Source organism: Taudactylus pleione, unplaced genomic scaffold, assembly GCF_031769625.1.
Source record: "Taudactylus pleione unplaced genomic scaffold, aTauple2 ptg000296l, whole genome shotgun sequence".
Classification (NCBI taxonomy): Eukaryota; Metazoa; Chordata; class Amphibia; order Anura; family Myobatrachidae; genus Taudactylus; species Taudactylus pleione.
This window is the reverse complement of record NW_028284698.1, coordinates 5,918,951-6,063,129: the sequence shown is the minus strand read 5'-3', so window position 1 is coordinate 6,063,129 and position 144,179 is coordinate 5,918,951. Positions and strand designations below refer to the sequence as shown.

General features: G+C 43.3%; 1 protein-coding gene across 2 annotated transcripts; it reads right to left on the bottom strand.

Moving 5' to 3' along the window:
* Nucleotides 1-60,948: 60,948 nt before the first annotated feature.
* LOC148511678 (uncharacterized) lies at nucleotides 60,949-137,481 on the bottom strand. Of its 2 annotated transcripts, XM_088482813.1 has the most exons (18): nucleotides 137,240-137,481; nucleotides 133,022-133,082; nucleotides 130,308-130,530; nucleotides 129,032-129,165; nucleotides 121,297-121,492; nucleotides 120,220-120,257; nucleotides 107,287-107,405; nucleotides 105,805-105,957; nucleotides 98,112-98,237; nucleotides 95,399-95,512; nucleotides 94,751-94,870; nucleotides 90,560-90,713; nucleotides 90,338-90,405; nucleotides 81,506-81,701; nucleotides 68,162-68,198; nucleotides 67,090-67,271; nucleotides 66,538-66,650; nucleotides 60,949-63,615 (listed from the first exon to the last, which is right to left on the bottom strand). In XM_088482813.1, the coding sequence occupies exons 1-18, from the start codon at nucleotides 137,423-137,425 to the stop codon at nucleotides 63,553-63,555; spliced, it is 2,283 nt and encodes a 760-aa protein (XP_088338939.1). In that variant the 5' UTR covers nucleotides 137,426-137,481; the 3' UTR covers nucleotides 60,949-63,552. The 2 variants fall into 2 exon arrangements, with proteins under 2 accessions (XP_088338939.1, XP_088338941.1); XM_088482815.1 differs by lacking the exon at nucleotides 90,338-90,405 and having other exon boundaries at nucleotides 90,618-90,713.
* Between the last annotated feature and the right edge of the window lie 6,698 nt (nucleotides 137,482-144,179).

Here is a 144,179-nt window from a genome sequence, read left to right as displayed (position 1 = left end):
GCGAGTGCAGTGGATTTCTGACATTATATATATATATATATATATATATATATATATATATCCACATAAAGATCAGCACTCACTTTAAATGATGAAATAATGCTGCCTGGGGTGACCATCCAATGGTACTTTTGAAAGGTACCACAATACAATGCAAATATATAGAAAGAATGCACTCACCAGGGCTTCTCTTCAGGTTTTAAAAAAAGTTTTGAAAACCTACTTTAATAGTTCCAGCATAATGAACATGTCATAAGGTCGACGTTTCGACCGCACAAACGCAGTCTTTTTCAAGACACTACAAGTGAAACACAGGACATACAGACCCCCTAACCCATGGCCACATTATATACCCACCTCAATCAGAGCTGCCCTAATTAACATATAAGTAGTGGTTTTACCACTTTGTGTTATCTTTAAATTACGTCCTTTGGGCTTTTTCAATATCACCGTGAGAGTGTATATGGTATTATACGTCCTCCACTCACAATATGGCAGAAGGTCAATCCTTTCTAAGTGAGGCCCTCCTTAGTGATGCGGAAAATGCACAAATTAGCTTGACTGACGATGACGCTGCTAGGGTTCTGTTTGAACAATTTAAATTTGATGCTTTGCCTAATCAAACTCCTAGTGAAGTTTACAATAAATTTAATAGACTTAAACAACGTGAAGTTGATCTAATATTGCAAGGCCAATTTTTATCAGATTATTATAGAACCAAACGTTTACCCAGGGGGTTTCGCGTTAGTAATGTTAGTAAGAACCCAAGTTTCTGCAGCCGATGGTGTGGTATTCTTAATAAATGTTCATTTGATTTATTATTATTAGTGGTGGAAGAGGTAGGCAAAGCGTTGGCCACCACAAGAGAAGATGTGTTGGTGTTCGAGAAAAACTTTAGTTCCATCTTGATAAATGATAAAACTGAACCCTGGTTGGAAAAACTCAACACCAACATTGAGAAATACAGAGCAGATGTTGTAGCTTTCAAGTGCAAGAAGCTTGAAACTGTAGAGTATGACTATAAAAATCACACCGTGTATAAATGGTTGCTAGGGGAGGGTAATACAGAATGCACTTTGTATAGGACCCGTCGCCAGCGTCAGTTCAGGGAATCGAGGTATGACACAAGCTCAAATTCAACCTCTGAATCTGAAAACCCCAACATTAGACCTCCATCAGGTGTTTTTTTAGGGATGGCTACAAGGTCCCAAGTAGGAAACCCAGTAAGAACAGGCCTCACCCAAGGAGGGGACAATCCAAGAGTGCGCCCCCGAGGAAAGAGGGGAACAATGAGGAACTAATTTTTTAACTTATCGGTACATACACTTACAGATGCTGAAACCAAACTCCTTTCGAGGGGTCTCAGCTTTGTTCCTACGTGTAATTTTGATGGGTTCAGTTGGTCGATTGATCACTATAAAATGGGAAGGAAATTGCAATTAAAATAATTTTTTCTGACGATAAAGCCCTGAATGTTGTCAATGTTCAGGATACTTATAAATAAAAAAAATCTAGTAATTTTGATCCCCCCTCAGCTAATTCTAGTATAAAGACTTTTCTAAGGATGGTGGATAGTGACGTTAAAAAAGAAGTTGAGCAAAAACAAGGTCATGGTTTCAATCATTTAAATGCAGAGGAGAGGCAAGCATTAAAAACCCTCCGGGATGATAATACGATAGTGATCTGTAAAGCGCATAAGGGAGGTGCTATTGTACTTCAGGATTTTACTAAATATGATTCGGAAATCCGTAGATAGTTAGATGATGTTAACACCTATCAGAGAGTCCCCTTTAATCCAGGACCCAAGGTTAAGAAGGAGGTGGATGATCTTATTCATTTAGCATTACTTGAAGGTTGGATCAGTGAGACTTTGGCTGACTTTCTGACTGTAGATTTCCCGATTACACCTATTTCTCACTGAACCGCCTGGTAGGCCAATTATTTCGGCCCGGGGTTCAGTGTTACAGCCCCTGGCGGAATTGTTAGATCATTATTTCCAACAATGTGTAATTAGATCAGTGACATACAAGAGATACAGGTCACTTTTTGGAGGGTATGAGTGAGCTTTCTGCTATACCAGATAAATGTCATTTGGTTACCATGGATATATGTTCCCTCTACACCATCATCCCACATGATAATGGTGTAGAGGCGGTTCGTCAGTGCTTGGTAGAGGGGCCTTATACAGGGCCACCAATTAAATTCTTGCTTACACTGTTATGGACCATTTTAGAATGTAATCATTTTATGTATGATGACACTTCCTTTGTACAGAAGTCGGGTACAGCAATCGGTGCAAGCAGGGCCCCAGCATATGCGAATTTATACATGGACCAGTATGAGCGCCATTATATTCTATCAAGGTATAAAGAGAACATCATATATTATCGTCGTTATATTGACTAAGTTTTTTTGCTATGGCAAAGCGGAATTGAGTCCTTTAATGATATGTTGGCATCTTTAAATTCACTGGACGGTCCAGTACAGTTCACAGATGCCATTGATGATAAGCAGATGAACTTTCTCGATATATTGATTTTCAAGAAACAGGGTCGGTTGGCCTATACGTTATATAGAAAACCCAGTGATAAAAATACGACCTTGTTGGCCACTAGTCACCATCCAGATGGACTGAAACATAATCTGCCAATATTGCAATTTATGCGTGTCCTCAAGAATAACTCTGAGGAGGACCTCATGGAGACACAATTAATAGAGGCAAGTGAGAGGTTTTATGCACATGGATACACTAAATGGACAGTCCAAAGATGCCTCACCAGGGCACGTGAGTTATCAAGAACAAAGGTGACTGAAAGGTCTAATGATGTTTTACAGGATCGCTTGATTTTGGGCACAAGATGTGACACTGGTCTACGTGCTATACAAAGATCTGTGAAAAGACACTGGCCTCTCCTAAGGATTGACCAAAGTCTGAAGGGTATTGGATCTAGACCGCCCCTTTTGAGTGTCCGCATAGGGGCAAACCTTAAAGATCTCCTTTACCAGACAAATAAGTCTTCCGCGAGGGTGCAGAATGAAAATTGCCTATTTAAGAAAAATGGCTGGTACCGTTGTTTAGGATGCACCACTTGCAGAGCATTACTCGTGGGACCATCCTTTCCACATCCTCATAGTGGCAAGCTAATTACCATTAAACATCGGCTGTCTTGCCAGATGGACCACATTATTTACATCTTATGTTGTCCATGCAGTCTAATGTACGTGGGAAAAACTGTGAGAACTTTCCATTAACGTATGGCCCAGCATAGGTCTGATATTAGACTGGCATATGAAAAAAATGGTACAGATAAACCGGTAGCAGCTCATTTTCTGTCTAAAGGTCATCAAGTAGCAGCTTTAAAATATATGATGATTGATTGGATCCCTCCACTATCAAGAGGTGGGGAACGGGTTCATATGCTACTAAAAAGGGAATCATTCTGGATATACAAATTGGGTACAGTAGCCCCAAAAGGGCTGAATGAGTACAATCCTCTGAATCATTTTATTTAGATTCAATGACTATTTTCATCTAGATTTTTTGTTTAGATTTTTTGTCTACACTTTTTGCCTAGATTATAGTTAGGTTATTATTATTAATTTTTTTTTGGTATATATATTTATTTTTGCTGAAATTGATTATGCTCTCAGTCGCCCATGATGTTGTTTTGGATAGATTTTTTTGATCTATGCAACTTTTTGTTAATGAATTTTTTCACCTATGGTATTGTGTTTTGTATATCTATTTGTTGGGTAACCCTTTCTATGGCCTATTGTATCCCCTATTAATATGAGTTATAGTTACGCGGGCATAAATGTGGATATGCACGCGTAAAGTTTCAGCAGTTATATAATAATGGAAATTTATCCCTAAATAATATGGCAGTAATAGTCTCTGCTTGCGTTTTGGTGATTTATTCAGTTTGCGCCAGCTTTATTATAGTTATTGGATTAGGCTACTTACGGAGATATATTGAAGGCGAGGTATATTCGCTAAGGAGGAACCTTTCGGTTAGGGCTTATGTTTCCGGAGGTATGTGGTCCGTATGACTGGAGGTGACACCGCCGGATATAAGCGGCAGGATAGGTGGAACGCAGTGCTGTCTAATGCGCTGGACATCTTATGTTGGTAGGTGGAACCAAGTGTTGGTGTTTTGTACGCCTGGGTACTTCAGGGCGCTAACCATAAGGGACGCAGCAGGCTGGTGGAATGCACAACTTCCGGGTTTGGTGGAACGCATCCCGGAGTTAGCAGCTTTGCACTGATGACACAGCAGTCTCTAGCGCTGTGTGCGTTATGTGGTTTATTGCCATACATATATGATGCCGTTGAGGTACTTTACTCTACTCTGTCTGGGTTTAAAAGTCGAATTTCACCCGCCAGTGTCACTTCCGGTCCCGGAGGGGTGTTGGGGGTGGAGTTTTAGAGCAGCTCTGATTGAGGTGGGTACATAATGTGGCCATGGGTTAGGGTGTCTGTATGTCCTTTGTTTCACTTGTGGTGTCTTGAAAAAGATCACGTTTAAGTCGAAACGTCGACCTTATGACATGTTCATTATGCTGGAACTATTAAAGTAGGTCTTTAAAACTTTTTTTAAAACCTGAAGAGAAGCCCTGGTGAGTGCATTCTTTCTATGTATGTAATATATATATATATATATATATATGTGAATATGTATGTGTATATATGTTATATATATATATATATATATATATAAATATACACATACCAATACACATATAAATACATACATATACAGTACATTTATATATATATATAGACACAACTACAGATACACATGATCTCGTCTTACATAATCTCCTGGTGTCAGCGGCAGCGGTGGGCCAGCAGCAAAAGTTCGACCAGGTCACTGGCCTGATTCACAGCTCTTGCAAAAGGGGGTGGAGCCTAATGTCAGGAGGGGCGGAGCTTAAAAGCGGCCCGTGGCAGGTGACCCCAATGTGTGGTGGCCCGGGGACGACCACCCCTGTCGCCCCTCCTATAATCCGGCCCTGCATGGCATTCTCAACCCCCCCCAAAGAGATTACAATTCCACCTCTCTCCTCACAGCTCCAAACACTCCTCCCCCCATCTGCAGCACCCCCCCACACACACACACACAGGTCCCCTTTCCTGCTTTCACCTCACAGCTCCAAACACTCCCCCATATATATATATATATATATATATAATCACAAATTTGGTGGTAAGTCCGGCAGCAGAGCAATTTGTACCGGGTGGAATGAGACATGTTGTAGCCAGTGTAGGGAATCTAGGGATATATAATATATAGAGGAGAGGGAGTGAGAGATCTGCTAGTGCAGTGATAAATCACTAGCAGATGCACTAGCAGATCTCTCACTCCCTCTCCTCTGCATCTTGTATGAGACTGAGCAGCAGAGCCTATGTGCAAACTGGTTATCCCCACTTATCTATATCTTTCTCTAAATCCTAGTTATCATCACATGGCGATTTTGAACATCAGTTACCTTGTGAGGATTTTAGAATGACTTCACTGATATGTATACCTAATGTATAATCATCCTCTTTTAAGGTGATCTCATGCCGTATTCACAGTGATTTAGGTACTTGTACCAGCATCCTTTCTTTACATTCCCAGTAGTTTTTCATACCAACCTATTGATTCTCTTATTGGCTGTCCGATGCAATTGAGCAAGACAACCGATAGTAGAAGTTAGGGTTGATGATGTTGACCACTGTTGACTGCTACTTCCAGGGGTTACAGCACTAGCAGATCTCTCACTCCCTCTCCTCCACTCCTTTGTGTGATAGGGAGCAGCAGAGCCTAGCTGCAGTATCTTACATCCCCTTACCCCTCTCTTCATTATTCGCTGTCTTAACCTTATCTTGCTGGGTGTTGATACTTCAGGTTATCACTCCACGTATCTATTGAATATTCTCAGCAACATTCTGACCTGGTGTTTTTATGATTATCATACATGTTTACTGCTGTAGTGTTTATTGTTATATTTTCATATCTCGCATTTCCCCCATCTGGGTAACCACTACCGAGATAACGATCTGTGTAAGTCCATTCTAATCTTTTTTCCTTGCAAAAATTAATAAAGGTTATGTTTGAAGATATTTTGATTGACATTTAGCTATGAGAGTGCATCCTATAGAGTCTTTGGGTTGAAGTTCTCACAGAACTGATATACCCTCCCCTTTTTTGTCTGCTTGCATTTACTCTGAGTAGCACCACCACCACCAGCCACAGTGGTATTTCATTACCACACAATACAGGTTAGGTGGATATAGCTTATTATATATACCTCTTATACATTTTAACAGACATATGTGGATCTCTGCGGTGATTCTCAAATCCCTCTTCCCCCATCCCACTTCTTAGATACCTCTGTAAAGGTGCCTACACACTTAACGATATTTTACACGATTTGCCCAATTACGACACATCATGACAACAAATCGTGTAAAATATGTCCTAATCATGAGTATCTACTCACGATCACAAGGCCGATGCGCGTACCCACTGGTCGTACATCGCATCTTCAGATCTTCTGTGCTGTAGGGCAGATTTGCTGATCTCAGTCACAATGCACTGGAATAGTTAGGAGGCACGATAGATTGTTTGTCACATTGGACAGTTTTTAACACCAAATTGTGCCCACCACTGCCAGGGAGCTACTGGGGAGAGTTCAAGGGGAAATCGGACACGATGTCTGATCATGAGCACATCGCCAAGTGTGTAGTGTGTAAGTGCTGGGCAAGCCCCAAAGTGCGATGAATTGAGGTGTTCAGCAAGTACACGCCCCCTCCCTGATCGGTCACACCCCTTTCTGGAAGCATGTGCACCAAAGGCACGCGCAGAGGAATGCCCTCTATGAAGAAATTTGTTTGTGGGGGGAAAGGGCGCAACTGGGAACTTTCACCCTGAGCTCCATAATGTCTAGAACCGGCCCTGCATGTGTTGTATGTATACCACCCTGTTTTCCCCACTGTCCACAGCTGTAGAGCACCAGCCACAATAGTTCAAATAGTATTAGAACAAATAATTAACAACAATTAAATTTTAGCTTAAAAAAAAGCATATAGGCAGGAAAATGTATGATATTTATTATTGTGCTTCTCAATGATTTCATTATAGTTGTTTGCCTTTGTCCATAAAGTGAACTTTCATTTTTTGTTTTATAATGACACTTTTATCGCTGCTCTCCTCTCTTTCCACCAGATGGTTCCCCTACTCATTGTCCACATCACTTTCTTCATACTCCATTTCTTCATTAACTATTAAAATAGAAAATAGAAACAGTAATGGATAATAAGCACCCACTTCTATTTGTAAACAGTAATCAGTATTAATGTGTACTGGTAAAATGAGACCTTGGGCGTGATGCATGACACATCGCATCCCGCCACCCTTCACATACATGCCGGTGTTAGTACTACCAATATGCATAACAAACACCGCAAAGGACCACTCTCTTGGTAAGAGTGGCCCTTTGTGATGGAGGGACTTCTGGGTCTATAAATCAGAAGCCCCTCTGACGTCCATCTGCGCATGTGCAGAAGGATGCACGTGCCGCAGGGGGGTGCTGGGAGGGATCCGATTGGATCCCTCTCACAGTACTCTCCTAATAGCATTCCATAGGCTTCTATAGGGTAGCACCAATCAGGAGGTGACGTTACCCACTGCAACCAAGAGTGCATTGCATTCTGGGGCTTGGTGCATATCAGAAATGCGGTCAAACCCGCATTTTCAGGGTTTGACCACATTTCTACCTTTGCTGCATCCTGCCCCAAATTATAAATCCAAACACCAATAGCAAACATTTGTGTCTATATGATTGGTGGCATGGGCGTGTTATGTGAGCATGCTGTGGGGGCGTGTACTCACCATGTGACTTTGTTCTCTTACACAGCACCACAGCCATAGTGGCCATACTGTGAGACAGTTACAGGGGAGGCTGTGCACCAGGCAGGGGCTGCTCATTGCTGCAGCTGATGGTGAGATGATGGTGGAGAGATTGGACCCATCAGAGCAGATGAGCATTGGTCACATATACAAAGTGGGCATTGCAGGGTTAGCACAGAAGTACATCAGAGGAACGCTGACACTGACATTTGTATATTTCTGCACTTGTGAATCTGTGAGAAATGGCAGCTGTACATGAACTGCGCACCCTGTGTATCAGGCCCTGAGATTGGGGCTGATGTTTGTCCTGTGGTAATTACTTATTACTTAATCTAGTTATTGTTACCTGGTGCGGTGTCAGAGCCTGATTCTATGTCTCTTTATGGCATTCTCTCCAGTCTCTTCTGCATGCAACTGCAATATAATGAGAAGTTCTCAGTGGCAGAACACAGACAGGAACCATGGGGTCTCCCCATCTTATATGATTTCATGTATAGGGTAACATTATATAATAGGGCAGCCTATTGTATTACAGTATAGCACAGACACACAGGGCAGCAAATGATATCACAGTACAATATAGCAAAGCTGGTTTCACTGTGTTATACTTTTCACTTTACATTCCCTACTAAGAGCAAGCGAGGGTTTAGGATAAAATGGATACAAGTTATTTTCACTCTTATGGCTTTATTAATATATCACATCTCTGTCTATTAGTGTATCAATAAAATAATAATTATATTGGGAAATAATATAGTAATAATATGTTTAACTTTTATCTAGAGAAATCAACTGTTACATTATTTGTACATGATAGTAACTTACCTGAAGTAAATGGATAAAGCCACAACAAATGTCATGAGGACAGATATATAAACTACAGCTATTCCCTCCATTGGAGATTATGGGCAACTATGCAAGAAACAAACAGGTTAGGTGAATAAACTCCACTTGCAGCCATGTCACACTTATCAATCCCTTTTATATATAACAATTATAAGAACAAAAGAGCTGCTTCTGTAACATGAGAAGTGTTGCTGATATATGTAATAAGTACAATAAGACAGCATGGCACACCCTGTATAATCTCTGAGCTAAAACTCTGGGCCTGCTAGCTATATATGGGATCCAGCATGGGTGGTTAAAGAGAGGAGGGGGCCGTGTGAGGTCATTTATGTATTATATTATCATATAACTAACCCCTAGACACGAATGAGTTATCATCCCAAAAAACAACCACCACCCTAATTCTTTTCTCACACAATATATTCAATATTATATCACTGTGTATTACTGTAACCTGTGTAAGCTTTTGTTATATTGTATAGTAAGTTATCTGTAATGTACTTTGTATCCTGATATCTGCTGATGTCTGCATGTGTCTGTGGCTCTATTTTTCCAAATATAATGATTTATTTCTGCTTAGTAAATAATGATAATGACCACTTACCTACAATTGTCTGAATTGCTTCTCCTTTGCTAATTTCAAATTATTAAAAAATGTTGCTAAAAAGAACAACCTGAATATACGTCTCACACCACTGAATACTACCTATCAAAAGACTGAAACTGATGATGTCTGTGACATCACCCTGGGCCACAGCTCCATTATGACAGGTCACGTGATGATGTAATAATGATAACTAGGAAGTGGCTAGGACCTTATTTGAAAAAATTCATGGAGTGTTTAAAAATTATATATATATTTTTGTATATATATAAAAACGCATAAAAAAATATCTCCATCTAGTGTATCATATTGTAAATATAACCCAAACATGTGTCCACCACCATAAATCTATCCAATTGGAAGTGTACCGGAATTACAATATCTTATGAACAGGTTCCTTTTTCCTTAACTAGCATTAAAAACTCTTCCTTAAACCGTCATTTACTTTCTGGGGTATCCAAAAATAAAAACAATACAATATAGAGTAATATTGTCTTGTAATAAGTGACAAGATCTTAAGACACAAAAATGCCAAGAATTAATACATCTTCATAATGTGCTGAAAAACAACACTGTAATCCCAAAAATCCCAGCATTTGCAAAAACGCAAAATTACACATGTGATTCAATCACCAAGCTGAAAAACTGTATATTCAGTACATACCTCCCAACTGTGCCGTTTCCAGCAGGACAGTCCCATGTTTTGGGCATTGTCCTGGCATCCCACCCACGGGCAGTTGGGGACACTCAGGCACCGCTGCAGCTCTGCTCTGCTTAGCAGAGAGCAGCGTTGCCATGAAGCTGAATGGATGCCGCATGCATGAGCGCTGTATCCATTTTGTGCAGCTGACAGAGTGCTGGGCTCACCGCCAGCTTGATGTAAAATGGGGGCTTGATGTGTGGACATGCCCCATGACAGCATCACACAGGGGGAGTGTCCTTGTTGAAATGAGGCCACACCCCTTTTCAGACACGAGCATCTTTGGCACGTGCAGGGGTCCTGCCTTGGTGATCCAAAATGTTGGGAGGTATGCCAATACAATAATAAACCGTGCATCAGATTCAGACAGTGAAAATGTAAATAAATTGCCTGTGCTAATACCCAGACATTGGTGATAAACAAAAATGCTTTCAACATAGATTCCAAAAACTCATTCCAGGCTTAGGGCCTGATTCAGAGATGGATGGAATTGCAGAGCCGCACACAAGCACCTGTGCAATTCTGTCCATCTAAAATGCTAATGCAGCAAGCGGTGTCTGTAGGAAGCAAAGGTTGCCCCCTTGGCTAGGCAGCGGTTACTGAAACTCACCAAAGCCTGGCAGCTTGTGAGGCCAGGATATCTGCATCCACCGATGTAGACCCTGACTTCGTCCTGCCTGGAAAACGTGGGTGACACCCACCTGTTTTCAGGAATGCTGCTTAGCCTCAAAAATCCTGTTTTTCATCTCAATTTGGAGAGCTTCTTAATTGTACAAACTGGCTCTATTTTACCTGAGTTGCCCCCCCTCCAGTGCATACTCCGAAAGAGTGTTTAGTGCAGCCAGGAACCTTATCAGCGAAAGGCATAGGAGGTTGCTTCCACAAAATGTGGAGAAGATGATGTTCATAAAAATGAATTATCAACTCTTCCAGCCTCCAGAATGTACAGAGGGACCTGTGGTGGTGGAGTCCAGCGGGGACGAATTAATACTCTGTGAGGATGAGGATGTACACAACACTGAAGAGGGTGAGGAATCGTTGGATGAGGAGGATGAGGACGACATCTTGCCTCCGTATAGTTAGTTTGTGCAGGGACAGATTCATTGCTAGCTTGTTTTGTGGGGGCCCAAACGAACCAATCATTTGAGCCACAGTCGTGTGGCAGACCCTGGCACTGAAATGATTGGTTTGCTAAAGTTTGCATGTCCTGTTTATACAACATAAGGGTAGGTGGGAGGGCCCAAGGACAATTCCATCTTGCACCTCTTTTTTTTCTTTGCATTATGTACTGTTTGGGGCCTAGTTTTTCAAACTGCCATCCTGTCTACCACTGCAGTGTCACTCCTAGATGGGCCACGTGTTTGTGCCGCCCACTCGTGTCGCTTAGCATAGTCATCCAGTTACCTCGGTGCAACTTTTTGGACATAAAAACACTATTGTGAGGTGTGAGGTGTTCAGAATAGACTGGAAAAGAGTGGAAATTAAGGTTACTGAGGTTAATAATGGCATAGGAGCAGAAAAACCCACAAATTCTGTGATTTTAGCTGTTTTTTAAAAAAAATACAGATCCAAAACACAAAACACGGAAGGGTGGTTTTGGCAAAACCAATCCAGATCCAAAACACTAAGAAAGATCCAGATCCAAAACACAAAACACGAAAAGTGGCCGGTGCACACCCCTAATATACACATATTGTTTCCTATATTTTTCTCACTTTTCACCAAATTTTTTTGTTTGTTAAAAACTGAGCTTTTCATACATACCCTCCCCCCTTCTCCCCCTAACCCTCCCCATTAGTGCCTAAACCTAACCCCCCCTTCGTACCTAAACCTAACCCTCCCCTTATTTCTATACTCATTCTGCTCTCCAGATCCATTATGCCCCCTGTTCCCCTCTCCCCATGTCTGTACATGTTCTGCTCTCCCCTCCCACCTGTGCCCCCTGTTCCCCTCTCCCCATATCTGTACATGTTATCTGCTCTCCTATGTACTCTGCCCTCCCACCTGTGCCCCCTGTTCCCCTCTCCCCATGCCTGTACATGTTCTGCTCTCCCGTGTACTCTGCCCTCCCACCTCTGTGCCCTCTATTCCCCTCTCCCCGTGTCTGTACCCTTCTGCTCTCCTGTGTACTCTGCCCTCCCACCTCTGTGCCCCCTGTTCCCCTCTCCCCATATCTGTACATGTTCTGCTCTCCCGTGTACTCTGCCCTCCCACCTCTGTGCCCCCTATTCCCCACTCCCCATGTCTCTACATATCCTGCTCTCCCATGTACTCTGCCCTCCCACCTTTGTGCCCCCTGTTCCCCTCTCCCCATGTCTGTACCCCTCTTGATCTCCCGTGTACTCTGCCCTCCCACCTCTGTGCCCCGTTCCCCTCTCCCCATGTCTGTACCTCTTCTGCTCTCCCGTATACTCTGCCCACCCACCTCTGTGACCCCTGTTCCCTTCTCCCCATGTCTGTACCCCTTCTGCTCTTCCGTGTATTCTGCCCTCCCACCTCTGTGACCCCTGTTCCCTTCTCCCCATGTCTGTACCCCTTCTGCTCTCCCGTGTACTCTGCCCTCCCACCTCTGAGCCCCCTGTTCCCCTCTCCCCATGTCTGTACCCCTTCTGCTCTTCTGTGTACTAAGTGCCCCCTATTCTCCTCATGTCTGTACCCCTTCTGCTGTTCTGTGCATTTTTTATGCCCTACACGCAGTGAGGCATAAATTGTTATAGGACCCAGACAGTATGGAGTAGGACCCCATTTTTTTTAAAGTGAGGGGTCCCTGGGACCCACACTTTTTTAATTTAGTGCGATCACTGGCAATGGGCATTACTGTGTGTAACTTGAATGAGGGGCACTACTCTGCAGTGTAATGTGACAAAGGGGCACTATGGTATGGAATAATTTGAATTGGGGGTACTATTGTGTGCTCACGCCCCTTCTCAGCGAACACAGTTTTTTTCAACGTGCGCCTACGGTGCGCATACTACCATATTCTTTTGTGTCGGGGGGAAACCAAAGCTCTTTATGTCTACAGGGCATCAAAATGTGTAGTAACAGCTCTGCTTTGGTGGCACAGACGTGTCCTCCTCTGCTCAGCTCCCCTGCCCTAAAAAATTCCTACAGTGACCACCATCTAATACTCTACAACTGCTAGGCTAGGCCTTGGTCAATTGGAAAATGCCTTTCCTTTACATTGTGTGTGACATATACCAACATAGCTCCAGCTTTACCTAACAGAACTAACCAAATACCAGATGTTTAAATATGGCACATGTATGAATCCCCTGCAGGATGTGCTCTTTTGTGTGTATTTTAATACAGAGAATGATGTACACTTTTATGTTCTAATATTAATTATATGTGTAAGCGCATAGACTAAGATGTGGGAGGAGTCAGGATTAGTAAGGGGATGAGTCTATGCCAGGAGCCAGGTGCTGACGCGAGGTGGGCCTGTGTGCTTTAAAATGCCAGTGCATATTTTTAGTCCCAGTCCAGCCCTGGGCTGTAACATAACAAAATGTGGAAAAAGTGAAGCATTGTGAATACTTTCCGGATGCACTATATATATATATATATATATATATATATATATATATGCATATAAATACCAATATTGCGCTAGTGACTGTAAATTCTCAGATGGTATAAATTATCTAATAGTCAAATAAGCCTGCTAATCCCCAAAAAGGTCCTTTGCCAGAAAGGGCCTATGGAATTAACAATGATAACGTTGAGTTATATAGAGTTGTATAATCCAGTTTACGCACTCCCCAAAAAACAATGTTATCAAAATATATATATAAATATATATATATATATATATATATATATATATATATATATATATATATATATATAGGTTGTCACGGTTTGGAATAACTTTATGCAGGCGGTAAAGATATTAATGTTTCAGTTTATAACTGTCTTCAGAACATACCTGGATGTATCCAGGCATGTGAATTAGCAGCTCCACCATTTTGTGAGTGACAGCAATCTCATTCTGTGAAAGTGATGAATCTGCAGTTAACCACAGGGTGTGATGGCATACCATATCTGTATTGTGCAAGGAACACGTCCATTAAGGCATCAGCATTAATTATCGTAATTTCATTGCTTTTTTAGTTTTAGTGGCACAAAAATCAGTAGGTTTCGTGACATTTCAGATCATGTCTAAATGTTACGATCCTCTAGTAATTGCTAGGAACGAGATGGAGGTATTGGAGATACGAGGCACATCGAAGAACAGTCACAAGCAGACTTTTAAAATCATGGGAGTTTACTTTATAAGTGATATGGTGGACCTGGAGGGCCAGTACAAACACAACATGTCAGTGGTGCAGTAAGGAGCTGATACAATAGGACAGTCAATAGAATATACTGTAGACTTACAGCCCAAATTAAAGTTGTTGAATGGCCAGGAGGGTCTAGTTGACAGCGATGCATGTAACGTGATATAGAAGCAAGATTGCTGGATGGCCTGAAGGGCCTGGTAGACAGCGATGCTTGAAACATGGTATAAAAGCAGGATTGCTGGAGGGCCTAGTAGACAGCGATGCTTGAAACATGGTATAGAAGCAGGATTGCTGGATGGCCTGGAGGGCATAGTAGACAGCGATGCTTGAAACGTGGTGTAGAAGCTGGTTTACTGTATGGCCTCGAGGGCCTAGTAGACAGCGATGCTTGAAACGTGGTATAGAAGCAGGATTGCTGTATGGCCTGGAGGGCCTAGTAGACAGTGATGCTTGAAACATGGTGAAGAAGCAGGATTGCTGGAGGGCCTAGTAGACAGCAATGCTTGAAACGTGGTATAGAAGCAGGATTGCTGTATGGCCTGGAAGGCCTAGTAGATAGCGATGCTTGAAACGTGGTGTAGAAGCAGGATTGCTAAATGGCCTGGAGGGCCTAGTAGACAGCGATTCTCGAAACGTGGTATGGAAGCAGGATTGCTGGATGGCCTGGAGGGCCTAGTAGACAATGATGCTTGAAATGTGGTGTAGAAACAGGATTGCTGGATGGCCTGGAGGGCCTAGTAGACAGCGATGCTTGGAACGTGGTCTAGCAGCAGGATTGCTGGATGGCCTGGAGAGCCTAGTAGACAGCGATGCTTGAAATGTGGTGAAGAAGCAGGATTGCTGGATGGCCTGGAGGGCCTAGTAGACAGCAATGCTTGAAACGTGGTGTAGAAGCAGGATTGCTGGATGGCCTGGAAGACCGAGTAGACAGCAATGCTTGACACGTGGTGTAGAAGCAGGATTTCTGTATGGCCTGGAGGGCCTAGTAGACAGTGATGCTTGAAATGTGATATAGGAGCAGGATTGCTGGATAGGCTGGAGGGCCTAGTAGACAATGAGGGTTGAAATGTGGTGTAGAAGCAGGATTGCTGGATGGCCTGGAGGGCCTAGTAGACATTGATGCTTGGAAAGTGGTCTAGCAGCAGGATTGCTGTATGGCCTGGAGGGACTAGTAGACAGCGATGTTTGGAACGTGGTCTAGCAGCAGGATTGCTGTATGGCCTGGAGGGCCTAGTAGACAGCGATGCTTGAACCCAGGGTACTTGTGTCACTTAGAAGCCAGTGAGCAGAGTACGCGCAGCATGTACAGATAATAACTGGAAGTCTGGATGCACAGAAAGCAAGTTGCATAACCAAAAGTTCCACATGAAAACTCTATAGCTGACATTGCAGAAGGCACCGGACACTAACATTGTTTCTTAAAGTTTATCCTGTGACTGAGGAGTGATATTTTGTTAGATAGATATATATATATATATTATATATATATATATATTGTGACACAGTTAGGTTAGGGGGTCCCTCTCCTGGGTAGAGGGCTCCTTCCTTACACACACACACAGCAGCAGGGAAGCAGCACACCAGTCTGGATGCAAGTACAAGCTGGTCGGCGCCAGTCTTTATTGTACAATGTCAGAAACATAAAGAAAACATAAATATAAATCCTAGCCCTGTCGGGGCACTAACTTCACAGGTAGTTCCCTCACTACCAGAACCTGGCAGGGCCTAATGCCCTCGCCAGCAACAAAAGCACAGCACAACACTCACGGTTAGGTTTCCAAGTGTCTCTGAGCAAACTCCCTGCCTGCTCTCCCAGGTGAGACAATCAGCCCTAAACAAACTAGGCTTATATTGGCCACTCTCAGGTGGAAAACTAACAATCCTGTTACCAGGCTGCGAGAACCAAAACCTGGAGTGGCCGTGGGTGGAGCCCTCCCTCTCCTCTCACCCACAACCCCCAGGTCCCAAACTGGCTTTTCAAAAAGCCGAAACTCAAGCCTGCTACACTGCAGACTTTCTCCTGGGGGTTTAAAACACAAAAGACAGGAATCTGGGACAAATGTACCTGCCACAGACCATTTTACCAGTGATCCTATCACAATATACATATCTATACACACACATATAATACATATATGTGTGTTATATATATATATATACTGTTTATATATATCTCCGCCATATGCTGATTTCGTATACTATATATATGTATATGAATACTTATACACATATACATACTGCACATTATATATATATATATATATATATATATATAAAAACAGAAAACCCAGCACTCACCATGTTTAAACACCCACAATGATGTATAAATAAGTAAATAAATAATGGGGATTTGGTTCATGGATTGATCAATGCATTTAAGCCTGCAGCCCACATCACGGGACCCCACTTTCTGCAGGTCCTACACTATCCGTCACACTGATGGAAACCTGGTAGCTGCTATCATATAGTTTAGACTGAAAAAATGTTACCTGGTTTAAAGCTCACCTGCCAGCTAATGGATTTTAAAGGTAAGGCAGTTACCTGTCATAGCTTCTATCACACTACCAAAAAGACAGCTGACACAGGTTAATATAAACGAGTTTGCACATGGGGTGCATGAGAAAGCTATGGTCACAAAAGGTTAATAAAAATTAACCGCATAAACAAAGTCAGAAATCCACTGCACTCGCCACTCCTAGATTTGGGGTGCAGACCTGCACTCGCCATTCCCAGGACTGGGGTGCAAGTGGCCTGTGACCACATTGCTTAAATAAATAAAAACAGAAAACCCAGCACTCACCATGTTTAAACACCCACAATGATGTATAAATAAGTAAATAATGGGGATTTGGTTCATGGATTGATTTACTTATTTACTTATTTATACATCATTGTGGGTGTTTAAACATGGTGAGTGCTGGGTTTTCTGTTTTTATTTATTTAAGCAATGTGGTCACAGGCCACTTGCACCCCAGTCCTGGGAATGGCGAGTGCAGGTCTGCACCCCAAATCTAGGAGTGGCGAGTGCAGTGGATTTCTGACTTTGTTTATGCGGTTAATTTTTATTAACCTTTTGTGATCATAGCTTTCTCATGCACCCCATGTGCAAACTCGTTTATATTAACCTGTGTCAGCTGTCTTTTTGGTAGTGTGATAGAAGCTATGTCAGGTGACTGCCTTACCTTTAAAAGCCATTAGCTGGCAGGTGAGCTTTAAACCAGGTAACATTTTTTCAGTCTAAACTATATGATAGCAGCTACCAGGTTTCCATCAGTGTGACGGATAGTGTAGGACCTGCAGAAAGTGGGGTCCCGTGATGTGGGCTGCGGGCTTAAATGCATTGATCAATCCATGAACCAAATCCCCATTATTTATTTACTTATTTATACATCATTGTGGGTGTTTAAACATGGTGAGTGCTGGGTTTTCTGTTTTTATTTATTTAAGCAATGTGGTCACAGGCCACTTGCACCCCAGTCCTGGGAATGGCGAGTGCAGGTCTGCACCCCAAATCCAGGAGTGGCGAGTGCAGTGGATTTCTGACATTATATATATATATATATATATATATATATATATCCACATAAAGATCAGCACTCACTTTAAATGATGAAATAATGCTGCCTGGGGTGACCATCCAATGGTACTTTTGAAAGGTACCACAATACAATGCAAATATATAGAAAGAATGCACTCACCAGGGCTTCTCTTCAGGTTTTAAAAAAAGTTTTGAAAACCTACTTTAATAGTTCCAGCATAATGAACATGTCATAAGGTCGACGTTTCGACCGCACAAACGCAGTCTTTTTCAAGACACTACAAGTGAAACACAGGACATACAGACCCCCTAACCCATGGCCACATTATATACCCACCTCAATCAGAGCTGCCCTAATTAACATATAAGTAGTGGTTTTACCACTTTGTGTTATCTTTAAATTACGTCCTTTGGGCTTTTTCAATATCACCGTGAGAGTGTATATGGTATTATACGTCCTCCACTCACAATATGGCAGAAGGTCAATCCTTTCTAAGTGAGGCCCTCCTTAGTGATGCGGAAAATGCACAAATTAGCTTGACTGACGATGACGCTGCTAGGGTTCTGTTTGAACAATTTAAATTTGATGCTTTGCCTAATCAAACTCCTAGTGAAGTTTACAATAAATTTAATAGACTTAAACAACGTGAAGTTGATCTAATATTGCAAGGCCAATTTTTATCAGATTATTATAGAACCAAACGTTTACCCAGGGGGTTTCGCGTTAGTAATGTTAGTAAGAACCCAAGTTTCTGCAGCCGATGGTGTGGTATTCTTAATAAATGTTCATTTGATTTATTATTATTAGTGGTGGAAGAGGTAGGCAAAGCGTTGGCCACCACAAGAGAAGATGTGTTGGTGTTCGAGAAAAACTTTAGTTCCATCTTGATAAATGATAAAACTGAACCCTGGTTGGAAAAACTCAACACCAACATTGAGAAATACAGAGCAGATGTTGTAGCTTTCAAGTGCAAGAAGCTTGAAACTGTAGAGTATGACTATAAAAATCACACCGTGTATAAATGGTTGCTAGGGGAGGGTAATACAGAATGCACTTTGTATAGGACCCGTCGCCAGCGTCAGTTCAGGGAATCGAGGTATGACACAAGCTCAAATTCAACCTCTGAATCTGAAAACCCCAACATTAGACCTCCATCAGGTGTTTTTTTAGGGATGGCTACAAGGTCCCAAGTAGGAAACCCAGTAAGAACAGGCCTCACCCAAGGAGGGGACAATCCAAGAGTGCGCCCCCGAGGAAAGAGGGGAACAATGAGGAACTAATTTTTTAACTTATCGGTACATACACTTACAGATGCTGAAACCAAACTCCTTTCGAGGGGTCTCAGCTTTGTTCCTACGTGTAATTTTGATGGGTTCAGTTGGTCGATTGATCACTATAAAATGGGAAGGAAATTGCAATTAAAATAATTTTTTCTGACGATAAAGCCCTGAATGTTGTCAATGTTCAGGATACTTATAAATAAAAAAAATCTAGTAATTTTGATCCCCCCTCAGCTAATTCTAGTATAAAGACTTTTCTAAGGATGGTGGATAGTGACGTTAAAAAAGAAGTTGAGCAAAAACAAGGTCATGGTTTCAATCATTTAAATGCAGAGGAGAGGCAAGCATTAAAAACCCTCCGGGATGATAATACGATAGTGATCTGTAAAGCGCATAAGGGAGGTGCTATTGTACTTCAGGATTTTACTAAATATGATTCGGAAATCCGTAGATAGTTAGATGATGTTAACACCTATCAGAGAGTCCCCTTTAATCCAGGACCCAAGGTTAAGAAGGAGGTGGATGATCTTATTCATTTAGCATTACTTGAAGGTTGGATCAGTGAGACTTTGGCTGACTTTCTGACTGTAGATTTCCCGATTACACCTATTTCTCACTGAACCGCCTGGTAGGCCAATTATTTCGGCCCGGGGTTCAGTGTTACAGCCCCTGGCGGAATTGTTAGATCATTATTTCCAACAATGTGTAATTAGATCAGTGACATACAAGAGATACAGGTCACTTTTTGGAGGGTATGAGTGAGCTTTCTGCTATACCAGATAAATGTCATTTGGTTACCATGGATATATGTTCCCTCTACACCATCATCCCACATGATAATGGTGTAGAGGCGGTTCGTCAGTGCTTGGTAGAGGGGCCTTATACAGGGCCACCAATTAAATTCTTGCTTACACTGTTATGGACCATTTTAGAATGTAATCATTTTATGTATGATGACACTTCCTTTGTACAGAAGTCGGGTACAGCAATCGGTGCAAGCAGGGCCCCAGCATATGCGAATTTATACATGGACCAGTATGAGCGCCATTATATTCTATCAAGGTATAAAGAGAACATCATATATTATCGTCGTTATATTGACTAAGTTTTTTTGCTATGGCAAAGCGGAATTGAGTCCTTTAATGATATGTTGGCATCTTTAAATTCACTGGACGGTCCAGTACAGTTCACAGATGCCATTGATGATAAGCAGATGAACTTTCTCGATATATTGATTTTCAAGAAACAGGGTCGGTTGGCCTATACGTTATATAGAAAACCCAGTGATAAAAATACGACCTTGTTGGCCACTAGTCACCATCCAGATGGACTGAAACATAATCTGCCAATATTGCAATTTATGCGTGTCCTCAAGAATAACTCTGAGGAGGACCTCATGGAGACACAATTAATAGAGGCAAGTGAGAGGTTTTATGCACATGGATACACTAAATGGACAGTCCAAAGATGCCTCACCAGGGCACGTGAGTTATCAAGAACAAAGGTGACTGAAAGGTCTAATGATGTTTTACAGGATCGCTTGATTTTGGGCACAAGATGTGACACTGGTCTACGTGCTATACAAAGATCTGTGAAAAGACACTGGCCTCTCCTAAGGATTGACCAAAGTCTGAAGGGTATTGGATCTAGACCGCCCCTTTTGAGTGTCCGCATAGGGGCAAACCTTAAAGATCTCCTTTACCAGACAAATAAGTCTTCCGCGAGGGTGCAGAATGAAAATTGCCTATTTAAGAAAAATGGCTGGTACCGTTGTTTAGGATGCACCACTTGCAGAGCATTACTCGTGGGACCATCCTTTCCACATCCTCATAGTGGCAAGCTAATTACCATTAAACATCGGCTGTCTTGCCAGATGGACCACATTATTTACATCTTATGTTGTCCATGCAGTCTAATGTACGTGGGAAAAACTGTGAGAACTTTCCATTAACGTATGGCCCAGCATAGGTCTGATATTAGACTGGCATATGAAAAAAATGGTACAGATAAACCGGTAGCAGCTCATTTTCTGTCTAAAGGTCATCAAGTAGCAGCTTTAAAATATATGATGATTGATTGGATCCCTCCACTATCAAGAGGTGGGGAACGGGTTCATATGCTACTAAAAAGGGAATCATTCTGGATATACAAATTGGGTACAGTAGCCCCAAAAGGGCTGAATGAGTACAATCCTCTGAATCATTTTATTTAGATTCAATGACTATTTTCATCTAGATTTTTTGTTTAGATTTTTTGTCTACACTTTTTGCCTAGATTATAGTTAGGTTATTATTATTAATTTTTTTTTGGTATATATATTTATTTTTGCTGAAATTGATTATGCTCTCAGTCGCCCATGATGTTGTTTTGGATAGATTTTTTTGATCTATGCAACTTTTTGTTAATGAATTTTTTCACCTATGGTATTGTGTTTTGTATATCTATTTGTTGGGTAACCCTTTCTATGGCCTATTGTATCCCCTATTAATATGAGTTATAGTTACGCGGGCATAAATGTGGATATGCACGCGTAAAGTTTCAGCAGTTATATAATAATGGAAATTTATCCCTAAATAATATGGCAGTAATAGTCTCTGCTTGCGTTTTGGTGATTTATTCAGTTTGCGCCAGCTTTATTATAGTTATTGGATTAGGCTACTTACGGAGATATATTGAAGGCGAGGTATATTCGCTAAGGAGGAACCTTTCGGTTAGGGCTTATGTTTCCGGAGGTATGTGGTCCGTATGACTGGAGGTGACACCGCCGGATATAAGCGGCAGGATAGGTGGAACGCAGTGCTGTCTAATGCGCTGGACATCTTATGTTGGTAGGTGGAACCAAGTGTTGGTGTTTTGTACGCCTGGGTACTTCAGGGCGCTAACCATAAGGGACGCAGCAGGCTGGTGGAATGCACAACTTCCGGGTTTGGTGGAACGCATCCCGGAGTTAGCAGCTTTGCACTGATGACACAGCAGTCTCTAGCGCTGTGTGCGTTATGTGGTTTATTGCCATACATATATGATGCCGTTGAGGTACTTTACTCTACTCTGTCTGGGTTTAAAAGTCGAATTTCACCCGCCAGTGTCACTTCCGGTCCCGGAGGGGTGTTGGGGGTGGAGTTTTAGAGCAGCTCTGATTGAGGTGGGTACATAATGTGGCCATGGGTTAGGGTGTCTGTATGTCCTTTGTTTCACTTGTGGTGTCTTGAAAAAGATCACGTTTAAGTCGAAACGTCGACCTTATGACATGTTCATTATGCTGGAACTATTAAAGTAGGTCTTTAAAACTTTTTTTAAAACCTGAAGAGAAGCCCTGGTGAGTGCATTCTTTCTATGTATGTAATATATATATATATATATATATATGTGAATATGTATGTGTATATATGTTATATATATATATATATATATATATAAATATACACATACCAATACACATATAAATACATACATATACAGTACATTTATATATATATATAGACACAACTACAGATACACATGATCTCGTCTTACATAATCTCCTGGTGTCAGCGGCAGCGGTGGGCCAGCAGCAAAAGTTCGACCAGGTCACTGGCCTGATTCACAGCTCTTGCAAAAGGGGGTGGAGCCTAATGTCAGGAGGGGCGGAGCTTAAAAGCGGCCCGTGGCAGGTGACCCCAATGTGTGGTGGCCCGGGGACGACCACCCCTGTCGCCCCTCCTATAATCCGGCCCTGCATGGCATTCTCAACCCCCCCCAAAGAGATTACAATTCCACCTCTCTCCTCACAGCTCCAAACACTCCTCCCCCCATCTGCAGCACCCCCCCACACACACACACACAGGTCCCCTTTCCTGCTTTCACCTCACAGCTCCAAACACTCCCCCATATATATATATATATATATATATAATCACAAATTTGGTGGTAAGTCCGGCAGCAGAGCAATTTGTACCGGGTGGAATGAGACATGTTGTAGCCAGTGTAGGGAATCTAGGGATATATAATATATAGAGGAGAGGGAGTGAGAGATCTGCTAGTGCAGTGATAAATCACTAGCAGATGCACTAGCAGATCTCTCACTCCCTCTCCTCTGCATCTTGTATGAGACTGAGCAGCAGAGCCTATGTGCAAACTGGTTATCCCCACTTATCTATATCTTTCTCTAAATCCTAGTTATCATCACATGGCGATTTTGAACATCAGTTACCTTGTGAGGATTTTAGAATGACTTCACTGATATGTATACCTAATGTATAATCATCCTCTTTTAAGGTGATCTCATGCCGTATTCACAGTGATTTAGGTACTTGTACCAGCATCCTTTCTTTACATTCCCAGTAGTTTTTCATACCAACCTATTGATTCTCTTATTGGCTGTCCGATGCAATTGAGCAAGACAACCGATAGTAGAAGTTAGGGTTGATGATGTTGACCACTGTTGACTGCTACTTCCAGGGGTTACAGCACTAGCAGATCTCTCACTCCCTCTCCTCCACTCCTTTGTGTGATAGGGAGCAGCAGAGCCTAGCTGCAGTATCTTACATCCCCTTACCCCTCTCTTCATTATTCGCTGTCTTAACCTTATCTTGCTGGGTGTTGATACTTCAGGTTATCACTCCACGTATCTATTGAATATTCTCAGCAACATTCTGACCTGGTGTTTTTATGATTATCATACATGTTTACTGCTGTAGTGTTTATTGTTATATTTTCATATCTCGCATTTCCCCCATCTGGGTAACCACTACCGAGATAACGATCTGTGTAAGTCCATTCTAATCTTTTTTCCTTGCAAAAATTAATAAAGGTTATGTTTGAAGATATTTTGATTGACATTTAGCTATGAGAGTGCATCCTATAGAGTCTTTGGGTTGAAGTTCTCACAGAACTGATATACCCTCCCCTTTTTTGTCTGCTTGCATTTACTCTGAGTAGCACCACCACCACCAGCCACAGTGGTATTTCATTACCACACAATACAGGTTAGGTGGATATAGCTTATTATATATACCTCTTATACATTTTAACAGACATATGTGGATCTCTGCGGTGATTCTCAAATCCCTCTTCCCCCATCCCACTTCTTAGATACCTCTGTAAAGGTGCCTACACACTTAACGATATTTTACACGATTTGCCCAATTACGACACATCATGACAACAAATCGTGTAAAATATGTCCTAATCATGAGTATCTACTCACGATCACAAGGCCGATGCGCGTACCCACTGGTCGTACATCGCATCTTCAGATCTTCTGTGCTGTAGGGCAGATTTGCTGATCTCAGTCACAATGCACTGGAATAGTTAGGAGGCACGATAGATTGTTTGTCACATTGGACAGTTTTTAACACCAAATTGTGCCCACCACTGCCAGGGAGCTACTGGGGAGAGTTCAAGGGGAAATCGGACACGATGTCTGATCATGAGCACATCGCCAAGTGTGTAGTGTGTAAGTGCTGGGCAAGCCCCAAAGTGCGATGAATTGAGGTGTTCAGCAAGTACACGCCCCCTCCCTGATCGGTCACACCCCTTTCTGGAAGCATGTGCACCAAAGGCACGCGCAGAGGAATGCCCTCTATGAAGAAATTTGTTTGTGGGGGGAAAGGGCGCAACTGGGAACTTTCACCCTGAGCTCCATAATGTCTAGAACCGGCCCTGCATGTGTTGTATGTATACCACCCTGTTTTCCCCACTGTCCACAGCTGTAGAGCACCAGCCACAATAGTTCAAATAGTATTAGAACAAATAATTAACAACAATTAAATTTTAGCTTAAAAAAAAGCATATAGGCAGGAAAATGTATGATATTTATTATTGTGCTTCTCAATGATTTCATTATAGTTGTTTGCCTTTGTCCATAAAGTGAACTTTCATTTTTTGTTTTATAATGACACTTTTATCGCTGCTCTCCTCTCTTTCCACCAGATGGTTCCCCTACTCATTGTCCACATCACTTTCTTCATACTCCATTTCTTCATTAACTATTAAAATAGAAAATAGAAACAGTAATGGATAATAAGCACCCACTTCTATTTGTAAACAGTAATCAGTATTAATGTGTACTGGTAAAATGAGACCTTGGGCGTGATGCATGACACATCGCATCCCGCCACCCTTCACATACATGCCGGTGTTAGTACTACCAATATGCATAACAAACACCGCAAAGGACCACTCTCTTGGTAAGAGTGGCCCTTTGTGATGGAGGGACTTCTGGGTCTATAAATCAGAAGCCCCTCTGACGTCCATCTGCGCATGTGCAGAAGGATGCACGTGCCGCAGGGGGGTGCTGGGAGGGATCCGATTGGATCCCTCTCACAGTACTCTCCTAATAGCATTCCATAGGCTTCTATAGGGTAGCACCAATCAGGAGGTGACGTTACCCACTGCAACCAAGAGTGCATTGCATTCTGGGGCTTGGTGCATATCAGAAATGCGGTCAAACCCGCATTTTCAGGGTTTGACCACATTTCTACCTTTGCTGCATCCTGCCCCAAATTATAAATCCAAACACCAATAGCAAACATTTGTGTCTATATGATTGGTGGCATGGGCGTGTTATGTGAGCATGCTGTGGGGGCGTGTACTCACCATGTGACTTTGTTCTCTTACACAGCACCACAGCCATAGTGGCCATACTGTGAGACAGTTACAGGGGAGGCTGTGCACCAGGCAGGGGCTGCTCATTGCTGCAGCTGATGGTGAGATGATGGTGGAGAGATTGGACCCATCAGAGCAGATGAGCATTGGTCACATATACAAAGTGGGCATTGCAGGGTTAGCACAGAAGTACATCAGAGGAACGCTGACACTGACATTTGTATATTTCTGCACTTGTGAATCTGTGAGAAATGGCAGCTGTACATGAACTGCGCACCCTGTGTATCAGGCCCTGAGATTGGGGCTGATGTTTGTCCTGTGGTAATTACTTATTACTTAATCTAGTTATTGTTACCTGGTGCGGTGTCAGAGCCTGATTCTATGTCTCTTTATGGCATTCTCTCCAGTCTCTTCTGCATGCAACTGCAATATAATGAGAAGTTCTCAGTGGCAGAACACAGACAGGAACCATGGGGTCTCCCCATCTTATATGATTTCATGTATAGGGTAACATTATATAATAGGGCAGCCTATTGTATTACAGTATAGCACAGACACACAGGGCAGCAAATGATATCACAGTACAATATAGCAAAGCTGGTTTCACTGTGTTATACTTTTCACTTTACATTCCCTACTAAGAGCAAGCGAGGGTTTAGGATAAAATGGATACAAGTTATTTTCACTCTTATGGCTTTATTAATATATCACATCTCTGTCTATTAGTGTATCAATAAAATAATAATTATATTGGGAAATAATATAGTAATAATATGTTTAACTTTTATCTAGAGAAATCAACTGTTACATTATTTGTACATGATAGTAACTTACCTGAAGTAAATGGATAAAGCCACAACAAATGTCATGAGGACAGATATATAAACTACAGCTATTCCCTCCATTGGAGATTATGGGCAACTATGCAAGAAACAAACAGGTTAGGTGAATAAACTCCACTTGCAGCCATGTCACACTTATCAATCCCTTTTATATATAACAATTATAAGAACAAAAGAGCTGCTTCTGTAACATGAGAAGTGTTGCTGATATATGTAATAAGTACAATAAGACAGCATGGCACACCCTGTATAATCTCTGAGCTAAAACTCTGGGCCTGCTAGCTATATATGGGATCCAGCATGGGTGGTTAAAGAGAGGAGGGGGCCGTGTGAGGTCATTTATGTATTATATTATCATATAACTAACCCCTAGACACGAATGAGTTATCATCCCAAAAAACAACCACCACCCTAATTCTTTTCTCACACAATATATTCAATATTATATCACTGTGTATTACTGTAACCTGTGTAAGCTTTTGTTATATTGTATAGTAAGTTATCTGTAATGTACTTTGTATCCTGATATCTGCGATGTCTGCATGTGTCTGTGGCTCTATTTTTCCAAATATAATGATTTATTTCTGCTTAGTAAATAATGATAATGACCACTTACCTACAATTGTCTGAATTGCTTCTCCTTTGCTAATTTCAAATTATTAAAAAATGTTGCTAAAAAGAACAACCTGAATATACGTCTCACACCACTGAATACTACCTATCAAAAGACTGAAACTGATGATGTCTGTGACATCACCCTGGGCCACAGCTCCATTATGACAGGTCACGTGATGATGTAATAATGATAACTAGGAAGTGGCTAGGACCTTATTTGAAAAAATTCATGGAGTGTTTAAAAATTCTATATATATTTTTGTATATATATAAAAACGCATGAAAAAATATCTCCATCTAGTGTATCATATTGTAAATATAACCCAAACATGTGTCCACCACCATAAATCTATCCAATTGGAAGTGTACCGGAATTACAATAGCTTATGAACAGGTTCCTTTTTCCTTAACTAGCATTAAAAACTCTTCCTTAAACCGTCATTTACTCTCTGGGGTATCCAAAAATAAAAACAATACAATATAGAGTAATATTGTCTTGTAATAAGTGACAAGATCTTAAGACACAAAAATGCCAAGAATTAATACATCTTCATAATGTGCTGAAAAACAACACTGTAATCCCAAAAATCCCAGCATTGGCAAAACGCAAAATTACACATGTGATTCAATCACCAAGATGAAAAACTGTATATTCAGTACATACCTCCCAACTGTGCCGTTTCCAGCAGGACAGTCCCATGTTTTGGGCATTGTCCTGGCATCCCACCCACGGGCAGTTGGGGACACTCAGGCAGCGCTGCAGCTCTGCTCTGCTTAGCAGAGAGCAGCGTTGCCATGAAGCTGAATGGATGCCGCACGCATGAGCGCTGTATCCATTTTGTGCAGCTGACAGAGTGCTGGGCTCGCCACCAGCATGATGTAAAATGGGGGCGTGACGTGTGGACATGTCCCATGACAGCATCACACAGGGGGAGTGTCCTTGTTGAAATTAGGCCACACCCCTTTTCAGACACGAGCATCTTTGGCACATGCAGGGGTCCTGCTTTGGTGATCCAAAATGTTGGGAGGTATGCCAATACAATAATAAAACGTGCATCAGATTCACACAGTGAAAATGTAAATAAATTGCCTGTGCTAATACCCAGACATTGGTGATAAACAAAAATGCTTTCAACATAGATTCCAAAAACTCATTCCAGGCTTAGGGCCTGATTCAGAGATGGATGGAATTGCAGAGCTGCACACAAGCACCTGTGCAATTCTGTCCATCTAAAATGCTAATGCAGTAAGCGGTGTCTGTAGGAAGCAAAGGTTGCCCCCTTGGCTAGGCAGCGGTTACTGAAACTCACCAAAGCCTGGCAGCTTGTGAGGCCAGGATATCTGCATCCACCAATGTAGACCCTGACTTCATCCCGCCTGGAAAACGTGGGCGACACCCACCTGTTTTCAGGAATGCTGCTTAGCCTCAAAAATCCTGTTTTTCATCTCAATTTGGAGAGCTTCTTAATTGAAATTCAGATTAGCTTTAAAGATTTTTTATTTGTTACGCACATTTTGAATTTGAGCACTTGCACTTTAATTGAAATGACTACACTGTCAGGCGCATGTTCTGTCCAAACCTCTTTTCAGATTTCATTCATCTGGCTGCCAAACGTAATTAGAGAAAGACAGCTGCCACCTTTATTGAAAGGATTTGTGTTATTTTACTCTTTCTTGATGACACCTTTTTATTTGCATAAAAATTACCTGGGGTATAAATCCGTGTGCTATCCTTAACCACTATTTCTACATATATGTATTTTTATACAGTGCATGCGGAAAGTATTCACAACGCTTCACTTTTTCCACATTTTGTTATGTTATAGCCTTTTTCCAAAATGGATCAAATTAATTTTTGCCCTCAAAATTCTACACACAATACCCCATAATGACAACGTGTAAAAAGTTTTTTTTACGATTTTTGCAAATTTAATTAAAAAAAACAAAAAAACTAAGGAACCACATGTACAGTACATAAGTATTCACAACCTTTGCTCAATACTTTGTTGATGTACCTTTGGCAGCAATTATAGCCTCAAGTCTTTTGAATATAAAGGACATTCACAGAGTTGTCCCAAAGCCACTCCTTTGATATCTTGGCTGTGTACTTAGGGTCGTTGTCCTGCTGAAAGATGAACTGTCTCCCCAGTCTGAGGTCAAGAGCGCTCTGGAGCAGGTTTTCATCCAGGATGTCTCTGTACATTGTTGCATTCGTCTTTCCCTCTATCCTGACTAGTCTCCCACTTCCTGACGCTTAAAAACATCCCCACAGCATGATGCTGCCACCACCATGCTTCACTGTAGGGATGGTATTGGCCTGGTGATGAGCGGTGCCTGGTTTCCTCCAAACATACCACCAGGCAGTCACGCCAAAGAGTACAATCTTTGTCTCTCATGGTCTGAGAGTCCTTCAGGTGCATTTTGGCAAACTCCGGGCTACCATGTGCTTTTTACTAAGGAGTGGCTTACGTCTGGCCACTTTACCATACAGGCTTGATTGGTAGATTGCTGCAGAGATGGTTGTCCTTCTGGAAGGTTCTCATCTCTCCACAGAGGAATGCTGTAGCTCTTCTGAGTGACCATCAGGTTCTTGGTCACCTCCCTGACTAGGGCCCTTCTCCCTCGATCGTCCTGGTGGTTCCAAACTTCTTCTATTTACGGATGATGGAGGCCACTGTGTTCATTGGGACCTTCAAAGCAGCAGATATTTTTTCCCTTCCCCAGATTTGTGCCTCTAGACAATCCTATCTCTGAGGTCTACAGACAATTCCTTGGACTTCATGCTTGGTTTGTGCTCTGACATGCACTGTCAAGTGTGGGACCTTATATAGACAGGTGTATGCTTTTCAAAATCATGGCCAATCAACTGAATTTACCACAGGTGGACTCCAATTAAGCTGTAGGAACATCTTAAGGATGATCAGTGGAAACAGGATGCACCTGAGCTAAATTTTGAGCTTCATGGCAAAGGCCGTCAATACTTATGTACATTTGATTTCTTAGTGTTTTTTTTTTATTAAAATTGCAAAGATCCCAAAAAAAACTTTACACATTGTCACTATGGGGTATTGTGTGTAGAATTTTGAGGACAAAAATGAATTTATTCCATTTTGGAATGAGGCTGTAACATAACAAAATGTGGAAAAAGTGAAGCATTGTGAATACTTTCCGGATGCACACACATATATATATATATATATATATATATATATATATAAATATAAATACCAATATTGCGCTAGTGACTGTAAATCCTCAGATAGTATAAATTATCTAATAGTCAAATAAGGCTGCTAATCCCCAAAAAGGTCCTTTGCCAGAAAGGGCCTATGGAATTAACATTGATAACATTGTTTTTTGGAGTGCCCCTAAACTGGATTATACAACTCTATATGGGATCCAATTCCCCCTTTATATAGTATATTACATAGAGTGTGTGAGGTGATAATGGTGAATTTTAGATTCATGGAATTGGATCCCATATAGAGTTGTATAATCCAGTTTATGCACTCCCCAAAAAACAATGTTATCTATATAAACAGAGCACGTGACCAGAAAAGACCCACAGTGGATCACATGATGGGAGATGACGCGGGAACCTGGCGGCAGTGTCTTCACGTGAGGGCGGAAGTGACGGATCGCTCCGGATCGCGGGGCGGAAGTACACTAAATGGAGGATGTATTATTGGCCTGTTTACAACATTCGAACCTTGGTTTTAATATCTATGATTAACATTTATGGCGTTTACTCCTACAAGTTTCGTTTTTCAAAAAAAATGCAATGTATAATTGATAATGACAGGGTCACAATTGATCGGTGACCCGGAAGTAATTAGTCCCTAAGTGGAGGTAAAAGGGGTATAAATAGATGATTATTACAACCTAACCTCCATCCCCAGGAAGAAGTCAGCGGACGAAACACGTTGGGACCTAGCTCTTGCCCTAAGGACTATATGCAGAACTACTATACTTTTAATTCAGATAATCTATCTCCTCCTCATTTTATTATTTTATTGTGGTTTTTTTATTGTATTTATGTAATAAGGTTTGCCCTAATATAGGGGAACCATTCTTTATGAACTCTTTATGTGTTTAGAATAAAATTATCCCTTTTTAATACATATTGGTATTTACTATTTTTATCCATTTATTAAAATCACTTATGCACTTTAGGCATCTAGCACTTTACTAGTCATTGGACTTTATGCCATAAGGTTATTTCAGCCAATGTACATTAATGGCAGTATTGATGTTCTGAATCAATGTCTGGCTCAGACTGGTGTTTATTTATTATTTTTTACATGGTACTTTGTCACTAATATGCACTTTATTTTATTTCAATAGGTTATAAGTCCTATTGTTTTCATATATACACTAATAGCAGTATTGTCGCCCTAAGTCAATCCCTAAGTCTATCCCTAAGTCAATTTCTTGATTCTATAGTAGTATTTTCACCAATACTACATATTATTGATATGGAGCAGATGCCCTTTTAGATATATCTATTTGGGCTTATCCGCATTAATCTATACTAACAGTTTGACAGTTCACATTTGTCACTATTATTTACTGGCGCCGAATCCACTTTTTTGTATATATATATATATATATATATATATGCCATAGACAAAAAACCTTACTGTTTTACATGTCCCATTAAGGCTTCTTAGACATAATCTGAAATGTCACAAAACCTACTGATTTTTGTGCCACTCAAACTAAAAAAAAGCAATGACACTATGATCAATAAGGCTGATGCCTTAATGGATGTGTTCCTTGCGCAATACAGATATGGTGTGCCATCACACCCTGTGGTTAACTGCAGATTCAGCACTCTCACAGAAAGAGATTGCTGTCAATCACAAAATGGTGGAGCTGCTAATTCACAGAATTGTCTACATCTAGATGCCGGTCATTCAACCCTCGCCGGGATATGACAGTCGGGAAGCCACCGGCTTCCTGACTGCATACCCACCAACACATGTCCCCTTTCCTGCTCTCTTCTCACCGCTACAACCCCCACACACACATACACACATGCCCTCTTTCCTGCTATATCCATTCCTTACAACTCCAAACGCTATATCTAATTCTTGTTTATACAGTTCTGTAGGATCATTTATAAGTAATTCGTAAGTCAAACTGTCACTTAGCAAGCGTTCGCATTCTCCAATATAGCTATCAGTGTTCTGTATAATGATGGAGCCACCTTTATCAGCACCCCTTATTATAATGTATTTCCTTTTGCTCAGACTTTCCAACGCCTTCTTCTTCTCTAGTGGTAAGTTATAATTTATAGGTCCTGTATCATCCTTGATGGGATTCCATCAAGGATGATACAGGACCTATACACTAACACTGACAGCTATATTGGAGAATGTGAAACGCTTGCTAAGTGACAGTTTGACTTACGAATTACTCACTAGTGATCCAACAGAACTGTATAAAAAAGAATTGGATATAATTCTTGTGAAAGCAGTTGATGAAGGCCTGATTTCGGTTAATGTCAAGAATAAATTAATGGTTGCATATCCCGTTGCAGCCATCTTTTATACACTGTCTAAGATTCACAAGGACACACAAAGGCTCCCTGGGAGGCCGATAATTTCAGCCTGGGGGTCTCTGTGTGAACCAGTTGCAATATTCCTTAACGTGTACTTACAACCCTGTATACAGGGTACCTTTACTTATCTAAGGGATTCGGGCATGCTACTAAGTAAACTAGAAGAGTTGGGCCAGATTCCTGAACATACCATCTTAGCCACGCTAGATGTAACTAGCTTATACACTTGCATTCCACACAAGGCAGGACTGCTTGCTGTGAAGCACCTTATCATAGGCAATGTGCAATATCAGGGTCCAGACATTGAGCTGTTTTTAAATCTGTTGAATTTTACCTTATCACGTAACGACTTTTTATTCAATGGCAAGTTTTATAGACAGCACACTGGCTGCGCAATGGGATCAGCAGTGGCCCCCTCCTTCGCCAATAGTTTCATGTGGGAGGTAGAGAGCGGCCTATTTTTTGAAATCCCTGAAATCACCAGCAACATTCTTATTTATTTCTGCTACATAGATGATGTGTTCATAATGTGGCAAGGGAAGATAGACCATGTGATTAATCTGGTGGAACAGCAAAATATGTCCGATAGTCCCATAAAGTTCACCTTAAAATATGATGGTGAGACAATATGCTTCCTTGACATATGCAGAAAAATTGAAAATGGTAGGTTGAGAACATCTTTGTTTTCAAAACCGACTGATCGTAACACATTGCTACACTATAACAGCTTTCACCCTGTGTCCACAGTAAAAGGATTACCTTTCTCACAATTTGTGCGAGTTTTGTAGATGTACAAATGATAGAGAGGAAACCATCAAACAACTCGATTCATGACAAATACATTTCTGATGAGAGGTTATCTTAGATGGTGAGAGTGATGCAGTCCCCATTGCTGGCAATGGAGACCCAGCGGTGCCTATCCGGCTTCAGCATAGCCTTCCAGGCACTGCCGCCTCCCCGTGTCAAGCACATGCGCAGACGGACCATAGCGCATGTGCATAACACCGCAGCCCTGTCGCTGGCAGCGATAGGCTGCCAGCAGCCCAGCAGAGGACCGTGCCAAGGAAGAGGACTTCGCAGGACCTCACTGGAGGGGTAAATATGGATAAATACCAGTACATTTTATGTTTGTATCACAGTGATACTAAACGAAAAATTTTGCTGGTGTGTAATATCGTTGATAAATGTGGACCTATATCTGTTACATATACAGACGGATGAAATGCCTCCTAACCCTCCTTTCCCACAGCCTAATACTAACCCTCCAGTCCTGCAGCCTAACCCTAACCAGAGGTGTGAGAGGACATTATCTCCAGCCATATCAGACAAGGAACTGAGGATGGAGTGATGGGCAACGGAAGGGAATAGTATGGGAAAGGGGATGTGATGAAAGGTGATATCATGACGGAGGGTGAGGATGGCACATATGTGTACAGTATATTCCAACATTCCTGGCAGGTGGGAAAAAAGTCCACACAGACGGGACAGCCCACTAGATTGTCCTGTCTAAACTTGGACAATTGGGAGGAATGTGAAATCTGCAATCTTATGAATGAGAGGCCAGTGGAAATATGGACAGACAGACAGATAATTATTTGGAGCATTGAAAGACAAGACAACCTGCTGCCGTGATGTTTGTTTTCTGTTCAACTTTGCCAAAACGTATTATTAGCACCGTTCATGTGTTTGACATGTGCCACTGCCTGCCCATGTATGTACTTTATCTGTTCCATAAATAGAGCCTTAAACAAAACAAAAATGAAAGAAAGAAGCAAAGACCAGACAAACTGGAACCAAGGAAGGGTGACTCAGAAGTCTATGATAACTTGGTTTTAGATCACTCTGTAAATAATCAAATTCTAGGAACAGTTTGTATTTCTTCATTCTTGCACAGTAGTAAAAGTGAAACTTTGACTGTACTTACATAAAACAAGAAGAAAGATGATTTCCAACTAACCATACCATGATCACATATAACTACCCCAGTTTTGCTGAAGGACATCTTTTAATTTTTTTCCCTGATGTGTTTTCCCTCAGGACGAGCTTTACTGTTCCAAATAGAAAAGTCAGGTTTTCAGATAGATCATTGATCTCTATGGACACAACACCAAAATCAAATTGTTCATTCAGTTTTCATAAAGGGCAAAATAAAATAAAAAATAGAGAATAAATTCTCCAGACCACAACACTTTCAGTATTAAGCAAGAAAAAAAGGAAATCCAATTAGTTAAGGGATGTACTCTGCATCTAATTACCCGCGCCAGGCAATGCAAATAAATGGGCACACAATAAAACAGTAATTAACACTACTAAACAATGCAGAACAAGGACATGGTTTATAAACTTTGCTGCATTAGTGATCATAACACTTAAATAAGCAGCAGGGCGTCAGCAATAAAGATGTAGGTGCTGTTGTAGGCAGTTAGGAGTAAATGATAGTATAATTAAGGGTAGGAGAAGCACATGAAGGATGAGGACTCTGTTCATGAGAGCTTACATTCTAAGGGGGAGGAACATACAGACAGGGGTGACACAGATGGGTTAGACAGTGAGGAAGGATCATGGTGCAGTGGGTTAGAATGCAAGCTGGAAGGCTTTGATGATGAAGTAGGTCTTGAGAGCCTGTTTTAAGATGAGTAAAGAGGTGGAGAGTCTGATAGAGAGAGGGAGAGAATCCAGATGTGGGGAGCAGCATGGGCAAATTTCTTGGAGACAGGAGTGCAAGGAAGTAATCAGTTGGCAGGAGAGGCAGCATGCATTTGTTGAGCGAAGTGTGTGGACAGGTATGTAAATGGAAATGAGTTCAAAGATGTAAATTGGAGAGGATTGGGTGAGGGCTTTGTAAGTGAGTATGGGTTAAGGGGAGGGGGAGCCAGTGTAGAGCTTGGAGGAGGGGGAAGGCAGATGTAGAACGTTTGTAGAGTAAGATGAGCTGGAGTGTAGAGAGGTTGGAATCAGGGAGGCGGTTACAGTAGTCATCTCTGGTGATGTCCAGTGAGTGAATGAGGGTCTTAGTAGCATCCTGGGTGAGAAAGGGTCTGATCCTAGAAATATTTTTGAGATGGAAATGGCAGGACTGCAAGAGGTGCTGAATGTGAGGTTTGAAGGTGTGGAAGGAGTCAAAAATAACTTTAAGACAGTGCACTTTGGGGTTAAAGGAGATGGTAGTGCTGTCAATAGATAATGAAATTGTGGGAAGTGACTTTATGCTGGATGGTGGGAAGATGATCAGACATGTTAAGTTTAAGAAAGTGCTGGGATATTCAAAAAAGAGATAGTAGAGAGACAGTTGGAGATATGAGTGAGAACAGACAGGGAGAGGTCAGGGGAAGAAAGGTAGATCTGAGTATCATCAGCATAGAGATGATATTAAAGGCCAAAAGAGATCATGAGTTCACCTAAAGAGGACAAATAGAGGGAGAATAGGAGAGGTCCAACAACAGAACCTTGGGGGACACCTACTATTAGTGGAAGTGGGGGGGATAGAGGAGTCATGAGAGGAAACAGAGAATGAACTGCCTGAGAGGTAGGATGACAGCCAGGAGAGGCAGTATCACGTAGCCTAAGGGAGTGAAGAATTTGCATGAGAAGAGGGTGGTCCACAATGTCAAAAGCAGCAGAGAGGTAGAGGAAAATGAGCATAGAGTAGTGGCCCTTGGATTTGGCAGCAAGGAAAATTCAAAAACATCATAATCAATTTTAGTGAAGTTTTCATTATGGTAATTGTAGAACTTCAAAAAGACAATTAGAAGCAACACTGAAGCAGTATACTGAGAATAAAGTTATGGCTCAATGATTGCTAAACTGGAGGAACAAGTCTCTGGGTTCATCTTCAAGGGGAAAACAGATTTCAGACTATGCAACAACTGCTGGCCGCAAATAGAAGTCTTGTTCCGGACTGTGAGGATTTTGCTTCATAAACTCCATAGACCAGGTCATTTATAATTAGATTTCTCTATCATCCTATAGGGAAGGCAATAGAAATTAGGATATAGAGTTTTCAGTTATGTTGGCCTTGAAAGGGCACTATTATTACATTTTAATCCTAAAAAATATATTAATCATTGTTTTTATTTCTAAAGGAGCATTACTATTTATTTATAATCCTAAAGGGTCCTATCATTTGTTTCTAATATTTAATTACAGTTATATATATAGTACACACATATTCAACAGAGCTTTATAATATTTACATATATTTAGAATATTTGTCCTTTCACATCATTTCCTGCCCCAGTGGAGCTTACAATCGATATTCCTTATCAAATGCACACTAGGGTTCATTTTTGTCCAATGAGCCAATTTTGTCCATGAGCCAATTAACCTACCAGTATGTTTGTGAATTGTGGGAGAAAATCAGAGCACCCGGAGGAAACCCATGCAAGCCCAGGGAGAATATGCAAACTCCACACAACGCTGTGGTAGGAATCAAATGAAGACCTCATTGCTGTGAGACTGTAATGCTTACCATTTCACCAACTGTGCTGCCCACAATACTAAGGAGCAATAATTCTTTATAATCTTAAAAGGGCATCATTATTTATTTTTAATCCGAAAGGGCACTATAATTTATTTGTAATTGTAATAAGACACTAATAGTTATTTCTAATCCAAATGTGACACTAATAATATTTTCTAATCATAACAGGACATGTGGCCTGCTTCAGAAATATACGCAAACTCAATGGTCTTGGGACGCAGCACTTAGATCTGCGATGGCGGTAGGAGGCATCTTTTGTCCTTAGAAGCTTCCTGCGGCATTAGCATATTAGCTGTACAATATTGCATAGCCACTATGTACAAAGACACAGCGTCAGTGCAATACTGTACAACTATGAATTAGGTCCTATATTATTTATTTCTAAACCTAACGGGACATTATTAATTATTTGTAATCCTAATGGGGCACTATTGTTTATTTACATTTCTAAAGAGGCACTAATAATTATTTATAATTGAAAAGTGTCCCAATTATTTATTCTAAACCTATGGGGATGCTAATAATTATGTTTTATCCTAATGTAGAATTTTTATTCATTTCTTATACACAGTGGACACTACTAGGTATTTCCAATACAATAGAAGGCAATATTAATAGCGCACACTAGTATAAATAACATATGCAGTAATTTTTAATTCTTTATTAACACATTTCTACCAATAGAACTCAAAGCACGTTACATTATTGCAGAGGGTAAGGCAGCCATCTTGGGTGAGCTCAGTTGCTTTTCTATACAATCATTCACATCAGTTCCTGCCAGGGGTGCCAAGAGGGAGGGAAAGCGGGTACTAATTACCCGGGCTCAGGCTTGCTGGACAGGCCTGAATGGGGCCCGGGCCCGGGCCCAATGCCCTCTCTTCCCTCATACCTTACAGTGTGAGACTGCTCACTATTGCTGCTGAGCAGCAGCAATCTCCTCTGGCTGTGGGAGGGAGCGGTCACACTGATTGCGCACCCCCTGGATTTGTGCCGGGCTGGGGGGCTCACAGCGCCCCCCGTTCCCCAGGCCCGGGCTACCTCTCTACGGCCCTGGTCCCTGCCGCATTGGAGCTTGCAGTGTGAATTCTCTGCCACACACAAATACAAACATTAGTGTCAAAAGCCATTTATCCAAACAGTATGTTTTTGGATTGCAGAAGGAAACCAGTGTCCCTGCAGGAAACCCTGTAGTGCCACAAGTGCTTTCACTTTTTTCCCATATTACATACTTAATATTACTATGGTACACACCAGCTGCAGTACCAGAACTACTAAGCATTAGTCCAGTAATCTTTAGGTGCCAAGTCTGTTTTTTATTTTTATCTCAGACTTTAGGTACCTTCTCTCCAGAAGAATCCCAGAGATAAAATGCAGTTGACCACTGCGGAGGGAATGAGCCCATCATTTTAGCCCTACCCCCTTCCTTACAGACCCACAATTTGCAGTATTATCTCCCCATCCTGCCCACTTCACTAAGAATTGGGCGGGATGTGGGAGATTCACCCACTCTTCCGGGGGACTACCGGAAAATTGGGAAGGTCCTGCGCCTTCTTGGAGAGTAGGTAAGTATAATTTGAGCTCTCCCCCTAGAGAACGGGTCTGATAAAGACTAAGGGCCATATTCAATTAGCGGCGGTAACTGCCTTTTTTTCAAAATTGGCTAAAACGGCCGGACTGATTTCTTCATCACGATCACGTGATCGCACCAGCGAGCCCAGAAGTGCCAGCAGGTATACTGTAGGCAACAAGCTGCTGCTCCCTGTGGTGCACAGCCACAGTGACTGGCTAATGTAAGTAGATAAAACTAGGAAAAGAGAGAGTAGGTGAGTACTAGGGGCGGTTCAACTGTGATTGCTTTGTTTGTAGTAGAAGGAAAGACTGTTTCATTGCTCTGGAAGAGGTCGGTTTACGAAAGGGGGGCACGGGGTGCACACCTTCACGCACCTCAGTCAGGCCCTTAAAGTGCTGATGATCCTGGCGGGTCAGCCTTGTGCCTTGTGCTGTTTCACAGAGTCAGAAGTAGCGTGGTCGGGATCATAAGTGCCACAGGCCCAGGGACCACAGTCTGCCTGTAATGACAGCGCTGGTCACATGCCACTGGCGCTGGTTGCCGTGTTACTACTATGTGATGAGTCATGACTCATTCACATCTCCTCGGCCACTGGTTAGCGCTAGCAAATTGTGCTGACCTGTGTGACAATGTAATAATACTTTGCCGGCAGCCGCCCCCCTCAGCTGTCCGAGTCTGGTACGGCAGTACTGGCTGTACCCCTGATGGTGGCCATCTGGTAGTGCTAATTATAGCTGATAGTTTGAGCATTCTGAATCCCATGCAGCTTTGTTACAGTATACTTGTGAAACAATGGATTCTGCTGGTAGTCCCTCACCAAAGAGCTTCTGCAGCAATTAGTCCATGTTAAGGGGACTATTTATCAAGCAGTGAAAAGTGTGGAGAAGTGAACCAGTAGAGAAGTTGTCCATAGCAACCAATCAGCTTTCTTTCAAGTAGCATTTATCAATGAAAAGTCTAGAAAATAATAGGTAGGAGCTGATTGGTTGCTATGAGCAACTTCTCCACTGGTCCTCTTCTCCACACTTTTCACTGCTTGATAAATAGACCCCTGAGTAACAAAATGCCTACCACAGATATTGCTTTGCTTACAGCCTCAGTTTCAAATCCGGATAGAGGGAATTTTGTCCCTACTGTACACCTGAAGCTTCTTCTTATTTACATATATCAACTACCCCAAGATGTGACAAAGATCATAAAGCTTACAGACACTTTCTAAATCAATGCTCTATACAGTTCGAGTTGATGTCAACCACTTTCCCTCAGAACACACTATGATGGCATAAATGATTTTCTTGCTTACTTGGCAGACCCTGGCCATGGCTTCTCCTGTTTGTGAGCGATAATCCACTTCGGTATAATTATGCCTTGTTTATGAGTTGCTCTCGAAGATATTTGATGAACCAGGACATGTTTCCTCTGTTACTTCTGGTATTCTTCAGACAGTATGCTGTTCAGTTTAGAACCATAGATTCTGAACTTCAATGGAACAATTAAGCTTTTGTTGCTGCCTACTGGCAGGGTCTCTCGGAGTGAGTTACGGAAAAACTATCTTCCAGCTTTGATGATATTATACCTTTGTGTGTGAATATTTAAAATCCAGCATCTTGAATATTCTTATTAGAGGGATAACTCATGGCGACCTACTATTCATTTGGCTCCACAATTCTCATTTCCAGTCTAAACACAGGAGGAACTGTTGCAAGTCACTCAGTCCTGCATTATGCCAAAGGAACATGAGAAGCAAATGAAAAACAAATTGTGTTTGAATTGTGGTGAACCAAGACATCTACTTGCAACTGTCACTAAGCGTACGAGATATTAGAGAACCTAACTGTCTTAGGGGAGGTCATGTTGAGTACTATTTGACCCTCCCCAATCCTTAAACATCTGCCCCATTCAATATCAAGGTCTATTTGCAGTAACATCAGAGTTTGTATACACCCCAAGCTCTCCTTGACTCAGAGGCCAAGAGGAATTTCACCATGTCTGGTACAGTCTTTTAACTTGCTCTTCCTGTAGTTCCCCTCACTATTTGTTAGCATCCGCGACAGCGGATCATGTTGGTGGCAGGTCCCAGCTATACTTTTCACTGGGACACTGATCTTGTTCTGATCCATGTTCCGGCTGTTGCAGGCAGCCGGATTCCTGTCTTGTCTGTGTTTAGCTCATAGCCTGTCATTTCTGTCTGTATGTGTGTTTGTCTCAGGTGCTCACTAATCACCATCTGTCTGTGTGCAGCTCAGGTGCACACTAGCCTGTGATTAGGAATAGCTCTCTGCAGGAAATGGCTTTGATTGGACCCTGTATTCCTAAGTTACAGCCAGCCCTTCACTTTCTGCCGGTGATATTGTCTGACATGCTATGTTTGCTGGTCTGTTCTCAGAAGCCTGAGTTCTAGTCGGTCTTCCTAGTTCTGCAGTTCTGGTATCCTGTACCTGTCTGTTGGATCTGTACCTGCCAGTGTGTTTTCCAGCCGTGTATCCATCTGTCTATGTCCTCACAGTTTGGACTCTTCAAAGCAGTTACTCTGCCGTTGCAGTTTATCTCTCACAGGCTGCATAGCCGGTGGCTGCCATAGTCTGTGTTAAGATTCAAAGTGTTCTGATTATAAGTGTAAATACAATTTGATAACTAAGTCGGAGTTACGCTGGAGTTAAACTGGAGGAAAACTGAGGGAAAAGAAACTCAAAACCAAAACACTTTCTGAACAACAAGAAGCAACATACTTATGTGAATGAACAAAATCAACATCTTCTGCTGTATGCATATCCAGGCAACTACTTACTGCACTCACTGCTTGGACACTGCAAGTGCTCCCCTGTCTGTGTACTGCTCTTGTTGATTGATCTTTGTTGATCAGAACACTTTGGACTGGATCAGCTCGGGTACATTGTAATTTTGTCCTCATTCATTTTGTATTGCCTTTTCCAATTGTGTCACATCTATCTACTTTAATCATTTGTTTATAAACTAATTCCTGCACCCACTACTCACATACCTCTCCTTTATATATCACTTTTGGAGCTGCGCTCATACATTAGCAGCACTGTTCTTTACATGTATTTTTGAACATTTAACAACTTTAATCCACACTGACTCTATATCTCACAGCCTCCACTCCAGTTTACATCTCAATTATTACCTTGTCCACAGCATGAACACCCTTACTTCACACAACCCCCATATTCTATGTCCACATAATCCTCTACTTTATCCATCCCTCTCTTCCCCCTCCTGTTTCCTCCACTTGCTGTTCTTCCTTTTTTTCTCTCATCAGTCTGCTTCCAACCCTCTGCTTCTTTCCCCCACCTCTCCTATACCTCCACTCTCAACCACTTCCCTCCATGGTCTTGTTACCCCACTACTAAGCCCCATTCCCTCCTCGTTCTGTCTGTCACCTCCAGGGCTGCCAAGAGAAATTCTGGGCCCGGGTACTGCAACATCCTGTGGGACCACATCATGTATGGCTGCACCCATTTGTGAGTGGGTCTAGCATGTGAGATGCACCCACTCACAGGAGCATGGCATAGCACCCAGCAGCTGGAACTAAAGTAGTCACTACTGTATTAGGATGGCGGGACAGTCCCATAATAGCTGCATTTCTTGTCAGGCTGTATATAGATGCTAAAATGTAACACACAAATTAAAGTGCTTCTACTTTACTTTGTACATCTCTCATGTAAATAACACAAACAATCTATTTTCTATCATAGAGATAGATGTATGAAGGACTTAATTTTTACATAACATCAGGTCGTCTTATACACACACATTCCGCAGCACATATCCTAACCCACTGCTCCATGCTCCTTCTTCACTATCTACCCCTCTGTGTCGCCCCTGTCTGTCTGCCCTTCCCCTTTAGAATGTAAGCTCTCACGAGCAGGGCCCTCATCCTCACGTGCTTCTCCTCCCCCTACTTATAGTATAATTTACTCCTAACTCCCTACAATGGCACTTACCACCTGGTTGCTCATGTCCTGCTGCTTGTGTTTTGCAGCTGAGTTTATAACCTTGTCCTTGTCCTGCATTGTTTTGTATTACTATTAACTGTTTTTCTTGTGTGCTCATTTATGTACTGTGTAAGGCGCTGCGGAACCTTTGTGGCGCCATATAAATAAAGGATAATAATAATAATCTCTCTGCTGCCCGCGGCATCTCCATACCACAGCCGCTTCTGTCGTGTCGGTCTGGTTCCAGCTATTCCTACCTGCAGTATTTTCTACCTCGCTGCCTTCAGTCTGTGTGCCTGCTGTATCTGTGTGCTCCCGTCTGCCGTCTGGTTATTGCACCTCGGCCCGCAAGGCCACATCACAGCCTGTACATCCATTGGCTTTCAAGTCATGTCTAGGCTGTCATAGCTGCAACTTGGCCCACAAGACCATATCACAGCCTGTACATCAAACGGCTATCAAGCCGCACCTCGGCCTGCAAGGCCACATCACAGCTTGTAAATGTATTAGCTCTCCAGCCGCACCTCGGCCCTCAAGGCCACTCCGTGTTGTTTCTGTCATACCTCAGCTCTCTTGGCCACATCTTGTACCCAGTCCTTGTTTGTTTTTTGCATGCCTGGTTTATGTCTGTTATTGGACTGTGTTGTCCTTGTCGGTTATCTTGCCTGTTTAGTCTATGTCTCTTATGTGCCAGTCCTGTCTGGTCTAGTCCTGTCTAAATCCTGCAATATCACAGTTCAGGTCCCTCCTGATGTGCAGCCTGTATTGTTTGTCACCTCGCTCCTTATCTAAACAACCCAGCTGCACTATAGTCCCTAGCCATTCCTGAGATCTTGTCATCTGTTGCTGCTTGAGTACTGAGTCCATATCATCAGTTCTTGTACCATTTACCCGCAGTCGCACTCCAGTTAGTACCAGTAGTGGAAAGACTGAAACTCCTTATCCCTGTCATGTTCTTGGTCAGCAGTCCTGCGGTCTCTCGTCGGTTGTGTAAGCCTCTACTGCTGGAGGCGTAAATCCAGGCAGCCACATAAGTAACGGTGTGTAAATAAATCACTAAGTAAACAGCGGGTGGCTGTTATTAGTGGAAGATACTCTCCCTGGCTCTAGAGGTCTTGCATAACCGTGCGAGAACCGTAACACTATTACTATGACGTCATTGATGCACAGTTAAGAAAACCACTGTTGTATACTGCAACTCAGTTGATGCAATTGGGGCTCTTCATCCCAAGAGATGTGTCCATACAACAGTTAGAACCTGCAGGGACAACTACCATACTGTATGTAGCTGTACAGCTACACAAACCTTTTCTACATTAGGAACCCTCATGCTCCTACTAGGTGATTTAGTAATAGTCAAAGTCTTTCAGAAGACCTTGGGTTGCAAACTGTTAGGGCCCATACCAGTCCTTGAGACAATGAAAGATAATGACCTTGTCACTTTTCACTCTGTCTCCTAACACTGCTTAGTAAATAGACCCCAATGAGAGATACCAAAGTAAAGTGACTACTAAGGAAAACTCTCAAAGAAGGGGCAAGGTATTGTGGGTACATATTGACCACGCAAATAAACACATGAGTCCCCTCAAATTAATAAAGTAAATGTGTGATTATTGAATGGAAAAAGCACAAGTAACCAGATAGTAGAAGAAATTTACCTGTTTGGAAAAAAATGTCCTTAGGTGCTCTGTATTAGCAGATAATGGAACCTGAGAAAAGGGCGATATCCCCAGTGCCCCAAGGACAGCATTAAATTCTCAGTCTTCTACAAGAAACCAGAGAAACGGTGTAAACTGCTCTGGGAAAAACTAGTTTTACATGCACTGGTACTGGTAAGTGTGGTACTAGTGGTTCTGTCACAATGGGGGTCAAGTGCAACAATGGAAAGATACACGAGATCCAAACCTACTAACCAGTCTGGTCTCCTACTAGTACTAAGTAAGGAAGGACAAAGGGCCTGATTCACTACTGTACGCAACTGCGAAAATGCACGGAATTTACTGATTGTGGTGTACTGCACATGCATCGCAGTGCGCGTGCACAAACTAGCCATTGCAATCGGGACTGTGATCGCAGTGACTACGCGGACCCATCACAGAGTGATTGAAAGGATGTGCCTTGTGGGTGGTGACGGGGGGGTGGGGTGGTCGGGCGAACGCAGGCGTGCCAGTGCGTTTCAATGCCGTTGCAGGGGCGTGCATAAATTATCCACTGTGATGGCCTACGCAGCTGGAGGCCTGATAGCGTGCGTGGTAGCTAGCAATTTCTGAGTAAGGTCAGGGCTTGTGCAAGTGTGTATGAGGCTGTGGTGGTACTCGCTTGTACAGATGGTTTTGCAGTCTTGCTAAACATTATGGATGTATAACGTAAGGTGAGCGTCCATATGTAGTACTGCGTATGGCATTGCGATCGCAATGGATTAGCATACAGCTGAACTGCGTGTGTAATCGCTATTGCAGTTGCATTCTGTAGTGGGTCAGGACCAAATTTTGGAGCCCAAATAAACTCCACCTTTCTGCCAAGTTAATAAATCTTGTATGAGTTTTAGAGAAATGGTTTTGCTGAGAGTACAGTCCAACACTATACACCTAAAGAAAATGTGTTTATCATCTAATATGAAATACACTATGCTGTAAAGAGTATATTCACTTCAGTGATACTGATTAAGTGCCCACTAAGTCCATCCAATATACTTCAAAGCTAATTATTTTTAAAATATATAATATATATTTTTCCATACTTTAGCATACTTCAGGTACTGTTATCATAATTATACATCTTAATAGTTTTCAGTTCTATTTTTTCATAATTTTTATTCCTCATTCAAAAAAAGATTACCCTAGGAGAGCTTTTCACACTACCCCGGGCTGCCATCAGAAATGGTGGGAGGGTCCAGTACAGATGAAACAGGCAGGGTCCACAGCCTCCCACCCAGTGGACACAGAGGAGAACGCTGGCACCTAGAGTAAACACACACGCTATGACGCCCCCACAGTACTGACATGCGCATCATAGCAGGGTTAGAGACAACCCTTTAAAGGGAGAAAAAGTTCAAATGATTTATTATAGGTAAAATTGATCTTGCCTGTCATTTTTAGATTTATGTGGCGATGAACACGGTCTTACCTTAATTTGTCCGCTCTACTTCTGATTGCAGCCACTAGCCATGGTAACATTTGGGAATGGGGCTGACAAGGTCAAACAAGGGTGGGTGTTCAAAGGAACACATTGGAATAGCTGGGGCAATGGCACACTTGAGGATGACTGGGCAGAGGCACACTTGGGGAGAGATGGGAGAGTCACAATTGCGGAGTAACGGAGGGGGCAGAGGTAGACTTGGGGAGGGCTGGGGCAGAGGCACACTTAAGGAGGGGGTAGAGGCACACTTGGGGAGGGGGAGCAAAGGTACACTTGGTAAGGACTGGGTCAAAGGCATTCTTGCACACTTGCTAAGGCATGGGGTCAGAGGTACACTTGGGGAGGGCTGAGACAGAGGCACAAATGGGGAGGGGATAGAGGGCAGGCAAACTTGGGGAGGGTGGCAGAGGCACACTGATGAGGGCTGGGCAGAGGCACACAAGGGTAACTTGTGCGCACTTTTACTGTGGAAGCTGTAAGGCAGGCACAGCAGGTCCATGAATAGAAGCAGGCGGGGAGGAAGAAAGTTGGGGTCAGAGAATAGGAGGAGCAGACCCAACAATCAGTCAAGATAATAGGTGGCCACTATGAGAGGGCAGCCTGGGATACGCAACTCCCGTGCATACATCTAAGCCCTTTCTGTCTTCAGTGTCTGGCAAGGGGCCCTCAGCGCTTCCAATTCCAGCAGCAAACTGCTTCTTACTCACCGACACCTGTCTGTGCATGAAAAGCAGTTTGCATGTAGAATCATCTGCGCGGTGAGCCTGGGCTCAGTATATTAGTACCGACTGTACATCCCTTATGGCGGCCCTGTCCGTCCCAAATGTCCTCAAAGGCAACAGTATCATACATGGTTAAGTAAATGTTTTTTATTGAAGAAAATTGTCACTAGTTTAAAATTAAGTTAATGAAACTGACATAAATTGTGATTTTATAATGTCTAATGTATTTTAGACACACTCCATAAACAATGGACTATAGCTTCTGAAGAAACACAGAGGAGTCAATTCAATTAGGAGCGAATTTGCATCATGAAACTCATGAACGTGTGTATCCTAGAAATGAGAGATTCAATGAGATAAGCCAATTTGTGAGGCTCACAGCGAGGATGCATGATTTTTCTACAAAAAGCGACCTGGAAGACGTACATGAAAAACTCTGAAGACCATCCTAGACACCACAAAAGTGCCAACTGAAATATCAGCACCCTATAGAAGGTTGTTAATGGCCATAAGAAAGGTACTGGAGGGATACAGGTAACTTGGCAACCAGCTGCAATGCTGGGTGGGGATCTACACTGAAAATTAAAATGCCCCCAAGTCCCTCTGCCCTTCATCTCTTCCCTCATATATTCCTATGGTCACAAGCTTTTCACTCACATATCCATCAGTCCATCACTCTTGTCTCTTATAATAACCCTCTGCCCACCAGCTGTCTCTCACCTGACCTCCCCACTAGCTTTCCCTTTTATGCCCCTCTACCTACCAGCTTTTCCAATACATGCATCTACCAGCAAGCTCTTTATTCACAAGCACATTTGTGATACCCCACCCAAGAACCCTCTATATAGACATAGGTGGTGGTATCACACTTATTAAAAAGGGGCTCATATGAGTGCATTGTATGTATGCTGCCCCAGGCTTAAACATTGTGTGACACTGGGCTGCTGAGGTGGCTTGCTTTCCCCATGCCCCCCCACCCCGCCTTCCGCAGCTATGGGAGAGCTGTTGGTAGCTAACGGATAGTTGGACAGTTATGCTAAAGAAAGTACTAGAACCTGTCGCTCTGAAGTAGGCTGGACCAGGAGGCGCAGCTTCCCTAAAGTGGGTAGAGCTGGAGGTAAACTTGAGGCACTTCTTCCTGATGACAGCCGGATCCCCAGGAAGTGTCAGCAGCTCAGGTGTGGCAGTGACTGAGGCTGATCGGGCGGAGCAGAGCACCCTGCAGCCAGAATCTATGTAGCAGTGCTGCCTGGAGTGTCCGAAGGACGCTTCAGACGTTCACACCACTGCCCTTACAGCTCCCCGAAGTATCCTCAGGATGCTCCGGGCATTGCTGTAATAACCGGCGATTGTGGCCCCCGACCCCTGTGTGAGATCACATGGAGGAGTGTGGCCTGTACCGGGCCCGCAAATAATGTTATAAATATCAAAATGGCCCCCAGCAGAAATACGGTTCCCCACCCCTGCCTTAAACCAATGATTTACAGAGTCTCAGAGGCTGCAGCCCATAGGAAGCTTCAGCAGCCCCAATATCACTAACCCGTGTCAGGATAAATAAAGACTGGGATAACATATATTCCATTTACAAAACTTAATTATATGTATATTGTTGTGTAGAGTCATAGCTTATTATCAATTGCTTACTTCTTATGGGTGATCAGAAAGTTATATGTCATGTAGTGTTAACGCTGATGATAGTTAGAATTAAGGGATAGGAATTCCTGAGTATTGATATTGGAAAATACTTGTAAAATGTTGCATAAATATAAGATACTGCGTTACTGTGTGTCGTTTGCTGTTGTGTACCCCTTGATTAAGAGGTTCCGGAATCGAATTGAAAAAATCCAGATAAATAAAATTAAATGTTATTTTGTCTATTGTATCATTCATTGTGTTGTGATTGGGGGCCATCTGCCTCACTGCTGTGAGTGTAGAAATCCCAGAAGACCACAGGTATGCACAAGACAGCACCCACCACACTAAAAGTATCACACATTTGCCAGCCAACTTCTCCTTCCCATGTCCACCACTGTCCTTTTGCATTTTTCTTACATGCCCCATGCAGCCTTGCAAACGCCCCAAGATTACCACATTTTTCCTTAAATTACTCGACTGCCTACCACATTTATCCTCACATGCTCCCTGCCTACCACATTTATCCTCACATGCTCCCTGCTACCACATTTTTCCTCACATGCTCCCTGCCTACCACATTTATCCTCACATGCTCCCTGCCTACCACATTTATCCTCACATGCTCCCTGCTACCACATTTTTCCTCACATGCTCCCTGCCTACCACATTTATCCTCACATGCTCCCTGCCTACCACATTTATCCTCACATGCTCCCTGCCTACCACATTTATCCTCACATGCTCCCTGCCTACCACATTTATCCTCACATGCTCCCTGCCTACCACAGTTTTCCTTACATGCCCCCCTTGCCTACCACATATTTTTCTTACAGTATACTGTATGTCCTTCCCTGAACACATTTCTCCTTATATGCCCAGTCTACCATATATTTGTTTACATGCCCCCTCTGCCCTTCAGTCCCCCCATTGACCTTTGTACTTACCTGACTCTCCATCCCTGCTGTCCACTGACCGACTATAGTAACTGCCTGATATGTATGCAGGCAGCTACATTCAGGTTCTATCTCATGCAAATATCTTGACGAAGAAGACAACAGGGAGGAAGGTGAGAGATGACACTCAGTAGTGCCTTTCAAGTTACCAGCATCCTCCAGCAGCCATACACAACAGCCACTGCCATACAGGTGCTGAAGTAGAGCGTGGCTTGGGAGCAGATATACAGTAGTACGTCATCAGGTCCTGGTCACTGCTGGAAGTAGGGACTGGGGGATTGTGGACAGTTAAGTCCGTATCACATGGTTTTTAAATCAACAGCTCCAAGTAGCTGTTTTACAAATTAAAAAAAACTCCCAAAAACTATAGAGAGGGTGGGTGGGCATGTACCTCCCTCCCCCCCTTTGAATCTACCACTGATAGCCAAAATGTGTATTTCCTTAGTTCAGTGGTTCCCAAACTGTGCGCCATGGCACCCTGGGGTGCCTTGGGACACTTCCAGGGTTGCCTCAGGTTGGTAGTCCAGCACCAAATCAAATTATTTATGGTCAATGTAATGTAAATATGTCGACAAACAGAAGTGTAAACCTGTCCACACCACATAACTGACCCTAAGGATGACAGGTTGCACAATTTACTGAACTTTACTATATTACTCGATTTTTTTCTAAAGATTTCTCTATAACAAACTTAAACTTAGGGGTGCCGTGAAAGTAATGCTGATACTCTAGGGCGCCGTGACTCAAAAAAAGTTTGGGAACCACTGCCTTAGTTACTCATTTTTGAGGAGGACAAACTATATCCTGTAAATAATTCACTGATTTTCAATGACAGCGATATACGTGTATAGGAGTTATATAGTTGGAGCAATTCTGTCGATATAGCTGATAGATTGAAAAAGGCAATTAGTTTATGTTAGGAGAGAGCGCTGCCTCTCTGTCCTGGCACTAGGACCCCCAGACTGCAGAAGGCACAATCTCTGACACTTGTGGGCTACTACGCATGCACAGCTTCAGCTCTGTCCCTCATGCTGGAAGGCCCCTGAGAGTCTCCAGACTATACTCAGTGAGATGTCTTCACGCAGGCCACAGACCCGATCAGTGGCGTAACTATAGAGGGTGCAGGGGGTGCGCTTGCAATGGGGCCCGTCAACTTAGGGGGCCCGCTGGCCCAGCAAGCTACCTCCTGCACCCTGCCAAGTTCTTTTTTTGAGCCGCAGCAGATCTCGAGGAACAGCACCGGCGATGTAATTTTTAATCAGGCGCCGGGTGCGACACTTCCCCCTACTTCCACCTAATAATGCACATGACCTTCCCGTCCAATGGCAGCAGAGATCCGGTCTGGCCGCCTCCTCCACCTCACTGCCTGGGTAAGAGCTGCTGCTGGGACCGGCACTAGTCTCACGGCTGTTAGCAGAGATGGCCAAGAAGCTCCTCACCGTGCTCTTACTCTCCTCGTCTGCCTGATCAGGGTGGTCGGGATACTGCTGCTGTCCCTGTCTGCTAAGGAGGGGAGTGTGCACTGAGCAGCTCTGGGGTAATGCATGGTGAGGGAATAAGGCAGCACTGGCAGCAGGTTACCCACAGCTGTATATAATGTTATATATAAGTGCATTCTTCAAGGCTTGCTGTATTATTATCATCTGTGGTGCTGATCTCTCAGGCAGTTTGCATGAGTTATATGGACACACAGATATAGGCTCAGAGTATGTACATAACGCATTGCTGTAGCCTGTGCACCAGATTTAGGATTACATCTGTATGCTTTCTCTGAGAATTAGCATTGAGCCTAATATCTGCCTGTGTATGCATTGTACAGCCTCCTGTTCCAGTTGCTGGGGAACTGTAAGTCCCAACAAGTTCTGCTAGGTCATGCTGAGATTTGTTGTTTCTCTGGATGCCTTGCAAGGAGTCATTAAGAGTCTGATTTTTAATCAGGCCCCAGTCTAGAGCCAATCAGCAGTGGCTGCTGGTCCGCGAGTTCCGGTTGGTTTGCGACCGGCGCCTGAAGAAAAATTACATCGGCGCCGTATCACCAGGGCACACAAGAATATAGGTTGGTGGATGGACACAAGGGGGAGGTGAGATGCTCCCAGAGGCACACAGGGAAAGTTGCTGCAGGGGGTGGCATAATAGCCTAGATAAGGGGCAATACTGTGTGGGGCATAATGTATTATAAGGAGCATTACTGTGTGTGGCATAATGTGTAAGAGGCATTACTGTGGGGCATAATGTATAAGGAGCACTACTACTGTGGGGCATAATATATAAGGGCAGTACTACTGCATGGCATAATGGGTTATAAGGGGCACTACAACTCTGTGGCATAATGTTATATAAGTAGTACAACTATGGAATAACGTGAATGGGAGGCCCCTTAAAAATTTTGCTATGGGGCCAACAAAGTTCTAGTTACGCCTCTGGACCCGATAGTTCCACTGCACCACCACCGCTCTACTACTGCATATACAGAACTAGTGTGCAGACTCCACTGCCACCACTGTATGAACAGACAGTTGTTTGCTCCTGCCTTTCACCAGGACCAGCGCTACCATTAGGCAGCTTTAGGCAGTTGCCTAGAGCGCCGGCCCCTGGAGGGCGCCACTGAGCCACCTAAACAAAAAGATACACACACAGCTGCCAGTTCAGCACCGCGGCGTCCAGCCCCACCCCTTACAAGTCAAGGGACATGGCCCCCTGTCAGCCCAGACACTGTTGCCCGGCTCCAGAGTCACGCATGCTGAATCAACGAAACCCTCCCTTCCCCTCCGCTATAGGTGAGGTACAGGAGCGTGGCTGCAACTGGGAGCAAGTGAGCCGGATTAAAAGGGGGGGGGGGCAGGACCCCCAGGTCTCCCTCTTTCAGGACTCCCCATCCTGTCCATTGATTTGAGCTGCAGGGCAGCAGAGCTGTCATTGCACTCTTGAGCTGTAGCAGCCAAGGGAGGTGGTGGCAGGGAAGGACTACAAGGCACTGTCCCTGCCCTGCCAGCCCACTGAGCCCAGCAGCATGGAAGAGAGGAGGGGACAGAGGAGCTACTTTGCAGCCTAATAATGTACCCTGCAAGGTGAGAGAGAGGGGGGAGGGAGTGCTGTATTGTATGCATGCATGTATTTGTATAACTGTGACTGTATTTATGTATGTGTGTGTATATGTGTCAGTGCCAGATTAAGACTTAGGGGGCCCCAGGGTAACTAAGTTGTGGGGGCCCCTACCAATAAAATCTCCACGGTCCCCCGCAGCCTCTATTACTATGCCCCTTACCTAGAGAGAGAGGGAGAGAGGAGGGGGGGAAGAGTAAAAGAGAGGGGGGAAAAAGATGGAAAGTGGGGGAGATGAGGGAGACAAAGAGAGGGAGAGAGAGACAGAGGGAGAAAGAGATAGGTAGGGAGAAAGAGGCTGAGAGGAAGAGAGAGGGGAAGGGAGAGAGAAGGAGGAAGACAGTTTGGGATGGAGACAAAGGCCCTCATTCAGACCCACTCGCGAGCGGCTGTCCGCTCGCAAGTGGGTCGATGGTCCCCACTGCGCATGCGCACGACGGAGGGAGCTCTGTCGTGCGCATGCGCGAGACCCGACGAGCGAAGGACTTTCCTTCGCTCGTAGTGTCTCATCAAAGGGGGCGTGCTGTTGATGGTGACTGACAGCACGCCCCCTTTGGTGGGCGTGCCGGGGGCGTGCCTGCCAGACGTAGGCGATCCCAAGGGAACGCCTACCGCCTGAAGTCGGCCCCACTGACATCACTAGTGATGTCAGTGGGAGTGATTTTGACTCTGATAGAGCCAAAATCACTCCTGGCCTTGCGGTTGAAAAACTCAACCGCAGGCTTTTGCTCGCAGTTTCGATTGTCGCGATGGTCAAGACCATCGCGACCATCATCCTGCACGCTCGTATATGCTGTGGGTGGTGACCCACAGCTATACGAGCGTCCAGGAGGACGCTCCATATTAATGGAGGTGGGCCCTGATTCAGAGCGAGCGCTCTGGTCAGAGCGTCCGGCTCTGAATCAGGGCCAAAGAGAGGAGAGACAGAGGGGTGACAAAGGGAAAGAAGGAGGGAGACAGAGTGGAAGACCGCATGGAGGAACCGGGCCGGCCAGGGAGGAACCAGAGCGGCCCGGTTCAGGACCATGTTTCTGCTTCATGTTCCTGACAGGGGAGGGCATGTGACGGCATTAGCCCCGCCCTCTTCCCATACACCTGCGAATCGCATCATCAACACAAGGGGGCGGGGCTTAGAGACCGGCAGTCATTGACACCCACTGTAGAGGCGGAGAAATTATGCTGCTGTCTTCGTCTTAAATCCTCAAAAGTCCATCAATAAGTGACAGACTGCCAGGAGCCGACCAGAGAGGAACCAGAGCAGCCCAGTTCAGGACCATGTTTGCTGAGTGTGGGGGCCCCCAATGTGTGGGGGCCCCTGGACGATCGCCCCGTCCGCCCTGCCTGTAATCCGGCCCTGATATGTGTGTGGCTGTGACTGTAGTTATATATGTGTGTATAAGTGTGTGAGATTCAGGGAGAGGAGGGGGCCCGTGTGCAGCCTCCATTTGGGTCCCCTCCATTCTGTCCAGAGTCAGTGCAAGCACTGAGCGCTGTAGATTCTGGCTTCATGCCAGTATCTACTGCGCATGCGCGGGTCTCCGGGAAAATGACGCCCAAGCTTATTTTCCCGGGGACATCTTTGCTGCGCATATCACTGGGATAATGGCCGCCACCATTTCTCCAGTGAGTTTTTGCTGCTCTGCAGCGCTGGTTTAGTACATCACATTGCAACTTAAGGTGCCCACACACGTAGCGATGTGTTCTCGATCAGCCGATGTACACGATTTCCCCCTAAACTCTCCCCGGGAGCTCCCCGGCAGTCCTGCACACGATTTGGTATGAAAAAGCTGCCAATGTGACTCATGATCTATCATGCCTCCTAACTACTCCAGTGCATCCTGACTTGAGATTGTCAGATCTGCCCTACAGCGCGGCAGATCTGAAGATGCGATGTACGACCTGCGGGGACGCGCATCCAGGGCCGGTTCTAGACATTGTGGAGCTCAGGGCGAAAGTTCCCAGTTGCGCCCCCCCCCCCCCCCAAAAAAAAAAAAAGAAATAACTTTTTTTTTATAACATAATATTATGCCACATGCAGTAATGCCCTTTATAACACACGATGCCACATGCAGTAATGCCCTTTATAACACACTATGCCACACGCAGTAATGCCCTTTATAACACATTATGCCACACGCAGTAATGCCCTTTATAACACACGATGCCACACGCAGTAATGCCCTTTATAACACATTATACCACACGCAGTAATGCCCTTTACAACACACTATGCCACACGCAGTAATGCCCTTTATAACACATTATGCAACACACAGTAATGCCCTGTATAACACATTATGCTATATGCAGTAATAACCTGTATAATACATTGTGCCACACACAGTAATTACCTTTATAATACATTATCCCCAATTCAAATTACACCACACAGTAGTCCCTTATGTTATGACACAAAGTGGTGCCCCTTTTATATAATGCCAAAATGTGTGTATCTTATACACAAGGCCCACAATAGTAGTGCCCCTTATACAATGCCCACAGCAGTGGTGCCCCCATGAAGTGCCCCCATTAGTAGTACCCCAGTGGTAATGCCCCCTATAGTAGTCCCCCCAGTAGTAAAGCTCCACAGTAGTAATTCCCCAATTAGTAATGCCCCCTATAGTAGTGCCCACAGTAGTAATGCCCCCATTAGTAGTGCCCACAGTAGTAATGCCAGTAGTAATGTCCCTTATTGTAGTTCCCTCAGTAGTAATCCCCCCATTAGTAATGCCCCCATTAGTAATGCTCCCCAGTAGTACTGCCCCCATTAGTAATGCTCCCCAGTACTACTGCCCCCATTAGTAATGCTCCCCAGTAGTAATGCCCCCAGTAGTAATGCTCCCATTAGTAATGCCCCCAGTAGTAATGCTCCCCAGTAGTACTGCCCCCATTAGTAATGCTCCCCAGTAGTACTGCCCCCATTAGTAATGCTCCCCAGTAGTACTGCCCCATTAGTAATGCTCCCCAGTAGTACTGCCCCCATTAGTAATGCCCCCTATAGTAGTGCCCACTGTAGTAATGTCCCCAGAAATAATGCCCCCTGTAGTTGTGCCCACTAGTAGTAATGCCCCCTATAGTCGTCCCCCAGTAGTAATGCCCCCCAGTGCTGGTGCTTCCGACTCTAAGAAAAACATAAAAAAAACACAATACTTACCTTTAGCAGCGCTCCTGCTTCTGCTGCTGTCCAGTCCTACCGCGGCTCCTCGGATCTATGGGGAGACGTCATGACATCATGACGTCCCTCCCATAGTACTCTCTCTCTGCCGGAAGCCGGAGCTCAGGAGTGAGCTCCGGCTTTCGGCTGCCGCTGCAGGGAAGGAGCTGGGTGCCTGCTGATAACAAATATCAGCGGGCGCCCGGCAAATGCAGCCTCCCGGCAGCGGCAGCCGCAGCGGCTGGGGGGGGGATGGGACCGGCGCATTTTTTTTTTTTCCCTTCTGGTTTTTTTTTTGGTGGGGGGGACTCAGTGGCGCCCTCTAGGTGTCGGCGCTCCGGGCAACGGCCCTGTTAGCCCGCACCTAGAACCTCCACTGCATGCATCGCATCGTGATCGTGAGTGGGGACTCACGATTTGGGCATTTGTTTACCCGATCTGTCGTTCCGATGTGTCGGAATCGGCCAGATCGGGTAAAAAAAGTCGCTAAGCGTGTGGGCAGCTTAAGACATTTTTGGCAAAAAAGATGCCCGGCAGTAATCAAATGCTGATTTAAACAGAAGGAATTTGGTATAGTACAAATACTTTTAAAACACAGTATACTGATTTATAATATCAGATTGTTCTTCTGTGCCCAGATAACCAGCTTAATATGCATAAGGTGTTTAAAGATATGACGGTATATTGAGAATATTGCTGGAGGAAAATCTACTACAATAGTATGTAATGTGTAATATAGCCAGCCCTCGTATGAATAACAATCTTTATTGGGTGTAATTTATCAACATACTATTATTGAACTGGATAACAAGCATTGAATCAATCAACATCCAATATCAACAAATAGGGTTAGTAATAGTTAAAAACAGTTACCTGTCGGGATCTCCACTGCAGGTCTGCCGACGTCGGGATTTGAACATGCATCTGGCGGTATGGTATTTCATAGCGATCCCGGGAAGCCAAAGAGCTGAAGTCAAAACTGTTGCTAGGTAAAAACTGGCATACCAAACAGCTATGTTGTCTGAGAATCAAACACATTTTGAATGCTGGGACTGTTACAATTGTCCAACAAAGATAGATTGAGGTGATGCTCAACAAACTCAGCATGGCTCTAAACCAGTCAGTACCACTGGACAGACGTTCAAAAATATCTAAAGCTATAGTATGTGTCCATCTTCAGAGGCAGAGATGGAGGAAATGAAAGAAGTTCCTTATCAAAGTGCCATTGTAACTTAAATATATGCTAGCATTGGTACACATACAGACATCACATATGCAGTCAGTAATGTCAGCCAATTCACTATTAATCCTGACAAGGAGCATTGGATTACTGTACAGAGTGTCCTGAGATACCTGAAAGGCGCAAGCTACTTAAAACTATGTGGCTCTACAAGCTTTCTGTGATGCTGATTGGGGATCAGATGCGGTAGATAGGCGTTCCTATACCAGATATCTGTTCACCATAGCTACTGTGCATGCGCGGTATGTCCATACATCTTTAGCTCCATCATTCATGCTGGAAGGACGTATCCCTGAGATTCTACAGGCAATACTCACACAGAGGCGGCGTTACGCAGTCTACAGACCCCTGATAGTAGCATTACATCACCATTGTATACACAGAGCCAGGGTGCATACCAGTGATGTGCGGTCAGGTGAGGCAGAGCCTTTCCTGTCATACTTAGATATACTCCAGAGTTTTTGACTATAAAAATAAGAAACATTTTAAGAAAATATTATAAATATCTATACTATCTGTAGGATATCCCAATAGTTTCTAGGTAAAGACAACTTGGTTTTGCATTGAAACTAATTGCTGCTTTAAATCACGCAGGGTCCAGCATCTCAGAGCCTATTTTATTTTTATTTGGGCCTAAAACTGAGAAATAGTTTGCTAAAACAGAAGCACACAGACCAAAAGGGAAATGTAAATAATATATAATTTTCTGTATGTTTATTAAAATATGGGGTGCAGAAAAAAAGAAAGGGAATATGAGGAAAGTGAGAGGTAAACGGATTATATATATATATAAAAAGTTACTTTAATAGGTCATTAATATAATGCAGCGCATTAAAGACATATGTAAAGTTGTAAACACACAAAGCCAATTACGAGAGGGCTGCTGATAAATGTAACATTTAGCCCATAACTACATAGTGGCTTTAGCTATTTTTCTGTAAATACTGTTGCAATTTCTAAGTATAAAAGGCAATCAGTGTGTTTAAGAAAATATATTGAATAATTACATATTCTCTGTAAAGTGCTTTGCATTGTAATATTTTGATGATAAATAAAGGCTAATAAGTAATACAAATTGCTGGCGGAAAGGTGAAATTTATAATGGCAACACTACAAATGACTAAAATATACAATGATGGAAACAAAAAATAAAGCAAAATATTTAGAATGGAAACCAGGTTAGGAAAGAATGATAAACTGATTGCTAAAGAGCAAATATAATCCAAAAGTGCATAAAAAAATAAACCTGACATTGTCACTAAATGATAAAGTAGGAAAAACAACTGCAGAAGATAAAACTTTGTTTAGATATGTTTTCCCATCTGTATTCACAAAAGATGACATGCAAAGAAATAGGTTGTATATTAATAACCTGTGTATACCATGGCATGATACTAAACAAAGAAACCTTCAATCAAGGGCGCTGCAGAGTATTAAAAGTGTCGCAGCTGTGAGGGAGGTTGTCAATACCTGTACTCCTAATTGTATCACAAGGAGAGTAAGCAAAGAAATGGAAATGTACACAACGCTGAACCATAAAAAAATGCTTTCAATACAGATGATATCTGCTAAAAATACTGTATATATATTTAATAAAGCTCAATAAAAGAAGCATATATAAAAAATGAGCAGCAAAATAAATAATTCACAGAGTTCAATAACATGAAAGGATATAAATCAAGCCTCAGAGATTAATTGTAAAACAAATGACCAGCATGGGAATTCAGTCCTAATAAGCTGGAGCCCAGTAATTGTGGGGGTATCCAGAGAAGCCGGATACACCCAACTCTGCAGCTCTGTGTCTGAACACCACAGGAGATATCACACATACTACTTCAGCCGCATGGATTTGGTTCATCAGGTGATACCACTCTGCCTCACCTAACCGCAGTACTGGATTGTAACACTGTGTGCCATGTCCGGAGCTTCACGCTGTGTAGCAGTTTTCACCTCCACTGGATTCTACTGTTGGTGCTGCTGCACGCAGATCCAGCCGCAGCAACTGATTTACAACGTCTAGGGTTGGGGGTATCCGGCTTCTCTCACCTTTTCTGGTCTAACGATCAGGGGTGTATCTACCCATTGGCCAGGATGGCACTCGCCAGGGGTGCCAGCTGAAGGGGGCGCTATCCAGCGGTGCCATCCAAGGCCAGGGGGTAGAATGAGTAAGAGACTGTCCCGGGTATGCCCCTGCCTCCTACCTGGGGCAGATCTCCAGGGCCGTGTAGCCGCTGGCCGGCGTTTGCTTGGTAGACACAAACACAATTAGTGAATAAAGTTTTTTTTTTTTTTTATGGGACAAGACGCGCGTGATGTCATGACGTTGCGTGCGCCGCATTGCCTTACTGAGGAGGAGCCGGCCACAACCAGAAGATGTGGTATGTGCGGGCTGTGGGCAGATTAGCTCAGACTGTCGGCATAAACTTAAACTGCCTGAGCTGAGGTTGAGATCACCCCAGCTTGTCACTATGTGAGCTCATGTCAGATGAAGCTGCACCAATATTTTCTATCACTAAATTTCATATAGGTTTCTTCTTGAGAGCAGTCCATGGCAGTATGGACCTCAGGGGCACATTGCTCTAGAACAGGGGTGGGGAACCTCTTTTCTGCCGAGGGCCATTTTGATACATATAACATTATTCACGGGCCCGATGCAGGCCACAACCCCTCTGTGTGATGTCACACAGGGGCAGGCCACAATTGCAGGTGATTACAGCAATGCCCGGAGCATCCTGAGTATGCTCCAGGGAGCTGTAAGGGCAGCAGTGTGACTGTCTGAAGTATCCTAAAAATGCCCCAGGCGGCACTGCTGCATAGATTCAGACTGCAGGGTGCCATTCTAGGCATCCTGCTAGCCAGATGAGGCTAGCAGAAAAAAGCTCTGAGGGCTAGACCAAATGATTCCGGGGGCCTTATACGGCCCCTGGGCCTGAGGTTCCCTATCCCTGCTCTAGAAACACAAAATTTAACAACAGAAAAATAATGTATGTGTCTTTATTTAAGTATTTTTACTGTTTTTTATTTTAATATTTCAGATCCAACCATATACTTGCCTCATACTTCCTTGATTTGATTTACTGTGAGTCATCATCTATCATTTTTTTATGGTTGTTGGGATTTTAAATATTTCATTAAAGATCAAAAATTTTAATATTCTGTAGGATTTCCTCATTCCACCTAAGTGCTCAAATCTATGTTCTAAGATGCTGTAATATTGCAGTTTAACAATGCATGATGCTGTAGATGTTCCCTAATAGCATATACTTTCTTTCTGGGTCCCAAATAGTAAACCTATTGTTATACATGTCTGTTGCATGATATTCATATTCATGTACTTCACTGTATTCCATGCTTCATTGTGAAAGTATTCGATGGCTACTACTGTGACAGGAAATACTCCTATATACCAGGATCACCTCTTACAGCAACCTGATGTAAATAGGGTGATACAGCATGTGTAGAGATACAATTCGAGTTTGGCAAACCCTTTAAGGTCATGCATGAGATCTGAACTACAACATGATCAGTATGATTATTGGAACAATGATATCAGAATTATGGACAATTTCCCTTGTGTGATGTATCTGAAATAATTAGAGTATTATCATGCAGGCAAACAGTCCTGAAATTAGTTTTAATACACAGACAGAAGGGGGGGCTGGCTTGGGAAACAAAAGGATGGCGGGTGAGACAGAAGGGGGATGGCTGGGGAGACAGAAGGGGGAAGCTGGGGAGACAGATGGGGGATGGCTGGGAAGACAGAAGTGGTGCTGCCTGCTGAAACAGAAAGAGGTGCTGGCTGATGGATGAAACATGAGGGCTGGCTGGGGAGACAGAAGGGGGCGGCTGGGGAGACGTTACAAGTACAGAGTGTAATTATTCAGAAATGATGGGGGGTGCCAGTCCATTACTTTGCCAGGGGCGCTCAGACCCCTAGATACACCACTGCTAACGATTCATGGGGAGAGCTCTCATAGAGCAACAATTCTCAGCTCCATATATGGGACAAGATTGTGGCACCATCACTTTTCAATCCACCAGCTTATTACTATCGGGACTTTGTCCTTTACCATCTAAGCATAATAGGAGACCTCCATTACGGAGGGCACAATCACTGGACTCCAGCTTATTAGGACTGATTTCCCATGCTGGTTATATATTTAAAAGGTCATTTGATTTACAATTAATCTCTGCGGCTTGATTTATATCCTTTCATGCTATTGAACTCAGTGAATTATTTCTCTTGCTGTTCATTTTTTATATATGATTCTTTTATTGAGCTTTATTAAATATATATATTTTTAGCAGATATCATCTGTATTGAAAGCATTTTTTTATGGTTCAGCGCTGTGTACATCTCCATGAAATGATACTTTCCTAATACAGGACAATAGTCTGGATTCAGATATACATGGGTGTATGAAAATCTGCTAATGCTGTAGCCACCTGGAAATTGGCTCTGCGGCTTTGCAGATCCAAGCAAGTGCATACAAACACGCAGCAGTGGACGCAGATCCTTCGATAATCAACCATCTGAGTACTCTTATTGTAACGCAGAATGGCCGCAGGAACTGAGACACTGGCGCTATATATTCTGCATACGGAATTGCAGATGTTGGCAGATACATACCCTAAAAATGGTTAACAACATGTCTGCGTTTTTGCTGCCACTCCGTTACCTCCCGAAAAAACGGCCTCTGTCTGCCACTGACTTGTGAATAAATCCTCACTACAACTGTAGTCACATTCCATTGCAATTCAATCGCCGCGCATGCGCATTGTGGTTTAGAGGCACTCGCAGTTGGCCGATAATCGCTCAGCTCTGTAAATACAGACATTGCGTCCACACTAGAATCAGGCCCAAGGTGCTTAAACAAGAGTAATACAGATTACACACCTGGCCCCGATTAATGCTGGGCATCCACTATACAATTATCTATCAGATATCTGTCCCATCAGGCTGGTTGGAATGAAAATCTGGTAATGTATAGGAGCCAATGACAATCGTCCATTTGCTCACAAACACAAATACAAGCTCCCTCATCACCAAGTCAGTGACACAAGGGGGCTTATTCAGAGTTGGGAGCAAAGCAAAAAAAATACAAAAATAAAAACTGGCTGCTGTTGCATGTAGCCCATAAACACTGGCAGGCTTTATTGTTTCACTGCAATTTAGGGCCGTATTCAATTTGGAGCGAAAAGTCAGAGGCCGGACTTTTCGCCATCATCGGAGGTTTTACCGGCGAAAAAGTATAGTGTGCGTCCCCGCTTATCCCCGTATTCAATTCCAAATCGGCGGAAACGGTACCCGGCGAAACGCAAACATGCGAAAAGCCCTGTCATTTTGGGGGAAATCAGCCTGATATCCCCAAAAGATGATCTGACATGGGGGTTCACTATGGGTACCCCCGATTAGCCCTGCTGAAGGTATTTGGGGTCTTTGAATGGTCTCAATAGGCGCTATGTAGCAGCTTTGGTGACAGTGGTGAAGAATAGCATTTAGCCAATTTTTTGGGGGGAAATAAGTATTCCCATCAAATTTGGGGTACATGAAAATGGGTGCAAGCATATTTTAAAGTTGTTAAAGTAAAGCATTAAAAAGCGCCAAAAACGCACCTTCAGCAAGCACCTGCAATCCAAAAAACACCTCCCCATACTTCCAGACCCCCCAAAGGCTATTTCGCTAGTTTTTGAATTTGTACCCCCACTTTGATTTTTTTTTTTTTGCCCATTTTTTTCAAAGTACTATTTTGGGGTGTCCTTTATGGGTTTTTTTTTAGCGTTTGACGCAATTAGCGTCAAGGTGGTGTAAAAAGGGTTATGGGGGTTTGCCACAATTTTGCATCCCAAAACCCTGATTCTGCACTTTTTTTCGCCGGATATTCAAAGGCGAAACTTTTCCGCTGGTTACAAGGCGCAAACTTTTCGCACCGGTGAAAAGTCGGACAAATTGAATACGGGGATAAATGAAATCGGCGAAAATGACGTCATCGGCGAAAAAGTTTCTCTGAAACGGACTTTTTGCTCCAAATTGAATACGACCCTTAGAGTTCAGTTAGGACACGCCCCTCCCTACTCTACATATATCTGCATATTTGTAATCTGACCCAAATTGACTCAATTTTTTTTTCTTATTTCCAATCCTGAATCAGCCCCAACATTGGCAGAAAAAAGGGAATATATCAGAACCAGAATGTACTATGACCTGTGACTCTGCCCCTCTCTTGTGGTTAATTATTTGAAGTAATTGGGAGAGATGCAATTCTGAAATATATTGTGGAAAATAATTTGATAACACAATGACAGCATGGTTTTATGGAAGATGTCATTCCCAACAGATATTATTAGTATTTATGAGGTAATGCAATTGTTGTGACATAATTGGATTTTGTGAAAGCGTTCATTGCTGTTTCACATAAGTATTGCACATAATGTATGAGTGCTAGGCCCAGGAGAAAATGTATGTACATAGTACAAACTAGATGGAAGACACAGCCTAATGCCCAAATGTTTCACACATATGCCAAATGCAGCTATTTAAGACTTAACTGTAGCCCTTAATATTTATCAGAATATAGCCTCTAATTTATGGGTACTTATGTTTAACAAGTCATATAACAAGCACGTGTTTCGGACATACATACACTTCAATAAAATATAGAACAGTATCAGGACTGATAATTAACATAATTCAAGTAAACATTCATTTATGAACCGTATGACACAAAAAGAGCTGTCTCAGTTATTCCCGTATATACATAACATAGTACATTTATTTTATACGGGCTATAGTACTATCCCTCTGCTCATCGCAGCACCTGGCGTAGCTGTAGCACAATAGATGCTTGGTGTATTATCTACTTCCAGGTTCTCTCTTTGCATTGGTGATGATCTTGGTAAGATTTCCCAGCAGCCCCTGTAAACATAAAAAAGACAGACTTCCATCAACCCCACAGATTTGAAACTCTAAAACATTTGGGAATTACTCAGATAACTTATTAGCCAAAATTAAATTTTGACTTTAAACTAAATTAGATCACTTTTTACAGGAAGCTGGTGCACAGCTTTGCATGCATAAATGGTGCTGTAACCCATAGAAACCAATAACAAATTTGCTCATTTTTTGAACTGCAAAACACAAGGAATTTGTTGCTTGGATCACTTCGCTTTTTGTAGGGTGTGGATTAAGAGATAGAGAGTAAAAAGGCCGACAGTGTCTAGACAGACACCAGATGTTAGACAGTCAATAAGTCGACTGGGACAAAAGGTCGACATGGACAAAAGGTCGACACAAAATGGTTGACTTTTTTTTATAGCTCTAATGTTCACCTTAACCCTCTACTTGGGGTCTAACCCACTCTCCTGGTGCCTAATCCTAACCGTCGGGGTAGGTGCCTAATCCTAACCATCCCTTCTAGTGCTTAACCCTAAGTAAGTGATTAACCCTCCCTCCTGGTGCCTAACCCTAACCATTGGGGTAAGTGCCTAACCCTAACAAACAAACAAAAAAAGTGTTGACCATTTGTACCGGGCGACCTTCTTACATGTCGACCTTTTGTCCCTGTTGACCATTTGTCCCAGTCAACCTATTGATTGTCTAACATCTGGTGTCTATCTAGACATTGTCAACCTTTTTACTGTCTATCTATAGTCTGGAACCCCATTTTGTACACTGCTCAGTTTTCATAAATCACCCCAATATATATCGAGGGCTTAGTCAAGTTTAATTAAATGTATCTACATTAGTGTTGCTCATTAAATATTAAATTGTTAAAAATATAACCAATTTAGCACCTTACAGCATATCCTAATCTACACACCCGTGCTATTTTGAATATATGGAGTAATTCAATTCAGGGCCAAGGACACCGACTGGCATCGCAGGTTTTCCTTCACACCCCATAGAGCTGTCAGTTTACCATATATGGTAGATATGTGCGCAGCTGGGCCGTGGCACATTGCGCTGAATTGAATTCCCCCTTAAAGCAAAATAAAATATCATTATTTGCCTTTAAATCTACATGGCACATAACATAAGCATTATAAAGTCTTGTTATATTACGGATAGCTTCTTACAAAAGCAGTACTGAGAATGTCTGTAAGGAACTCCTGATGTCATATTGCAATAACCTCTTGTATGTAAAAATTAGAATATCAGTCCTAATGGTTTAGAATGTATGGAAAACATAGACTTAACATCTGCTGGTGGTCTGCATGAGCCACATGTCACATATTTAATTACATTAAGACTCATTACAGTAAGGCTAATATTAGGGTCAGGCTTAGAGTTGGTGATCCCGTGAGGATAGAGATGTACCCTGAGTGAGAAGTGGAGAGTCTCCTGCCTCTGGTTTGCTTATCATGCAGCTGTTATCAATCTAACAATCAGTGAACAAAAAACTGGCGATCAGTTGTCCAGAGACTGCATGGACCTTATGTCTGGACGCTGACTGCTGACTCTCAATATATTGATATGTAGTTTTTAGGTATGTATGTATTCACAAATGAAAGAATCTTAGCTAGTGCCTAGGGCAGTGGTTCCCAAACTGTGCGCCGCGGCACCCTGGGGAGCCTTGGGACACTTGCAGGGTGCCTCATAAATCAAATTATTTATGGCCAATGTAATGTAAAAATGTGGACAAACAGAAGCACAAACCTGTCCACCACCACATAGCTGACCCTAAGGATGACAGGTAAGCACAATTTACTTCACTTTACTACGTTTTTCTGAATTTCTGAATAACACCTTTTTTATAGGGGTGCCGTGAAAACAATGCTGATACTTCAGGGCACCATGATTCAAAAAAGTTTGGGAACCGCTGGCCTAGGGCATCAACATAATGGGAAGATGAGCTGAGAATAGAAAAGGAGAAAAATCGCAAGATGGTCAACAAAAGTATGATTGAGTTCTTTATAAGTGGAGAGATGTCACATATTTTTAATATAGAAAACTGGTTAATGATTGTTATTAAATATCAACTACTGTTTTAAATTTAGCATTCCACCCAACAATATCTCTATCTTTCCAGGCAGCCCCTCTCCCACAACAGGTAGAAGGGTGTCAATCAACGAGGAGGAGATATGGGTTTCATTTCAATCCCTGGGGTGGCTGGCGCTGTGTGTTGGGGAGCCATGAAAAATAAAAACATTAAATTCAGTGTTTTTTGCCCCTCCGCAAAATGCTAATTACACTCGGTGACCGGTTTAGTTTGCCTAGCGGTAGTTATGGCCAGGCCCTCACAAGATACTGGTGAGGGACCAGCAAGCATTGTGGTGGAGTAGTACAGAGGAACCTGTAGAAATGTGTATAATAACAAGGGGTAACGTTCTTCTGTTACTGCAGACAATTGGGGTGATTCAGCAAGGATAGCAATTACAAATCTGCATGCAGGCAGCTTTACAATTTCATCCTTGCTATTATGCAAATGCCGCAGGTGTATGACCCCCTGCTACATTTGCAAACCCAGCACTGCGATGGAGGTCGCAGATTGGGATCACCATTCCGACTCAGACTGGCCGGCTTGCGTAGGCCGGGACACTCAGTCGACGCAGTCCCTGGCCTTGTCACTCCCAGAAAACGGGGAGAACACGCCCGTTTCCAGGAATGTCGGCCGCCCCCGCCCCCTCACCGTCCCTTAAATGCACACTCGCAGAATGGGTCCTGCACACTCGCAGATTCCCGATAAATCGGCTTGCACTGCGGAATCAGGCCCAATGTCATTTTTATATTGTGATCACCTAGAATTGCTTTTCATGTTGGGATTATTACTTCCCACACATTCCTACACATTTATTTTATTTTGTACACAGTTTATTAATATAATTCAGTGTTACTTACAAAGAGAGTTTCTTTGTTCACCTTGGAAACTTGAAAGGACTTATGAGATGCTTTCAAATTCTTCAAAATATTTCTCTTAAATAAGAAGCTGAGACAGTTATGTGGCAGGGAACCTGTAGGAGTTAAATATATTCATAACTTAAAGCTGATTCAAGCCAGAGATAATTAATAACAGAGACAAGTGAAAGCGTTACCTGAAAGGCAGCAGTATCACTTGTATCGCGCTTTACTTACTTTATCAATACACCTGTATGTAGCTCATTCACACCCCCAATACTCACATTTCTTAAGGGACCCTTTCATTTTTGGAGACATGTTCCCAACAGCCCTCCAAACTTGCTGTATAGAAATCCACTTCAATATGGATCTGTGGATTAGGAGGATTGTGGCTACTTACCTGCCTGCTAAATTAGCTATCTAACCCATGAACTTTCCACAGATATGGCTGGAGAGGCCATACATAAGCATATCAGAGGTTTACATTCAGCCCTGCATTCACATTGTACAGTGACAGTTCTTATTACCACCAACATTGTCTACAACAGAACTTACTCTCCAGTTTTCTCACTAAGAGCTCCAGTGCTTTGGCCTGAAGTTCAGCTGATGACAGCGGTAATGGACAATATTCAGTAAGCAGCAATTCACCGATTTTGCTCAGGTACTCCTCAATATGTTTCTCATCATATATGTTTGGTATTTGTCTCAATATATCCTTACTTAGTTTATTCAGGCAGCTGAAAAATAAAATAAAAGCGTGGTCTCCATAATGACTAAATCGAAATAGATATGTTCTTACATTCAACTGATTTTAGTACTAAGATATACAAAAGAGTTCATGGCCCCATAACGAAATGACTTCCCGGCACACTCAAACCACTCTCCATTTTGGGTGATACTGTGAACCTTTTTGATTGCTGATAATCGGTACTGTTGGCAGATATACACACAAAGTTATTGGTCAGAGTACAACGTGATCGTGTGCACCTAGTTAGTCCTGCATTTACATCATCAGGGATGTGCAGGTGCTAGCAGGAGATGTGCTCAATATCTCGACTGATGCGATTCTGGCACCATTACCCCAAAGGTAAGTACCGGGGTTAGGGGGGCGATTAATGTTTGGGTTAGACACTAGGGGGAGGGTTATGGTTAGGCACTAAGGGGGAAGGGGAGGGGGAGGTTAGGTTTAGGCACCAGGGAGTTAGGGTTAGGGTAGGGAGAGGGATAGAATAGTGGCCGACAAGTGTTGGTATTCTAACCCTGATGGGATGCCGGCGTTGGGATTCTGACGGCAGACATCGCGTACCTATCCGGCTAGCAGGGCTGCCTGGAGATCTGTCAGGGACCCAGTCCTGGGAGGGGATGTGGCACTGTTTGCATGCTGCATGTGGCATGGCCACACCATCTTGGAGACATAGTTACAAATCCCTAAAAGGCTCAGGGTCACCGGCAGGCAGAGGGCCCTCTGGTCAGTCTGGAAATAATACACCCATACGCCTATACACTGGCTCTCTTTACTAGGGAGGAAAGACTCTGATGCACCTCCCCTGTTTTATTCAACATACAAAGTTCTACAAACATGTTTTAGTTTAACGTCTCTTTAACAGATTTTCAGGTCTGTACTTACCCAATATTGTACAGTAATCGAAATATGTTGGCACCACCTACAATGTATAATATTTAATTGTCAGTTTAACTTATAACGGACACAGACATAAATTTTCAATTGTTCAACTCCACTAACATTATACTGTTGTATCACATCTGTTAAGTGGAGAAACTGAAACGAAAGGCCCCCCATACACTAGTGACAGATTGACACGATTGCCAGATCCACAGATGCCGGGGTCGAGGCATCAGTGAAATCCAACATGCTGGATTTCACTGATTTGCCGATCACGATCAATATATGATCGTGATCAGCATATTGAGATCTTTTAACATGTAGAATTTACAGATTCCCCGATGGATCGGCGACTCTTGATGGCCGTCGGCGATATCGGTCCGACCGGGGGATCAGTGAATCGTCCGGCAGATGTATGGAGCCCTAAACACAAACAATGTGGGTGTATACCACCCACCTGTCCTAACTATTAGCAATATTACAATTTACTTAATCAAATTAACCCACATTTCTAGTTACACCTGCACTATTGATATTCGACCTATAGTGCATGGATATGTGCTGCTGGTGAAGATCATAAACACAGATCTTTGCAGTGTTACAAAAAAAACAAGACAATTACATTTATTGTATTGATCAATCATTCCCAACAGTGTAATATGCAAATTATAACCATTAATACTACTCCTTGTAAGAAAAGCTTTCAATCCATTGTGAAATCCATCCCGTGACTCTGCCATTACTAATGTTCTTAGCTGTGAAATCCAGTGTCTAACTACTCTCACAGGGCTCTATTTACTACAATCCGCATATTGAATGCGGATTGTAGTGTGATATTACCGAGTGAATTCGCATTGCGAATTCAGGCAATATCACAGGGATTTACTATAAATCCCTTGCAGGGACAGAGCTTGGTCTAAAAACACAGGCGTTCCTCACCGTTTTCAGGGCGTTTCAGGGGCGTACATAAATTTCCTGCTATGACCGACATAGAAGGCCGGAAGTAGTAAAACGTCACTCTGCGAGCAGGTTAGAGGCCTGGCTGATCGTACAGCTTGAGGTTGGGTATGTGCTCTCTCAAACCCCAGAGTACAATCGTTACTATCGAATGTGACTGATGTTATGTTTGATGTTTCTATTTTGTGCCACACAATGCAAGCAGCTAATAATCGATTGTTGAAGCTAATATTACTGCTAATTGGCTTGTAATTGGTTCAGTTGCGTTAGCATTAGCGAATAATAAGAATAAATAAATTTCATGGGGATGGCTTACTCTATGCGTTTTTTTGTTAATTTTTGGTGTAATTTGCACCCAACACAAGCGGCCGCAACCATAAGAAGAAAATTAACATACAACGACTAACAATGATTGACAACGATTGACTCGATCGCTAACTGCTATCACTCGTTAGCTAGAGGAGGTGCTTTGTTCATGTATGGCCGTCACTTTGGTTGCGATCTCCTGGCCGTGCGATTTTTTTTTTTTCACATTCTCGATCGCTAGGCGTACGACCGAGCGGCCGCTTACGACTGACTCTGAATGAGGTCCTATGTCCCTTTATTAAAGATTTGGTCTAACAGCTGATTTATACAATAATGAAATTACATTTCCTTCTAGTCCAATTATGCCCTGTTTTTATCCATCCCAGAACTGTACAGTATTAGCTCTTCTAGCAGCTGCCTGACACCGGGTGCTGCTTCCCAGTTTGTTTTACTAGTATGCCCAAGTCCTTTTCTATCCCCGACATCCTCAATTGTATCCCGTATAATGTACAGGCAGCACAAATATAACCATGGCCTAAATTTACTACCCTATATTATCCTACATTAAACATCATTTGCTGTTTCTCTGCCCACCTTGTTATTTAGTACTTGTGTAGGAACTAAATGCTCTGTTCTGTAGTATAAACTTTAAGTTTTTAACTTATGGTGGACTTGGCCAAAAATGGTGACATTTAGAGCGGTGTTTTGGGCCTTATGTGTACAGTATTGAATGATCCAATTAATAAAAACACAAGGTCCTTCCTCTTGGGAACGACTGGCAACCCAAATTCTGAATCTGGGCTGATGCCTAATTGCCTGTCACTGGAAGATCCCAGCTCCGCCCCCTCTTTCAGCAGTAATTAATAAAATCTGCCACCTGGCTGTCATGGAATATATTATAGGGGTCAGACCTTTTGTTCTAAACATCTGTATATTTCTCATTTACTTTTTTGCATTTAGTTATACTCTAATGCTGCAATTTTCGGGTAACCCTCCCCATCCACCATACTCCATCCTTATTGTCTCCTTTCCACCACTCCCTCCCACTAGTTCTGAACATGGTTCATTTTGTTCGTTCTCTGCTTCTGTACCAGTTTCATGTAATTTGACATATCAAAACCTAAACATGTTTCATGGCTTCCAATATGCCTCTCAGTGTTTGTTGTTACCTTTGGGCCTGATTCAACAAGGATCACAACTGCGATTGTGCACGCAATCGGCAGATTGTTGCATTCTGCGCATGCCACTGCGACCAGCCACTGCGACAAGGACTGCGATTGCAGTAATTGACAGGAAACACTGTTTGGGTGGCGGGGGGGGCGAAACGCAGGAGTGGCAGTGCGTTTGAACACCGTTGCAGGGCGTGCATAAATTGGCCATTGCAATGCCTTACGCAGCTTGGTCTTTCACTGCATGCGATGAAGTTAGCAATCCCTGAGTAAGTCAGACCTTGTGCAAGTGTGTGTGAGGCTGCGATGGTACTCTATGTTACTAATGGTTTAGCAGACTTGCAAAGTATTTGCAAGCGGGCCAAGGTTTGTTTAGAAGCCACTCTTGTGAACATCATACAGGACAAACAGAGAATCTGATTTGCGAATTTCTCTGGTCCTGTTAATGTAGAGCCAGAGAGCCCGAATCACATCCAAAGAGGATTCCGCATGTGAAGAATCTAAAACCGGGAAAGACGGACCCACAATTTCCTGGTTGATGTGGAAGCGCAATACCACTTTGGGAAGATAACCCAGGCGAGTCCGCAGCACAGCTCTATCCGAAAGGAATATCAGGAACGGAGAGCGACACGAGAGGGCGATCAAATCTGACACCCTCTGGGCCGATGCGATGGCAAGAAGAAAAACTGTCTTCCACGTAAGCCAACGTAGCTAAACTGTCTGTAACAGCTCAAAGGGAGCCGACTGGAGAGCTCGGAGAACCAGAGACAGGTCCCAGGGAGCCACAGGTGAAACATAAATTAGCCATTGCAATGCCATACGCAGCTTGGGCTTTCACTGCGTACGATGAAGTTAGCAATCCCTGAGCAAGTCATACCTTGTGCAAGTGTGTGTGAGGCTGCCATAGTACTCTATGTTACCAATGGTTTAGCAGACTTGCAAAGTATTACGGATGTGTGTAAGGTAAGGTGGGCGTCCTTATGTTGTGCTCTGACGGCATAGCGATCACAGAGGATTAGCATACCTTCGCAGTGAGACTGCATGCATAATCACTATTGCAATCGGCCTCTTGTGCCCTATTTGCCACTGCATTGGCCTACATATTTTTGTATGTTGTTTTCTCTATGAAACGATAAATAAGGGGATTTATGTTGCTTACCTGTTTCTTCGACTCCATAGGGGGGACAGGGAGAGTGCTGGGTATAGCCTGGAGAGAAGGGTCTGGGCACCAAACGGTGAAATGAAAATACCCACATGCCCAGACTCCCTCTCCTCTATACCCCGCCACTAGCCACCATTTGCAAGCCCACGACAAAGAGCAAGGCAGAGGAGAAGGAGAAAAAGGTCCGGCACGCACTTAGAACCATACAGACAGTGGAGAGAATAGCAGTGTAGGATACCAAGGAAACTTATCCCGGCAGTGAGGTGCATCAAGGTAGTCGCCCTGTGCCCCCTATGGAGTTGAAGAAAGAGACTTAAGAGGTAAGCAACATAAGTCTCCTTTTCTACTTCCTCCACTAGGGGGCACAGGGAGAACACGGGACATCCCAAAGCTGTCACTCTATGGGAGAGGACGCTCCTGAGCTGCAGTGAGAACAGAACACCCAAGGGCGGCGCCCGAAGATGCAAAAGTGTCAAAGGCATAAAATCGAAGAAATGTCTGAACAGATGACCATGTGGCAGCCTTACAGAGCTGTTCTGCAGAAGCCCCACAGTGCGCTGCCCAAGAAGTCCCCACTGACCGGGGGGAATGGGTAGTCCCCCCGGTCAGGGGCAGGAAGATTTGCCAAGGTGTAAGCCTGACAGATCGTGAGACGGAGCCAGCGGGCCAAGGTTTGTTTAGAAGCCACTCTTGTGAACATCATACAGGACAAACAGAGAATCCGATTTGCGAATATCTCTGGCCCTGTTCATGTAGAGCCAGAGAGCCCGAACCACATCCAAAAGAGGATTCCAGCTGTGAAGAATCCAAAACCGGGAAAAACAGAACCACAATTTCCTGGTTGATGTGGAAGCGCAACACCACTTTCGGAAGATAACCCAGGCGAGTCCGCAGCACAGCTCTATCCGAAAGGAATATCAGGAACGGGGAGCAACACGAGAGGGCAATCAAATCCGACACCCTCTGGGCCGATGCGATGGCAAGAAGAAAAACTGTCTTCCACGTGAGCCAACGTAGCTAAACTGGCTATAACAGCTCAAAGGGAGCCGACTGGAGAGCCCAGAGAACCAGGGACAGGTCCCAGGGAGCGACAGGTGAAACAAATGGTGGTTGAATGTGGAGAACTCCATGGAAGAAGGTCCGCAAATCAGGCAACAGCATTATCTGTCTTTGGAAAAGAACTAATAAAGCGGAAACCCTGATCTTCAAAAGAAGGGAGCCGGAGGCTCAAATCCAGACCTGTCTGCAGGAAAGCACATGGGAGAGACGAAAAGACCTAGGGTTCAAACCCCTAGTCGCACACCAAGCAAAATAGGTACGCCAAACCCAGTGATAGATCCTAGCTGAAGAAGGCTTCCTAGCATTCAGCATGGTCCGAATGAACCTTCAGGAGAACCCCTTCACTGTCAAGAAGGATGTCTCAAGAGCCACCCCATCAAAGCGGGCCAGGTCAGATCCGGATGGAAGCTCGGACCCTGTGACAGAAGATCCGTCCGCAGAATGATACGCAATGGTGCATCTATTGAAAGAGGAAAACACTAAATCATGTTAATAAATTGATACTAAATGGTTCTAAAAAGACCTATATAAGAATTTACATCAAAACATCACAATAAATATATAAAAATCAGAAAATAAAGTAAAATATACAATACAACTGATAAGGACAGGCTACCAAAAGAAATACACATGCATCCATATATAGCTTAATAACCACATGTACATATATAGCATCTCATTGTTTCGGGACTCTTATCCTTCTGCAGTAGGTGACCACACATAGGAATACAATACAATCTGTGGAATAAAAATCTAGATATCTGATACATAATGCATATCTTCTGACCCTCCTGTTGAATAACTGTCAGGAAAAAGGCAATTTTGGAGGAGCTCATGCACCGAAAAAAAAAAAGGATATTTTCTTGTGGTCCTGTTTAGAGGGTTAATTAGTAACAAGGTCTGATTTATTCAGGATGTCATCCAAATAGGTGTAAACAACTGTTATTTGTTATCCACCGCTGTCACATAATAATAATAAAAAGCAGTCTTTTAAAATGTGCACACTGAGGACCTCATTCAGACCCGCTCGCAAGTGGGTTGATGTTTGGCTGTGCGCACCCGCACCAGCCGCACTGCGCGTGCGCAAGCCCCGGAGCGAGAGAGAAATTCTCTCGCTCCGGGGCTCACTACAAAAGGGACGGCTGTCGATGTTGATCGACAGCTCGTCACGTTTTGTAGGCGTGGCGGGTGGGTGGTTTCACAAACGGAGGCGTTCCCAAGCGAACGCTTGCCGTTTGTAGGCGGCCCCACTATCACCAGTGATGTCAGTGGGAGAGCTTCCGGCTCTATTAGAGCCGAAAGCTCTCTGGGGCTTGCGGCAGACGAGACACTACCTCAAGGGTCTCGTCGCAAGCCCCGATGGTCGCGATGATCTTGACCATCGCGACCATCATCCAAGTCACTCGTTAAGGCCGTGGGTGGTAACCCACAGCCTAGCGAGCGGCCAGGAGCCCGGATCATTCAGAGCGAGCGCTCGCATTTTGTGAGCGGCTCTGAATGAGGTCCTGATTCTTTTAAAGCTGCTTACCACTAGCAACTTGCAGGAATCTATTAAATGTCAATTCTAGACCTCCCGGTTCCAACAATCGCCGTTACCTCGGTCAAACAGAGGGTGAACTCGGGTAGGCAATGTAAGGTTCTCAGCTGCCGGCTATCACCTGCGGCTCTTTTCTGCATGCAGTGTATCTCCCCGTATAAGCAGTGGTTCCCACAGCAACTCTCCTGCCACAGTACAGCACTTACGCGTTTCTCCGCCAGCTGTAGCGTCGGTTTTGTCAGAGGGAATAATCACCCATCTCCAAAGAGGTGATTACATACTGAAATTGACCAATAACTTTCAAAGTCCAATTAGACTCAGCAATTACTTTCACATCAAATCTTCTTCAAATCTTCTTCCATAGCGTTGGTTTAAACAAAAATTTTATAAAATAATGACACCATAAAACTTAAAAAATTCACATATATAAATATGTTTTAAATTCACAAAAAAGATCTATATAAATATAAGTAAATCTGACATCATCCAGGAGTGTTTAATAATAAACTCTCTAGAGGTAAGATAGATCAGTGGTACTGCTCCCGTCTGGCACACAACCCAACCTGTGTTTGAACCCCATCAGGTTTATAATTAAATTTTCACAAATTATTTTTACTACTTGTAATAAATATTTAGAATAATATAAACATACTTGCTCATATAAAATTTTCCCAAAATGTAATAGATATGGAGAGCAATCGATCAAAAAAATAAATAAAAAAATTATGTAATAATAGCATTTATTCATACCCAAAGGGCAGAGCCGGATTTAGACCTCATGGGGCCCTAGGCAAGATATCAGTTTGGGGCCCCTCTCCCTCAAACAATCCATAGCACTTTATTTGCATTCCTGATTCATGCAAAGCATGCCTACCCTCATGCTGACCCTAACTCAACCCTAAGCTCAAACCTGAGCCTAACCATAACCTCTAACCCCAATACCCTAACCTCTAAACCCTACACCATCCCTATTATCCCAACTCAAACACCTGATCTGACCCTAATACCCTAACCCAAATTGATACACCAACCCTAAAACCTTATCCCTAATACCATAACCCAAACTAAACCTAACACCCTAAGGTTTTACTCCTCATTATCCATTAAATACAATACATAAGCCTGAAGATTGCTAAGGATTAGAAGGTGGAAAGCTGCAAGCCTGGAGGTCAGTAGCAGAGGCTGCTGTGCTGGGGGTGGGCTGGAGTTGGATGGAGCTCGTCGGAGGACCCGGTGATCCTCCTCCCCCCTCTTATGCACAGTCACTCTCTGACAGTGCAGACAGCGGCGCCGCAGCGGGACTCTGGGAGTATAAGCGGGTCCTCGTGACATCATGATGTCACACGGTACTCGCACATTGCTCCTCTGGGAGCATTTTGACCGGACAGATTTCTTGAGGAAAAGGGGCCCATCTAGGGCCCTGCGAGTCAAAAGGGGCCCATCCACAGGCCCCTTGGGACTCACAGGGCCCTAGGCGAGCGCCTAGGTTGCCTTGTGGGAAATCCGGGCCTGCCAAAGGGTCATTAGTAATTTAAACTATTAAGCTCAATCGAGTCATTCAAACCCTGCGGAATTAAGGTTCTCAATGCAATTATCCAGTATGCCTCGCATCTACATAGATTGGCAAATCTATAACCCTCCCCCCCTCGACCGCTGACAGAGCTGGAAGATGACGCTCCACCCAACGGAGAAGGCAGCCGACTTCCTTCATGGCACTGTGACTGCAGCCATGGTAATTTATGTAAGCGACCGCAGTCGTGTTGTCCGACTGAACTTTTACTAGACGTTCCTAAAGCAGAGACTGCACCTGGTAAAGAGCCTTGTACACTACTCGGCGTTCCAAAACACTGACGGACAGCTGGCTCTCCTGAAGCATCCAACGACCTTGGAAAGTTTGCCAACCCCAACTGCCCTCCAAAAGGGTCCTGGATCCAAAAGGGGCAACCCATGTCCAGATGTGAGCACTGGAGCCACCACAGAAGGGAGAAATAAACCTCTCTGGAAAGAATCAGCATCTGTGATTTGAGGTTCGGATGAGACTTGTTCCACCTTCTTAGAATAACCAGTTAAAGAGGCCGCGAATGCTCTACCATGTCGAATATGGAGACAAGAGACCCCAGGATTGCAGGATGCAGGAGTGTATGGACACCCGAGGATGGCTCAGAAAAGTGCGGATCCTGGCTTACACGTCCAATATCTTGTCTGCTGGGAGAAAGACTTGTTGAGATCTGGAGTCCAACAGTGCTCCTAAGTGGAGCATCTCCTGAGAAGGCGTTAACGTGTATTTCCGCCAATTGAATATCCACCCATGTGAATGGAGAAGCTCCACAGTCAGATAGATGTGTTCCCTGAGGACCGTCTGAGACTGGGCCTGAAAAAGTAGGTTGTCCAGGGACCACCTAAAGCAGCCCCCCCCTAAAAATGGTGCCCAGCTCCTGCCGGCACCAAACTCTAAGCTGGCTGCCGGTGGCTGGCTCCCCGCCTGGGCTTGTGAGTATTTTCCGTTTCGTGCCTAGACTCCTCTTTAGGCTACTATACCCAGCGTTTTCCCTGTGCCCCCTACTGGAGGCAGAAGATAAACTATTCATTTTTGCAGGCAAACATTGTATCTTCTATACCTTTTATAAGATCGTTTAAAAAAAAAAGTTCCAGTATTGATCCTCAAGGCAACTCAGCCAATAATTTTAATGCAAGATCAATATAGTCAACCTAAAACAACTCTTTGCTTTCTATCCCTAAGCCAAATCTATCTCCACGTACATAGGTGTCCTCATACACTTAGCCGCCCGGGCCAAGGGGTGTAGCAACTCTTTCTTAAAATTTATGCTATATTCGCATCGCAGACGCAGCGTACCACCACTCAATCTGTACCAGAGATGCCTTGCTGCAAATTTAACTGCACAGGAAGTTTTACATTTGTTCACATGAAGCGGAACTTGGCGTGAGAAAAAGCCATGGCCGCTGCATTGTAGCACTTTGTATACAGATTCAGACACATTTGCACACAGATGTACAAGTGTTGCATTGCAAATTAATCAGTGCAGTCTTGCTAAGTGTTTTTGTTGCATCACATTGTGACTCAGACGCATATTTGAGTGAAAGATATGCAAAAAAGATGCTCGGTGCAAGCTGGGTCGCACAGGACCTGGCGCGCCAAGAAGGGAAGTTTGGCGCAACTACGGCAATAGTGCATGAGGACACATCTGTACGTATTTCTCCCCCAGTCCCATTGTGTTTATTATATCTACCAATGTATCATATGGAACTGTATGAAATATTTGTGCAAAATCCTAATAACGGATAGTAACTGCATTGTATCCAGCTTACAGTGTACTTTCATGTAGGAACTGTTCAGATTTGACATGTAAGACCATCCCTTAAAAAAATCAAATACATGACTAATTGTTATCCATTTATTTCTGTAAAATATTTCTAAATGCTATCTTATACAATTTAAACAGTTAACCCATCAATAATGTCAGGGTCACTAACCCCAGACCAAACCCTTATCTGACGTAACTTTTGTATTATTACATGCCTGAGATGACTTTGTGCATGTGGAGTAGATAGAGAACCACTTTCATGAAACTTAATTTGACAGGTACCACGTCCCCAACCACACCCCTATCCCCTCCCCCTGACACTCCCTGTTGTACGCCCCTTTTGATAGTGTTTGATATAAATTTGATATCAAATTAATATTAACTTTATAACACCTTTATATAAGTTTTATATGAAGTTGATATTAATGTGATATCATCTTTATATTTTATATAAAATTTGTATTCATTGAAATAAGATGTGATTAAAACCAGGCATTGAAAAACCCTGTGTATAATGAATATTGTTAACCCTTAGAGCATTGAAAAGACCATATGAACAGTCAGTAATTTATTCAAGTGATGCTGTATATAGATAGAAAAGTAAAAAACAGAAACCTTATTTGTAGCAGTCTGTTGTGCCTTTAAACAAAGTTCCCAGCATGTTATACTGCGCGGCTAACTGGAAAATGCGGATGAAAAAGGTGTATTACACGGTATTAAATCCTGGCAGTTATAGCGGCGTTGAACCAGCTAGGTAAAACATAAACCAGCTAGGAAAAACTATAAAAAGTAATATGATTTGCGTATCAGATATAAATGAGCAATAGCAATGCGACTTATTCTCTCTCATAGATCTTGTGAAATACAATGCTGGTTTTAAATATATATTAACCATTATCGATATATTCAGTAAGAGAGAGTGGGCTGTAATGGCCTAATGTCTAAGAACGCTACAACAGTCGCTAAAAAAATATTCCACCAGTGTTGCATACCAAAGAAGCTGCAAACTGATCGCGGTAAAGAGATTCTAAACAAAATCCTAAAAAAACTGTTAAGCTGGCCACACATCTAAATATTATCTGTCCAACGAGCTAACTAGTTGATTGGTTGGAATGAAAATCTGGTAATGTATGAAAGCAAATGATAATCAGCAATTTGCTAGCAAAAGCCAGAAAATGGAAAAAAACTGTTGTTTGAACAAATTGTTTAGATAAAACATTTAACAAGCTTGTCTGAACGACCATTTTCATCTGTTTTCTGGCATTTAGGAGCAAACTGCTGATCATCATTTACTCCCATATGTTACCAGATTTTCATTCCAACCAATCAACTAGTTGGCTGGTTGGACAGATAATCTTTAGATGTATGGCCATCTTTAGAAAAACATCTTACACAACATTTCACAACCAATAGTGATGTGAAAGCAGCTGTTATAGAAAGCTTCAATAGGACTTTAAAAACATGGATGTGGCACTATTTCACAGTGCAGAATACTTACATATATAGATGTTTTAGAGGACTTCTTATTCAGCTATAACAACACATACCATAGAACAATTAAGTGTACGCCGTGTGAAATGAATCCCTCTATTGCTTTGAGAATTATCAAGACGACGTACGGCGATTACTTTAAAACCAATAAAACCCCATCACGATTAGCCGTCGGTGAACATGTACGCATCTTCAAATATAAGGATATATTTCAGAAAGGGCTATGAACAGATTTATTCTGAGGAAATATTTGTAATACACGGAGTGAACACTAAATGACACAGGACAAATACTTTTGGAGGATGGCCTGGTGCATCTGTCAAGAAGGACAGCAAAGAAGCCACTTCTCTCCAGGAAAAACAACAAGGACAGTCTGATATTCTGCAAAAGGTACAGGGATTGGACTGCTGAGGACTGGGGTAAAGTTATTTTCTCTGCTGAATCCCCTTTCAGATTGTTTGGTGCATCTGGAAAAACGCTTGTCCGGAGAAGAAAAGGTGAGCGCTACCATCAGTCCTGTGTCATGCCATCAGTAAAGCATCCTGAGACCATTCATGTGTGGGGTTGCTTCTCAGCCAAGGGAGTGGGCTCACTCACAATTTTGCCTCAGAACACAGCCATGAATAAAGAATGGTACCAAAACATCCTCCAAGAGCAACTTCTCCCAACCATCCAAGAACAGTTTGGTGACGAACAAGACCTTTTTCAGCATGATGGAGCACCTTGCCATAAGGCTCGGGGAACAAAACATCAACATTTTGGGTCCATGGCCATGAAACTACCCAGACCTTAATGCCAATGAGACATTGAGAACTTTTTGGTCAATCCTCAAGAGGCGGGTGGACAAACAAAAACCCATAAATTCTGACAAACTCCAAACACTGATTAGGCAAGAATGGGCGGCCGTCACTCAGTATGTGGCCCACAAGTAGATTGACAGCATGCCAGGGCAAATTGCAGAGGTCTTGAAAATGAAGGGTCAACACTGCAAATATTGACTCTTTGCATAAACTTAATGTATTTGTCAATAAAAGCCTTTGAAAACTTATGAAATGCTTGTCATTTTACTTCAGTATACCATAGTAACATCTGACAAAAAGGCACTGAAGCAGCAAACTTTGTGAAAACCAAAATTTGTGTCATTCTCAAAGCTTTTGGCCATGGCTATATGTTGACCGATCTGTAAGGAGAAGCTATAACAGGAAGTTTTTACCCTGAAGAACTTCAAAGCATAACTAAAAACTTTAATAGAATTTACAAAGTGGAAAAGGTTTTAAAAAATAAGACGGTCGCTGCATCATAGATGAAATATATATAACGTGCATCACTCTCTAAACAAGGCAAGCGATGGATGACAAAGCGTTCTACATAACCTTGCCCAGTAATGCATCAGCAGACACATTGTCGCAAAATAAGATTTCTAACTACACAACAAAACTTGCAAAGGCAATCCACTTAAATGGTGAATGGGAAGTAGCTCTTATAGAAATACAATATGGTATGCTTTGAAGCTCTTCGGGGTAAAACTGCCTGTTATAGCTTCTCCGTACAGATCCATCAACGTATAAAGCAGCTTAATTCCTTTAGTGTTCACTCCATAAGTTACATACATTTCCTCAAAATAATTCTGTTCATAGCCTTTCTGAAATATATCCTTATATTTGGATATAAGTACTTGTTCATACACGGCTAATCGCGGTGGGGTTTTATTTGTTTTAATGTAAATCGCCGTATGTCTTCTTGTAAATTCTCAAAGCATTAGAGGTATTCACTTCACACGGGGTACAATCAATCATTCTATGGTATGTGTTACATGGATGTTTTTCAGGATTTCATATTCAGCTATAATATCTGTAAGTATTTTGCGCTATGAAATAGCGCCACATCCAGGGGCACCGAGAGGGGGGGGAGCGGGTACAATTTACCCGGGCCCGGGCTTCCAGAGGGGCCCGGCGGGGGCCCGGATCCAGCGCCGCCCCCCCTCCCTCCTCACTATCTCCCAGCACACAGCGTGTGCTGAGATGCAGTGGGAGATTGCTGTGGCTGCTGCTTAGCAGCTGCGAGCAATCTCCTATGCCTGAGGGGGGATCGATCACATATAAAATGTATATAAAAATGATATAAAGTTACTATTAATTTGATATCAAATTGATATCAAACACTATCAAAAGGGGTGTACAACAGGGAGTGTCAGGGGGAGGGGTTAGGGGTGTGGTACATGTCAAATATTAAGTTTGATGAAAAGAGGTTCTCGATCTACTATGTGGCCATGCTACTATTAGTTCTTTTATATAAATATACTATGAATTTGGCTCAGATATCATATAATTCAGTGATTTGTACCTGCAAATAGCTCATCAGCTAAATGATAAATCGCACGAAGGAGATTGTCTTGTAGATTCTCTCTTTCTTCCTCTATTGGTTTTCTGTCACCATGATTTTGTATTTGTTCAAAGTTGTAGCCTGTGACATCTGAACCTTTCTGAGGCTTGGTGTGGGAAGATTCTATATTGGACTCTGCATATTCACTTGCAAATGCCTATAGACACAAAAGCCAGTGATCAGCATTCATGCAAATATTTTTAGTGATATGCATTATTTATTAACATTTATTTATATAGTACCAGCATATTTCACAGAACTTTACAACTGGGAATAAATACAACAGTACAAGATTGGGTATTACCAGATAAATTCTAAACGAAATGCCTGCTGGAACAGCATTGCTAATTTACCCTTGCTCCCCATATAATTCTGGCTTCTGTATTCTACCGTAATGTGCACAGTCAAATATCACAGCAACACATTGCTGAGAATGGAATCACCCCCTTGGAATCTATAAGAAACTAGACATGTAACACGTGACGTTTAGTGGCGGTAGACAGAGGAGCTGGTATGGGAGGAATGCGATTTAAAATGCATTAAAATGTATTAAAGAGATATTTAAAATGTATTAAAGAAGTGTTTTTGGGGTTAGAAGCCTCAGCTGAGATAAAAGATTCAAAGTATATTTTTGGCAGTGTCCAGGGAGCGTAAGACGCCAGTGATGTTCTACTTTGTGGCAGCGTTTTGAAGTTAAATTATTTGGTGTGCCATGGCTGAGATTGTGGTCAGCAGCTGGAATCACTTAATCAAGGGCTTTTGGTAGAATGCGATTACGCTGTGGCTACACTAGAACATGAGAATGTAGAAAGCAGGAAGAGGAGTTGCTGCAGAGAGATGGAGGACTGTTCAGAATTAATAAAACTGATATTTCTTTAGGTATAAGGAGCCTTCTATTTTTTACAAGCCAGAAAGTTTAAAGTGATGGAGGAGATGTTGCGAGTGACCAGGTGCTGGTCAGAGAGGTAACACACGGGTCTATTCATGAAGAGATGCATTATATAATTGTTACTTATCACTATAGATCTTATCACTTCAATGCGATCTTTAGTTTTGATAAGTAGCAATTCATGTACACTTACCTGTTTACCAAAGCGAAGTGGAATATCTAGGTTCTACGATCCGGTCTTCTCTTCTTCTTTTCTGCATCTTCAGAGATTTATTTTATTCCGTGCATGCACCAGGTCATTGTGGTGGCGGTAGGGGAAGGAACGAGGGGGGTCGCGGTGGCAATGGCCGCAGCCTGGATGGAGGTCACTTTACTGCGGCGGCAGGGGAAGGAACGGAGGGGGGGGTGCAAGGGCAGCCAGCAGTCAGCATAAGGTGAACCAGGATATGCATGTACCCTGGGCTCCTCTGATTGGCTGCTGGCTCAGAATGGGGTGAAGAGAACAGGGAGAAGGCAGGAAGACAGCTGTCTTCGCTGCTCTTCTCCACTAACAGCACTGTATACACCATCCTGAGATGGCGAAAGCAATGCTAGCAGAGGAACGGAAAGCTGAGCTTTCAATTCCTTTATGAATCGCACTCACCATACAAATGTATGGTGATGCGATACATACAGGAGCGGGTGCCCTGGAGAAGTAATAAGCTCTACGAATAGAATGAAGTAGATAAGTGCCCTGTTTTCAGCTAAGCAGGACACTTCGTTGCTTCATGAATAGACCCCAAAGTCAGGAATACAAAGCCAAGACAGTGGCCATCACAATAAGTAGTTCTGTCCACTGGAAGTAGCCCACTGGGGAAGTTAGAGAGAGGAATTTGTAAGTAGCAGAAAAATGTGGATAATCAATTGGAATTTTGAAATGACCTAAGATGATAGTGGAAATGCCAGGAGATAGGAAGTGAGATAACCAGGCAGAGAATTGTTCCAAGGAATTTTTGGGGTGATCCAGTGTGATGATAGATCACCGCAACAGAGAGAGAAAGGGTTAAAATTCTAAATAGTAGCTACCCAAAAAAATGTGAACTCAGTGTTGGAACAGTTGGAAGAATTTTGAATTGACTGTCCAGTGTGGGGAAAGGAGGATCCCCACGTCTGCTACCAGACATGGGCGTATGGATAAAGTAAAGACCACCTTGTGAAAAGGCTGCAGGTGAGGCAGTGTATGATTCTGTGTGTCATGTTTTTGTTATTACCAGAAGGTTGAGGTTGTTAGAGAGGAAGAGGCAATGGATGTAGGTTAGTTTGTTGCAAACAGACCAAGCATTCTGTAGGGCACTTTTAATAGCTTTATTAGGTTTGTATAGTGTGCAGAAACATGAGAGATGAGGAGGGCAGGGGACTGGATCTGGAGAGCAGGTATAAAGGGTTTGATACTGTATGTGATCAAGAGATATATCTTGTTGGTACAGGCAAAAGGAGTAGGCATTTTATTCTATTGCTAATCAGAGGTAGCTGACTGCTCACATGCAGCTCTATTTATCATTCTTTTCTTTACTAAAATAATGTGAAAAAGGGTGTTTTCACTCCCTTTTCACATTATTTTAGTTTCACTGAAATACTTTTAATGGAAAATGTGATCTGCTTTTAATGGAAAATGTGATCTGCTTTTACTAAGGGGCAAAATACCGGGTCAGAGCCCATGTTATAACAAGGCCATCTAGAGATGGCTTTAAGCAGGGTTCCCCCCAGTTCCCGGCCTCCTGCTCCACTCTGAAAGGCAGAGCAGAGCCGGGAGCTGGCCCCTTGTGATCAGCTTTGTGGTCCACAAGCTGATCACTGCAAGAAAAAGAATAGTTCTCAAAAAGTTCCCAAAGAGGGAAAAGACCACTCCAATTGAGCTCATTACAGACCTAGCTCGCTGTTGAACACCGATGTAAAGATTTATGCGAAGATACTTGCCAACCACCTGAACTCAGTATTGCTCAGCTTGGTCCATAAAGATCAAGTTGGCTTTATACCAGGGAGACAGGCCAGGGACAACACCAGGCAAGTTATTAGTCTCATTCACTCCACCAATTCTACTGAAACTCCAGCCATGGTGCTTTCCCTAGACGCTGAGAAGGGTTTTGACCGGATCTGCTGGCCCTTCATGCTCCAAACATTGAGGGTCTTTGGCTTAGGTGGTAATTTTCTCCACGGCATCAGGCCCTATACTCTACCGTTTCAGCTAGGGTCTCTGTGAATGGTCTTCTCTCGTCCCCTTTTCTTATAACCAATGGCACTAGACAGGGGTGCCCTTTGTCACCCCTGATCTTTGCTTTGGTTATTGAACCCCTTGCAGCTCAAATCCGCCTAGACTCAGATATTAGAGGTAGCTCACTCGGAAAGGCACAATACAAAGTGTCCCTTTTTGCCAATGACGTGCTCCTAACCCTAACCTCTCCCCCATAAGCCTCTTCCAAAACTCTTTTGGTCTTGGCTGAATACGGTTCACTTTCGGGCTACAAGATCAACTTTTCTAAAACAGAGTCTCTCACACTCAATATATCACCCATGGCCTTGGATCTCCTGCGTCACAATTATAACTTTGCCTGGCGCTACTCTAAAATTAAGTTATCTAGGAGTCTATATAACAAGCAGATATGACACCCTATACTCTGCAAACTTCTCCCCCTATGCTTAAAACAATTAAACTGGATCTCCTCTGATGTCGAGCTCTAATAATTTCCTGGTTGGGTAGGATAGTGGTAGTTAAGATGAACCTTATGTCTAGACTACTTTACTTCTTCCAGACTCTCCCTGTTGCTGTCCCTAAATCAACTTTATTGCAATTACATAGGTGGTCTGTCCAATTTGTTTGGAAATCCAAGCCTCCCCGTATCAGTTTTCGTCCCACTACCAATGGGGGCAACAGGTTTCCTGATGTTAACCTTTATTATTACGCTACCCATTTAAGTCAGGCAATAGCTTGGTTTGCTTCCTCCCAGATATCTAAGTGGGTGGAAATTGAAGCTAATTGATGCGATATCCCCTTTATGTCCTCTATTGTAGGATTGGCTACACCTGACAGGCCTCAGTCTGCTCGCTCACATCCGGTTGTCTTTTACAAGCTCCGTTTGGGATCACTGTAAATCTCACTACAACATTACTTCCTATCCATCCCCCATTACTCCTATATGGTTTAATCCAGCATTTTCCCTGGGTTTCAACCTCACCCGCTTTTCTTCATGGATTAAAGGTGGGGTTAGGATAGTATCTGATATCTTCGATTTGGGTGGATGTGCCTCTCTGGGTTCCTTGCAGAATAAACTCGACATATCTTCTATCAACACTTTTGCCTATATTCAAGTTCAACATTTTATTAACTCCCTCCCCCTTAATTCAATTGATAGATCTTTAACATCATATGAGTCTTTGTGTCTCCGCAATCCTCTAATGAAAGGTATGATATCTGTTATTTATAACCTTTTGCTTTATGTTAATATACCAGATACGCCAAGTCATGAAATTCAGTGGGAAAAAGATCTGGGGAATTCACCTGCTGAGGACACATGGTCTGCGGTGCGCGATAGGGTATCCAAGTCCTCTATTTCTTCCTTAATTAAGGAATATGCCTACAAGGTATACTATAGATGGTACCTGCCAGTTTGCACACAATGTATAATTTAGCCTCTGATCAATGTTGGAGAGGGTGTGGCGAGATAGGTACTTACACATATGGTGGTCATGCCCTAAAATAGCCCAATTCTGGGATGGGGTTACCAGTCTCCTTCGAAAAATTTTAAAATACCACTGATTAAGTCTCCCTGGTCTTTAATCCTTGGCTGTCCACTTGATGGCCTTAACAAACATGCTGATAAGCTCTCTTCACATATTAAAAATGCAGCTCGATGTCTAATTGCAAGACCTTGGAAAGATACTGACCGTCCCTCTCACCAACAACTTATAAATAAAATTTGGCACATGGCCGCCATGAAGAAAATATTAGCTTATCTCCACAATACCTCTCATAAGTTCCTCATGGTTTGGTGTGATTGGTTTTCCTATATAACAGCACAATGACACATGGGACCCTGCCCTCAGGCTTTTCGAACCTCCTACTATAACAATTACAATTTATTTATATTATTTATTTGTTTATTTTCTTTCCATTTTGCTATGGCGATTTTTATTTAAGTTTTCCCAATTTACAATATAGACCCGGATTTGGCCTCCTTCCTACTCATCCTATCCCCCCCCCCCCCAACACATTCTTCCTCTTCTTCTTCCTTTTCCTCTTCTTCTCCCTCCATTTTTTCCTTCTCTCTTCTTTGTGGTCTTCTGATTCCCATTTGTTTTTTTTCTTTTTCTTGTATTTTGTATTGTTATGTACAGTCTATTTTGAATATGTGCTTTGATATATAGCAGATTTATATTTTTCTATATTTTATTTCAGATTAGTTTATTGCTATATGTGATGCTATGATACCATACTATTCTGTATTTTTGTTTTTGTATATTTCAAATATTTTTCTTGCCCATGCACATATTGGTGTACTATTTTAAATTTTGCAAAATTCTAAATAAATTTGTTAAAAAAAAAAAAAAGAATAGTTACAAAAACAAACAAACATTTACCTGCAGCTGGGGGTCCACTGATTGGTGATCAGTGAGCTCTCTCCTCCAGTCAGCTGGTTGCTGAGGCTCCTGCACCTCAAATGGTAGGCGGAGCTAGTTCCGCCTCCATCACGTCTATGCACAGAAGTCCCACAGACAGCAAGCCACTATGTCTGGTGGCAGCAGCCTCCCCCTCTTCGGTTTCCGGTTCCATGTTCCTCCTCTACCCATGGAATGCCCCTCCTGTCACTCACGTTGTGGGTCTGATTCCTGGCAGCTCCTTTTTCGGCACGGTGTATGTGATGTCATGCCGTCAGTGCAGCTGCATAGTGCACTGAGGAGCTGTGAAGAGGAGCAGGGGCCAGGGCAGGCACGAAGGTGAGCTTTTGCTAGAGGACCACTGGGGGGGATAAGCTGCTTGTGGGAGAGGAGACACAGGGGCTGGGAGCTGCTGGTGGGGGACACAGGGGCAGGGAGCTGATGGTGGGGGACGCAGGGGCAAGAAGCTTCAGGAAGAACACAAGGTGGTAAGCTGGAGAGACACAGAGGGATGATGTTGGAGTGAAGACATGGGAATGGTGCTGGTGAGATGCAGAGGGGCTGATGCTTGTGAAACACCAGAAGATAGTGCTGTAGAGCAGGTGGGGGGATGGCGTTGGAGAGACACAAGGGGGATGAAGCTGGTGAGATGCAGGGGGGGTGGAGCTGATGAGTAGCAGGGGGTTGCACTGTAGACATGCAGGGGGATTACAGTATATAGGTGGGATGAAGCTGGTTAGACGCAAGGGGGATGAAGCTGGTGAGACACAAGGGGGATGGTGCTGATGAGTAGCAGGGGGGGTTGCACTGTAGAGTAGCAGAGGGATGACGCTGGAGAGACTTAGGAGGATGTTGTCTCTATAGGATGATCAGAAAAGTTCACATTTTGCCATACCACAAAACGTATTTTACTTTTTATTATTTGGTTGAACCTCTTGTAAGAAATGAAATATTAAATATGAAACATTATTTCTTACCCAAACAAGTGATCTCCTATATGGATATGGAATACTGGCTCAAGACACAGTCTGCCTAGGGAGAGTAAATTTCTTTAGGGGTCCCTCATTGTAAAGAAAGCAGCATATAGGTAAAAAAAATACTCAAGTGAAGGCGATACATAGGGGTTGTAAAAAAAACATGGGGCACCCAAGTGACATAGACGTGATTGTGAGGACCCCATAAAAAAAACTAAGAGTTACACTGATGAATATTTTCAATTTTAAGTGACCGAACATTGTAGTCTCAGCTGAAGGCAGGAGTGCTAAAAAAGCATCTAAAATGTATTTCACACTGTCATAGCCCCAAAGCTTCAGAGGGCATAGGCAGCACCCAGGCCCCCGGCCATTTACTTTAAAGATTCCTATATACAACAGTGTGTGTGTGCCTAAATTACAGTTTTCACAGTTCTGGTCTAGCATGGGAATGGGGGGGGGGGTCAGGGAGTAGGAGGCAGGGGAGAGGAGTTACACCACCTCTCCAGGACCACTTTAAACACCCTGAGCACAGCTGACCGGAGTCCCAGACCAGGATCCCCGTGACCAACTGACTGGGGGAGAGAGCTCACCGATCACTAAGGTAAATGTCAACTTAGGGAAGGAGTGGGGCAATCACAGAGGGGGAAGTATAGCACTAGCCGGCGTTGGCACATGCACGGAGGCACTATCACTGTATTTTTTGCGAAAAATACAATGAGAATTGTGCGATGATGATTCGCAGGGACAGAGCTTCTCGCATTCTTTAGCATGTCGATAAATTCTTGTGATAACGTGAAACTATCACAAAATACCGCACTACAATCTGCATTTGAAATGTGGATTATAGTATATAGGAGCCATAATGCTGTATGCACCGACAAATCATTTATAAAATGTACGTTTATATTTCAAAATCACAAAGAAAAACTTTACAAACAATCGATATAAAAGTGGATGTAGTTAATAACCTGGCAGACTAAATGCCGCCGGTCTATATTGCGACACCAGGAGACTGTCAGGGGACAGAATACAGGCGTCGAAATACCGACGTCTATCTTCATCCCAACGCCGGAGTGCAGATGCAGGAGATGAGTCCGGCCATCCCTAGCACTTAGCTGCAAAGGGGGGGAGTTAGGTTTAGGCAACCCTGGGGGGACTTGGGCTTAGGCACCCCCAGGGAGGGTAACAGTTAGGCTAGGGGAAGGGGGGGTTAAGGTTAGACGTCGCTGGGGGGAGGTTAGGGTTAGGCACCCCCCGGGAGGGTTAGGTTTAGGGTGCGGGGGAGGGGGGGTTAGGTTTAGGCACCCGCGGGGGGGGGGACTTAGGGTTAGGCACCACCTGGGAGTTTAGGGTTAGGCACCCCTAAGGGAGGGTTAGGGTTAGGGGGGAGGGTTAGGTGACTTACCCGCCTCTGTCAGGATTTCCTCCTCCTGTAGGGCTGACGCTGTCGGGTTTTGAACCGGTGGCTAAACAGCCGCCGGCATTTCAATCCCATTCCGATATAAAGTGCTGGATGCAAATCACCCTAGCGCAACCTAAGAGGCAGCCTAGGGTACAAATACTAGGTCCCCTAGAATGATAAATGGCAGAAACATTTTAGTATCTGTCTCTTGGCTCCTCTTGTGGGTGGGAGTGGAAAGACAGGGGGGGAATAATAAAATAGAGATACTTCCCTTATATCAGACTTGTCATTCGCACGTAAAATGGAGATTATTCAAACATTTCATTTCTCAAGAAAAGCATTTTATACTCACTCATAACCATTTCTTTTTCAATGGGGATTATTTTCAACAGCATATCGGGACTGCTATGGACACCAAGTTCACCCCAAGCTACGCCAATTTATTTCTCGCTAAGTGGGAAGAGGAGAATATATGGAGTAGTATGTATTGGGGGGTGAACTTGGTGTCCTGGTTCAGAACCTTCTCCTCTAATATCAATACCAACTCACTAAATCTACATTTTCTCTTAAATATTAGTAAGACTGAATGTAATCTTCTGGAATGGAGTATCTTTATTGAAGAGAACCATATACATACCAAAAGCTATCGCAAACCGACTGATATCAACAGTTATATCGATAGGAAGAGCGAGCACCTGAGCAGATGGCTGGATGGAATACTGAAAGGTCTCCACTTTATCTCTCTATAAAGCTTAGTACATCTACCCCTTTAAATATGAGATTAGAAACTGCAAATATCAGGATTAAGCAGAGAGGGTTTAAAAAAATGTAAAAACAAAAAAGAAAAAGTAAAACTAGTTTTATATAATCATATTTGAAAAGTGCATTTAACATACCTGGTGTCTATCAGCAATAGTGCTGCATCTGACTTTCAGGCCACTGCCAGTAGCCTTTTTATCTCGGACTGTAATATGATGGTCAGGAAGAAAGTTAGCTCATTGTTTTTCATTCTGTTTATTAGCAGCAAATCACTGATGGCGCTGAATCCTAATTTACATGATTTGTATATTTTTTTTTGTTTTGATATATTTAAATCAAATAACTATGAAACTACATACATTTTTTGTCTTTTTTCTCAGCCTTTCGTGATATACCATCCCTGAAGCCATCTCTTACATAGCATAAATCGGAATCGCTTCCTGTGTCACGATCATCTGCAATGGGTTCATCTTCTGCTTCGGACTTCATAGTCAACTGCTCCTCTTGTGAGATCTTTTTAATGAAAGGCAGATAGAAATGAGTTGTTTTAGAAACAGTCATTTATTTTATAGGCAAAGCAGTAACTATATGGCACGTGAACAATAAGAGCCCATGCCAGTGTGGGTGAACCAAATGTATGCTGGCCAATAGACTCTACGATAGCCCAACCAGTTCACACCTACACTACTGTATTACTGTGTTGTGTATAACAACTTATCAGCAGCTCTAGTCTTACTCATTTTGTTTCTTGTTTGTTCACTGATGAACCCACTTAGGAACACCTTTTAATATATTGACAATTTTCTGTAGCCCCATTTTAAAGAAGCCAAATAGGCTCTAAAATTACGCAAAGGTAGTTTTGAAGCCTCCTAGTTTGCATTTTAAATAAAAAAATAACAAATATATGAAATAATAATATTAGTAAATCTAACAATCCTTAAACTAATTCTGCTGCTTATTCTAAAACGTATGGCCTTATGTAATAATCCTTAGAATAAGAATATGGGTTATATTTAGTGAAGTGCTGTTTTATAGATGTGTAGATGTTACCCATAGCAACCAATCAGATTCTAGCAGGTGCTAGATAAATTATAAGTAGAAGGCAAAACCACCAGGCACTGGAGTCAAGTCCCTGCCTGTATCTCACAGCCTTTAACGGGATGCGATCAATATCCTGGGATTCCGGCAGTCAGAATGCAAAATCCCGACACCTGTCAGAATCACGGCCCTGACATTCCGAATCCCAAAAGTAAGTAGCGGGGTTAGTGGGTGGGTTAGCGATAGGAGTTAGGGTTAGGCACTAGGGGGAGGGTTATGTTTAGGCACCAGGGAGGAGGGTTAGGAGCAGGGGCAGAACTGTGGGAGAAAATGGAGACACCTGCCGCCATGCTCCAGCACTGAAGAGCCTACTCCTCCATTGCCCACAATAAGTCACCCCACTTAGGGATGTAACTATTATGTACCGGTAGTGTACCATCACGGCCGCCCAATACATGGCACCTCTTCCTAGCACCTGAGAAGGGAATCGGTATGAAATACCGCCGGCCGGCCGATTCCCGGCAGCGGCAGCTCGACAGATGAACAGATCCCAGCAGCGGCAGCCCTGGAAATCCCGATCGTCCTCAGGTAAGTAATAACTAACCTAACCCCCCTAACCCTAACCCTCCTTAGGGGTGCCTAACCCTAACCTCCTCCCCAAGTGCCTAACCCTATTCCCCCCTGTAAGTGCCTAACCCTAACCCCCCCCTTCCCCGCTGCCCAAACCTAAGTCCCCCGTGGGGGGTGCCTAACCCTAAGTCCCCCCCGGGGGTGCCAAACCCTAACCATCCCTCCCCCTAGACTAACCCTTACCTTCCGGGGGGGTGCCTAACCCTAAGTCCCCCCCGAGTGCGCTAAACCCTCCCCTCCCCCCCCCCGCGGCTGTCCGCTCGCGGCGCCCGGCATCCCTTCGATCGGGATGCCGGGCGCCTGTCTCCCGGCGTCGGGAAAATGACAGGCGTCTAGATATAGACGCCTGTCATTTAACGCACGCCGGGATAAAGCAGTCGGGAATCTGGCTGTCGGGATCATGTCAGCCGGTTTCCCGATTGCATCCCCCTGAGAAGCCACTCATACGTTAGTGAAGAGCTCCATGTCAGACCTTCAGCTACCGCCTCCATCTATCTATAGCCTGTCCCTACTTGATGTTGCTGCTCCTCAGCAGCTTCTTATGTCAGTGTGACACGTCCCGCACCCCCCTCACCCACAACGCTCTGTTTCATTCCTCCCTGGCAGCAGCATGGACCTGTGCAGCAGTCCCAGCGCATCCCCTCACCAACTTCCTATTTTTCTCCTCCGTGGCGGCAGCCCTAGCCGCGGACCCGTGCAGCAGAGTCCTGAGTGGCTGGTCCGAGGATAAGCGCGGATGCAGATCTTCTTCCAGGAGCTGGATGTCAACAAGGATGCATCGAACTGAGCTATGGGTAAGAGGGCATGAGAGACAGTGGCCTGGGGCACCAGCCACTGAGTATAGGGAGTAACTTCCCGGCTTGTGATGCACTTGGCAGTAGACTAGGCATTTTGTGATTTGTAGTCCCACCACAGTGGCAGTCTTGCAGTATCTTGACTTAAACTCAGCTCTCAAAGCCACCACATAAGGTGGGTTTCTCCTCCATCAGGAGGACTCTGAGCCCCATGCTAAAGCACAATACAGGTCACTATCTTATCTGTGACTAATGCATACAGCTGTGTCCACATACATCTATCCTCCATGCAACACATAATTATAACTTGCCTCCGGGCGTCTGGGATGAACTTACGCCACTGGTTGGGAGAGAGAGAGAGAGTTAGGATACTGACCGTCAGGTGTCGGTATCCTAACCCTGTCAGGATGCAGACATTGGCATTCTGACCGTCGGGATCCCAAGCGCCAGCTCCCATACCCATCCCCCTATTACATTAGGCCATTAGTCTTATTCTTAGCCTTGACATTAAACCCATTATTTGCTGTTCATTTATTTATTACCAGTTATGTATATAGCGCGCACACATTCTGCAGCACATCACAGAGAATATTTGCCCATTCACATCAGTCCCTGCCCCAGTGGAGCTTACAATCTATATTCCCTACCACATGTACACACATACACACCAGGGTTAATTATTGCTATTAACTTTTTGAAGTGTGGGAGGAGACCAGAGCACCTGGAGGAAACCCACGCAAGCACAGGGAGAATATACAAACTCCACACATTTAGGGCCGTGCTGTGAGGCAGTAATTCTAACCATTACACCGTCTGTGCTGTACATCTACTCTGATCTCAATTGTGGCTCAATTTTATTTTACCGTATAAATAGAAATATGCAATATTTGAGGTACACTATACTGTAGCTTTCCAATGATGTCACATTTCTTTTTAGTTTCTAAAGTCTATTTTTTTGTATAAGGTAAGCCCAATTTTTGTATCTTCTCTTTTAAAGTGATTGTATAGGAAACATTTTGCAACATTTTCAAAAATAATTATTTGATGGCAAATTAAATTTGAAAGTCCTGTTGCTATGAATGGATAAATAAAGTAGCAGCATTATAGGAGTGAAACCAAGTCTGACAATGTGTTGAGCTACACAAAGCTTTGAACATTGGATCCTTCCTTGTGGAGTGCCTAGTTCCTAAGTGGTTCCTCCAGCCTGTAGAAAGGAAATGGAGGAACCCCTCACAATGTAAAGGGGCCAGGAAGGACATTGGGCCTGATTCAGACCCGTTCGCTATCTATGTACGCTCACTAGATGCGTATGCAAATTTGTCAAAGTGACGCAACGGGAAGCGATCGCTCACCAAGGCATAAGCACGCCCACCATGTCTTAGCGAGCGGCCACTCTGTGTATGCGTACGACAATCGCACGGGCAGAGCCGCCCACCAGCAACACGTCATCTCCAGGAAGTGTATTTAAACATTGGTACATCGAGCACCATCGGATGTGAACGCAGTGCTTGCGGTAGCTTTACCCTACCGCAAGCATTGCGAGGAAATCAGTGTAAAACAGGCAAGTGCTGTGTACTATGACGCTGCCTGTTAATTATACACGCCTCTAAAACGGCGTTGAAACACTCAGGCACACCTGCGTTCGCATCACCAACCCACCGTTATTAGTGTCCTGCCCCTGTTACCACCCACAAACGGCCTTTCCTGTCACTCATTACCCTGGGCTGCCTTTGCTGGGTGAGCGATCGCAGTGTGTAGTTTGCGCACGCGTAGACCGAAGTGTGCGCATGTGCATACACAGATCATCAGGCCGCTTGCGAACGCACAGCGCGAGCGAGCGGCTCTGAATCAGGCCCATTATCTGTATTTCTGCTATCATTATTTTTGAATATTGTTTGAAGAAATTTAATCTGTATTGTTCTACGATGTTTCAATAAAAATTTAATTTTCAAAAAAAGGTGATAAAATTTTATAGGGATATCATGGTCCCACCAAAACAAAAAGTGAATCATGGATAAATCTACCATTCAGCTGGTAAAGTGTTGCTGTGACACAATGATACAATCATTCCAAATCCCAGTCACTTACATCATTTTCTGAACTATTTCTATAAAAGAGTTCCCTCTCCTCCTCATCATCATACTTTAGAGGTGACAAGAATAAAGCAGCCTCTGGCTCCAGGTGAGTTTTGATGAGGTCCAGCAGTGTCTAAGGAAGAAAGTCACAGTCACAATAGGCATGAGAGCCAGTGTGCCAGGAAACAGTGGCATAATGCAATTTGGCAGCACAAGAAAAAAAAAAAGTCTAAGAAATAGGATTAATCCCCCCCACCAAAAAAAAAAGAAACCTGAAACTCTGGACTTAATTAACAAACAAATACACTTTATCTATGGTATCCAATAACAATATATCTGAAAAAAAATATTAAAAACATATAATACATTTACAGAAACCCTAATTATTTGCTGTATAGTAAAATGTCAATAAAACACCCCTATAGCCATGCGAGCGGGATTTACCACAACCAATTATAGACACTAGATATTTGTTGTTTGGGTCTCCAAGCATTACTAACTCTAACGTTTTATGGGACCATTTAATGCGCTGTATTACCACCCCACCCCTGGTGAAATTGTAGATTGTATGATAAAGTATCACTTTTTCTGGTCTTAGCCCCGTCTTGAGCAATCCTCGTGCCATGGTTTTTTTTTCTCTATTACAGTTGACATTACTCACCTCTATAAATTCTTTTGGTGTTGTGTCAATATTTTGGAAGAAATGGGTGTCGAGCCCAGTTTCTGGTTCTTCTGTAGTCTTTATTTTTTTAAATACATTGAAATCCTCATATTTCTAAAATGAAAAAAAAAAACGTTTCAGAGACTTTCAACTTCTTATATAGATGTAATTTGATTTCAGTACTCTAACCAGTTTAAGCCAAAGGGGTTAATTTAGGACAGACAGGCTAGGGAGAATAACGTAATCTGATAGCAAGCACTCCCAAGAGGACTCTGTGCTTATTTGTGACACTGTTGCCAATCTATGATATTGCATATTTGTTCCTTGAATTCGTACTCTTTATGTACCCATAAAAATGACTAACAGATTTAGCAGGATTATGTAAATATGTCTATTTTATTCTGTTTGTCGTCTACGGGGAGTATCCTAATGATGTATGTAGCTAAACTAAGCTCTGTAGATATCTTCAAACAGAGAATGTTGCTTGAATGTTGGTGTAGGACCTGACAAAGTGAGGACTGATTGCGCTTTGTACGTATCTGTGATTATTAGGCTGCAGTGACATGTTTTGCTAGATAATATTATATATATATAGCATATTGTCTGCCCGCCACTCCACACCGCCTTACAGCAACACACCCGGGTTATCAAATCTGGGGGTCTATTTACTAAGCCTTGGAGAGAGATAACGTGGAGAAAGATAAGTACCAACCAATCAGCTCCTGTCATTTACAGGCTGTGTTTGAAAAATGACAGTTAGGAGCTGATTGGTTGGTACTTATCTTTCTCCACTTTGTCTCTCTCCAAAGCTTCATAAATAGACCCCAACATCCATCTTCAGGAAGAGAGATGAGGGGCTCTGTACAACCCTCCCAGTTATTCACACTTCATCCCACCCCATTCTCTGTAATCCCCCACTCCTTCCGCCACCAACCCTTTCTCTCTAGTTACTCTCCTGTCCTTACTCCTCTCACTGTGCCAGCTCCTGTACTAAGTGGATGTAGACTGGAGAGTCAGGGGTTGAGTGAGAAAAATCTTGAGGTCCATCGACGGGTCTACCATTGACGGTTTACCATCGATGGTGCCGTTGGTAGTTTACATCGATGGCAGGAAACCAACAGTGGCTCCAACTCTGTGTGGCGGCGGAACATAGTTGACCAACCAGGAAAAGGGGTGGGACGATGCTAGCTGGCTGCTTCAGGGAGCAGAACTAAAATCCATTCCTCCCTGCACCAAGGGATAGCATTAAACAAAATTCAACTGCCATCAGATCTACACCATAGATGGGGACTACCCATCGATAATCAATGGTCAGTCCTATTTAGGTATGAGCTTCTCTGCATCCCCTGGAATGGTGATTTCTGTTCTCACTGCCCTGTCTACACCTATAGACAGAAGCAACCTGTTTGGCCACCATAAGGTCAAATTATTGTAAGGTGATGGTGGAGGTACTTCCACTAAAATTCTTCACAAGTGAGTGTTTACGATCTGTATTATACAGCCATCAGCCATAACATTAAAACCACTGACAGATGAAATGAATAACATTGATTATCTTGTTACAATGGCATCTGTCAAGGGTCGGGATATATTATGCAGCAAGTGAACACTCTGTTCTTGGAGTTGATGTGTTGGAAGCAGGAAAAATAGGCAAGTGTTTGGTTCTTGTCAAAGTTGCTAAGATCCTATTTGTGATCACTAGACGACTGCATCAGTGCATCTCCAAAACGGCAGGTCTTGTGGGGTGTTCCCAGTATACAGTGGTTAGTACCTACCAAAAGTGGTCCAAGGAAAGACAACAAGTGAACTGGAGTCAAGGTCATGGGTGTCCAAGGCTGGCAAGGAGCACATAGGGAACGAAGGCTAGCCCATCTGGTCCTATCCTATCCTGCAGACCGGTCACAGTGCACATGCTGATCCCTGTCCAGCATCTACAATGGGTTAGTGAGCATCAGAACTGGACTTCGGAGCAATCTCAGCAGGTGGCATGGTCTGATGAATCACATTTTTTTTTTTTATATCATGTGGATGGCCAGGTGTGTGTGTGTGCTGTTTACCTGGGGATGCATTATGGGAAGAAGGCAAGCCGGAGGAGGCAGTATGATGCTCTGAGCAATGTTCCACTGGGAAACTGCATGTGGGTTTTACTTTGACACGTATCACCTAACATTGTAGCAAACCAAGTACACCCCTTCATGGCAACAGGTATACCCTGATGGCAGTGGCCTCTTTTAGCAGGATAATGCCCACTGCAAAAATTGTTCAGGAATGCTTTGAGGAACATGACAGAGTATACGCTGTTGACTTGACCTCCAAATTTCTCAAATGTCAATCCGATGAAGCATCTGTGGGATGTGCTGGAAAAACAAGTCCAAGCCATGGGAGCCCCACCCTGTAATTTACAGGACTAACTTGCAATTTACAGTCCAAGCCATGGAGGTTCCACCTTGAAATTTAGAGGACTAATGTCTTGGTTACAGATACCACAGGACACCTTCAGAGGTCTTGTCAAGTCCATGTCTTGACTGATCAGAGCTGAGGACGTAAACAATATTAGGCAGGTGGTTTTAATGTTATGGCTGATCGGTGTACGCACATACAGTATGAAGAATGTAGTATGGCTTTAAGTTCTAGGAAAAAAGAGAAATCCCCATGAAAATCCTAAATTTACTAATGAGTGGTAAACTACACATATAAAGAGCCATGAGCTTACCGTGCATATTTTGTCATAGATTGATTTAAAGTCTAATTCGTGTCTGTCAGTAAGCCAGAGTTCCTTATCCAGACCATTCTCCTTACTCACACGGATCTGGTATGCGTTCTCTTCTTCTGCCCGACTCTAATGCAAGGTAAAAATTATTGTTACTTGCAAGACATTATTCTACTTTAACATTTTCTTTTGTTTGTGTTTCCCTTCACCCTATGTTTCTTCTATAACACACTCGTGTTTACTTCTTGCAAAACATATTTTATGCTTTTGTATTTATCTGTAAGAGAAGGAGCAAATAAAATCTTGATTCTTCTGGCTGATTAAAGCTGGCACAGAAACACCAATGTCCTCCTGTCAGAACCATGGCGCCCGGAGAAAGTGCAAGTCCCCTGTACTGAACTGTGCCAGTGGGGTATTGCCAGTCTGTAGGGGAATACTGAAGGGAAGAGAAAAACAGCAAACAGTGGCAGTATCACGCTAGGCGTAGAGGTCCCATTGGGGGAATAGAATGCTTCAGTGATATGACATTAAGGGGTAAGCTGCTTTGGCACTGCTTTATTTATGTATAACACCTTGGATCTGACTTTTATCTCCTTTGAGTCATTGTTATTAGTCAATAGAGGAGATTGTATTATATATTCTGATCATTTGACTTAAATTGACAGAATACATGTGCTAGAGTGAGATTCCACAGGGTGCACAGAAATTACTGCAATTACTGCCCCAAGCAGCTTTCATTGGAGTTGGAACACCTATAGGAAGCGCCCTTCATAGCTATGCTCCTACTTACATTGCACCTATATTAATGTGAGTACTACTAATCATGTTCTGTCTACCATTATTATTATTATTATTTCAGGTCTCTTAATATCTTTTAAATTACCTTTCAAAGAACACTGTGCGGTCATGCCAGGGAACACCTCATTTCTTTAAATAGCAAAGCAGTGACTCTTTTTAAACTCATAACTTATAATAAGTTTAGGATTTTACCTCAGATGTGTAACTATTAAGTCCATTGAAACACAATGAATGAATGAATGAATGAGGAGTGAAGGAGTGAGGGGAATAAAGAGTAGAGGGGAGAGGAAAGTGCCGATTAGAGAGGGGAGGTGACAGAGGCCAATATGAAAGGAGAGGGGAAGGGCAAAGCCAATCTGAAAGAACCAGTGACAGAAGTCAAAAAAAAAAGGAGAGGAGAGGGGCAAAGCCAATCTGAAAGGGCCAGTGACAGAAGTCAATAAAAAAAGGAGAGGAGAGGGGTGGTGACAGAAGTCAATAAAAAAAGGAGAGGAGAGGGGTTGTGACAGAAGCCAATAAAAAAAAGGAGTGGACAGGGGCAATGAGCCAATCTCAGGGTAGAGAGAGGAGGGAATTTAATAGGTGAGAAGTGAAGGTAATCAATCTAACAGGAAAGTGGAGGTGACAGAAGATGATCACAGAGGAGGGAGGGCCGGAGGGGAGGCAATCTGGGCATCTCGAGGAAGCATGAAATGTTGAAACGGATCTCAGATCCATAACATATTTAGGATATAGAGCAAACAAACCGAGATAAAACTAACAGGTGGCCATCACACTGTGCAGCGCCCCATGAATTCCGGAACCCTGGATGGCGCCCTCTGTCCATTTTGGCGCCCGGAGCTCATGCTCCACTGGATCCACCCTCGCTACACCCCTCCCTCCTGTCATAATGTGTCATAAATGAAGGGTGCTTTGAGAAGATAAAATAATGCATGGTGCAGTAATATAATGAGCCTTTACAAACCAAGCAAGATGAAGTGATTCATATTCACCTCCAACCTTTTCAGTCAGGTTTGGGAAAAAAAAACAGCATTTTCCATTGAAAATTGTTACTACTTCAGTAAATTACCTCCACGATCTGAAATTAGGGGGGAAGGAAGTACTCACAGAAGGGGTGTTCAATCTATGTGGCGGCCATTTTAGCATAGGTGATAGGAAATACATTGTGGCAAAAAAAAAAACAACAACATAAAATACCCACACTTACTCCTCTCAAAAAGACACATGCTCTAGTGGGCAGGGTAATTGGGCAACCAATTATTATTTACGCCGTCTCAAATTATGTACGTATGAAAGATGTTACTTTTTCTCATGCACTCATAGAATTTACAGCTGTATCCTCATACATCTAGCCTCAATGCGCCATGTGGCGTGAGTGAGCCTCAAGGGCCCTTGCGCCTATGCTAGACCTGGCCGTCTTTTTCCACCCAAAAATGTGTCTTAAGGTGGGTACACACTACACGATATGCTCCCTGAGCGATATCGTGTAGTGTGTCCCCGGCAGGCTGTGCTCAATGTCGTTCATGACATTGAGCACAGCCGCTGAACGATATCATTAACGATATCGTTTCCTCGCCGGGCTCTCTCCCCCATTCCCTGACATGCAGCAACCTGACGAGATCGTCAGGTTGGCCTGCATGTCAGCCCGATGAACGATGATGACGAACGACCCGCGGGAACGCGCGTCATCGTCATCGTTTTGATGTTAAAAATGGACGATAAAGTGGACGACTGAACGATAACGATATCGTTCAGTTGTCCACTTTATCGCCCAGTGTGTACGCACCATTAGTCGCAATGAGATGCGACTAGGACGCACCAGGCAACTGTGCTTATGAACTTGATATGAAACTTGTATATCTGTGTGTGACAGCCTGTATACGGAGCACAGCAGAAATTGGTGTGGAAAAAAGCTGCAGCTGCTGCATCGTAGCACTTCGTATACAGAGTCAGACTCAGCCGTACATCAAATTAATCAGCACATTTTCCTGGAGCAACCTAGGCCCTGATTCAGAGCCGTTCGTTAACAGCAGTACGCTCGTTGCGTTCCGATGTTGAGTAACCGTGCATGCGTCGGTGTTACATGGTATTTTCAAGCTAAGTAAATATTTTTATTTTTGGGTGGGGTAAAAAGCCTGACATTCCAATGTTGCCATTTCAGGTTGATATGGGTCGGATTGTTCTGGCCCTGCTCCCGGAAGCCGACCAACCTCAATCTCGTCCCAGGCGTAGGCATCGTAGGCGTGCAAGGCCCCAGATATTTCGAACACGTGTCACCCTTTTTGGAATGCCCGATGATGTTTTAAGACGATACCGTCTTCCTCCAAAAATCATCATAGACACTCTCTCATTAATAGAGAGTGATCTTGAGCGGCAAATTGACAGTCCTACAGCAATACCACCACTTACGCAATTTATGGCGGTGTTACATTTCTGTGCCTCAGGATCGTTCCAAACAACGGTGGGAATAGTGGCGGGCATCTCACAATCCTCCTTTTCCCGGATCCTGAGGGCAGTGATGCAGGCACTTTTCAAGCACCTCCATCATTTTATTCAAATGCCTTTGGATATGGGTGCCCTTAGTGTGGCCAAGGCCAATTTTTACCAAATACCTGGCTTCCCACACATCATAGGGGTTGTGGATGGTACTCACATACCACTTCAGCCTCCAGCACGGCTGGAGGCAATATTTAGAAACCGGAAACACTATCACTCCCTCAATGTAATGGTGGTATGTGATGCCTCCCTCCAGATCCTGTCCCTGAATGCAAAATTACCAGGAAGTACACATGACTCCTTCGTCATCCGGCAATCAGGGATATGGCACAAATTAACCAACCTACAAGCTGGTGATGCGTGGCTTCTGGGTAAGTGGAGACCTTTAGTACATAACAATGTTAAGCTTCATACAGAGTGAGCCTGATGTTGACTATTCTTTTTCACAGGAGACAGTGGCTACCCTTGCACGCCCTGGCTGCTCACTCCTTATTTGGCTCCCACACCAGGGCCACAAAGTGAGTATAATTCCGCACTTACAGCCACCAGGCAAGTGGTGGAGCGCTGTTTCGGCCTTTTAAAAGGCCGATTCAGATGCCTCCACCGCTCTGGTGGCGAGCTCATGTATTTGCCGGATATGGTTTCGAAAATTGTGGTCCTATGTGGGATATTTCACAACATCGCCATAAGGAGTGGTGTCCCAATGCAGCCGGAGGATGCCTTACCTGAGGATGGCCCCCCCGAGGTTGGTCGGAGGTCAGTATGTGGGGGGGCCATACGCGATGATGTGGTGGCCAGATTTTTTAGGTAATTATTGAAAAATAAACAGTGTTGATACCTAATGTGGTTGGGTTTGTTTGGGAACATCTAATTTTTTTTTTATTTTTTTCTCCATCTTCTTTTTTTTAACATAATCTTTGGCACTCCAACGATGACTACTTCCTGCTACCCTTACAAAACCTGTATGTGGACATTTTGGGGATATATTCTGGAACCCTTATTGCAACGCCATATTTGTGGAATCATGTTGGCATGGCCCTTCGTCAACCAGTTCTTGATTTTTTGTTTTGTGATGTGGTTTTTTTGGTATGTGTTGTATTTGAGATTATCACTGTGTGTTTTGTTTGTGAGTGACCACTTTGATTTTTCAGTTATGTTGATAATAAATGTTTTGAGAGTGAAATGTTGTACCTTTTTTGGAACGTTACCAGCAAGTGTAACCAGGTTCACACACGTTACATTTGACTAAGGGGTAATCCAGTACTGACGCCAGTTGAGCTAAAATGTAAATTTTTTTCAGGGTCCAAACCAACACCAAAAGGAAGCCTGTACAATCATTTTGCTTCGTAAGATTGGCCTAAGCAGCTTGCACACCAACTAGGAACCTGTAAAATGTAGAAATATCTAATTGTGACTACACCAAAAAAGGGAAATCAGATTGTTACTGTTAGGTGTTTCTTGTGGCTGTTTGACATAAAAATACAACACACACAAAAAATGGAAATCCTTGCAGGAACAGTCTACTTATGTCAGGGTAAACAATCTGTGCTTTAGAAAAAACGAATGAGCCAGAACGTAACTTCAAAAATAACAATTTATTTACTTAATGGGACAAAAAAAAAAAAACTAATCCCTAAGGAGGACCGACATACGGTCAAGGACCACCAGCACCCAGATTATATTGTTGTGCATCTGGGCCACACAGGCGGATAATTCGGCCCGACGCCTCTGTTCCTCTGTGGGTGAGAAAAGTGTGGGGATTAATACAACAATAGTGAAACCACATTAAAAAAAAAGCCAAAACCAAACTCCAACAAAAAATAAAAAAAAAAACAGATTTAAAACACATCAAACTAAAATGGTGTAGGCCAAAAATACAAGGCCTATGTACAAATTCCGACAGGTGTGATATGTGTATGTGGAAAACAGCAGTAACAGGTAAAGGCAATCGCCCAAATCCCCAAAAGTTGAGCCAAAAACCCCAAAAAAAGGAACCACACATGATTACATACAAACAGTTTGTGTTGATAAAAAACATCAAAGAAAAACATACCGGAAGATCCAACGCCAGCTACGGAAGGCCCTCCATCGTCCTCCTTGGAGGAGGCTCCATTCCCCAAAGATCGGGGCGGGGTAATGACCGACTCCGGGGAGGGGGTCATTCTAAGAGGGGTGATTGGAGGAGAGGGGGAATTGGGACGGAGGGGAAGAAGGCCCGAAATTTCAGGCTGAGGGTCTAGGAAGGCTGGGGAGGAGTGGGGAATAGGGGAATGACTGGAGTTGGAGTGTTGGCTGGGGGTTGGGGAGAGTGGCCGTGAGCGACGTCTGGCCGGACGCTGATGGCGTAGTCTTCGCTGGGCCCCTAAAAGATGTGAAACAAATTGTGGTTAGTTTCAACACAAATCCGCGCCACAAAACAATTTCAAATCCACCCCAAAAAAATACAAAAATGCAGATATGAGGAGAATGAATAAATATGAAATACAGGGAAAACATGGCCATGCAGATATGAGGAGAATGAATAAATATGAAATACAGGGAAAACATGGCCATGCAGATATGAGGAGAATGAATAAATATGAAATACAGGGAAAACATGGCCATGCAGATATGAGGAGAATGACTAAATATGAAATACAGGGAAAACATGGCCATGCAGATATGAGAATGAATAAATATGAAATACAGGGAAAACATGGCCATGCAGATATGAGGAGAATGAATAAATATGAAATACAGTGAAAACATGGCCATGCAGATATGAGGAGAATGAATAAATATAAAATACAGGGAAAACATGGCCATGCAGATATGAGGAGAATGAATAAATATGAAATACAGGGAAAACATGGCCATGCAGATATGAGGAGAATGAATAAATATGAAATACAGGGAAAACATGGCCATGCAGATATGAGGAGAATGAATAAATATGAAATACAGGGAAAACATGGCCATGCAGATATGAGGAGAATGAATAAATATGAAATACAGTGAAAACATGGCCATGCAGATATGAGAATGAATAAATATGAAATACAGGGAAAACATGGCCATGCAGATATGAGGAGAATGAATAAATATGAAATACAGGGAAAACATGGCCATGCAGATATGAGGAGAATGAATAAATATGAAATACAGGGAAAACATGGCCATGCAGATATGAGAATGAATAAATATGAAATACAGGGAAAACATGGCCATGCAGATATGAGAATGAATAAATATGAAATACAGGGAAAACATGGCCATGCAGATATGAGGAGAATGAATAAATATGAAATACAGGGAAAACATGGCCATGCAGATATGAGGAGAATGAATAAATATGAAATACAGGGAAAACATGGCCATGCAGATATGAGGAGAATGAATAAATATGAAATACAGGGAAAACATGGCCATGCAGATATGAGGAGAATGAATAAATATGAAATACAGGGAAAACATGGCCATGCAGATATGAGGAGAATGAATAAATATGAAATACAGGGAAAACATGCACACGCAGTTCGGGCCACAAAGACAAACATGAAAACCACAATCCATAAAACTTACTTTCTGCGATCTGCATGTGAAAGCATGCCAGCAAACGGGGCGTCCGCCGTTGCAGGTCCGACCACCTGGAGCGCAGGCGGGCCCGTACCTCCGCATATGCGGAACGCTTCTCGCGGTTGGTGATGGGTGGAGGCTGGGTGGAGGCTGCTCTGCTATTTTGGAGTCAGCCCCTTGGATGGTGTCACCGGGTAGCGCTGTAGCAGCGGTGATGGACGATGCACGCATTCACGTGTCATCCACACCCTCCCTGTGCTGGGGGCTTCCCAGAAGCTCTGGGAAGCAAGCCCCCAGCGTAATACCCCCAGCATGACAAAGATGGGGGCGTGATATGAGATCACGCCCTCAGACCGGCACACATGAGGGAGTGCGGCCTCGCAGGCGCAAGGAAGAGGTCGATGAGTGCCACACAGGTTGTCACCACACTCAGTGACGCCTCTGCAAGTACCACAACTTTAATTAGTAAGGGGACAAAAGTAAAGTCAAAATAACCAAATCTAAGTAGGCTTAAACTTATCAATCACTTTTAATGCTTGCGAAACATCCATTTATACATGTTACGTAGTATTAAATGTTCTTTTGTATTTTATGAATGCCAGTAAAATTATATAATTAAATTTTTTTCGATTGCCTATTTTCTTTATTATGTAAATAAGTATGGTAAAAAAAAGAAAACAAATAGACACTTTGCAAGATGGTTGGGACTTTCTCATATATATGGCAGAAAGGACTGAGCAACTGCTGAATATATTCTGAAGTTGGGGGGGGGGGGAGACAAGGTAGTAAATTTATCTCACATATCACTTTTACTATAACTCTGGTACAATGTACATTTAAAGCTTACCTTAGAGACCGTGGCAGTCCAGTTTTCCTTTTTCCACTTTTGAAGCAAAGTGTTAACTATTGATGTGTTAAGATCATCAATATTATCATCATCATCATCCTCATCATTATCATCATCATCATCCTCATCATCACCACCACTGTCATTAAAGTCCTGGTATAAATGAACACAGGAACATTACAATTACAAAGACAGACTTGCAGACTAGTAACGGATATATTTATACATACTAGTTAGGCCACAGGGAATGTACCTGTATTGGCAATGTAGACTTTTTTTGTCCAATTTGTCTAGCTTTTATTTTTTTTGTTTTAAGAATGAGCCCACTGAAGTTCTGCTAGACCAGACCATTCTTTAGATAGATGCACAAACTGTACCTCATTTGCAATATGTAAAACACTGAATGAGTGACAAAATGTCACTCGCTGCCTAGGGTGACAATGGTTAGGGGAGCCAGGGAGGTCAACCAAGGCAGTTGCCCCTTGTTCCCGGACATAGGGCTGTCATGGCTCTGTGTTTTGCATGCAGTGTATACAGCGCCACCCACTCCTGAGTCTCCTCATCAGCGTCACGTGACACATCACGTCTGTGATACTGATGAGGTGACTCGGGAGCCACTCTGTGCTGTATACACTATGCTGCATGCAGAACACAAAAGAGCCGGAAAGATTCAAGAGGAGCCAACCATGGGAGGCGAGTACTCAGGGGCACTTGAGGAGGGGTAGAGGGCACTGTATACCATACAGGGGGAGCACTGTTGGGCATATTGGGGGTGTGGGCAGCCAGGGGCGTAGAGAGCTGGCTCGGGGGAAGGGGCGTGGCCTAATCATGGGAAACGTGACCACGCCCCCTTAGGGAAAAAAAAAACCTGCGTGCAGGGGAGGGGGGCGCTGTGAGCCCCTCAGCCTGGTGAAAGCCAGGGGGGCACTCCGCAGGCAAAGGAGACTGCTGCTGCTCAGCAGCAAACAGTCTCCCACTGCAGCCAAGCACACGCTGCTGTGAGGTAAGAGGGAGGAGGGGCGGCTTTGGACACGGGCCCCTCCCCCCTGGGCCTCTCCAGCAGGCCCCTGGTAATTAGTACCCACTCTCACCCATCCTTTTGGCGCCCCTGAGGGCACCTTGTGGCATATTAAGGGGGCACAGGGGGGCAAAAGGTAAGTGACATTGTGTGGGTGGGGTTTACATTTTACTGGAGGATCCCCCCCAAGCCTTAATCCAGTCCTGCGGGGCACTTAAAAATACAATGTGTGTTTTAATATGTGTTATAATGTCACCGTACACCCTACTAGCTTGGTGCAGGGTGTGTGGTGACGGAGACTGGCCCCTTCTCACTTAGGGGTATATATACTAATAATCGCGGACCAGCCGCAAAAGTCGGGAAAAATCCGGGTTTTTTTGCCATTTTGTGTCTGAAAGTGGTATAATGTTGTCAATGGTCATAGAGAAAATGTGGAAACTTTTCTGCTTTTCCCAAGTACTCACCAGGTCTGTAACATCATCCAAGTTGTCTATAGTATACACGTCCCTGTCATCAGTGTGTGATCGGAATCCTGACTCATCCGCACTTTTTCGTTTTTTACGTTTAGAGTGTTTTAGGATTCCTTAATAAAGTGGAAATTGTTACAGCAGAAAGTATCACTCAGATGTGTCATTGTAAATATCAAAATGTTTTTTATTCAGTCTTAATAATCTCACCTCCATGTGCTCCAGCTCCTATAAACTGCAGGATTATTCCTGATGAGATGCTTTTGGTCCATTTATTGTGACAATTACAAATAAGGGAAGTATAGTACAATAGATATCCAGAGACGTGAACGAGAATGAACAGGAACACTTGGCCTGGCACCACACAGGATATCAGCTGCAGAGCACAGTTCCTACATAGGCCCTGATTCAGAGCCACTCGTAAGCGGCAGCTCGTTCGCTCCGAGCGATGTTTGCCCAACTGCGCATGCGTACGGATCGTTATACGCATGCGCGAACCAGTCAGTGCGGCCGAAATTCATGTGCTCGCAAAATAGCGAATGCCTGCTATTTGGAGTGACAGAATGAGGCGTATGTGGGTGGTAACAGGGGAAGGTGCTTGAAAACGGGGAGTGGAGATCCGAACGCAGGCGTGCTTAAAGGTCAAAACGGGCGTTTTATGGGTGTGCATATTTAAAACAGCAGCGTCATTGACGTCACTGGGTTTTTTTTAAGCCAGAACTGCTCGCAAAATTGTGGTAGCAAAAACCAACCACAAGAATAGCGCGCAGCTCATACCCTGTTCGATGTACTCGATTAATCTAATAAATAGCGGACATGACGTAGGATGCGAGCAGCCAGGGGGCGTAGTTTCCCAAAAAACGACCGCAAGTTTTGTTCGCTCGTTCAGACCTAGAGGCGTGAACAGCGAACGGTTCATTTGAATAGCCACCCCTATTTTCAGGACGAGCGAGCGCTAATTGCGTCCGGCTCTGAATCAGGCCCATAGTTCTTTACCAGACACACCCAAGTTCACTAGAGATGCTTAAAAATGTCAGTATTTAAAAATTCAATTAAATATCTTTGTTTCAATTGCTATAAGCTTTTTATTGAAGCACAAAAGAGCAAGCAAAGAATGAAAGAGCCTCATTTATCAACGAGTTTTATGATTCACAACGAGCGATAAAACTCATTGCATATGATAATGGTGCTCCAGCCAATCAGCTCCTAACTGTCATCTGTTTGAAAAATTACAGTAAAGCTGTGTACACACTAAAGAGATACATCTGCAGATAATGGTTGTTCATACACGCTGAACAACCATCATCTGTGTTGTGTGTGTTGGAGGGGGATGGGTCCCGCCGGCCGGGGGCGTATTGCGACCCCCTCCCCGTAGCCACCACTGCAAGTGTACGGGCGGTCGGCTGACCGCCTGTACACACAACCCCAATATATTTGCAGCACAGCCGACGCGATATGTCTGTGAACGACGTCATTCACAGACATATCGCTGGTACACACTGGCCAACGGGCACCCAATATATTAGCCGATCAAATGATCTGCCAGTATATTGCCAGTGTGTACCCAGCTTTAGGAGCTGATTTGCTGGGACACCATTATCATACGCAACGAGTTTTTAGCACTTGTGTGAATGATAAAACTCGTTGACAAATGAGGCCCAGAGTGTCCTCTCCCGCTGGCACAGTTGCCGAGTAGACTCTGGCACTGATAATTTGAGAGGCAACAATCAAAATCTCCTGAATGTCTTTCCCCATTTCCGATCACAATAGCTATGGCGTTCGCCATTGTAGCCTATGGGCTACATATTGCACAACTTACCAGGATCCTCCGGATCCCTCCCCGATAACAGCCACTTGCACATGCGCTGTCTATTGACCGCGCATGCGCACTAAGTGCCAGATTCAGAGCCGCTCGCAAGCGGCTCAATGTTATAGCCCTGTGCATGCGCCGTGACCGGCGTGCGCATGCGCGAGCCCCGCAGAGCGACTGAAGTTCAGTCACTCCGGGACTCGCAACAAGACGGTGGCTGTCGATGTTGATTGACAGCTCGCTCCGTTTTGTGGGCAGGTTGTGGGAGTGACCGGACAAACGCAGGTGTTCCCTTAGGCACGCCTGGCGTTTGTAGGAGGGCTTACTGACACCACTCTAATAGAGCAGGAAGTCCACTCGGGCTTGCGGCATCTAGACCCTACCCCATAGTCTCATCTCCAGCCTGTTGGTCGCGATAATTGCGACGGTCTCCAGCCCACTCGCACAAGCTGTGGGTGATCACCCACAGCTTTGCGAGCGGCCTGAAGACAAAAAAAAACGCCCACAGACCCAGCAAGCGGCCAGCGACTGCGAGCGGGTCTGAATCAGGGCCTAAGTCTGCAGCATAAAGTAAAGTGATCGCTTATGCGATCACTTTACTTTACACATCGCAGGGTCAGGCTCCTATCGGAGCACCTGTCCCTGGATGTGATTTTTAATACATCTTTGTGGAAATTCATTTCTTATTGCCGCGAATTCTATTTATTGGGTCTAAAACCCAATAATTAATAAATGGGTGCCTTATTGTTGCTGTTTTATACTAATGCACAATTATCTGCATTTGATGTAGGGGAATTTTGTCCATCCCCATAATGTCCTCTATGTTTTTTAACCACTTAACTGACAATTTTTTTTTTCTAAAAACTGCTCAGAAATTTCAGTTTTTTTATGAGTGAATTAGTTGAAGAACATGTATTTGAACTTATCCAAAATGATTTAATTAAAAAAAAAAAGTTTTTTTTTTTTTAAATATTTGTAAAGAACGAAAAATAAAATAAAAAAAATAATTTTTTAAACATCGGATTACCACTATCGGAACATCGCGACTTCCCGTTTCACAGCGGCTTTAGGCACAGGTACACTTTAGTGGGTGAGGGGGGGCTCATTTACTTTTTCCCAGCAGCTGCTAATCTCTGCAGCGGCTGGGTGGGGGGTCCTGCTGTGCCGACCGATCAGCAGTGATCGGCAGCCCGGCAGACACTGGGAGGAGGGTGCAGGCAAGCAGAGGGACTGGAATGTCCCTATGTGAGCAGCAGCTGCTGGAAGATTCTCTTCCTGCAGCCACCCACACTGTTTATCTGACCTGTCACACAAATGCTACCAGATCATATAACGCACAGCCTGGTGTGGTCAGAAAAATGCGACCATGCCAGGAAAGTGGTTAAACACAACGTTTCAGAGCCCTTTATTGCTCCATCTCAAGGTCAATAACATACATATGCCAGTACACTTACTTTATACCCACACCACGTGTAGTCCTCACGGTCCGGCGTCCGGGGTGGGAGGTGCACATCAATGACATCATCAGCCCGTCTCTGTCTCCTTAGCAACTACCACAGTGTCGCCCGGCGTCAGAGGAAGAGGATGAGATCAGATGCCGCTCCTGCCCCCCGTAGCCATTGTAACCGCGGACAAACAATGAAACAATAGTGACTTCATGACCGATAAACAGTCGTACAAAATCAAATATGATATAATATACATACAATACTATAGTTCCAACATATTGGTATATTAGTTACATCAAAGTATAAAACTTGATTCAGAGCAATGGATAAGCAGTTGATGAACAGCAAGTACCACACAAAATGGATCAATATCAAATAGAAAAAACATACAGTATCCTACATTGACCATAATGTAAAGCAACCTCTAATTGCAAAAATATGTATCAATGATAAATCATATATTGAATAAGTCATGTATTAAATCTGGTCTCAAACCTCATCTCTAACCATTATAATATTCTTGAAACCTATTAGCAACGATACTGAAAGATAATGCATCTCAAAATCGTCTGAAGCAACCCATTGGTTATCTACATTGTATCAGCAGATATCCCCTACAGCACACACAATCATCCCATCAGGAAACACCACGTACAAAGATAACAGAACCGTTAACAGTACAGTTGTAGAAAGACTAAGAGGTACTGTTAACTTTGTACGTGGTGTTTACTGATGGTGATGTAAGTGATGTGTGCCTTCCTCCCCTGGCGCCGGACTGTGGGTATAAAGTAAAGGTACTGGCATATGTATGTTATTGACATTGAAGATGGAGCAATAAAGGGCTCTGAAACGTTGGTGCATTCCCCTGCTAGTTCACCTCGTTTATTGACCCGAGTGCCGTCGCCCCTGACACACACGAATATTATATTTATATATATATATATATTTTAACGAAATAGCATCAACAAACGGCGGGGCACTCGGAGACTTGCACAAAGTATCAAAAAAGTGTATTCAGCATAGATACATGTAGGACACCAACGTTTCGGGACTACTTCGTCCCTTTGTCAAGGCATGTAACAGATAACAAAAATAAACCAACCTTAAATAGAAGACAGAGGGCCTGATTCAGAGCCGCTCGCTCTGAATCAGGCCCGGGCTTTTTTTTTTTGGAGCGGCCACCCACAGCTATAGCGAGTGGCCATGATGATGGTCGCGATGGTCAAGACCATCGCAACCATCGGGCTTGCGATGAGACCCTTTTGGTAGGGTCTCGTTCATCGCAAGCCCCAGAGAGCTTTTGGCTCTAACAGAGCCGGAAGCTCTCCACTGACATCACTTGTGATGTCAGTGGGGCCGCCTTCAAACGGCAGGCGTTCTCATGGGAACGCCTCCGTTTGGGCAGCCACCCCCCTGGCCCGCCCACCAAACGGGGCGAGCTGTCACTCAACATCGACAGCTCGCCCCCTTTGGTGCGAGACCCGAAGCGACGGAGTGCCCGTCGCTAGCCGGGTCGTGCGCATGCGCTGTGGGCCACCATCGACCCGGTTGCGAGCGCTCAGCGCTTGCAACCGGGTCTGAATCAGGCCCAGAGACCAAGTGTGGACAGCATCGAACAAACCGGAAATCCCAACTCCCAGTGCACTCACCAATAGGCAATAGGCACCAGCTGCACTCCGTAAGCACGGCAACACAGACTCTATACGGCAGCCTTGATAGGAAAAAAAAAGAGATGTGTAACATAAACTATCTTCACCATAGAGGTAATAGTAAAAGAAATACCAAACGAAGATTAAGAGTATATAATAAAAATAGATATAAGAGCAGACAAGTAGGTATTAGAAAAGAAAAAGAAAGATATCATAATGTTTAAGCAACATTGTATCAAAATAATAAGTAAAATATATAGAGAGAAGGTAATAAACCTGGATGAAATGAGCTGTATCGCAAGGCATGCAGACAAACGTAACTGGAGAAGAACAGTGTCCCAAACCATGTAAGAAAAACGTGGTCATGAAACCTATGAGCAACATAGGGGACCCTGCGCATCAATTATATGGATAAGGAATGTAAATGCTGGATGTTGTAGTCATTAAAACTAGAATAACTGGTGTACTATAGTGAACAAGTGCCAAACATGCCAATGTCTATCAGTGTCAAATAAATAAAACTAATATATTCAAAGTGTAAACATAAACCAAGTGATGTGTATTCGTAAGTGTCCAAAAGTGCCTCTAAATAACTGAAATGATGCCTATAGTGTAATACCCCATATTGAGTGTCTATATGTGTATGAAGCTAAATAACTGTGTAAACTATATGTTGATAATTGATCATCCTTGTGTTAAATGTGACAACAATCATCCCTGATTTAACTGTGATGCATAAAAGCTAAGTAAAAATTCTTGAAAATTAATCACTTAAAAACACTCCATTGGATCTTCTCATTGAGTCCCGACGGGCTACTGGTGTTTAAATTGAAGATCCAACGTGCCTCCATTTGTAACAATTTACCAGTGCGATCTCCTCCTCTTAATCTCTTGGGGACGTGATCAATTCATCAATTCACCCAATCACTCAATTGGTGACCTTTTTCGGCAAAATGCCTTGCCACCGGCTGTTCGGATGGTTTTCCTTGTAATGCAGACTTTATGGCTGATCTATGGAGAGCTATTCTATCCCTGGCCGTACGTATAGATGTGCCCACATACAACAATCCACAAGGACATGTAATTAAATATACTATATGAGTGGATGTGCATGTTAATATACAGTATGATTGATTTTGTAAATTCTACCAGTACTTGGACGTTGAAAGGCATGTCCTGTAATCATATTGTTGCACGTGGTACAACCAAGACATTTATAACATCCTGGCGGTTTACCCCAAAAATGTGTTTGTTAAAATGCCTGGTTTGCTTGGTCAAAACCCGTGATGTCGGTGTGTAACATGTTAGGGGTCTTTTTTGTTTGAAACATGGCAAATTTCTATCAGTGGAAATTATTTAACATAATGCTCTCGTTGCTCTAGGTATTACCGGACTGGAAGTGTTGTATTCATTGACAAATGGAATAAATTAATCCTGACTCCTGTTTTTAAGTTTCAATAAACTATATCTGGGAATCCTCAATACTTCATTCTTGTGCTTAGCCAGAAGTTGCGTTTCATATCCTCTTTCCAGGATTCGACCACCTTGTCAAGCACTGGTTCCAACTCTAGATAGTTACTGGTTATTCTGGCTGTTCTAATTATTTGCGACCTGGGTAAGCATTTCTTTAGTGCCACGTGAGGATGACTATTGGCCCGTAATAAAGTGTTCTTGTCCATGGGTTTAACATATACTCCTGTATGCAGTTGGTTATTCTTTATGGCTACCCAAAACATCTAAATAGTTTAAAGAAGTTTCACGCGTTTGGTACGTGATCTTAATGGGAGAGTTCCTGGTGTTGATGTGATTAACCAGTGTTTCCAATCTTTCCATTCCTCCTGTCCAGAGGATGAACACATCATCTATATATATCGAGTATGTAAAGATGTATTTAGCAACTTCAGTATTCGAAAAAAACATCTCTTATTCCTAACGGAACATAAACACGTTGGCCAAAGAAGGTGACACATTGCTGCCCATCACACATCCACTGATTTGACGATAGAATTTGCCATTAAACAAGAAGTTCCAAGTCAGGGTTAGTTCAAGTAGTTTAAGAAATAATTCCAAATCCAACGTCTTCAAGTCTTCTTTGATCAAGAATTCCCTCATAGCCTCTAACCCCTGTACATGTGGAATACTCGTATATAGACTGAATATGTCCATGGTACATATAATAGTACCTTCTGATACTGTGTCAATGGAGTCAATGCGAAGAAGAAAATCAGTTGTATCTTTGATGTGACCTTTCTGTTTTAAATCGTTGTTTTAATATCAACGGCTGTATTATGTTGTCCAAAACCATAGATATAGGTTGGAAAATGGAGTCTCTTGCCGAGATAATCAGCCTCCCAGGTGGTTTAGCGATATCTTTGTGAAACTTGGGGGACGTAAATTTAAAATCACTATACCACCCCAATCCAGGGAGTTAGTCACTTCTAATATCGACAGCGAATTTGCATGTGTTGATTCAGAAGGGTCTTTGGATAATACAACTATCCCTTTAGGAACAGCTCCAGATACCCCAAAGGGTCCAAGAACAAAAGGTCGCCCAGAACACGTGACTTAGGAGTCCTTAAAAAGAGACAAATCTCCAATTTTGACCCGCAATCCACAAACGCTTCTATTAAATAATTTTTACGTCTCCTTGATGAATCCATCATCAAATATTCTTCTGCAGCCTCAAGTAAGAAATACAATTTGTCCAAATTGGAATGGAACGCGCTCAAGAAGCTAGGTTCATATAGAGACATCATTATCTGCCCCGCCGTTAAGGGGGTCGGTATAGTGATTTTAAATCTCTCCGATTACAGAGATGAGATTTACAATCAACTAGCAAATACATCCACTTACGAAGCACTGCCGTCGGATCCATCGGAAAAGTTCAAAAAAGAAGTTGACCTTATACTGGACAAAGCCGTTATGGATGGATTTATCACCAAGAAAATATGTCAATCTTTAAAACAGGAATTTCTGGTAGTACCGGTTCTTTTTACGATCCCCAAGATTCACAAAGATGTCGCTAAACCATCTGGGAGGCCGATTATCTCGGCAAGAAACTCTATTTTCCAACCTATATCTATGTTTTTGGACAACATTATACAACCATTGATATTACAACAAAAAGGTCACATCAAAGATACAACTGATTTTCTTCTTACCACTGACTCTATTAGCACAGTACCGGAAGGTACTATTATATGTACCAAGGACATACAGTCAGGTGCATAAATAGTGGGACATTGACAGAATTTTCATATTTTGGCCTCTATTCACCACCACAATGGCTTTGAAATGAAACAAACAAGTTGTGCTTTAACTGCAGACTTTCAGATTTAATTTGAGGGTAATTACATCCAAATCAGGTGAACGGTGTAGGAATTACAACGGTTTCTATATGTGCCTCCCACTTTTTAAGGGGCAAAAAGTAATGGGACTATCAACTCAAAAGCTATTTCATGGACAGGTGTGGGCTATTCCCTCGTTATTTCATTATCAATTAAGCAGGTAAAAGGTCTGGAGTTGATTCTAGGTGTGACATTTGCATTTGGAATCAGTTGCTGTTGACTCTCAATATGAGATCCAAAGAGCTATCACTATCAGTGAAGCAAGCCATCATTAGGCTGAAAAATCAAAACAAACCCATCAGAGAGATAGCAAAAACATTAGGTGTGGCCAAATCAACTGTTTGGAACATTCTTAAAAAGAAAGAATGCACCGGAGAGCTCAGCAACACCAAAAGACTCGGAAGACCACGGAAAACAACTGTGGTGGATGACAAAAGAATTATTTCCCTGGTGAAGAAAAACCCCTTCACAACAGTTGGCCAAATCAAGAACACTCTCCAGGAGGTAGGTGTATATGTGTCAAAGTCAACAATCAAGAGAAGACTTCACAAGAGTGAATATAGAGGGTTCACCACAAGATGTAAACCATTGGTGAGCCTCAAAAACAGGAAGACCAGATTAGAGTTTGCCAAACAACATCTAAAAAAGCCATTACAGTTCTGGAACAACGTCCTATGGACAGATGAGACAAAGATCAACTTATACCAGAGTGATGGGAAGAGAAGAGTATGGAGAAGGAAAGGAACTGCTCATTATCCAAAACATACAACCTCATCAGTGAAGCATGGTGGTGGTAGTGTCATGGCGTGGGCATGTATGGCTGCCAATGGAACTGGTTCCCTTGTATTTATTGATGATATGACTGCTGACAAAAGCAGCAGAATGAATTCTGAAGTGTTTCGGGCAATATTATATGCTCATATTCCGTCAAATGCTTCAGAACTCATTGGACGGCGCTTCACAGTGCAGATGGACAATGACTCAAAGCATACTGCAAAAGCAACCAAAGAGTTTTTTAAGGCTAAAAAGTGGAATGTTATGCAATGGCCAAGTCAATCCCCTGACCTGAATCCGATTGAGCATGCATTTCACTTGATGAAGACAAAACTGAAGGGAAAATGCCCCAAGAACAAACAGCAACTGAAGACATTTGCAGTAGAGGCCTGGCAGAGCATTACCAGGCATGAAACCCAGCATCTGGTGATGTCTATGCGTTCCAGACTTCAGGCTGTAATTGCCTGCAAAGGATTTGCAACAAAGTATTAAAAAGTGAAATTTAGATTTAGGATTGTTTAGTTTGTCCCATTACTTTTGGCCCCTTAAAAAGTGGGAGGCAGAAACTGTTGTAATTCCTACACCGTTCACCTGATTTGGATGTAATTATCCTCAAATTCAAATTAAATCTGAAAGTCTGCGGTTAAAGCACATCTTGTTTGTTTCATTTCAAAGCCATTGTGGTGGTGAATAGAGGCCAAAATATGAAAATTCTGTCAATGTCCCAATATTTATGCACCTGACTGTATGTAGTCTATATAAGAGTATCCCACATGTACAGGGGTTAAAGGCTTTGAGGGAATTATTGATCAAAGTAGACGTGAAGACGTTGGATTTGGAATTATTTCTTAAACTACTGGAACTAACCCCGATTAGGAACTACTTCTTGTTTAATGGCAAATTCTATCGTCAAATCAGTGGATGTGTGATGGGCAGCAAGGTGTCACCTTCTTTTGCCAACGTGTTTATGTTACGTGAGAAACGAGAGATGGTTTTTTTCGAATGATGAAGTTGCCAATTACATCTTTACATACTCAATATATATAGATGATGTGTTCATCCTCTGGACAGGAGGAATGGAGAGATTGGAAACACTGGTTAATCACATCAATACCAGGAACTCTCCCACCAAACGAGTGAAACTTCTTTAAACTATTTAGATGTTTTGGTAGCCATAAGAATAACCAACTGCATACAGGAGTATAAGTTAAACCAACGGACAAGAATAGTTTATTACGGGCCAATAGTCATCCTCCCGTGGCACTAAAGAAATGCTTACCCAGGTCGCAAATAATTAGAACAGCCAGAATAACCAGTAACCATCTAGAGTTGGAACCAGCCCTTGACAAGGTGGTCGAAAGATTCCTGGAAAGAGGATATGAACCGCAACTTCTGGCTAAGCACAAGAATGAAGTATTGAAACCTAAAAACAGGAGTCAGGATTCATTTATTCCATTTGTCAATGAATAAAACACTTCCAGTCTGGTGATACCTAGAGCAACGAGAGCATTATGGCCAATTATTTCCACTGATAGAAATTTGCCATGTTTCAAACAAAAAAGACCCCTAACATGTTACACTAGGGGGAGAAATTTCAAAGATGTAGTGGTACACACCGACATCACCGGTTTTGACCAAGCGAACCAGGCATTTAAACAAACACATTTTTTGGGTAAAACGCCAGGATGTTATAAATGTCTTGGTTGTACCACGTGCAACAATATGATTACAGGACATACCTTTCAACGTCCAAATACTGGTAGAATTTACAAAATCAATCATATATTAACATGCACATCCACTCATATGGTATATTTAATTACATGTCCTTGTGGATTGTCGTATGTGGGCAAATCCATACGCATGGCCAGGGATAGAATAGCTCTCCATAGATCAGCCATAAAGTCTGCATTACAAGGAAAACCATCCGAACAGCCGGTGGCAAGGCATTTTGCCGAAAAAGGTCACAAATTGAGTGATCTTAAACATCAATGAATTGATCACGTCCCCAAGAGTTTAAGAGGAGGAGATCACACTGGTAAATTGTTACAAATGGAGGCACGTTGGATCTTCAATTTAAATACCATAAGCCCGTTGGGACTCAATGAGAAGATCCAATGGAGTGTTTCTAAGTGATTAATTTTCACTTAGCTTTTATGGATCACAGTTGGAACAGGGATGATTGCTGTCACATTTAACACAAGGATGATCAATTATCAACATATAGTTTACACAGTTATTTATCTTCATAAACATATAGACACTCAATATGGGGTATTACACTATAGGCATCATTTCAGTTATTTAGAGGCACTTTTGGACACTTACGAATACACATCACTTGGTTTATGTTTACACTTTGAATATATTAGTTTTATTTATTTGACACTGATAGACATTGGGGATGTTTGGCACTTGTTCACTATAGTACACCAGTTATTCTAGTTTTAATGACTACATCCAGCCTTTACATTCCTTATCCATATAATTGATGCGCAGGGTCCCCTATGTTGCTCAAAGGTTTCATGACGTTTTTCTTACATGGTTTGGGACACGGTTCTTCTCAAGTTACGTTTGTCTGCATGCCTTGCGATACAGCTCATTTCATCCAGGTTTATTACCTTCCCTCTATATATTTTACTTATTATTTTGATACAATGTTGTTTAAACATTATGATATCTTTCTTTTTCTTTTCTAATACCAACTTGTCTGCTCTTATATCTATTTTTATTATATACTCTTAATCTTCGTTTGGTATTTCTTTTACTATTACCTCTAGGGTGAAGATAGTTTGTTACACATCTCTTTTTTTCCTATCAAGGCTGCCATATAGCGTCTGTGTTGCCGTGCTTACGTAGTGCAGCCGACGCCTTGACGTCACTATTGATGAGTGCACCGAGAGTCGGGATTTCCAGTTTGTTCGATGCGGTCAACACTTGGTCTCTATCTTCTATTTAAGGTTAGTTTGTTTTATCTGTTACATGCCTTGACAAAGGGACGAAGTAGTCCCGAAATGTTGGTGTCCTATATGATTCTATTTTGAATACACTTTTTTGATACTTTGTGCAAGTCTCCGAGTGCCACCGTTTGTTGATGCGGTGTCATTGGATGATTTGATCCGGAGGGCACCGGAGCTATTGGAGTGGACGGAGCGAGTGCCAGTCCAATTTGGATGTTGTATATACATACATATTATATATATATATATATATATATATATATATATATTTCTAATTTTATCTTGGCCCCCTCAACCTAAAGACAATGTGGCGCCCCTGATTCCCATTATTCTTTCCATTCTGCCCACATCACTAGGAAGTGGGCTGGTTGTGGGAGGAGTACCTACTCTTCCGGTTGTGTGGGGGGCTACCCGACAAATCAGGAGCTTCCCACAGTTTCCAGGAGAGTAGGCAAGTATGCTGAAGTGTAAAGTGCAGAGTTTCTCTTGTTCCATTATAAGACAATGGATTGTATGAAAGACTACAAATAAAAAATAAAACTCATAATTTACACAAATGGGGCTGATCCTTATTTGGGAGCAAAGCAAAACTGAGCACCTTGGTATAACCATGCTACACTGCAGGTTGGCATAGTTAAAATGTGCAAAAATATTTATTTGGGAGAGTTGTGTCCAAACTCAACTTTAAATTGCAGTGTAAAAATCAAGCTTTCCAGTATTTGTTCTGCCTGCAACAGCACTTATATATATATATATATATATATAGACACACACACACACACATACAGTATATATACCCTGCATGCAAAAAAATAAATACATGTTTTTTCACCCCTTACAGTACAACAAGGCTTGTTCCAGATACTAAGTTACTTGTTTATTTTTGCTTTGCTCCCACCTCGGAATGAGCCCCAATGTACTATTCATTAAATGATCACTTACCTTTTATTCTCTGTTTTATTCCTTTCTTTTCTTTCTTTCTAGAATGAAGAAATGAAAATCATAAATAATATACAGAATTGGTAAAATAATTTACCGGCTCCTCACATAACCTGGGCTTACCTGTTACTGAGAATCCTTTTTATTAAGGGGAGCATAGATCCTACTTTCCTAGCAGTGGTAGGGTTTTCAGAGAAACATATTAAGTGCAGGGAGCGGTGCTGATGGGGGTGAGGCAAGAACCCCAATGTAACCACTTGATCCTCCATTGCATGGTGCGCTTATATTCTATGAGAGCATATCAAACAGCTGTAGTTTTTGTGTAGCTTATTCCTGGTTTACAGGGATTACTGTTTAAACGTATTAGATAATAGGGGGTTAACACCGCGCTCAGACCACAAAAAAGTGACCACCGTACACTTACAATGCTGCTAGGAAGCGTATTGGGTACATGCCACTATACCCACAAAGAATACATGCAAAGAAAAAAGGGTCCTCCTGCGCAATTTAAGTGTGAGTAATGAATTCACATTGAAAATAATTTATTTACTCTAAGTATTGCGTTTTTATTTGTAAATAAAAGGGGGGGGGGTCTATGCCACAGAAAAACAGTAATATACAATCAATTAATAACTAGTAGTATTAAAACACTAAAAAACAAACAAAATACCTAGTACCAGTATACCACATATATACACACAACATATAACTGACACAACAAATAGAAGAAAAAATAGCAATGTGCAGAAAAGCGCTAAAGAAGCAAATTACTCGCTGCACAAAAAAACCCTATGTAGGGATTTAATTGAATAGAATAGTGATAGGTCTATTCTTATTGATATTCAGAAAAAGTTGCTGTGTTAAATCCAAGTCCACATAAAAAATATTCCATGTAGGGGGGAAAACACCTGTTGGTGCTATGCTCTAACCTCAGCATTTAGTCCGCCGGTCTATAAACTGCATCCCAATACAACTTAGCTAAAGGTTTTGCTGTACTTACAAAAGTGATCATGAGCTGGAGAGCGAATGTTAGAGATTAATAGGAAGTAAGCCATCTGTTTCAGACGAATAACCTGTTACCTGGATTTGATGTCATCACTCTCCATGCTGGTATTACAGGCATCATCTCCTCTGCAGCTGGCCTCCACATTCATCATCCCGCTACCTGTGAGAATACCTTCTTTCTCCTCTGAGGTTCCTTCACTGTCCAGAGACTTCACAATGAATTCATTGATGGATCCGAAGTCTGCAAACTTATTGATGGCTGGCTCTATTACTAAAAAAAAGGAGATCAATCGTCAACTGATAACAAGATTACTAACCATAAAGAAAATATTTATGTTTTAGGGGAAGTTCATACTGAAATAATATCTTGAGGGTTGTTCTGATAAAAAATAAAATCCAAACAAGAAGCAAATGGAGAGCAAATAGCTGACATATAACAACCAAGTGCTGGAGGCATCTGGATTCATGTTAAACATGTAAATATATATGATGGGTTATATACACGAACTGTGCAGCCACTGTGGTCAATTTGTCTACACACATTGGAGACTTGATTGGACAAACATCCACATCTCAGTACACTCCACACACACAGATAGTTGTCAAAGGCAGATCTCATTTTCATTGAGGACTGACAGGAATCTGGAAGGAAGTTCTGAGCCATCTATAGTGGCTAGTGGAAGCCTTCAACCATAGTCATTTTGGGCCATTTAGGTCTAAGTTCACCACATACTGCCAACTCCAGGTAGAGGTGTCAACTCAAAGCTTAATGCACGTTGGCCATAATTGCGACTGCACTGCCCACACAGATCTAAATGCGGTTATTTACCAGTATGCACCAGCTTGAGGGATGAATTTTTTTATAAATTCAGTGTAAAAGCAGCCTTAGTGATCCTCATAGGTAGGCTGTGTGTAACTTTTATTGACCCCTGTCTCCATGGTACCTAAAGAGCACGTGCAGCCCCAGGGGAGAGTTTGTCCTTCGGCAGCAACCCATTTAGCCCCGGAAAAAGTCCCTTCATTCATTGGTGGCCTGGGTGTATGGGCAGAGAATCCCTGATGTGGGCTGCCACTAGGCCCCTCTGTCCAGTGGATAGAGCCAGACCGGGTCTGAAAAGGCAGGGCTAATTAAGGGGCTGTTGAATAAGTAGTAACCCTTGCTTGGGGTTGTTGTTGTGAAGTGCGAGAGATCCGTGCTGCTGTGCGGCCTGGGCAGGGAGACCACTGGTGGAGAAGTGCTAGACACTGACTCTACCTTCTACCTCACCTGCACCGCGGCATGCTCACCTTTCAGACCTCTAAGGGTGACAGCTGGGGAATGTCTGCTGACTGACAGAGAGAACAGGATAGGCCGCCACTGACCGAACCCAGCTTGGAACACATACGCCGACTGAAGGCCAGGACCTGTTGCCACTGAGGAAACCATCGCCGGGATCTGCTGGGACAACTGAAGGCCCCTGGAGGCAGACCCCCCCACATCTGACGTCGGCTGTCCGGATTAGTGCCCTCGGTATTGTCTAAATTCCCTTAACGGAGAGGACCATGCCGTCATCAGCTACTGTCCAACATTATTCCCTACCATCCACGTGGACATAGAGGGGGAATATCATTTTATAGCGAGCCACTGTGTCCGACGCGCAGCGAGGGGACAAGTGTCTTCTCTAGGTAGACTTTATAGGCATGAAACCGCACTTCCGCCCTCACTGCACATCACTTCCAGGTCCCTAGCGCGAAGGGGAAATAAACTCAACCCAGTGCCCATGGACCAGAGGACCCCGCCACTGACGGACTTGACACCCAGACCGGAGGGAGGGAGCCAGCGCAGGGAGGTGTCCACCGCTGCTGATGATCAGAGAGACAGCAGTTGAAAAGGGAGACCCCGCCAAGGAGACTGAAGGGTCCGCTGGCCAGCCATGGGCAAAAGAGGGAACAGACCCTGAAGAGAGCCTTCTAGGACCCTGGAAAAAAGCAGGGCACCAGAGGAGTCAGAGTGGCTGGAGATTAGGATTATCTGGTTGTGCCTGTCAGCGACTGCCCCGAAGGAGAGAGCGCTGTGGAGTATCCGGACCCTAGTTCTACTTAGCGCAGCCTGGTGCAGTGCATCGCCAGAGATCGGAGGAGGCATAAGCACCGCAACTAGTGGGTGAGATACTATGGATTAATTTCAAGCTCTCCTGCTACTTACGCTGCAGATTTATAGGGGTTGTAAAAAAGGCTTTATACTTCTCTCCTTATAATCCCCTTTAACTTTATCTAGCCGCTCCCTCAGAGACAGTGGCGTCACAAGGGGGGTGCAGGGGGTTGGGCCGCAAACGAGTGTCACCCACCGAGGCCATGTCATGGCATCCCTCCCGGCACCAGGTGTCACTGCAGGAAGGGACGCCACTGCTCAGAGACTCCATTTTTATGTAGTATTTATAGACTTTTAGAGGTTAAAAGCCACTTGGGTGTTGTCCTCCTCAGAGCTGTTAGGAATCCTAAGTGGAGCACCCCAGCAACCACCTATCTGCATAGTTTCATTGTCACCTGTTTGTCTTCTGCTAATATAGCCGGTTCACTACAAGTACCTTTAATGCCTGCATGTGTAGTTCCTCATTGTAGCCATTTAATTCTGCAAAGACTGTCTTCTGCTAATATAGCCGATGCACTACAAGTACCTTTACAGCCTGCACGTGTATTTCCTCATTGGAGCTATTGCATTCTACATAGACTGTCTTCTGCTAATATTGCCGGTGCCAAGTACTGCATGTGCTATTCACCATAGTATTAATGTGTTTTGTATGGGTTGCTTCCTGCTATATGTAGTTTGTTTTCCCTTCATGCAAAAGTTAACTCTAGTTTAACTCATTGATATTAAAGGAGTGGATATGGTCACTTGCTGACGTTCTAACTGTTTAATTGTACTTAATAGAACATTTGTATTAGCTAACACATCTATAGATAAGGTGCTATAAAATTGCTGAATCTAGCAACAAAGTGATAAAAAAATGCTCTCCAATGGCTGTATAAAAGGTAAATATACACAAAGTCAAGTTCCAATATTTATCCCCTTAGCTCAAGTGTGATTAGATATTGTTACCGTCATCAGAGGATTGCAATGTAATAAAGGAGGTGGTTAGAATGCTGGTAGTTGCTCTTATTAACCAGGGAAGTGGAGCTCAGTGGTTGTCATGGGTAACCAGATCGTATGCTGCTGATGGTTTGTTCACAGACTCACAAGTCAGACTTTGTATACAGCCCTGCTGAGGAAACCACTGTTGTTGGTATATGGTTTACCACTGCTCCGGAGCTCCGTTCTAGATGTTGTGTGCTATGACTGCATGTCTCTACCCGTTGTGGCCGCAGTGTTTGTAGGACACTATAAACAGGTGCAATGTCACTGCTCCGAGGCTCCGTTAAGAATGCTGTGTCTCTGCCGTGTGTGACCAGAGTCTGTATGAGGCGGTCTGAATAAATGTGATGCCGTTACTGCTCCCAGTTCTCAGCCGCTAGCCGGTGACTGGCCACAATCTCGGTGCAGTGCGTGAGTCAGTGTAAAGCGATGGTATACGCACTCCCTTCAGAACTAGATTAAGCAATTTTAATTTATAGCATCTTAATTATCTATAGATGTGTTAGGTAATACAAATGTTCTATTTTGTACTTAAGGGTGCATTTTATGAATGAGGTTCTTTACAGCATTTGCTGACTTACCTTTTTATTTATTTTTAAATGTGTGAAAAGTGTTGTAATAAACAATGAATTGATTGTACAGTAACAAATTGTTGGGTAATAATTATAGGTTTGCGCAGCCTATTTTTAAAAGATAAATGTTTGAAAAAGAATACACAATTTTTCTTTGTTGGCAGCTGCTAATTCCCCACACACAGATCATTTGGGAAGAAGAAGAAGGATTAGAGGGAGTGAGAGGGGGAGGGGGAGGGAGAGGGAGAGGGAGAGGGAGAGAGAGAGACATACAGTCAGGTGCATAAATATTGGGACAATTACAGAATTTTCATATTTTGGCCTCTATTCACCACCACAATGGCTTTGAGATGAAACAAACAAGATGTGCTTTAACTGCAGACTTTCAGATTTAATTTGAGGGTAATTACATCCAAATCAGGTGAACGGTGTAGGAATTACAATGGTTTCTATATGTGCCTCCCACTTTTTAAGGGGCCAAAAGTAATGGGACTATCAACTCAAAAGCTATTTCATGGACAGGTGGGGCTATTCCCTCGTTATTTCATTATCAATTAAGCAGGTAAAAGGTCTGGAGTTGATTCTAGGTGTGACATTTGCATTTGGAATCAGTTGCTGTCGACTCTCAATATGAGATCCAAAGAGCTGTCACTATCAGTGAAGCAAGCCATCATTAGGCTGAAAAATCAAAACAAACCCATCAGAGAGATAGCAAAAACATTAGGTGTGGCCAAATCATTTCAAAGTCATTGTGGTGGTGAATAGAGGCCAAAATATGAAAATTCTGTCAATGTCCCAATATTTATGCACCTGACTGTATATAAACCATCGGCTGTGCAGCACAACGTAGTTCACAGACATATCGCTGGTACACTCTGGCCGACAGGCACCAGATATATTGGCCGATCTATATACATTACACACACACACACCCTTAACTTGCAGACCTGGCACACACCATCATGCAGGGATGGACGTCGATGTTTGCCATCAATCAATGTTTTTGTTGTGATGGTAGTGTTTTTACCATTCGATGGCGGAATTCCGATGTTTGCCACCATCAAAAGGTAATGATTCAATGGTCTTTTTTTTTTCAGAATGCTGAGAGCTGCACTGTCCCTGCCTGCAGCTCTCAGCATCGGGAATCTTGTCACCGGAGCTACTCTAGGCCCCGCCCATAATCCCATCCAGTCTCTCCCCCAGTCCTGTCCCCTGCCAGCTGCGGTAAAAGGTTATTGCGCATGTGCAAACAAGGTCTTTTGCACAAATCAAATGAATAGTTTTTTCCATCTAATATTTTTGATGTGATGGTTACTTACGATAGCATCAAAAGTTTTGATGGTGGAAGTCCAGCCATAATTTGATGGTGGGCTTCCAATGTACATCTCAACCATCATGTCATTAGGTCCCTCCCCCTAATGTGAAACTGCCGGCAATTCACAGGTCAATCAGGAGGGGACGGAGCCAAATGACGCGATTCTAATGGAATTGCGTCAAACAGGCTACGCCTCCTCCCAATTGACCCGCGAACCGTGGCATTTTGCAGTGAGGGGGTGGGGCTTAACAGCATGATGCCTCTCGATCCTGTCAGGGGGGGTTTCTGGGTACTCAGAAACCAGCCCTGCGTGCGCTACTGGTGTCACGGAGTGTACCATTGGACTTTTAGAGGCCAATTATTTAGGGTATGTGATTGGCAATGGACAAGTGAAGCCCCAACTGCGGAAAGTGGAGGGGATTCAAACCCCGCCAAGACCCTCCACGGAGAAACAAATGACAACTTTCCTTGGGCTGATAGGCTGTTACCGCCATTTCATTCCAAATTTTGCGTCCAGAGCTTTACCCCTGACTGAGACCCTTAAGAAGGCTCAACCAGAAAGAATTCTCTGGGCCAAAACAACTGAAGCAGCCAGGGAAGATTTGAAGTTAACCCCAGAGTGACGTGCTGGTTCTTGACCATCCACCAGTACAAGTTTGTCGTACAGCATCGGCCGGGAATTCAGCATAAAAATGCGGACACATTGCGAAAGACGATGTGCGCTTACCCAAGCTTGGAAAAGCGAAAGGGGGGGATATGTGGTGAGAGGAGTTGTCTCTCATCTGAATTGCCCACATTTCTGTGGGATCAGCTCCCTCTAAGGAAGGCTGGAAGGAAGCCTGTGCATTCTGCAGTAGCAGTGGAAGTGTGGAATTCCAGGTTTTCACAGTTGCACAGGCCCAGCTGGAATAATCTCTAAGGAACACGAAGAGGTTAAAACTCTCATCTGCCTGATGCTCTTTGCACTGATGCCGACTAGCGGCCAGTTAGTAGGACAGAGGCCCTCATTCAGAGCCACTCGCTAGCGGCAGTACGCTCGTTCCGAGCGATGTTCGCACATCTACGCATGCGTACGGTTTTTAGTACGCATGCGCGAACCAGTCAGTGCGGCCGAAATTCATGTGCTCGCAAAATAGCGAATGCCTGCTATTTTGAGTGACAGAATGAGGCGTATGTGGGTGGTAACAGGGGAAGGTGCTTGAAAACGGGGAGTGGAGATCCGAACGCAGGCGTGCTTAAAGGTCAAAACGGGCGTTTTATGGGTGTGCATAATTAATACAGCAGCGTCATTGACCACGTCACTTGGTTTTTTTTAACTCAGAACTGCTCGCGAAATAGCGGTTGAAAAAACCAACCACAAGAATAGCGAGTAGTTCATATCCTGTTCAATGTACTCGATTAATCTAATAAATAGCGGACATGACGTATGGTGCGAGCGGCCAGGGGGCGTTTTAAGAAATAAAAGAGCGTATGTTTTGCTCGCTCGTTCAGACTTAGAGGTGTGAACATGAGAGCATGGCCAATTGTGGCTGCAAGCCGCTACTGTCTGCTAAGCATGAGGAGTGCTGGGACTTTTATGTTTAGTTGCTTATTTTCTGTTATGTGCCTGTGTGCAGGCCTGTCTAGGCCTATGCTCATGTATGCTGAAGTGCAGTGTCTGCTGCTATTAAAGACACTGCCTTACCGAGTGCCTGCCTGTCTTGTGTCTCTCATTTCTACACCCCGTCTTACAGTACATATATCAATCAAAATGTATTACAAATTTTATATATAAACTGTGCTAGTCATCAAGCTTGCCAGGGAACAAAGGGCACTTGTGATATCCTTTGGCGAAAAACATTACTGCATTGGCTGCATCCACAAGTATGGGCTGGTGTTCTGTGTGTGTGATATGCTCTCTTTATTAGTACTAATCTGGTCCTTATTCCTAGTGTTTTCATGTGCACAACTTGCTAGCCAACATGAAGAATGGAATTGCCTTACGGAACAGTGAGCCTGATTCAGAGATGGACGCTAATGCAATCTTCACGCAGATCAAGCTATTTTTTGCCATTGTGCATGCTTATGCATCGCACCGTGATCGCATTGCGATTACGCACACACAGAGGAATCCATCACTAAGTGAGTGACAGACTGGCAGCGTCTGGGGGTGGTAACAGGGAATGGTCACAAAAATGCAGGCATGTCTGTCCATTTAAACGCCGTTACACGGGCGTGCATAAATTAGCCACTGCGATTGCATACACAGCTCTGCCTATCAGAAGAGCACCCAAGGCTGCAGCAGGTCAGACCTGCCGCAAGAGTAAGATGGCCGCCGATGTGCTTCGATGTTACCGATGTTTACGTAGGTATGCGTCATCGCACGCAGGTAATGCAGCAGCAGTGGGCTTCTTTATGCTCAGGTGATCTTTGCAGCGGCGTTGCATACGGAAACACAGCTGTGATCCTCTCTTTTGATCAAGGTGTATTCTTCTTTGTACAAGTAAGAAACAAACATTTGTTTTATAGCATCTACCAAAGGGATTACTGATCCATATGGCAACCTCAAATCACAATGTGTATAAGATATATTTATCATGTTGTGGTTCAAACGCACATATATCCACAAAAAAATGTACATATGTATTATAATTGCTTTTAAAGTAAATATTTTCAGTACATGGATCCTTTAATCACCAATATACATAATTTTGAAAATATTATATTATATACAGTATATAAATATATATATGTTTCATATTTTCTTTATACTCATTACTGAACCTCAGACCATAGCACTGGCATGCTTAGAAATAACTGGGCAATTCTTACCATTTATTGATAGAATTTCAGTTAAGAACACAAACGTGAACCTGGAACTCCTCAGCGATTCTGGTAACCAATATTTTAGAAGACATTCTGTATGTTCTCTAAGGAAATTAACTTCCTTTTGAGGTGAATTATATCTGCAAGGTATATAAATAAAAATAATAATAAAACGGGAGTTTGTTACATACTTTTCATTAAAAGCAGAGCTCGTTCTAGAGATGTGGTGCCAGAGTTGCACTCAGCTATCCCCCATGCCAGCTCACAACCAGATCCTGCAGACTGGCTTAGTATAGCAAACAATCCCCTCTTTCAATTTACTGGCAAATAAATGGCAATACTATTTTAATTAAAAAGAATAGTGTTCCTGCTAGGCTGCCCTGACCAATTTTAAAATAGCAAAATGCGCCCTGCCATTTTTAGCGGTGCCCCGCTAAAACAGCCTGCCTTGTACCTTCCCCACCCATGGGCCGCAGTGTCCCGTGGGTGGGAAAAGTTGCGGGGACCAATCACCGCCAGGTGAATTAACGCTGTGCGTATGCACACGGCATCTATTCACCATGAGAGAGCTTGGGGGAAGCCCAGCACCTCCGTAAGTGCTGGGCACGCCCCAAAGTGTGAAGAATTGGGGGTGTGTCACCTCTACCCAGTCATCCACGCCCTTCGGCGCACGTAGAGGATGCCCTACCTGCGAGTCTGCGCCCTGCCTTGCCCGCATTCTAACAGGAACATTAAAGAACTTTATAATCTCTTTAGAGCAACCACTTTAAATTATAATCTTTTTATTTAAATATAGTTTTGAATTATTTTACATTTTTCCTGAAATGCAAACTGTTTTAAGTACTTGATAAATCTATAACCAGGGGGATAAAATAGGATTTTCATGGAAGTGTTCAACCCCTGAACTTTCTTCATAACAATTGTACATGATGAATGAGTGCAGTGTAATACAGAATACCAGATGCACCTGCATCTCCTGGCACACACCTATGAACATAAATGTGTATGATTGAAGATGGTCTGAGTAGATACATCAATGACCTTTCCAGGCAGTAAAATAATAATAGGGGAAATTCTGGGTGGAACACTTAAGTCCGGAGTAATGAGACAAATATATGGTGGGGCAGTTAGAAACTGCTACTCCTCTCTAATTTGCACTTAGTGCAATAAGTGTCCTCTGTATCTCCATCTACTATAAAGGGGATCGGAAGTAAGGTGTTTAAGCTCATGCCAGGGAGCACTTGTTGGTATAGGGGATGCCAGAAACCCAGAAACCCCTTACTTGTATGTCCGTGTCTTTTCTTTGAATTTCTTTAAATGATCAATCAATCCATTAGTGATGCATATAATGATTTCATAATCTTCCATAGGCCATGCTTTGCTTTTTATATTGAAGTAAGTATCTTGTATGCCAGAGCTGATTTCTTTATAGAGAGGCTGATTCCTCACTGTCTCGGGTGGATTATGCCATATTGATACGCACACCTTGTATATGGCTTCCGATACTGTGAAGATACAATACTGTAGTAAGGCACGCTCTTCAGGTGGTACGGAGTACTTTGTTATATGCAATGCACCTATTGTGCATTTACAGTCAGAATATAAAAAGTACAGAAGCCTAAAAGGTGCATACAGACGTGACGATTTTTTTAACGATTTGTCGATAAGGACGTCGTTATTATTAAAAGAAAATATTTCGGTTTATGAGTTATAGCGATGAACAATAATCACAAATGCGCACTCCCGTTTGTAGTTATCGTTCATCATCCATTTCAGACTGTCCAACTGGACGATTTTCATTAAGGGAAGGAACATTATTCGTTCATCGTTCAAAAAATCGTTCATTACACTTCAAAAAATCATTCAAATTTTCAAGGGAAAATCTGACAGAAAATCGTTGGTTACAAAATCGTTACGTGTGGATGCACCTTAAGTATTAAGGACTTCATCAAGAAAAATACATTACGTACTGGTATTATGCAATTTTCCATGGAAAATTGAAACAAAGTGCTAGAAAGTAACATATCTTCCAATAAAAAATAATAAATTGTTACAGTGCTGGTTTTATGGCACAAGAGGAAAACAAACGCTTGTAAATTAGTATAGTACAATATAACGTAATATTTTGAGAATACATTGACAGTAATACCGTGCTAGACCAAAGAACATTTAAATTAATAAACTATGGAATCAAAAAGTAGTAGTGTGCTTATAATAAAGCAGTAAGACAGTCAATAGACAAATTATAGTCTAATTAACAATTCCAGCAAAAGATCACATTGACTTGGAATTGATCTCACAAAGTTGAATCACATGCTTATGTATCCAGAGTCTCCCCCGCCTCTCGCTCCCATGCAGGCTCATGTGGTTCTCAACGACAGTTATACCCCTTTTAAGTCGCAATGCCAGGTCGCACCCGGGATTTGTTCATGCGTCCATCCCGGGTGCGAAACGCCTGAGACCCCTTTCAGACTGGCGGCCCGACCCGGCTTATTGTCAGGTCGATGACGTCATCGCCGAGCCAGCGCTTGGAGATGAGAACATCTCCAAGCGCTGGCTCCTCCTATACAGTGAACAGGACCTGGGTCGCATCAACATGTTCAACTCTGCTCGTTACCAAGGTTGAAATGCCGGCTTATTTCAACCTAGCCCTTTCACACGGCACAGTAACCCTGCACGGGTTGCTGTGTGTTCACGTGAAATAGTCTGGGTTATTGCAGCAAGCAGGGCCTACTCCAGGGGTCGTAGCACCATGTGCCGGCTCTCTACTGTGCGCCCCATCATCGCGTGAAAATTGGGGGGTGGCCTAATTACTATAGGCCACGCCCCCTATGTGGCGTTATTTGGAGGCGTGCCCGCAAGGCACGCCTCCAAATAACGTCAGGCTGGGGAGAGCCTCACTAGCTGGGCTTCCCCCAGCCCTCTCCCGTCACTGAATGGATGCCGCGCGCATGCGCACAGCATCAACCCATACTCCGGGGTCCGGCACCTGGGGTCCCCAACCTCTCGATTTGACCACCCGCGGGACACTTCAGCCCATGGGTGGAACAGTGGGACAGTACTGTCCCGCTGAAATCGGGATGTTGGGGAGGGGTGCGCCCTCTATGGGTGGCGCCCCTGTTCGACCGCACTGGTCAAACACCCCTAGAGCCGGCCCTGGCAGCAACTGTGAAAGGGGTATTAGAGATAATAAATAGCAGATTGTAAGCTTTTTGAGAGTAATTCAAGCATGGAGCACTGGACAATACTTCAGTTTTACAGTAATTGGCATGAAAGTAATGAAGTTTGAAATATTGAAACAGACAGCCAGGTATACAAAATCCAGTGGAGGAAAGCAATATCAGAGAGACAACAGACCCCGATTAATCCAGCTAGCATAATTAGATGTGATCATGCCCTGGTGGGAAGGACAGGATGTCTCAGAGAGAGATTAGAGAGGGGGAAAGTGGAATAAGGGTAAATATGTGGACAGTTGGGTCAAAAATTGAGAGAGAAGATATTGTAGGAAATCTCTTAAATCAGTCTTTCTGCCCTGGGTTGGAATCCATACTAAAATCCATAGTATGCGCTATATAAATAACTGGTAATAAATAATAATAATAATAATAATAAATGGCTATGGGCAACACCTCCACTTCTATACACCTGCACTTTAGTAAATATACCACTGAGAGTTATATACTTCTAGTTGTTTTTTTTATTTTAATAGTAACTTTACATGTCAGTAATAATATAATAAGCAATGGAAAGCTATCTTATGTAAATTAGTGTATCAAAACATTTCTGATTTTTTTTTATTTGATCCAACATTTGTAAATTGTATAGGAGTTCAAAATGACCTTACAAATACCTTTAGGTATTAGCTTTAATATTATCTGTGAAATGATCTTATTTTTTTACATCAATAACACACACACACACACACGCACACACACAATACTATATATTTCTGCCTCTTTAGGAGAGGTTTAGATAAAACGGCATAGACATTTCTACCTTTCTCCAGAGATTCTTTCACTGCATCATCAACAAAGAAATCAACCGTGTCCGTATTCTCCTGTAAAGAGAATTATAACAATCACTTATAGAACAGACACAATGAATGTTTATGTCGCCATGTAACGCACACAGAGGCCCATTCGTTTTAACTGCAATTTTAATATTGTGAAAAAAAAATTGCAATTCAGTGCCGTCCTTAAAAGAACTTACCTGCAAAGCAGCTGAGCAATATCCAGCTGTCACAGAGACACGGGCCAGAGTGGGAATAGTCACAGCTTCACTGTGCCAGTCTCTGTAATGTGCACGTGGTAAGCTGGCTAGCGCATACGCAGTGTAACTGACATCCCACATTGGGCATTTAGTTCCACTTTATTGAAATAGCAAAAAAAGCTTTCAAAATGCCGCCATCTCAATACCGACAGCTGAATCCCAAAAAGGAACTTAAGATAGGCGGCGATACACCAACGCCTATCTTAATCCCGACGCCGGAACTCCAGCTCAAATAAGGTAAGTCCAGTGCGCACTTAGCGTTAGCCGGGGGTGGGGGGGTTAGGTATAGGGAGCGTAGCACGGTTAGGTTTTTTTGGGGGAGGTTAGGGTTAGGCACCTCTAGGGGGGAGGGTTAGGGATTAACGGGGGAAGGGTTAGGTTTAAGCACTAAGGGGGATGGTTAGGTTTAGGTACTAACTGGGAGTGTTAGGGTTAGGGTGCTGGGTGGGGAGGGTTAGGCTACTAAAAAGGGAGGGTAAGTATACTTACCCGACCCCTGTTGGGATACCAACCATCGGGATGCCGCTATCGGTATTCTGACAGGAGACAACCCGACAGCCGGCATTACATACCCATTCCCTTTAGACAAATAGTAAAGCATTATTAACTCTGTTATTGCCATCCTGAAGATAACAGGACAGGTATTACGGCAGCATAACTAACTCCACAATACTTGCTTAATAGGCTTCCCCATGTTATTTGTCTTACAGTCTGGAATCCTAGAGTAAGCCCATACTCATATATAGCAACAAAGTAATTGGGGACTGTTATAGGGTAATATGAGTTATCTTCCCTGACTGGCCCTGATTCAGAGCCGTTCGCTCTGAATCAGGCCCGGGCTACTTGTTTTTTAGAGCGGCCTCCTGGCCGCTCGCATAGTAGTGGGTCACCACCCACAGCTATAGCGAGCGGCCAGGAAGATGGTCGCGATGGTCAAGACCATCGCGACCATCGGGATTGCGACGAGACCCTTGTGGTAGGGTCTCGATGCCGCAAGCCCCAGAGAGATTTCGGCTCTCACAGAGCCGAAATCTCTCCCACTGACATCACTCGTGAACGCCTCCGTTTGGCCAGCCATTCCCCCGGCCCGCCCACCAAAGGGGGCGTGCTGTCACTCAACATCGACAGCACGCCCCCTTTGGTACGAGACCGGAGCGACAGTTTGCCCGTCGCTATCCGGGTCTCGCGCATGGGCACGTTGGAGCCGGCTCCGTCGTGCGCATGCGCACTGGACCACCATCGACCCGCTTGCGAGCGAATAGCACTCGCGAGCGTGTCTGAAACAGGCCCTCTGTGCCCTATTTAAAAGAATTTTCTCTCCTTTGTAACAATCGTATTACATTTAAGCATCAAGTGCCCACCAAAAACTACTCATAAGAACCAAACCTATAACTGAGTCAATGTCAAAAATCCCATGTAGAACACATACATTATTTAAACTCATTTCCATGGAAAAAGTGAACGATTTTTGAAGTGTAATGAACGATTTTTACAACGATGAACGAAAAATGTTCCTTCCCTTAATGAAAATCGTTATGTTGGACAATCTGAAATGGACGATGAACGATAACTACAAACAGGAGCGCGATTGAATGATTATCGTTCATAGTTATACCTCAGAAACTGAACGATTTTTTGAATGATAACGACGTCGTTAACGACAAATCGTTCACAAAATCGTTACGTGTGTATGCACCTTTAGGCATGGCACACTTATCTAGTGTCCCTATAATGTAGTTTTTTGGTATTTTGATCTGGATCCTTCTAGCCATTAAATGTTAAATTATATTTACAGAGTTTAAAGCACTGCATAGGATGCTGTCACTATAAAAAATAAATGTAGTAATAATGTTAACAAATGGTAAAGCCTGTTGAATTATAATTACATTGAATATACAGAATTAGAGGAATTGTACTGGGCAATTGGTGAATATCGGAAAATAGAGACAACAATCATTAGGGACCACAGGCAACTGAATTTCATTAATTACACTTATACGATGACATCCAACAGGGGTTCCCAACCACGATCCTCAAGGCACACTAACAGTCTAGGTTTTAAGTATAGCCGTACTCTGTGCTCAAGCATGGATATCATTATAACCTGGACTGTTAGGGACATATTCAATTGCCGACGAAAAGACGTTTTCGGCAAAAAAAGTTTCGCCGGTGACGTATTTTCGCCAGGCAAGAACTTATCCCCATATTCAATTCCAAAGACTTTTCGCGGGTGCGAAAAGTGTGCGCCTTGTAACCAGCGGACAAGATTCGCCTCTGAATGGAGGTGGAAAAAAGTGCAGAACTGCAAGTTTGGGGTGCAAAGTTGCGGAAACACCCCTGCAGCCTTAGGACAGTCCCCCAAAGGTAAACTGCATCAAAAAAAGTTTAATACATTAGATCACCCCAAAAAAGTACTTTTGTTTTAGGGGTGAAAAAAAAAAACAAAGTTTAGGGAAAAACTTAAAAACTAGCGAAATAGACCCCAGGGGGTCCCCCAAGTATGCCCAAGCTGTTTTTTTTATTGCAGATGCTTGCTGAAGGTGCGTTTTTTAAAACCTCACTTTAGCAATTTTTAACCATGCTTGTACCCATTTTCATGTACCCCTAATTTTCTGGGACTACAGGAAAACTGCAAAATGCTAATCTTCGCCACTTGTGCAAAGACGCTAAATAGCACCAATTGAGAGCATTTAAGCACCTCAAATACCTTCAGCAGGGCTATTCGAGGGTATCCATAGTGAACCCCCATGTCAGTGCATCTTTTGGGGGGTGTCAGGCTGATTTCCCCAAATCTGACAGCACTTTTCGCCTATTTGAGTTTCGACGGGAAGCGGTTTTGCTCTTTTGGAATTGAATAGGGCGAAAACCGGGGACTAGAGCGATGCTTTTCCGGAACCAAAACCAGCGATGACGGCGTAAAGTGCACCATGCGAAAAGTCTGGAACTTTACGCCGGCAATTGAATACGGCCCTTTGTGTGCCTTGAGGAGCAAGGTTGGGAAACACTGACATACAACAATGGTACTTAACAAAATTGTGAGAAAAAGCAGTTTATGGAGGAGTAATACCAACTAAGAATCTGATTACTTTTTCCATTTTTGTTTTACAACAATGAAGCACATTATCAAAAACATAACCACGTTCCCTAATTTGGAAACAGAGTGAAAATGGGGAGGGTAGGGGCACCAACAACTATCTCAACTCCGGGCTCCAGGTATGAACTTGCGTCCATGCGATAGACCTAGCCAAAATCTTGCCCAAATATTATCAAATAATAGGATCAGGCCCAAGAACTCATGTAGGAAGGGAATTGTCCAAGTTTGATTATCGTGACTGTCGGTTACACTGTGAATAGTGGATTGAGTACAGTATGTTTAGGCTGACTGAAGAAACTTAATGAAGCTTAAATGCTTATTTAAATTAACAAAAATATTTTATCAAAGTATATATACTATCCCATTTCAGTGGTTTTTTGTGCATCTGTAACATCAAAATTGTGTCTAGAATAGGGTAATATATATGGTAAAGAAACACAGAATAGGGAAATCCCATTAGTATTCCCAAAACTAACTTAAGTTATTTGTTAAAACAAATATTTTGCTGAATCAGTTTTAAACAAAATGTATATAGTAACGTTGACTATCTACACAGATTTCGGTTCAGGAGTTTGCACCATAGACCAGTAGTCCCAACATGTTTCATGCACTGATTGCTGAAATGATTACTCAGTCACCATACCATTGACAAACCTGTTATTCTGGTTCTATTAGGTACACAGAGCTTCATGGTTAATTTTAGGAGGTGACTGGTACAAGAAGAGGTGTAATACAATTCAAAATGTGAAATGCATAACAATGTTAATATGTCTGTAAAAATGAAAAGTTGTCACTGAAAAAAAGTAATCACTATTAAAAACCTATATAAATATAATTCTCTGTATAGCTACCTGTAAGTCTTGTTCCGTCTGAGTCCCACATGTTTCCTTATAGTCCTCGTTGGTGAGCTCCTGAGGATTTCCATGCCAGGTTCTCGCTATGAAGCCAAAGAGACCATCCCATACTATAGTCACAGTGTGCACAGTCCAAGCCCAGAGCTGGCTGGCTGAGCGTTGGAACCGTCCTTTGGAGACCATAACAACTGAGCCCAGTGACAGATTCAGCAGCTGCTAAACTTTCTGCAGTAATTCAATACTTTAGTGTTGGTTTCATTTCTGCTGTGTCATTACCAGCAGAGGGCGCTGAGTGCCCATTACGAAGAGATGGCAATAACTTGTTTATGTTAACCCTTTGGGGGATTCGGACTTACAATGATGACACGTCCCCAGGGCATTCTGTAGCCCTGGAAGCCTTGATTTTGTACGATTTTCTTTGTTAAGACAGCTGGAAAATGATAAGAGGATAACAATTTTTTTTTGCAATTAATGACCTGTTTCCGCCTATTAGCGTCTCTCTGTAACTCCCCGTGTTATGTTCTTCTCAAACTTTGCTTAATTAGTAATACTTCCCTTTACTCAGTTCTACTTTCCTTCTCGCACAGTGCCATCTGCTGGTCGTCTACATTTATTATTTCAAAAACCCATTCTTCTTTCTCTCCTCTATCTTGCTATATGGTGATATTTGTTTCATTATTTGACAGATCCCTGTGCTCTATATTTTCTACATGTTACTGTGATGGGTGGTAGGTGAGGTGCCTGCTGCCAGGCAATTACCTCACTCTATAATTATTATTTTAGTAAGTATTATTTATATGACACTACAAGGGGTCCGCAGCGCCTTACAGAGTACACAAATAGTATGTACAAAATAAGAAACAAGTGACTTATAATGCAAAACATGGACAAGTTTTATAAACTTTGCAGCAGACCAAAAATAAGCAGCTGGCGGCCAAACCCTAGGTTTGGTGCTGTTGGCAGTGAGAATAAGGTGATGGTATAAGTGAATGAAGGAAAAGCACATGAGGGAGGAGGGCCCTGCTTGTGAGAGCTTACAATCTAAAGGGGAGTGGGAAAGAAAGGGGTGACACAGGGTGGAGAGACAGTAAGCATGGAGCAGTGGGTTATGATGGCAGCTATACAGTGCCAGATTAAGGTACACATGGGCCTGGAGCTGAAATTTATGAAGGGCCTATTGTGTGCCACTGCAGGGAATGTGACAAGCGCTGTGTTGGTGTGACTAGTGATGCGGGGGCATGACCAGTGTGGTGTGGGTGTAGTCTACACAAGGAGTCTGGCATGTGCAGTGGGTGTGGCTAATTTCATAGAGGGCATTGCTACATATAATACAGAAAGCAACTCGGTGACTGCCATATTATACAGTTGCAGTGGCCACCATATAATGCATTGAGCATCGCAGTGACCACCATATACAGTAATACAGAGTGCATTACAGTGACCGCCATATAAAACAGAATTGCAGTGATTGCCATATAATGCAAAGAACATCAGTACCTGTCATATAATACACCAAGCATCCAAATGACCGCCATACACAGCTACACACCATGGCCCCTGCAGTGGGATAAATCAAACAACAAGCTGCTGGTAGATCTATCTATCTATACAGAGACAAACGCAGTATTTCTAGAGGGGGGTTTCCACATCATGCCATTAAAGAAGGCATGACCACCATGCAAGTGGGTGTGGCTATAATTTTAGCTAATTTTAGGACACAGCTACATCAAATGTGATGCCTTAAGCTGGGTACAGACTTAAGTGTCCGACTGGCAGTCCTGCCGACCGAGCGGCCAATTTGGTAGGTGTTACACAGCCGCCGATTCAAATCTCAACAGTGCTAGCCCGACGCTGAGGACATCCTGACAGCAGAGGTAAGTAATCCAACCCTCCCCTCTCCTCCCCCAAACCCTCCTTTAGGGGTGCCTAACCCTAACCTCCCCCCTATTGCCTAACCCTAACCCCCTCAGTTAGCTTCTAAACCTAACCCCCCTCCCTAACCCTAACCCTCCCAGGGAGTCCCTAACCCTAACCTCCCTCCTAGTGCCTAAACCTAACCCCCCCTTCCCCTAGCCTAACCCTCCCCGGGGGGTGCCTAACCCTAAGTCCGCCCGGGAGGGTCAATAAACCTAACCCCCCCAATCCCCGGTTTCATAGCTACTTACCTCGGCGCTGGACGATCGGTCCGGTGTCCTGAAGGGGTCCCGGCGTCGGGATTAACATAGGTGTTGGTATTTCGACGCCTATGTTAAATCCCCTGCCGGGATTGAAGTGTCGGGATTGGGACTGTATCATAACTACATCCCATTACACACAATGGGCCGCTTGATGTCTAGAAAGACATCACAACTGGATGGGCATTTCATTTGCATTGTTGGGTGCATGCATCGTCAGCGACATAGCGGGTACACACTGGCCGTTATGGGCCCGATATGTGACATATCGTCTAGTGTGTACCCAGCTTAAGGCTCAAATGGGCAGTATTCTAATTTAAAAAAATACATAGATAAGATACTCACTGGATTCTGTCCCAGAGCAGGTTCCTCTTCTCCCTGCACCCCCAGACAAACCATCAGGTACTGAATGTGGTCTCCTTCTCACGTGGACTCCCACTACTTGCACACACTCTCCTTTTTTTTTTTCTCTGCTCACTTGCTAAATGCTGACTCCTTCTTATCCCATTCATTGACCCCTGGCAGAACTGCTACCAGCAGACTGAGAGCAGAGCCCTGCAGTCTGCTGTGCTGTGAAAGACTCCATCTCAGGCTGGCTGTCACGGAATATGTTACTGCAGGGGCCTGTCTGACCTAATGAGTGACAGCCCAGATCGCATTACTATACCTTGCCACCTTTCTTTTTCACTACCATGCTCAGAATGGTGGTAAAGCTTAGAAAAATCTGAGGGGGCGGAGCTTCAGGTGGTTTGGGGGCGGGGCTTCAGAATGCATGTTGAAATGCTTCAGTCTGTCTGGGGGGCGGAGCTTCAAACGGACCTGTGAGTAGGCGGGGCTTCAGACGGCATGGGGGCTGAGGTATTTCTGTGTGAACGGGTGCTGTTTCAGCCCAGGCAGCTGGGAGGTGAGTGATCGGGGTGGTGACAGGAGCTTAGAACGATCAGAGGGGCAGAGCTTTGGGTGGTTTGGGGTGGGGCTTCAGAATGCATGTTGTTGAGATGCTTCAGACAGTCTGGGGGGCGGAGCTTCAGACGGACCTGTGAGTAGGCGGGGCTTCAGACGGCCGGGGGACTGAGGTATTTCTGTGTGAATGGATGCTGCTTCAGCCCAGGCAGGAGGTGAGTGATCGGGGTGGTGACAGGAAAAAAAAAAATCCTGTCAATACTGAGGATGCTGTGGGCCTATTTGCATGGGTGGCCTGGAGCTGTAGCTCCACCCGCTCCATTGTTAATCCGGCCCTGCAGCTATAAAGCTTTAATAAAGAAGTGGGTATTGAGAGCCGTTTGAAATTTTGTAGAGGCGGAGAGGCTGATAGTAAGAGGGAGACAGTTCCAGTCGTAGGGGGCTGCACGGCCAAACTCTTGGAGCGAATTGGGTGGGCGGGATTGTGAAGAGGTCAGAGATGTAAATAGGAGGATTGGGTTAGGGCTTTGTAAGTGAGTGTGAGGAGTTTGAATTGAGGTCTGAAGGAGAAGGGGAGCCAATGTAGGGCTTTTAGTAGAAGGGAGCAGACGTAGTGCATTTGGAGAGGAAGATGAGCCGGGCAGCAGCACTGAGGACAGATTGGAGTTGAGAGAAGTGTGAGACGGCAGATCAGATAGGAGGAGGTTACATTAGTCCAATCTGGAGATGACCAGTGAGTGAATGAGGGTCTAAAGCTGGGTACACACTGACAGATACATTGGCCGATCAATTGATCGGCCAATATATCTGGTGCCTGTCGGCCAGAGTGTACCAGCGATATGTCTGTGAACTATGTTGTGCTGCACAGCCGATGGTATATATACAGTCAGGTGCATAAATATTGGGACATTGACAGAATTTTCTTATTTTGGCCTCTATTCACCACCACAATGGCTTTGAAATGAAACAAACAAGATGTGCTTTAACTGCAGATTTTCAGATTTAATTTGAGGGTAATTACATCCAACGGTTTCTATATGTGCCTCCCACTTTTTAAGGGGACAAAAGTAATGGGACTATCAACTCAAAAGCTATTTCATGGACAGGTGTGGGCTATTCCCTCGTTATTTCATTATCAATTAAGCAGGTAAAAGGTCTGGAGTTGATTCTAGGTGTGATATTTGCATTTGGAATCAGTTGCTGTCGACTCTCAATATGAGATCCAAAGAGCTGTCACTATCAGTGAAGCAAGCCATCATTAGGCTGAAAAATCAAAACAAACCCATCAGAGAGATAGCAAAAACATTAGGTGTGGCCAAATCAACTGTTTGGAACATTCTTAAAAAGAAAGAACGCACCGGAGAGCTCAGCAACACCAAAAGACCCGGAAGACCATGGAAAACAACTGTGGTGGATGACAAAAGAATTATTTCTCTGGTGAAGAAAAACCCCTTCACAGTTGGCCAAATCAAGAACACTCTCCAGGAGGTAGGTGTATATGTGTCAAAGTCAACAATCAAGAGAAGACTTCACAAGAGTGAATATAGAGGGTTCACCACAAGATGTAAACCATTGGTGAGCCACAAAAACAGGAAGACCAGATTAGAGTTTGCCAAACAACATCTAAAAAAGCCATTACAGTTCTGGAACAACATCCTATGGACAGATGAGACAAAGATCAACTTGTACCAGAGTGATGGGAAAAGAAGAGTATGGAGAAGGAAAGGAACTGCTCATGATCCAAAACATACCACCTCATCAGTGAAGCATGGTGGTGGTAGTGTCATGGCGTGGGCATGTATGGCTGCCAATGGAACTGGTTCCCTTGTATTTATTAATGATGTGACTGCTGACAAAAGCAGCAGAATGAATTCTGAAGTGTTTCGGCAATATTATAAGCTCATATTCAGTCAAATGCTTCAGAACTCATTGGACGGCGCTTCACAGTGCAGATGGACAATGACCCGAAGCATACTGCAAAAGCAACCAACGAGTTTTTTAAGGCTAAAAAGTGGAATGTTATGCAATGGCCAAGTCATTCCCCTGACCTGAATCCGATTGAGCATGCATTTCACTTGATGAAGACAAAACTGAAGGGAAAATGCCCCAAGAACAAGCAGGAACTGAAGACATTTGCAGTAGAGGCCTGGCAGAGCATCACCAGGGTTGAAACCCAGCGTCTGGTGATATCTATGCATTCCAGACTTCAGGCTGTAATTGCCTGCAAAGGATTTGCAACAAAGTATTAAAAAGTGAAAGTTAGATTTAGGATTGTTTAGTTTGTCCCATTACTTTTGGCCCCTTAAAAAGTGGGAGGCACATATAGAAACCATTGTAATTCCTACATCGTTCAACTGATTTGGATGTAATTACCCTCAAATTAAATCTGAAAGTCTGCAGTTAAAGCACATCTTGTTTGTTTCATTTCAAAGCCATTGTGGTGGTGAATAGAGGCCAAAATATGAAAATTCTGTCAATGTCCCAATATTTATGCACCTGACTGTATATGCAGATATACAGAAAAAAGAGAGAGATTTGCCCTCCAGCACACTGCAGCAAAAACAATACTTAAATCCTACATGATAATAGAGATTTAGATGTATTGGTTACACATATTTGCAAATATATGAATAAGCGCCAGGCCAATCGTCAAGGCTCCTCTATACTGGCGTCCCTAATATTAAGGGGCTCACGTCCGAGAAGCAAGGCACCCCAAAAAAATTCCAACCAAGGGCCATCCCCAGGGCATCACACGAAAAAGGGAAAAAGGTGATAGTGAAGTATGTAGAAAAGATGTGTAAAGATAAATCAATAAGTGTTAATGAAATGATAAAGAATTAAAACGACATATATATTGTACAAACAAATAGAGAAGTGATAAAAGTATTCTATGTGAATTAAGTGGTGATGCCATGAGAAAGGCCCAGTCAGAACCCCCCCGGGGGCCCCACTCCCAAACGCTCACCCCAAAATAATTATTGCTACATAAATTTTTTGCTGCAGTGTGCTGGAGGGCAAATCTCTCTCTTTTTTTCTGTGTTCAGTGTAAACCCCGCCCTTTACAAGCACCTGTGTTATGCAATTAAGCTGATCTGAGCAACTACCATTTTTCTTTGTATATGCATATATATCTGTCCAGCGGGCAGTGTGTACGGGGGTCTGCCGACCGCCCGTACACATGCAGCAGAGGCCGCGGAGAGGGGGGTGGGATACGCCCCCTGGGCGGCACTACCTGCGGCCAGAAGCGGATGATGGTTGTTCAGTGTGTATGAACCACAATCATTTGCAGATCACTCGATCTGCATATATACCTGTGCAGTGTTTACCCACATTTAATCTTGTTGGGGGGTCTGGGTCCGCCACCGCCCCCCCTCCAACTTACTTGCCATCAGCCTCTCTTCCCAGCACAAACTACTGTGCTGGGCTGCAGTGAGGCCAGGGAGGCTGCTGCCGTTGCGTAGCCCCTATGTTCAGCTTACTGCAAATACTCTTTTCTGGTTTTTTTCTAAGGGGTACGTGGTCATGTCTCCCGACACTAAGCCACGTCCCCAAAAAGTATCTGGGCCTGGCTGTCTATGAGCCTGTCTAATAGTAGAGTGTTGCAAGGTGAGTGTATATACCCAGCCTATGTTGATGTTCACTGGGTCACTTTGAGCTAGGGCCCTGATATATGTATGTGTAGTCAGGCTGTTGTGGGTGGTACACATGTAAAGAGCAAAGCCGATGTAGTATAGCCATGTGGGTGGGCTGTTTTGTTGTGCTTATTTGCTGGTACCAAGATTGTGACCGATCATCCATGAAGGTGACAAGAGAGTCCTGGTTGATCATATCCATGTTTTGTTTGTGATCCCTAACCCCCT

Coding starts and splice junctions, on each gene's coding strand:
- LOC148511678 (XM_088482813.1), bottom strand. CDS start 137,425: ATGGTCTCCAAAGGACGGTTCCAACGCTCAGCCAGCCAGCTCTGGGCT. Junction 130,531..133,021: donor GAAAGAATCTCTGGAGAAAG/GTAGAAATGTCT, acceptor GTATCTTCACAG/TATCGGAAGCCATATACAAG. Junction 66,651..67,089: donor CTTAGTGAGAAAACTGGAGA/GTAAGTTCTGTT, acceptor TAACTCCTACAG/GTTCCCTGCCACATAACTGT.